Raw genomic sequence first — 120,259 nt, forward strand, 5'->3', positions numbered from 1 at the left:
TGCTGCTTTGAGGCAAGGAGGGATTTTTAGCTATTGCTACTTGTAGGTAGATAAGTTTGGTTATGTCTACACTAGCATTTTTGTTGGTAAAACTTTTGTAAAACACCCCCTGACTGACATACTTTTCATCGACAAAAGTGCTGGTGTAGACAGCACTATTGCAGCGGGAGTGCTCTTCCACCGACATAGCTACCACTGCTCGTTGGAGGTGGTTTAATTATGCCAGCAGGAGAGCTCTCTCCTGCTGGCATAGAGCAGCCACACAGGAGACCTTACAGCGGCACAGCTGTAGCGGTACAGCTGTGCCGCTGTAAGGTTCATAGGGTAGACATAGCCTTTGGCACACTATGGGTCATTGGCCTTATTTCCCTCAGGTGTACTGTCATATAATTAAAGACCATCTCAAATGCATACATACAATTGGAGAGGATTAAAGTTACAAATGCAACTTTAATTTTGACATTTCCTAACTTTTGAGTGCTTCGCTGGTAACCTCAATGATCTTGTAATATTTTTTAGTGATTTCCTAGTTTAAAAATGAAAAAATTATATTGTGTGCAAGTTTAGCAGCCCCCCTGCCCACCCCAACTGCTGTGGATTATCAGCAGAGTTAAAACCTAGGACAGTTCAGTGCTGTGGCAAACCTCTACTGCTTGAGCTAAAAAAGTAATTACATTACCTATTAGAGTCAGAAGGCTGTTATCCTTTCTGGACCTGCCACATAACATGCTAAGCAACTTTGTTCTTCTGAAACTCTCCCCTCTAAAGGGAGAGGTCCAAGAGGAGACCCTGTGCTAATTACTGTTGCCAACACTAGATTATATTTTAAGTCTCACAATATCTGGTGTTTTCTTTTTTAAAGCCATAGCTTGTGGGCTCATGTGATTGTGAGAATCTTACTTTTCATTAATTAAAAAAAAAAAAAAAAAATCTGCTAACCCTTATGGTTGCAAAGGAAGGCTTGAAAATGTGACTCCTAAAAGCGCAAAAAGTTATTTTCAAGGCAGTTTCATGACTTTTGGGGTGCTTGACTCATGCTTTTTAAAAACTTGGTTGGCAGTCACATTAGCTTGCTGGATTAAACCCTGTCTTGGAGCAATTGTGCTGGTGAGGCTCTTATACCACCACCTATCAGATTATGTCCTACAAAGATTATTGTGACTTCCTGAGCCAGTGGCTACTGACTCACTTTCTTTACATACCTTCAACAGATACAAGATTGATACTTTGTTTCAGCTGATGCATTAATTAAGGAAGAGGGGCAAGATTTTTTTAAGAATGCCTACAGTTAGGCTCCTCAGTCTGTATGTAGACACCTAAATAACTGGCCTGATTTTTTCAAAAGTGCTTTTCCCATTGAGGTTAATAGCAAATAAGAAAACCTACAGTTATAGCTGTGTTAAAAACAAACCTATCCAAATGGCAAAAATTGGACCTGGATCTGATTTCAAGCACTCCAAAGTTCAGGGGTATATGGAGCCAGGGTTCTTTGCCTATTTTACCTTGGCCTTTATGTCTATAAAGATAAGAACCGTCTTTAAAATTCCGGACTGGCTCTGCCTTTAGATTTCATATTCCCCCCCCCCCCCCCCCCAAAATCAGTGTGGGTCTGGTTTTATAATTAAATTCCCCCTCTACCTCCTCTGTTTTTAATTTAATTTCTTCTGTAGGGCTGCCATTTTTCATGCTTCCCAAACTACATATGTTGTAGGGGAAATTGGTTAAATCTGCTCAGCTGTTGCTGAATTATTGGATGATAGAAGTGCAAAAGTGTATTCTATTTTCAAGAATGCTTTTACCTATCTTACAAATCAAAGATGGTAGAAAAAGACCCTCCAAACTTTATTTTAAAAAAAAATTGTAGTATCTACTGCCATAGCATAGGGGTGGGCAAACGACGGCCCGTGGGACGGATATGGCCCCTCAGGGCTTTGGATACGGCCCGCGGGATTGCCCCTCATGGCGCTGTGGGCCCCATTCTGCTCTCATAAGCAGCCGGCACCACGTCCCTGCGACCCCCAGGTGGGGGGGCAGAGGGCTCCATGCACTGTCCTTGCCTCCAGGCACCGCCCCCCGCAGCTCCCATTGGCCGGGAACGGGGAACCGCGACCAATGGGAGCTTCGGGGGAGGTATCTGGAAGCGCAGCAAAGGCAGCGCATGTGGAGATCTCCGCCTCCCCTCCCCCAGGGTTCCGCAGTGCTTCCTGGAGCGGCGCGGGGCCAGGGACAGGGCAGGCATGCAGGGAGCCTGCCCTGGCCCTGGTGCGTGCTGCTGCCAGCCCGGAGCTGCTTTAGGTAAGCAGCACCGGGCCGGAGCCCGAACCCCACCTGCACTCCGCCCCCCAACTCCCTGCGCTAAGCCCCCTGCCTGCACCCCGCACCCCTCCTGCACCCCAACCCCTTGCCCTGAGCCCCCTCCCGCAGTCTGCACCCCTGCCCTGAGTCCCCTCCTGCACCCCAACCCCCTTTCCTGAGCCCCCTCATATATCCCACACCCCTGCTCTCCCCCAATCCCTTGTCCTAAGCCCCTTCCTGCACACCGCACTCCCTCCCACACCCCAACCCCCTGCCCGGCCCTGCATACAATTTTCCCATCCAGATATGGCCCTCGGCCCAAAAAGTTTGCCCACCCCTGCCATAGCACCTGCATTCATTGATTAAATACACTTCAGAAGTCATCCTTAAATTATAGTACAATATTCAAAATTCTGCTATCTTGAATGTCCTCTACCTTGAATGCCTTATGGGCCAAAAGGTTAATCTGAGTGTGACTCTGAATTAGTTTTCAAATGAAAATAAAACTAATTAACAAGACAAAACTATTTCAATTTATTTTAAAAATGTGTATTTCTAGAATTGGTGCATGTACAGATTACGTAATATGAAGATCTTTCCATCTCCGGGATAACCTGGAGTTGGTTCTGTATTTAAAAAAAAAAAAAAAAAAAAAAAAAAGGGATCTTCATTAATGTTAAAGCATTTGTTCTCAAGGTTGTCTGTGAGCAAGATGGCCATTCAGTTCTAACTCTCCTGGTGGCCTGCTGCCAAATTGAATTAAAAGACAACTAAAAACATATAAAATACTTTCCAATTGTTACTACTCAAAGTAAACAATTACAGTAGTTGGCACAGGGCTCTTATAGGAGTGTACATGGAAAGTGAAGGTGTCCATGAGACAATTGCTATAGTGAGATGTAGTTCTCACTAAAAAGTTTTAAAACTCCAGTTGTTAAGGGAAGCTACATAACAAAGGGAACTGCCTTCTTTGGATCTCAATGGATAGGACATATTTCACTATTGTTTCTCTAGTCTAAGTCCAATGTCACTTTTAGAGCCACAAAACCTCCAGTCAAGCTGTTCATAGCACCAGCTGCCACCAAAGCACCCGCACTACTCATGGCATCGCTTGGCCCACACACAGGTACTACACTACTACCTTCTGCCTTACCCACTACGTTTGCACCACTTGCTGCCCCTGTAGCACTTCCAACTCAATACCTCTCAGCACCTATGCCACCTACAGCACCCACTGCATTCATAATGCCTATGCCTTGTAGCCCTGACTATAATGTGTAGCCCTGCTGAGGTGTGGAAATTCTGAGCATTCCCCCCAAAGCCCAAGTCTCACCATTGATACATGTGGTGAGGCAGGTGTATGCTTGAGGCCTTTAGCTTCAATGTGCCTGGGGCCTCCAAGGTCTGTACTGAAGCATAGCACTCTAGGTACCTGCCTAAAGCCCTAGTTCCTGAAATCCTGAATCAGAGCAGGCTGCGCAGCGGGGACACAAGGACGGTGAAGAAATTTGGCAGCATGTGACCTCTGGAAGAAGAAAGAGGAGCGTCCATGTACCAGCAATGCAGATACAGGTGAGCAGCCATTTTCATGTTCTCTCCACAGGTACTAATTTGGAGAGTGGACTAGCTGATATATCTGAGGGAAGGGAGCAGAAGGAGACTCCATCAATTGGAAGGCATGAGATGCAATGTCTTAGGGATGGGGGTTCCACGACCACCGCTCCCAAGAGAAGGAGGCAGGTGGTGGTGGTGGTTGGGTACTCCCCCCTCAGGGGATTGAGTCATCTATCTGCCGTCCCGACCGGGAAAACCGAGAAGTGTGCCCCTTGCTAGGAGCTAGGATTCATGATGTGACGGAGAGACTGCTGAGACTTATCAAGCCCTCGGATCGCTACCCCTTCCTGCTTCTCCATGTGGGCACCAATGATACTGCCAAGAATGACCTTGAGCAGATCACTGCAGACTACGTGGCTCTGGGAAGAAGGATAAAGGAGTTTGAGGCGCAAGTGGTGTTCTCGTCCATTGTCCCTGTGGAAGGAAAAGGCCTGGGTAAAGACAGTCAAATCATGGAAGTCAACGAATGGCTACACAGGTGGTGTTGGAAAGAAGGCTTTGGATTCTTTGACCATGGGATGGTATTCCAAGAAGGAGGAATGCTAGGCAGAGATGGGCTCCACCTAACGAAGAGAGAAGAGCATCTTTGCAGGCAGGATGGCTAACTTAGTGAGGGAGGGCTTTAAACTAGGTTCAGCAGGGGAAGGAGACCAAAGCCCTGAGTAAGTGGGGAAGTGGGATACCGGGAGGAAGCATGAGCAGGAGAACGCAAGAGGGGAGGACTCCTGTTTCATACTGAGAAAGCAGGATGATCAGCGAGTTATCTTAAGTGCCTATACACAAATGCAAGAAGCCTGGGAAACAAGCAGGGAGAACTGGAAGTCCTGGCACAGTCAAGGAATTATGATGTGATTGGAATAACAGAGACTTGGTGAGATAACTCACATGACTGGACTACTGTCATGGATAGATATAAACTGTTCAGGAAGGACAGGCTGGGCAGAAAAGGTGGAGGAGTTGCATTATATGTAAGAGAGGCATATGACTGCTCAGAGCTCCGGTATGAAACTGCAGAAAAACCTGAGAGTCTCTGGATTAAGTTGAGAAGTGTGAGCAACAAGGGTGATATTGTGGTGGGAGTCTGCTATAGACCACCAGACCAGGGGGATGAGGTGGGCGAGGCGTTCTTCTGGCAACTAACAGAAGTTCTTCTTCGAGTGCTTACTCATATCGATTCCAATTAGGTGTGCGCACGCCGCGTGCACGATCGTCGGAGAATTTTCTACCCTAGCAACACCCGGTGGGTCGGCTGTGGAGCCCCCTGGAGTGGCCCCTTCATGGCGCTGGATATATACCCCAGCCAACCCAGCGCCCCCTCAGTTCCTTCTTACCGCCCCTGATGGCCGTTGGAACTGTGGAGCGCGGCATAGCTGTTCTCCACTTTCCCTAGCTTATCCTGTTATTTCTGTAGATAGTTGTAGTTATATTTGTTGTATAGTGTTAGATAGTTATTCATTTTACTTTTTAATAGTTGTAAATAGCGGGGGTTAAGGGGGTTGTTCTCCCCCTTTTCCCCCCCGGGGCATAGCCGGGCTCATGCCCAAGGCTCCTGGCTTTAAGCCGTGCGCGTCCTGCGCTAAGCCTATGCCCCCGAGTGATCCGCACGACTCATGTCTGAAGTGTCTAGGAGAGTCCCATCAGACAGATAAGTGTAAAATCTGTAAGGCCTTCAGACCGAGAACCAAAAAGGAGCGGGACTTTAGGCTTAGGCAGCTCCTCATGGAGGCGGCACTTAGCCCGGACCCTCCATCGGCGCGTCCGGCCCCGGCACCGAGCGCCTTGGTGCGCAGTGCCCCTGCGGCACCGACCGGTACTGCACCGTGGGCAGAGTCAGACAAGGCCTCACGGCACCGGCCTCCTTCGGCACCGCACCCGTCACAGGGGCCTCGGTGCCGATCCTTGTCTCCGGGACACAAGAAATCCCGCAAGGCGCAGGAGACCGCTGTCCTGAAGACGCCGGCTCCCCCGGTGCCGGGGGTAGAGCCACGTCCACCTTTGGACCACCAGAAGCAAGTGCCTGCTACGCCGTCGACTCCGGCTCCGCGGCCGTTGAGTCCGGTGCGGACAGGATCACCACCTCGGTCGGTGGTGGAGCCTTGTCTTCCATCCACCCCAGAGACCTTCGCGACGGCGAGAGACCTTATTGCTCTCACAGAGCCGGCACCGCCCCAACCACCGGCACCATTGGCTCCTTGCGCTGTGCAATCCAGGGGCAAGCCTGCCCTGGTGCGCCCGCCGTCTCAGGGCGTGGACTCACGGCACCGCTCCAGGTCTCGGAGCAGGTCCCGACGCCGCTCGCAGTCCCGGCGCCGACTATCGCCTCAGCACCGGTCGTACTCGCGGCCAAGATCCTCGTCGCGGCACCGCTCTACGTCTCAGCACTGTCACGATCATCAGTACCGATCGGACTCCAGACGTAGTTCCCGGCACTGGTACGAGCGCCGCTCGAGTTCGAGGGGCTGCTCCCGGTACCATGTCTACTCGCGGTCGTCCTCATCCAGGTCCAGATCTGGATCTCGGCACCGACATGGCCATCGGCACCGATCCCGATCCCGCTCACCAGCACCGCGCAGGGACCGATCATCTCCGGACCGGCACCGATTGGCACCGTATCATCCAGAGCCGATTTCGACGCAATCGGCACCGCCTTGGCCCTCGAGATCAGCGTCTCGCTCCTCCGATGGGGCCTTGAGATCGGCATACCCTCCTCAGGGGCAGGCTGCTGAGGCTGACTTGGGCCACTGGCAGGAGGTGGCGGAGGACCCTGCACAGGGACCTACGCACTGGTCGTTCTGGACCCCGTGGGCGTATCACCAGGCGCAGGGGGCTCCACCATCAGCCTCTCGCTCGGCACGCTCTGAGCCCAGGGCCCCGGAGGCCACCATCTCCCGCCCTCCCCCAGGGGGCATGGAGGCTCCCGTGCCTACACCACCTGAGGCCCTGGACCCAGGGGCAGGCGATGCTCCGCTTCAGGGACCCTTGGAGCAGGACCCGCCATTAGACCCCTTGCCACCTGAGGCATCCTCCTCATCTTCCCCAGATGAGGCGGTGGCGGGCACAACCGCCACAGGTCCGCCCCCGATAGATCTTCGGGCACACCAGGACCTATTACATAGGGTGGCGCGTAATATGGACCTCCAGGCGGAGGAGATAGTAGAGGTACAGGACCCGGTGGTGAGCATCCTCTCCGCGGATGCCATCCAGGGTGGCATTGCCTTTGATTCGGACGATTCAGGCTAATGCCACTGCAATATGGCAAACTCCTGCCTCTATTCCACCCACAGCCAGAGAGGTGGAAAGGAAGTACTTTGTCCCTTCCAAGGACTATGAGTACCTATATACTCATGCTCAACCGTGTTCACTAGTGGTGTCATCGGTGAACGCAAGGGAGTGTCACGGCCAGCAGGCTGCAGCGCCCAAATCGAAGGACGCTAAGCGCTTCGATTTGTTTGGGCGTAAGGTATATTCAGCCGGAGGGCTGCAACTCAGAGCGGCTAACCAGCAGGCGCTCTTGAGCCGCTATAACTTTAATTCCTGGAACTCTATGGGGAAGTTTAAGGAGTTGGTTCCCCAAGACTCCAGGGAAGAGTTCGGGGCCTTAGTGGAGGAGGGTAAGAAGGTGGCACGGATCTCCTTACAGGCCTCCTTGGACATAGCGGACTCGGCTGCGAGGACGCTGGCCTCAGGTATCGCCATGCGGCGAGTCTCCTGGCTCCAGGTCTCGGGCTTGCCACCGGAACTGCAGCAGACCCTGCAGGATTTACCCTTTGAGGGCCACAGGCTGTTCTAGGAGAAGACGGACTCTCGGCTGCAGAGCCTCAAGGACTCGAGAACGATCATGCGCTCCCTGGGGATGCATGTCCCAGGGCCCCAGCGCAGACCCTTTAGGCCCCAGCCTCAAAGGTTCTACTCTCCCCCGCCTTGTCCGAGACAGGACTTTGCCAGAAGGCGGGGACGAGGTGGTAGGTGAAGGTCGACCGGCCCTCAACCCAGTCAGAACCAGGGGCCGCCTAGGCCACCTTCAAGCCCTAGGCAGAACTTTTGAAGGTGCGGTCGAGGACGGCGCCCCAGCCACTACCCAGGATCCAGCTCCCTCCTTTCGGGATCGCCTCTCCCGTTTCCACCGTGCTTGGTCCCTTATAACCTCGGACCGTTGGGTCCTTCGCACGGTGGAGAGGGGATACGCTCTCCAGTTTTCTTCGTTCCCTCCCCCCCCACCCCCCCGTCCCTCTTCAGGGACCCTTCTCACGAGCATCTCCTTACACAGGAGGTTTTTGGGCTCCTCTCTATGGGGGCCATAGAGGAGGTTCTGCCAGAGTTAAGGGGCAGGGGGTTTTATTCCTGCTACTTCCTGATCCCCAAGTCAAAAGGGGGTCTGTGACCCATTTTAGACTTACGCGGACTCAACAAATTCATAGTAAAGTTGAAGTTCCGCATGGTATCATTGGGGACCATTATCCCTTCCCTGGATCCTGGAGACTGGTTTGCCGCCCTCAACATGAAGGATGCATATTTTCATATAGCGATCTACCCGCCTCACAGGCGCTTCCTGCAATTTGTGGTAAACAAGGTGCACTACCAATTTGCAGTCCTTCCCTTCGGCTTGTCCTCGGCCCCCAGAGTGTTCACAAAATGTATGGCTGTCGTGGCAGCATACCTTCATCGACAAGGGATACAGGTGTTTCCGTACTTAGATGACTGGCTGGTACGTGGCCGCACCAGAGAGCAAGTTCAAGCTCACGTCCACATAATAGTACACACATTCCACGAGTTGGGCATTCTACTCAACAAAGAGAAGTCCACTCTAGAGCCAACCCAGAGGATCGAATTTATTGGGGCAGTCCTAGACTCCAGACGTGCACGAGCTATTCTACCAGACAATCGCTTTCATACCGTCACAAGTGTCATTCGAGGGCTCAGGGCCTTTCCGATTACCACAATGAGGACGTGCCTCGCCCTGTTGGGTCACATGGCCTCTTGCACTTACGTAACCAGGCATGCCAGACTTCGGCTTCGCCCACTTCAGGCCTGGGTATCATTGGTGTACCATCCTTATCGGGACAACCTAAACATGGTGGTCACGGTTCCGAGCTCGGTCTTGACCTCCCTCACCTGGTGGCTGGATCACAAAGTGGTTTGCACGGGAGTCCCGTTTCACGCCCCACAACCTTCCCTGCACCTGGTCACAGACGCTTCATCTCTAGGTTGGGGTGCCCACCTCGGGGAGCACCATACCCAGGGCCTGTGGACTGCACCCCAACTAGCCCTGCACATCAATGTTCGAGAGCTGATGGCGGTGCGCCTGGCTTGCCAGGCATTTCTCAATCTCCTACATGGCCGTTGTGTGTTAGTTCTCACCGACAACACCACGGCCATGTTTTACATCAACAAACAAGGAGGAGCCCGCTCGTCGCTTCTATGCCAAGAGGCCATTCGCCTGTGGGACTTCTGCATCGCTCACTCGATACATCTCACGGCATCGTTTCTTCCTGGAGTCCAGAATACGCTAGCGGACTGTCTCAGCAGGTCCTTCCAGACACACGAGTGGTCAATTCGCCCAAACATCATCTATTCCGTCTTCCCGAGGTGGGGATTTCCCCAGGTCGACCTGTTTGCATCTCAAGCCAACAGGAAGTGCCACGCGTTCTGCTCCCTACAAGGGCGAGCTCTGGGCTCTCTGTCGGACGCGTTCCTTCTAACCTGGAAAGACCACCTGTTCTACGCTTTCCCTCCATTTCCTCTGGTCCACAGGGTATTGCTCAAGCTGCGCAGAGACCAGGCATGAGTAATTCTAGTCGCTCCAGCTTGGCCGAGGCAGCACTGGTACACCACACTGTTGGAGCTCTCGATTCAAACACCGATCACACTTCCTTTGTGTCCAGATCTCATCTCTGAGGACCACGGCCGACTATGTCACCCCGACCTGCAATCGCTCCACCTCACTGCGTGGATGCTCCGTGGCTGAACTGGGCAGAGCAGCAATGCTCGCAGTCCATCCAGCAGATTCTACTGGGAAGTAGGAAGCCCTCGACACTTAGCCAAGTGGAAGCGGTTCTCCTGTTGGTGCGAGCAGCGAGCCACGTCCCCCTTACAGACGCCTATTCCTCTCATACTTGAATATCTCCTATCCCTAAAACAGCAGGGCTTGGCGATATCTTCAATCAGGGTTCACCTCGCCGCTATTTCGGCCTTCCACCCAGGAGAACTCACTTCCTCGGTCTTCTCTAACCCGATGGTCGTTAGATTCCTCAAGGGCTTAGACCGGATATACCCACAGCAACGCCAGCCCGTTCTGACATGGGATCTCAACCTGGTTCTCTCCAAGCTCACAGGGCCTCCGTTCGAGCCATTGGCTACCTGTTCACTCCTGTACCTATCCTGGAAGACAGCCTTCCTTGTAGCCATCACCTCAGCAAGGCGCGTTTCTGAACTCAGGGCGCTTACGTCCGAGCCCCCATACACTGTTTTCCATAAGGACAAGGTGCAGCTTCGCCCCCATCCTGCCTTTCTTCCCAAGGTAGTCTCACCGTTTCACGTGAACCAGGATATATTTCTCCCGGTCTTCCATCCTAAGCCACACGCTACTCACCAAGACCAGCGTTTGCATTCTTTGGACGTACGCAGGGCCCTGGCTTTCTATATTGACCGTACAAAGCCGTTTAGGAAGACGACACAACTCTTTGTTGCAGTGGCCGACCGGATGAAAGGTTTACCGGTCTCCTCACAATGCCTGTCCTCTTGGATCACGTCCTGCATTCGTGTTTGCTACGACCTGGCCGGTGTCCCGACGCTGCGCCTCACCGCTCACTCCACGAGGGCCCAGGCCTCCTCGACTGCCTTCCTGGCTCAAGTCCCGATCCAGGACATTTGTAGAGCTGCAGTTTGGTAGTCAGTCCACACTTTCGCAGCTCACTATGCGCTGGTGCAGCAATCCAGAGACGATGCTGCATTTGGGTCAGCGGTTTTGCACACAGCAATGTCTCACTCCGACCCCACCACCTAGGTAAGGCTTGGGAGTCACCTAATTGGAATCGATATGAGCAAGCACTCGAAGAAGAAAAGACGGTAACTCACCGTTGTAACTGTTGTTCTTCGAGATGTGTTGCTCATATCCATTCCAAACCCGCCCCCCTTCCCCACTGTCGGAATAGCCGGCAAGAAGGAACTGAGGGGGCGCTGGGTCGGCTGGGGTATATATCCAGCGCCATGAAGGTGCCACTCCAGGGGGCTCCACAGCCGACCCACCGGGTGTTGCTAGGGTAGAAAATTCTCTGACGATCGTGCACGCAGCGCGCGCACACCTAATTGGAATGGATATGAGCAACACATCTCGAAGAACAACAGTTACAACGGTGAGTAACCGTCTTTTACTAGATCACAGGCCCTGGTTCTCATGGGAGACTTTAATCACCCCAATATCTGCTGGGAGAGCAATACAGCGGTGCACAGAAAATCCAGGAAGTTTTTGTTAAGTATAGGGGACAATTTCCTGGTGCAAGTGCTGGAGGAACCAATTAGTGGCAGAGCTCTTCTTGACCTGCTGCTCACAAACTGGGAAGAATTAGTAGGGGAAGCAAAAGTGGATGGGAACCTGAGAGGCAGTGACCATGAGATGGTCGAGTTCAGGATCCTGACACAAGGAAGAAAGGAGAGCAGCAGAATACGGACCCTGGACTTCAGAAAAGCAAACTTTGACTACCTCAGGGAACTGATGGGGCAGGATCCCCTGGGAGAATAACATGAGGGGGAAAGGAGTCCAGGACAGCTGGCTGTATTTTAAAGAATCCTTATTAAGGTTGCAGGAACAAACCATCCTGATGTGTAGAAAGAATAGTAAATATGGCAGGCAACCAGCTTGGCTTAACAGTGAAATCCTTGCTGATCTTAAACACAAAAAAGAAGCTTACAAGAAGTGGAAGATTGGACAAATGACCGGGGAGGAGTATACAAATATTGCTCAGGCATGCAGGAGTGAAATCAGGAAGGCCAAATCACACTTGGAGTTCCAGCTAGCAAGAGATATTAAAAGTAACAAGAAGGGTTTCTTCAGGTTTGTTAGCAACAAGAAGGTCAAGGAAAGTGTGGGCCCCTTACTGAATGAGGGAGGCAACCTAGTGACAGAGGATGTGGAAAAAGCTAATGTACTCAATGCTTTTTTTGCCTCTGTCTTCACGAACAAGGTCAGCTCCCAGACTACTGCACTGGGCAGCACAGCATGGGGAGGAGGTGAACAGCCCTCTGTGGAGAAAGAAGTGGTTTGGGGCTATTTAGAAAATCTGGACAAGCACAAATCCATGGGGCCGGACGCGCTGCATCCGAGCGTGCTAAAGGAGTTGGCGGATGTGATTGCAGAGTCATTGGCCATTGTCTTTGAAAACTCATGGCGATCGGGGGAGGTCCCAGATGACTGGAAAAAGGCTAATGTAGTGCCCATCTTTTGAAAAGGGGAAGGAGGAGGATCCAGGGAACTACAGGCCAGTCAGCCTCACGTCAGTCCCTGGAAAAATCATGGAGCAGGTCCTCAAGGAATCAATTCTGAAGCATTTAGAGGAGAGGAAAGTGTTCAGGAACAGTCAGCATGGATTCACCAAGGGCAAGTCATGCCTGACTAACCTAATTGCCTTCTATGAGCAGATAACTGGCCCTATGGATGAGGGGAAAGCAGTGGACGTGTTATTCCTTGACTTTAGCAAAGCTTTTGGTACGGTCTCCCACAGTATTCTTGCCGGCAAGTTAAAGTAGTCTGGGCTGGATGAATGGACTATAAGGTAGATAGAAAGCTGGCTAGATTGTCGGGCTCAAGGGTAGTGATCAATAGCTCCATGTCTAGTTGGCAACCGGTATGAAGCGGAGTGCCCCAAGGGTCAGTCCTGGGGCCGGTTTTGTTCAACATCTTCATTAATGATCTGGAGGATGGCGTGGACTGCACCCTCAGCAAGTTTGCAGATGATACTAAACTGGGAGGAGTGGTAGATATGCTGGAGGGTAGGGATAGGATACAGAGGGACGTAGACAATTTTGAGGATTAGGCAAAAAGAAATCTGATGAGGTTCAACAAGGACAAGTGCAGTGTCTTGCACTTAGGATGGAAGAATCCCATGCACTGCTGCAGACTAGGGACCAAATGGCTAGGCAGCAGTTCTGTAGAAAAAGACCTAGGGGTTACAAGTGGATGAGAAGCTGGGTATGAGTTAAGTGTGCCCTTGTTGCCAAGAAGGCTAACAGCATTTTGGGCTGTATAAGTAGGAGCATTGCCAGCAGATCGAGGGACGTGATCCTTCCCCTCTATTCGACATTGGTGAGGCCTCATCTGGAGTACTGTGTCCAGTTTTGGGCCCCACACTACAAGAAGGATGTGGAAAAATTGGGAAGATTCCAGCGGAGGTCATCGAAAATTATTAGGGGGCTGGAACACATGACTTATGAGGAGAGACTGAGGGAACTGGGATTGTTTTAGTCTGCAGAAGAGAAGAATGAGGGGGGATTTGATAGCTGCTTACAACTACCTGAAAAGGGGTTCCAAAGAGGATGGATCTAGACTGTTCTCAGTGGTACCAGATGACAGAACAAGGAGCAATGGTCTCAAGTTGCAGTGGGGGAAGTTTAGGTTGGATATTAGGAAAAACTTTTTCACTAGGCGGGTGGTGAAGCATTGGAATGGGTTACCTAGGGAGGTGGTGGAATCTCCATCCTTAGAGGTTTTTAATGTCAGTCTTGACAAAGCCCTGGTTGGGATGATTTAGTTGGGGATTGGTCCTGCTTTGAGTAGGGGGTTGGACCAGATGACCTTCTGAGGTCCCTTCCAACCCTGATATTCTATGATTTTATGATTCTATGATTCATCCGGTGATGAATCTCAAGTTTAATTAAAAAAAAAATCATAGGCCTGGAAGGGACCTCAGGAGGCCATTTAGTCCAGTCCCCTGCACTCACGACAGGGCTAAGTATTTTCTAGACCATTCCTGACAGGTGTTTGTCTAACCTTCTCTTAAAAATCTCCAATGATGGAGATTCCACAATGTCACTAGGCAATTTATTCCAGTGCTTAACTTAATAATAGGTTTAGATTTCATGGCTGTTTAAAAAATATTTTAAAAAACACTTCAAACCATGACCTGGACATCCCGTATGCAATGATGTGTGCCTGAGTCTACAGGCAGCCTTGAGCAACCGCTCTGAGGTGTGAACTGTTCTGAGATAAACCAACATAAGAATGGCCATACTGGGTCAGACCAATGGTTCATAAAGCCCAGTCTGCTGTCTTCCGACTATCATAGAATCATAGAATTGGAAGGGACCTCAAGAGGTCATCTAGTCCAGTCCCCTGCATTCAAGGCAGGACTAAGTATTATGGTTGGTGTCAGATGTTTCAGAGGGAATGAACAGAACACAGCAGCTATCAAGTGATCCATTCATTGTCATCCAGTCCCAGCTTCTGTCAATCAAAGATTTAGGGACATTCAAAGCATGGGGTTGCACCCCGACCATCATGGCTAATAGCCATTGATGGACCTATCCTCCATTAACTTATCTAACTCTTTTTTTGAACCCAGTTATACTTTATGCCTTCACAACATAGAATCCTAGAACTGAGAGGGACCTTGAGAGGTCATCTAGTCCAGTCCCCTGCACTCAAGGCAGGACTAAGTATTATCTAGACTGGGGTGGAAATGTTTTGGCCCGAGGGCCACATAGAGGTTGCGCAACTGTATGGAGGGCCGGTTAGGGGAGGCTGTGCCTCCCCAAACAGCCTGGCCCCCATCCCCTATCTGCCCCCTCCCACTTCCCACCCCCTGACTGCCCCCCTCAGAACCTCCAACCCATCCAACCCCCTGTGCTCCTTGTCCCCTGACCACCCCCTATCCAACTGCCTTGCTCCCTGTCCCCTGACTGCTCCGACCCCTATCCACATCACTGCCCCCTGACAGCCCCCACGGGACTCCCACCCTCATCCAACTGCCCTCTGCTCCTCATCCCCTGACCACCCCGTCCCGGGACCCCCCGCCCCTAATTGCCCCTGGGGATCCCACCCCCTTATCCAACCCTCACTGTTCCTGACTGCCCTCCCGAACCCTATGCACATCCCCGCCCCCTGACAGGCCCCCTGGAACTCCCACGCCCAACCCTCCCTGTTCCCCATCCACTGACCGCCACACCAGAATCTCCACCCCATCCAACAGCCCCCTCCTCCCTGACTGCCCACCAGGACCTCCGCTCCCTTACCCAACCCCCCGCTCCCTACCCCCTTACCAGCAGCAGGAGGAGTTCGCAGCCGCGACACCCAGCCAGAATCAACTGCGCTCCCCATGCTGCCCAGCAGGGGAGGGGCCGGGGACTAGGCTCCCTGGCCGGGAGCTCAGGGGCCAGGCAAGATGGTCCCGCGGGCCGTAGTTTGCCCACGTCTGATCTAGACAATCCCTGACAGGTGTTTGTCTAACCTGCTCTTAAAAATCCCCAATGATGGAGATTCCACAAACTCCCTAGGCAATTTATTCCAGTGCTTAACCACTCTTTGACAGTTAGGAAGTTTTTCCCAATGTCCAACCTAAACCCTCCCTTGCTGCAATTTAAGCCCATTGTTTCTCATCCTATCCTCAGAGGTTAAGAAGAACAATTTTTCTCTTTCCTCCTTGTAACAACCTTTTATGTACTTGAAAACTGTTATGTCCCCTCTCAGTCTTCTCTTCTCTAGATTAAACAAACCCAATTTTTTTCAATCTTCCCTCATAGATCATATTTTCTAGACCTTTAATAATTTTTGTTGCTCTTCTCTGGATTTTCTCCAATTTGTCCACATCTTTCCTGAAATGTGACACCCAGAACTGGACACAATACTCCAGTTGAGGCCTAATTAGCACGGAGTAGAGCAGAAGAATTACTTCTCGTGTCTTGCTTACAATACTCCTGCTAATACATCCCAAAATGTTTGCTTTTTTTGCAACAGCGTTACAATGTTGACTCATATTTAGCTTGTGATCCACGATGACCCCCACATCCCTTTCCACAATACTCCTTCCTAGGCAATCATTTCCCATTTTGTATGTATGCAATTGATTGTTCCTTCCTAAGTGGAGTACTTTGCATTTATCTTTATTGAATTTCATCCTATTTACTTCAGACCATTTCTCCAGTTTGTTCAGATCATTTTGAATTTTAATCCTATCTTCCAAAGCACTTGCAACCCCTCCCAGCTTGGTATCCTCTGCAAACTTTATAAGTGTACTTTCTATGCCATTATCTAAATCATTGATGAAGATATTGAACAGAACCGGACCCAGAACCGATCCCTGTGGGACCCACTTGTTATACCCTTCCAGCCTGACTGAGAACCACTGATAACTACTCTTTGGGAACGATTTCCCAGCCAGTTATGCACCCACCTTATAGTAGCTCCAGCTAGGTTGCATTTCCCTAGTTTGTCTATGAAAAGGTCATATGAGACAGTATCAAAAGCCTTACTAAAGTCAAGATATACCACATCTACTGCTTCCCCCCATCCACAAGGCTTGTTACCCTGTCAAAGAAAGCTATCAGGTTGGTTAGACACAATTTGTTCTTGACAAATGCATGCTGACAGTTATTTATCACTTTATTATCTTCTAGGTGTTTGCAAATTGATTGCTTAATTATTTGCTCCATTATCTTTCCGGGTACAGAAGTTAAGCTGACTGGTCTGTAATTCCCCGGGTTGTCCTTATTTCCCTTTTTATAAATGGGCACTATATTTGCCCTTTTCCAATCTTCCCGTCCTCCATGACTTTTCAAAGATAAGTGCTAATGGCTCAGATATCTCCTCAGTCAGCTCCTTGAGTATTCTAGGATGCATTTCATCAGGCCCTGCTGATTTGAAGACATCTAACTTGTCTAAGTAATTTTTGATTTGCTCTTTCCCTATTTTAGACTCTGATCCTACCTCATTTTCACTGGCATTCACAATGTTAGATGTCCAATCGCCACCAACCTTCTTGGTGAAAACCGAAACAAAGAAGTTATTTAGCACCTTTGCCATTTCCACATTTTCTGTTATTGTTTTTCCCCCCTGACTGAGTAATGGGCCTACCATGTCCTTGGTCTTCCTCTTGCTTCTAATGTATTTGTAGAATGTTTTCTTGTTTCCTTTTATGTCCCTAGCTACTTTAATCTCATTTTGTGCCTTAGCTTTTCTAATTTTGTCCCTACATACTTGTTATTTATTTATATTCATCCTTTGTAATTTGACCGAGTTTCCACTTTTTGTAGGACTCTTTTTTGAGATTTAGATCACTGAAGATCGCCTGGTTAAGCCACGGTGGTCTCTTGCCATGCTTCCTATCTTTCCGACGCAGTGGGAAGATATTTCCTATCTTTCATATGCAGGTAGGCAGGCAGAACTTCAGAGTCTCAGTGCGTGGATGAGACGATGGTGTAGAGAGGAGGGGTTTAGATTTATTAGGAACTGGGGAAACTTTTGGGATGGGGGAGCCTGTACAGGAAGGATGGGCTCCACCTAAACCAAAGTGGATCCAGACTGCTGGCACTTAACATTAAAAAGGCTGTAGAGCAGTTTTTAAACTAGGAGATGGGGGAAAGCCGATTGCTGCAGAGGAGCACATGGATCGGACAGAGACTTCTCTTAGAGGAGAGTCTATTGATAGAGATTCTCTAGGTTTTAATCAGGAGGAGAGGATGGAAGAGGATAAAGTATGGGCCAGATCAGACAAGAAACATTCACATAAAAATAATCTGACACATCAGAAAAGGGCAGACAAATAAACAGTGACAAGTTTTGAAAGTGATTGTACGCAAATGCTAGAAGTCTATATAATAAGATGGGTGAACTAGAGTGCCTCGTGTTAAAGGAGGATACAGACATCACAGAAACCTGGTGGAGTGGGGACAATCAATGGGACACAATCATTCCGGGGTACAAAATATCTCGGAAGGACAGAACAGGTCGTGCAGGGGAGGGAGGGACGATCGAGATACAAAAGGAGCACTTAAAGACGATAAAGTCATTGCGGAGAAACTAAATGAATTCTTTGCTTCAGTCTTCACGGCTGAGGATGTTAGGGAGATTCCCAAACCTGAGCCGTCTTTTGTAGGTGACAAATCTGAGGAATTGTCATAGATTGAAGTGTCACTAGAGGAGGTTTTGGAATTAATTGATAAACTTAACAATATAACAAGTCACCGGGACCAGATGGCATTCACCCAGGAGTTCTGAAAGAACTCAAATGTGAAATTGCGGAACTATTAACTATGGATTGTAACCTGTCCTTTAAATCAGCTTCTGTACCCAATGACTGACTGGAAGATAGCTAATGTAACGCCAATATTTAAAAAGGGCTCTAGAGGTGATCCCGGCAATTACAGACTGGTAAGTCTAACGTCAATGCCGGGCAAATTAGTTGAAACAACAGTAAAGAATAAAATTGTCAGACACATAGAAGAACATACATTGTTGGGCAAAAGTCAACATGGTTTCTGTAAAGGGAAATCATGTCTTACTAATCTATTAGAATTCTTTGAAGGGGTCAACAAACATGTGGACAAGGGGGAATCCAGTGGACATAATGTACTTAGATTTCCAGAAAGCCTTTGACAAAGTCCCTCACCAAAGGCTCTTACTTAAATTAAGCTGTCATGGGATAAGAGGGAAGATCCTTTTATAAATTGAGAACTGGTTAAAAGACAGGGAACAAAGGGTAGGAATAAATGGTAAATTTTCAGAATGGAGAGAGATAACTAGTGGTGTTCCGCAAGGGTCAGTCCTAGGACCAATCCTATTCAACTTATTCATAAATGATCTGGAGAAAGGGGTAAAAAGTGAGGTGGCAAAGTTTGCAGATGATACTAAACTGCTCAAGATAGTTAAAACCAAGGCAGACGGTGAAGAACTTCAAAAAGATCTCACAAAACTAAGTGATTGCGCAACAAAATGGCAAATGAAATTTAATGTGGATAAATGTAAAGTAATGCACGTTGGAAAAAATAACCCCAACTATACGTACGATATGATGGGGGCTAATTTAGCTACAACGAATCAGGAGAAAGATCTTGGAGTCATCAGGGATAGCTCTCTGAAGACATCATGCAGTGCGCAGAGGCGGTCAAAAAAGCAAACAGGATGTTAGGAATCATTAAAAAGGGGATAGTGGTGTGGAGAAAGTGAATAAGGAAAAGTTATTTACTTGTTCCAATAATATAAGAACTAGGGGCCACCAAATGAAATTAATGGGCAGTGGGTTTAAAACAAAAGGAAGTCTTCACACAGCACACAGTCAACTTGTGCAACTCCTTGCCAGAGGAGGTTGTGAAGGCTAGGACTATAACAGGGTTTAAAAGAGAACTAGATAAATTCATGGAGGTTAAGTCCATTAATGGCTATTAGCCAGGATGGATAAGGAATGGTGTCCCTAGACTCTGTTTATTAGAGGGTGGAGATAGATGGCAGGAGAGAGATCACTTGATCATTACCTGTTAGGTTCACTCCCTCTGAGACACTTGGCATTGGTCACTGTCAGTAGACAGGATACTGGGCTGGGTGGACCTTTGGTCTGACCCAGTATGGCCGTTCTTATGTGGGATAGTTTGTTCTTTTGCCCTTAATAATGTTTCTTTGAAAAACTGCCAACTGTATTCAGTTGTTTTCCCCTTAGACTTGCTTCCCATGGGATTTTATCTACTAACTCCCTGAGTTTGCTAAAGTCTGCCTTCTTGAAATCCATTGTCTTTATTGTGCTGTTCTCTCTCCTACCATTTCTTAGAATCATGAACTCTACCATTTCATGATCACGTTCACCCAAGTTGCCTTCCACTTTCAAATTCTCAACCAGTTCTTTCCTATTTGTCAAAATCAAATCTAGAATATCCCCTGGCAATGAGTTCCACAGGTTGACTGTGCATTGTGTGAAAAAGTACTTCCTTATGTTTGTTTTAAACCTGCTGCCTATTAATTTCATAGGGTATCCTGGGGTTCTTGTGTTATGTGAGGAATACATAACACTCCCTTATTCACTTTCTCCAACCCATTCATAATTTTATAGACCTCTATCATATCCTCCCTTAATCATTTCATTTCTAAGCTGAACAGTCCCAGTCTTTTAAATCTCTCTTCATATGAAAGCTGTTCTAGATCCCTAATCGTTTTGTTGCCCTCTGTACTTTTTCCAAGTCTAATCTTTTTTTGAGATGGGGCAAGCAGAATCCATGGTGTACCATGGATTTATATAGTGGCATTATATTTTACCTGTTTCCTAATGGTTCTTAACATTGTTAGCGTTTTTTGACTGCCGCTGCACATTTTGAGTGGATGTTTTCAAAGAGCTATCCATGATGACTCCAAGATCTTTTTCTTGAGTGTTAACAGTTAATTTTGATACCGGTATCTTGCTTGTATATTGGAATTATGTTTTCAATGTGTGTTACTTTGCATTTATCAACATTTAATTTCCTCTGCCATTTTCTTGCTTACTCACCCAATTTTGTGAGATCCCTTTGTAACTCATCACAGTCAGCTTTGGACTTTACTATCTTGAATATTTTTGTATCATCTGCAAACTTTGCCACCCCAGTGATTATTCCCTTTTCCTGATAATTTTTGAATATGTTGAACAGCACAGGTCCCACTACAAATCCTTGGGAAACCCCACTATTTACCCGTTCACTGTGTAAACTGACCATTTAATTCCTATCTTTTTGTTTCCTATCTTTTAACCAATTACTGAGTCATGAGAGGACCTTTCCTCTTATCCCATGACTGCTTACTTTGCTTAAGAGCCTTTGGTGTGGGATCATGTCAAAGGCTTTCTGAATGTCCAAGAACACTATATCAACTGGATCACCCTTTTCCACATGCTTGTTGACCCTCTCAAAGAATTCTAATAGATTGGTGAGGTATGATTTCCCTTTACAAAAAACATGTTGACTCTTCCCCATCATTGCTAGGAAAATTGTGGAATCCCCATCCTTTGAAGTTTTTAAGAACAAGTCAGGGATGGTCTAGGTAAACGTGATCCTTCCTCATCACAGGGACATGTACGAGATGACCTCTTGAGGTCCCTTCCATCCATCTCTATATTATGTTAATCTATGTGTCCGATAATTCTGTTCTTTACTATAGCTTAAACCAATTTGCCTGGTAATGAAGTAAGGCTTACTGGCCTGTCACTGCCAGGATTGCTTCTGGAGCCTTCTTTAAAAATCAGTGTTACGTTAGCTATCCTTGAGTCATATGGTACGGAGGCTGATTTAAGGAATAGGTTACATACAATAGGTGGTAGTTCTGCAATTTCATTTTTGAGTTCCTTCAGAACTCTTGGGTGAATACCATGTGGTCCTGCTTTTTCTCAATTTGTTACAAAACCTCCTCTATTGACACCTCAATCTAAGAGAGTTCCTCAGATTTGTCACCTAAAAAGAATGGCTTAGGTGTGGGAATCTCCCTTACATCCTCTGCAGTGAAGACTCATGCAAAGAATTCATTTAGCTTCTCTGCAACAGTCTTGTCTTCCTTGAGTGGTCCTTGAATACCTTGATTATCTAGCGGACCCAGATTGTTTGGTAGGCTTCCCACTTCTAATGTACTTGATTATTTTATTTTTTGCTGTTTGTGTCTTTTGCTATTTGCTCTTCACATTCTTTTTTGACCTGCCTAATTACACTTTTACACTTGCCAAAGTTTATGCTTCTTTCTATTTTCTGCAGCAGGATTTGACTTCCAATTTTTAAAGGATGCCTGTTTGCCTTTAACCACCTCTTTAGTTTGCTGATTAGCCAGGGTAGCAATTTTTTGGTCCTATTTTTTATTATTTTAAGTATACGTTTAGTTTGAACCTCCACTGTGGCATTTACGTCTGTTCCACGCTGCTTGCAGGCATTTCATTTTTGTGACTGTTCCTTTTAATTTCTGTTTAATTAGCTTCCTCATTTTTGGTAAGTCCCTCTCTTTGAAGTTAAAAAATGCTACCGGGGTGGGTTTCTTTGGTATTTTTTTCCCTACCCTTTTTAATGATGCTAACATTTAATTATAGTGTGGTCTCTGTGACATCTATTTGCATCTACAGGAAGCATCGGAGAAGTCTGAATTACCCTATTCATCTGCCTGGTGTGTTGACAGAATGCTCAGTGGCACTGGACTCCTGCCACCGTTACTGCAGGCGGGGAGTGGTGGGGGTGGTTGAAGCCTAACTACTGCCTTCCTAGCACCAGACTCAATATGGGCATGGCATGAGCAGCCTGCTCACAGAACGGTGGTGATGGATCCCCTATGGGTAGCTCTAGTGTAGCTGGCCAACTTATAACCATCATGCCACCGTTTCTCATTAATATATAGTGTGTTGCATGATCCATGCTGCTTTTCATAAGGTCCCAGCTCTTGGAGTCATGGAAATAGGAGAGACTGTTTAAAAAAAAAGAAAAGAAAAAGCCTTTTCTAGCCTGCCTGGTTGCATGAAGAAAGGGGTGCCCAGCTAGTGCAGTCACCAAGGGCTCAGCCCCGGTTGCCCCACTTAAAGAACCGCATGTTATTTCTTTAAAAAACCCTCCTGATTTTCTAGCTAATCTTATGAGGGCAGCAGCCTGACCTTTTAGTGCCTGTACCAAGGAGGGACATAGCAGCAGCAGGGGCTGTCAGGGCCCGGGCCTTGGTGGAGGGGGCAGGGCTAGGTCCCTCACTTTGGTCCTAGGCACCGCCCAGCGCTGGGGGAGGGGACAGTAGCGTCCCGCCCCTGAGGGGGCGGGGAAGTGGGTGGAGCAACCGCGGCCCCCAATAAAGCTTGACATTGAAATTGAAAGCGCCTCCCTGGTGGCGAGCGAGGGGAAGGGGCGTTCGGTCGGGCGGCTGGCTGGCTATGCGCCTGCGCACAGCAGCCGGGCAGGTGGCTGGTGTGTTGTTGTTCGGCGGCGGCGGCGGCAAGATGGCGGCGCACGGGGGCTCTGCGGCCTCCTCGGCGCTCAAAGGGTTAATCCAGCAGTTCACCGCCATCACGGGTGAGACGCACGGAAGCCGGGGGTGTGGGCCACCGGGGCCCCGCGTGGGGGCTGTGCACGTCCTGTAGCCCCAGTATCGGGGGGCGGTGCAGGGGCAGCACCGGCGGGCTGGGCCCCGCTGCTCTGGTCCAGCTCCGAGTGTAGGCGGCCTGGGCAGCGGCGGCTTCCGGCCGGGGGGCGCGGGGTGTGCCCGGCGGATCGGCGCTGGCACGGAGGCTCCCGGCTGAGGGGATGTGGGGTTCCCCATCCTCCCCAAGGCAGGTTAGGCCAGGGGCTGCCCCGTTTCTCTGTGACCTTCTGGGGGCGGCCCCGGCCCCGGCCCTGCTCTCCCGGCGAAGTCCCGGCCCAAGAAAGGGCGCTCAGGCATCCCACCGGACAGACGAGCCGCCGCCCGGCCTGTGTCTGCGGCACAGAGCCTCGGAGCCGGGTGGGCGGGCGCACGGACATGCGGGAGGGGACAGGCTGCCGGGGAGCTGGGGGTCTGACAAGGAGTCACTGTCTGCTGTACGGGTGACACTCCAACGCTGTCAGATGTTCTTCTTTTTCCTCCATCGCCAGGACAGGTGCTCCTTGCACTCAACAGAGACCACAAGATGCATCAGTCTTCCTCCTCCTGCTTCCCCGAGAGTAACTGAAGTTCTGTTTGCTTGAGTAATTAGTGGGCAGCAGATTCTGGTGTAACATGATCTGTGGAAGTAATCTATTAGTGCATTGAAATGATGATCCGCTTTGTCGGTATACATTTCCTCACCGTTCTTACAAATGGCACTGGATTGCTCCCAATGAAAATTCTTTGTTTGCTTTATCTTGAGCGCTTGATACAACTTGTGCATAGGCTGTTTCATTATAGCTTCCTCTATTTGTGTGCCTTCACATCACAACAGAGGAGGGAAGGGTTTTAGGAAAATATGGCTGTCAAACTATAAAATCGTCAGAGTGACTTGGTGAGTGCAATAAGTGGAACTACTAAGTTTCTTGTTATAACTAATTAAATTCCAGGTTGTATCCCTTTTAATAGTCAGGTATGATTGGCCCAAAATCTAGGTTAACAATATTGTAGATGTTAAGTAGCTAGTAAACTGACAGGGATACATGTTAGCCTGTACCCTGGGGAATTCTTAGTAAGTCAGTTCTTTGTAAATCACAAATAGTCATTTTAATCCTCTCAGAGAGAGTACAATATCTTATGGCTCTGCTGGGCCCCACTAATGAAGAATGAGGAGAAAGTCATTTAGTATATTTCTGCTGTAGGAAACCGAGAACTGACTTTTTGTTGTTGCTCACCAAGAAGAGTGGCTGTAAGAAATTGGAAAAAATACACACAAGGGCTACAATGAAACTAGATGACTTTTTTGGTTCACATTTCAGTGTTTGGAGTGCTCATTTCAAAGCAGATGCAACATTAAATATTTTGTAAAGGAAGTAAAGCTGGTTTTAGAGCATTTATTAATTGTAGAACATTAGTGCAGACACACTGGTTCTAGACCAGAGGTTCTCAGGACAAATATTTTGGTGGCGTCAGAGTGCGGCCACCAACCCTTACTGGTGGTCGCTCTCACGCTTTTTCCTAAAATACTTAATTATCTTTAGGAAAAACAAATAAATGTGCACATATACGTGTCCAAATCATTGTAATTTATTTATTGCTAGCTAGTAAGTCTGCTGTGAAAAGTGATATTAACAAACATACAAGTATCACTTTTCACAGCAGTCTTACTTAGCCCTCCCAAGCCTAGGGACAAATTAAGCCCTGGATGGGGGATCGTGAAGGCAGTGTGGGGGTGGAGCCTGAAGCCCCGCATCCGGAGTCTGGGGCCTGCCGCCGCGCAGCTGGAGCCTGGGGATGGAGCCTGAAGCCCCTTGGCTGGAGCCGCGTGCCCCGCCACCCCAGGGCTGAAGCCCAAAGCCTGAGCCCCATCGCCCCTGGAAGGTGGGGATCTCACCGGCTGCCTGGTCCTCCCGCATTGTGACCCAGGTTTCTCCAGAAGGGTCAGGACCCAACCCTGCTGGCAGCCCCAGCAACCAACACCAAGGCGGTGCATCCAGGCGCAACAGGGAGAGGGAAGGGGCTGCTACTTTGCCTCCTCCCCCCACCCCCAATCACAGCCCAGGAGACTGTGGCTGCAAGAAAAGCCCCTGGTGGCCTCGTGCGGGTATGGTGGCTGCATTTGAGAAATGCTGTTCTAGACAACTTTTGTCTTCTACAAGCAATGATAGGTTTTGAATAGCAGATACCTGAAAATGGCAATGTCCTTGCAGCTGCGAGTGACTGCACATAACCATATGGGAGTTGTGTAGGATGATGTGATCATTTCAAAGTGTAAAAATGTTTGAGCATTGCTGATATAACGGCAATAAAATGTAATGGGCATTTTTATAACAAATTGTGATTACAGTTTAAAGGAATTAGACGTCGTTTCCATACTTGTACCTAGTTATCTCTGATAACTAGTTTGCTTTTGTATTTATTCACCATTTTAATTAAGGCCTCAAAATAGAGTTGACTTCTATCAAGATTGTTGCTACTTCTCTTGGCAAATTGTCTTTGGAAAGTTGCTCTGTCAGACAAGCGGACGTTGTCTGTGACTTAATGTAATAGCATAGGTCATTCAAAGTCACTTTATCCCAGTGGTTCTCAAACTTTTGTATTGGTGACCCCTTTCACATAGCAAACCTCTGAGTGCACCTCCTTTATACATTTAAAACACAAAACACAAAAAGAGGTAATTGATGAAAAAATTGCCCGGTTTATTTATGCAACAAATTCTCCTTTCCGTATGATTGAGAACCCACACTTCTTTAACATGGTTCAGTCATTAAGACCAGGATAGAGTCCACGCAACAGAGCAGATGTCACAGGCAAATTGCTGGATAAAGTTTACGAAAGAGAAATTTAGCAGTGTGCAAAAGGTCTAGAGGGTGAAATTGTTAACTTGGGTCTTGATGGGTGGAGCAATGTCCATGATGATCCTGTTGTATGTGCTTGTGTGACAACAGAAGACAACAATTGATACATCAGGAAATGCACACACAGAAGAATATTTACAAGAAGTAGCTGTAAAAGCTATAAGAAACTGTAGAAAAAAAATTCAAAGGTCTAGTACGCAGCTTCATCACAGACAATGCTGCAAATGTATCCAAGGTGAGAAGAAATTATTTAGAAGAGAGTGAAGAGAGTCCCAAGCTAATAACATAAGGTTGCAGTGCTCATTTGGTGCACCTCCTAGCCAAAGACTTCAGTGTTCCAGAAATAAAGGCTAATGTTGAAATTGCAAAATACTTCCGTAACAGCCACTTTGCAGCAGCTGCTCTGAAAAAAGTGGGAGGAACCAAGTTAACTCTCCCACAAGACGTGGGATGGAACTCCGTAGTGGATTGTTTTGAGCACTCTATCAAGAACTGGCCTAATCTGATGACAGTTTGTGAACAAAATCATGAAAAAATAGATGGCACTGTCGCAGCCAAAGTTCTCAACATTGGGCTTAAGAGAAATGTTGAACACATGCTGAGTACCCTGAAGCCTATTTCTGTAACCTTGAACAAAATGCAGGGAAATAGCTGTTCTATTGCTGACGCTGTTGAAATTGGGAAGGAACTGAGTGAGATCTTAAAAAGAGAAATATGCAATGACAGAATTAAATCACAAGCCTTAAAAAAAACTAATGGGTCAAGCACTATTCACAACACTTGGTACCAGGGTCAAGCCTTAACTGTTGAAGAAGAGGAGTTGGCTATGACATGGACATCCAGCAATCATCCCTCTGTAATGCCAACTATAATAAACTTCAGTGCTAAGGGTGAGCCATTCAAGAAATATATGTTTGATGATGTGAACTGGTGGAAGTCACTTAAGCACTTGGATTCAGAGACTGAAGTGATAATCTAACTTTTAAGAGCAGTAGCTTCTTCTGCCGGTGTAGAAATAATATTTTCTTCCTTTGGACTAATTCATTCCAAATTGAGAAATCGTTTGGGACCTGAAAAAGCAGGAAAACTCGTTTTTCTTTTCCAGATTATGAACAAACAGGAAAATTAAGATGAAGACGACTGAGTTAGCTGCAGAATCCAATATTTTAAGTTTCTCATGTTGAGCTGGCTGACAGTCAATTTTTTTTAAAAATATATTTCATTTAACTATTTTAGTTAAAAACAATTTTAACAAAAACAAACCTGATTTTAAAAAACTTGAATGTTTAACTACATTCAAAAATTCATATGATTGTTTTGTTAAAAATATTATATTTGCTGTTGAAGAAAAAATCCAGAATACATAACATTGTTAAATAAAATAATTTAGATGTCTGTCTGGTGATGTTCTCCTCCTAAAACAGCATGGCAAGAAAATCCTCCAAATATTAATGATTAACCTGTTGAATTGGAGATAATTCATCTCCCAATGACTTCATAAATATCTGCTTCAATTACCTTTGGTAAATGAAATAACCAAAGCGGGGAGGGATAGCTCAGTGGTTTGAGCATTGGCCTGCTTAAACCCAGGGTTGTGAGTCCAATCCTTGAGGGGGCAACTTAAGGATCTGGGGAAAATCAGTACTTGGTCCTGCTAGTGAAGGCAGGGGCTGGACTCGATGACCTTTCAAGGTCCCTTCGAGTTCTAAGAGATAGGACATCTCCATTAATTTATAATTTATTTATAAACAATCATTCATTTTCTGATACAACTGTAAAACTAATCTGAAAAGTTTTCAAAATAAATCACTTTAAAAATGTATAGTGTAGGTTTCATTTTTAGAAGGTACACATCTATCTCTGAGTTGTGAAGAATATGTAGTAAGGTTATAACAACCAAAGAATGCACTTTTATGTAGAAATTCATGATTAAATCGAGTCCACCTGCATTATACTTATTGCTGATTTAATATTGAGTTTTTCATAGGGTGATGAGAAGTTGATAGTTAATTTTGTGTATAACCCAACATCTTTCTGGATCATTGCACCTTCTTCATGTTTTGAATTTTGTGTTGGGCAAAGGTCTGAGACCTATTAAAAAAACAAAAAAGATTAAATGGCTACTGCTAAACTTTTTTCTTTTTTAAGGAAGGAGATAGGATTGAAGGAGAGCCACATTTCCATCTCCTTTTTCCCCCTCCCAGGCAAGATGTGTACATTAGTGTTTCTTCTAATGGTTTCTAAACTATAAATGCAAAGCAAGTGACAGGCATATAAGTTGTGCATTTTACTAATTACTAATTCTTTGAAAGAGCAATCTTGCCTGTCAGCTATTCCCAGCACCTCTTTGATCTTTTTGTCTTGGTATTATAGGTGCCAGTGAAAGTGTGGGGAAACATATGCTTGAAGCATGCAACAATAATCTAGAGATGGCTGTCACTATGTTTCTGGATGGTGGAGGCATAGCAGAGGAGCCCAGTACCAGTTCAGCAGCAGTGTCAACTGTCCGACCAGATACCGAGTATGTGCCCGTGTGAATGTATCCATATGAATGTGTTGAATAGTGGTAGGATGGAAAGGTGGGAAAGTTTTGGCATCAAGGCATTTTGCTGTTGCATTGTTCATTTCTCTCATAACCTGCTGTCACTCACTGTTACTATGTAGTCCTTTAATTATCTTGTCTACTTTTCCACTCCTCTGGTAGGGCCATTCTAGTAAAACTTTTATCTGGTAGTAATGGTCTTGTGGCTAAAACACAGGACTGAGTTTTAAGAGACCTGGGGTTTGTTTCTCGTTTTGACTTGGGAATATTACCAGTTCTCACTGCTGGTGTTAAAATAGTGCCTAGAAGCCAGCACCTTGTTGGTGTTATACAAACATATTGCAAAGAGATGGTCCCCTGGCCTGAAAATTGTACTATGACTCAATTTCCTCATCTGTAAGTTTTGGATAACATTTGCATACCTAACAGGGATATTGGTTACAAGTCATGCTAGCTAAATGCTGCTTTCAGGGGACACAGAAGCTGGGTCTTGCATGGTAGATGTGTACGTGGTGGTAATGACAGTTACTTTCACCTCCACGTCACTGCTTTGAACTTGGTCTAAACTGGATTAGTTGTGGCTAAAAGGTAATTAGGTTTTTGGTCTTCAAGAAATGAGTTAGTGGTCTCTGTCCGGTTCCTAGGGGGCTTGTGTCCTACCATAAAATCCACAGCAACATTTGGCATTAATTGGCGCCTGTGTTGTGCATGAAAGGCCAGGGTGTGAGTAATTATGAAGAGCATATTACATGCTCATATGTAGAGTTCCTCACTGAAAGGCATGAGTGAGATGCATTTGGGCATTGTAGGGAAGTTTGCAGTGCTGCTTCCTTTGCTCTACCTGTTCTGTGGATAAATAGATAACTTTGACTCTGGAAACAATCTTATTAAACTTTCAACTTTATAATTAACCTGAATTTAGACAGAAAGTGCCAGAAAAGGGTGTACTTGAGGTTAAAACAGCTGGAGTGGTGCCAACAGTCCTAGCTGATGCTAAATTCTGTACCTTTCTGCCATTTGCCTTTGACGGGTACTGAAGCTAAAAGTCTATATTTGTCAGTATGGAGGCCTTGTTTCTATGCAGATCCTTTGTGAATCAGTGACTTTTATACCACTATAAGTTAAAACCTGTAAGTGCTTTTATTGGAATAAATTTGATACCTTGGCTCCATTCAGGAGCCAGCCAGTCCATCTCCTAAACTTCAAACACAGTGCCTAGAAGACTGTGAAGAGATTGGTAGAACAAATAAAACATTTCTCTCTGCGTTATGTAGGGTTGTAGGCTCTAGTCTGTGACACCTTCTATGCCACCCTTTATGCATGCATGGAACCTCTTATGTGTCAAAGAACCTCTCTCAATTCTGGCTTTTTAAACATTCACGTCCTCTGTGGAGCCTTTGAGCCACCTGAAATGATAAAATAATTAAAAATGTGTACAACATCCTTACTTCACCTAGGTATCATGCATCTGTACTTTTGTCTGTATCATTTAAGCTGCAAGATTCTTGGGCAGGAACTGGTGTTCTTTGTTTATACAGTACCCAGCACATCCCTCAGTAAATAACAAGTTATTTTTTTTCTACCCTGGTAGGGATGAAGTACGAGCACCAATTCCACAAAAGCAGGAAATTTTGGTAGAGCCGGAGCCCTTGTTTGGAGGTAAGATTTGTTTGTGTTTTTGTTTATGTTGCTTCTGGCCTGGGTGAGTGACGAAAGAAAAATCATAACTGACTGAGGGGTTGTCTACACTTACCTACAGTGGTGCAGCTGCACCACTCTAGGTACTCCACCTGCTTGCGAGACAGTGGCTATGTTGATGTGAGAAGCTCTCCCCCCACCCCCAATCAGCGCAGCGCTGTCTATACCAGGAGTTCGGTCAGTATAAATGCATTGCTCAGAGGATGTGGATTTTCCATACCCCTGAGCGGTGTAGTTATACCAACATAAGTCTGGAGTTTAAACCAAGCCTGAGAAATTGAATCCCGTCACTGCTTCTTGCTGCTGCTCTCTACAATAAATCTATAGCCGTAGGATGTGATTGCACACTTTGAAATACCTCTGTGCAGTTGGAAGTATGGTTTCTCAAAGGAGACATAGGTAATAAATCATGCATCACTGGGAGTGCAGTTTGCTTCATGTGCCATTTAAAGTGGGTGCTGCCTCATAAGTTATGCTAAAATACTCCTATTTATTGGCTGAGTACAGTGGTCCAGAAACAGAACTGAAAGATACTTCTCCCACATTAGAGATGCTCAAAGTGGTAGTATTGAAGGACAGAGTGATTGGTGAAGATTCAAGAGGGCTAGAGCTACAAAGGAGATAGGAGGATTAGAAATGAAGTCAGAAGTATATGAAGGGTAAAGACAAACTATTAATGTTAAAGAAAAATATTTGATTATTTTAGTTCTGCTTTGTGTTGAATTTCTTGAATGATCTGAACCTACCTACCTGCTGAAGAAATATTATTGGGGAGGCTTAGAAAGTAGGAGGTTTCTGAGAACGGGGATGGTTCCTGGGTGTTCTACAGGCAATATGCAGTGGGCACTGCTGTGTAATGCACCAAGGCCCTAGTAATTGGACACTTGGCACAGTGCAAAGTAAGGATACCATGTGAATTTGTTTTAGATGGTAATAGTAGCTTTTCCCATTTGTTACTGCTATTCGTATTTTACTCCAGTTTATTCTCCAAAGGAGAAAATGAAAGTTTTGAAATGCACCTTGTAGTTTTTATTTTTGGTTTGCTTTAAGTATAAGATTGCTTTATTATCTTTTGCTTTTGAAATGTTTCCTTCCTCCCCCATCCCCCTTTTTAAAGTGAAGAGCTAATGAGAAGATCACTTTCCTGCTAGTTAAAATATTGATCTTCTAAGAAGAGGTGGCTATTTATGATAATCCCTGGGAACCCCAATAAAGGTTCAGACTCCCATTGCGCTAGGCACTGTACAGACATGTAAGGAAGGACAGTCTTTGCCCTGGACAACTCAGTCTAGGTATACGGATATTTGGATTTGAATGTTGTCTGGTTGTTTTTTGCATGGAACTCTCTTGAGAATGAGATACTTAAATAATTGTCTGAAACCGAAGATAACACCAATCCATAGCCAACTATTAAATTACATTCCAAAGAAACACAAAAATATAGGACAGTGTTTTCAGACTTGCATGCCTAATCTCAGGTTCCTAAAGCCATACATAAATACCTAACTACAGGCGGTTGATTTTCACAAATGCTGAGCACTTGTAGCACCTATTGATTTGTGTGAGATTTATGGGTGCTCAGTACTTAACTCTGAAGTTCATATTGAAGCATCCAAGTCTGAAAATTTTTGATTATAATGTACAAAGCAGATCACTTGGAGTCAAAAATATAATACCTTTTTTCATAGTTATTAGAGATGAAAATTACTCCTGGGGGAATTGTGCGCTACTGCGTGTGTGCAGAATTCATGTCCCCCGCAGATTTCTTTGCTTCCCCGCAGAAAATGACGGGGAAGCAAAGGGAAGCCACAAGAGCTGTCATGCGCCCCTCCCCAGCAGTGCGGGCACATCGTTTCGGGCGCCCGGAGCAGCCGGCAGAGAGGTAAATCACTGTAGAGGAGACTCCACAGCCAGTGGCTCCTACCCTGCGCCGGTCTTAGCTGCTCGTCCTGGGTGGGCGGGGGGGGGTGGGGGAGGGAGAAGGACGATGGGACCTCCTTTCCCTGCATGGAGTGGCCTGGTCCAGATCAGACCCACCCCTAGAAACCTCCCAGGCTCTAGGGAGCTCTGCACTCCCCCAGGCCCACCCTGCTTCCTGCCCCCATTGCTCCTCAGCCACAGGGTGAGGGGGTCACTGTATGGGGAACTGCTCCTCCCCACTTTGCCCAACCCTGTGCATCCAGATCTCCACCAAGCCCTTCCCCCCTGCATCCAGTTCCCCACCCCTGCACCCAGTTCTCCACCCCTGCACCAGACAACCCTCCACACCTGAATCCCCACCCAACCATGCCTTATCCAGAGCCCCCTGCACCTGGACCCTCACCAAGAGCCTCCCCCCTGCATCCGGACCCCCACCCCTGCACTCCGACTAACCTCTACTGAGGCCCCCTGCACTTGAGCCCCACCTCCTTTGCACCTGGACCACCCAGGGAAGCCCCTGCACCTAGACCTCCACTCCACTGAGCCCCAGCCAGCTGCACCTGGACCTCCACCTCATCAAGCCCCCCAGCACCTAGCCCCCCCGCCAAGCCCCATTTCCCCCCACATCCAGACCCCCTTGTGCCCCAGTCATCTGCACCTGAACCCCTTGCAGAGTCCCATTCCCCCGCATCTGAAACCCCCCAATGAGCCCCTGAGCATTCACCTCCCCCCCACAAGACACCTGCACCCAGATTGCCCCACACAGAACCCTCTCACCCAACATCTGGATCCCCCCACACTAAGCACCTCCATTCTTGGATCCTGCTGGACTGAGCCTGCTTGTCCCACCCCTAGACTCGGGGCTAGGGCTGGGTGTGTGAGACTCTGTCCCTCTCGCTTACTGTCTTGGTGCACTGGCGTGGAAGGGTAGGGCCCCAGGGTGTTTCTGGGGCAGGCCTGGCCCTCATGCTGTGTCAGGGTCAGATTCAGCCTCACCGCCGAGTTCTTGTCCTGGGGTGTGGGGGGGCCTTCAGGGTGATCTCGCACCTTCATGCAGCCAGTGACCTGTGCTCCCCACTGCCATGCTGTAACCTTCATGTTTATTTATTGACAAATAAAATATGCAGAATTTTGCAGAATTTTAATTTTTTGGTGCAGAATTCCCTCAGGAGTAGGCAGTGCCCATTAGTTCAACCAGTCTCCCTGCAAATGGATTTTTTTTAAAACAGGCTTTATGTTTAATTTGTATGATGGCCTCTTTCCATTTACTTTGTGTTTGAACATCTCCTGTAACTGAATTACGTGGAAAATACTGTCTTAATTGTTAAAAATGACCATTCCTAGGCAGACAAAAATTTGTAATAAATCGCTCTATGGTGTCTTGTCTTATGGCCCCATCAGAGTACTTTGGAGCAGCAGCTATAGATAGTAATGCCAGGTGACTTCAGCCCAGCCCTTTATCCTGGTATCACAGAGGTCTGTGTGAGTTAATTGCCCAGACATAGAATTGGAACAGTATCTCTCCCCCCTCGTTTGTGCCCAGAGGCAACTGCATAGAGCTCCTTGAGGGGGGTTTACTTGGGGATAGGGTAATAGCAAGATTCCTCCTTTTGAGTCCAGGTATTGCCCACCCAACCCAACAACCAAGAAGATGATGGGAGTGAGAGGCCTGACAGAACTAAATTGGAGAACTCTGGGAGTAGCTGCCTTCCTAGAGGATTTTTCATTATTACTCCTCCAGGACATATAGTTATTTTCTAAAGTGGGTCCCTGTTTTATGTTTTGGGTTCAGAGTGGTAAGAATTATTTAATTTAAATACAATATTGGGCAGCATGGCAGAAAAGCAATCAGGATGGGTATGTACAAGCATATCCGAAATGGGAGGCCCAGCATTTTACCTACTTTCATCAGCAACCTGGATTTGCTTTGAGGAAAGACTTACTCTTGGGAGCATATCCTAAAGTAAAATGTGGTGATACTTAGATCTGTTGTTTTGGTTTCCCCCAACCCTTTCCCAGTGACCTTACTCCTCCTCATATGTATGCTTTGGGTCTTCAATCTTTTTCCATCACAAATTTGTGGTATGCCATCATTCAAAAGTAATTCTTTGACAATCTAGCTTTTAAATTACATCTGAGATATCTTTTTATTTTTATTTTTTTAAAGCTCCTAAACGACGCAGACCTGCCCGTTCAATATTTGATGGTTTTCGGGATTTTCAAACAGAAACCAGTAAGTATCTGTGGTTCATTATGGTAGGGTTTCTAGTTTGTTGTGTAACTTTGTGGTGTGGAATGAACAGAGTTATCTGCTATTGGCCATGATCATTGGCTGCAGTCATCAAACAATTTTTAATTTTAAATGAGATTGGAATTTCCTATGCAGTAGGCAATATTCTATTCTAAAACTACTTTATTAATTTTTAATTGTAGTGGTGCCATTACTACTTTTATAATTAAAGATATGTCTATTTATTAACTACAGCTGTCTCCCCACAGATATTAGTGTCACAGTGAGGACTGCTTTTATAATCATTGCAATTTTAAATAGTTGTGGGGTGATTATGTTGAAAATGCCAAGTCATGGAAATATGAATCTTGGCAGATACTGTTGGATCTCGTTGTGACCCTGATGCATACTTCCAATCTTCTAAAACAAAATAAAACAAAAAAACCTGTGAGTGCTCTGTGTCAGTACTGGACAGATGAGTAAAGTACTTGCCATACCAGAACGGACTTTGATAACCCAATTTTAATTCTTCAAAAGCATTTTTCCCCCTTGTTGGTGGGGGATGGAAAGGTGGGGAGAGAACTCAAGAATCCTAGGGGAATTAAAGCTCTGATTCACTAATCTGGTCTTTTGTGTGGCCACTATTGCTATGTGCGTGCTCTTATTAGTCTTCAGATTAGTCTTGGGTTTTGCTTGGCAGTACAGAAAGTTCTCAGTGAATTTGTTTAGCCATTTACCATTGCATCCGCCCACCCATGTGCAAAATCTCCAAATGACAAAAATAATAGAGAAACTCTTCTAAATCATAAAATTTAAAAAAATGACTCCTTTGGCAGCTGTGACAACTGCAGCCTTAATAACTTTTATTGTTATTAATCATTTGTATTACCGTAGTGCCTAAGAGCCCTAGTCATGGACCAGTACCCCTTTGTGCAAGGCACTGTACAAACACTGAACAAAAAGTTGACTATCTTCTACTGGCATCGCTCAAAGAGTCTGAGTCAGACTCTTCAGTAATAATCAACCTATTTAAAGGTAGTGTCATTGGCTTCTCTGTGAATAACCTATACCTACTGCACAACCACATTTTTTTACTCCGACGCATGGTTTCAGACAGTGTGCTTTAAATTATTTGAACAGAAGACATACTGACTGAGGAGTCTATGTTCAAGTTTAGTAATGTTCTGGGAAGTGGTAGATTTAAACAATACAGTAGAATGTAGGGTTTAATTACTCTGTTTCCACAAAGAAAGACGTTCCAAAATGTTTTTGACACATCCTTACAGTAATCCAAAGTGGAATGGCCCATGTTGGTGCATAAAAAGTGGAGTCTACAGCTCCGTGATCATGGGTCAGATAGGTGGAACACGTGACCTTTTGTCTGTTACTATGGTGTGTGTTACTAAAAGTGATTAATATTGCAGGCAGTGTTTAATTCTTTCATATCACTATACTAAATGTCTGAGAATCTGGAAGCATTCCACCATGTCAACTGTAGCTCTTGAAGAAGGGTATATGATCCAGTTACACATTCATCTCTTATCTTACTTAATAAAATTCAATAAAAATACACAAATACACCAAAAGCTTTTTCACCTAAATGAAAGCTGGAAACTTAATAGTTAAAGTCTGACACTAATCTGGCCTTTAATGTTTGCAGACATTTTTCCAGGGGCTGCAAAATAGTGATATTTACAGGTACAGGAGGCTTCTATACTCTGGTCCACTGCATACTTGCTTGTGTCCAGTGGAGAGTTGGCTGACCACATGGCCCTGGCTCCCCATTTCCAACTGCTAAACTGCATAAAATACTCTGTGCATTTGCTTTTTTAGGTAAGCAATTGCTGTAATTCCCCCAAAGATTTCATATGATCACAGATGGGCATGCAAGGTGGCCTCATAATCATGAATGGGAGAGGTGGTATCCACAGGACACTGTTTTTCAAGGTGTGGTATAGACTATAGAAAGAGTTTGAGAACCTCTGACCTATAAGAGGTTGCAGTAACTAAGTGGATCAGTAAAAGGATTTAATGTTAAATGTGAGTTTCAAAGAATATTCTATTTATGTGAAGAAATATCTGATTCTGTCAAAGGGGTCCTTTGATGTTTGTGAAGGTGAGGGAACAGGTGAAAGATCAAACTAGAAATATTTTTGGATGTAGGTCTATATTTGAAAAACAGGAGCCTAAATTTAGACTACTAAATCCATATTTGGGCACCAGAATAAGTTGCCTGATTTTTCACAATCAGATCCTACTAATCTGTATGTTTTACAAATCAAAATATATTTAAATAAATGAGAGTTCAGCGTTCAGCACTTCAGAAAATCAGAGCACTTAGTTGCCTTGTTATGGATTTAGAACCTCGACTTTAGGATCCTGTCTTCAAAATAAATCGTGGCCTGTGCACTTTGTAACCTTGTAAAATGATTTCAATCAGGTGAATTTGCATGTAGGGAATAGGGATGAAGGCAGCGTAATGCACTGTTGTGAGTATTTTATCTAATTCAACTCCTGTTCCTCCCGGGGCTGTATAGTTCGACAGGAGCAGGAGCTGCGGAATGGAGGTGCAATAGATAAGAAACTCACTACCCTTGCAGACCTCTTCAGGCCTCCCATCGATCTGATGCACAAAGGCAGCTTTGAAACGGTAGGTTTCTGTCTTTCAATAAGACTACCTATGTGTTAATTGGGCTTGTAAGCCCTGTATCAGCATGCATATCCAAATTGATTTATAGCGTAATCATACAATAAATTACAAGAAAACAAATAGTCTGCTTCTAAATATTGTCAGCTAGCACTTGCATGTGGTAGTAATTTTATGAGTTATATAGGACTGATCTTAGCAAGTAGTGACTGATTTCTAAAAAGGGTGGGCTTGTTATCCACTGTTCTCTTCCCTGGCCCACTCTTTCGTTTTTGTTTTTCCCTTTTAAATGTGAAGTTGAGCAGATGTCACTGATGAAAGATTTCAGTGCGTGAGTGAAGCTGACTAGGATGGAAGAATCCTAGTTATTTAAATTCAGGAAAGGTGCTGTGGCTAAAGGTTTTCTGTACAGGTGCTCTGGGTACAGGATTTCTGTGCAGAAGCATGATCTTTCTGCACAGAAGCATGGTGGTGAGGGAAATGCTATTCCACAGATCAAGTAGTATGATGATGATCATCATCAATATTGTCCTCGCTCTTCCCTTTCTAAGGAATTCCAAAGCATTGTAATTGCCTGGTTCTCCTGTCTCTCAGATCACTATTTCATCACCAATGTTCCTCAGTGCTCTTCTCTTCTCCCTGGATGCACTGAACCCTTTAGAGGGGATGAGGTAGCACAAGGACAGGTCTCTAACTGCTTCCAAGTCTACACCTCCACTCACTTGTGACCTCTGCCTCTGTGTTCAGTTTTACAATTGTGACCTAGATGACACTAAACTAGGAGGCGTGGTAGATACACTAGAGGGTAGGGATCAGATACAGAGGGACCTAGACAAATTAGAGGATTGGGCCAAAAAAAACCTGATGAGGTTCAACAAGGACAAGTGCAGAGTCCTGCACTTAGGACGGAAGAATCCCATGCACTGCTACAGACTAGGGACCGAATGGCTAGGTAGCAGTTCTGCAGAAAAGGACCTAGGGGTCACAGTGGACGAGAAGCTGGATATGAGTCAACAGTGTGCTCTTGTTGCCAAGAAGGCTAACGGCATTTTGGGCTGTATAAGTAGGGGCATTGCCAGCAGATCGAGGAACGTGATCGTTCCCCTTTATTCGACATTGGTGAGGCCTCATCTGGAATACTGTGTCCAGTTTTGGGCCCCACACTACAAGAAGGATGTGGAAAAATTGGAAAGAGTTCAACGGAGGGCAACAAAAATGATTAGGGGGCTGGAGCACATGACTTCTGAGGAGAGGCTGAGGGAACTGGGATTGTTTAGTCTCCAGAAGAGAAGAATGAGGGGGGATTTGATAGCAGCCTTCAACTACCTGAAGGGGGGTTCCAAGGAGGATGGAGCTCGGCTGTTCTCAGTGGTGGCAGATGACAGAACAAGGAGCAATGGTCTCAAGTTGCAGTGGGGGAGGTTTAGGTTGGATATTAGGAAAAACTATTTCACTAGGAGGGTGGTGAAACACTGGAATGCGTTACCTAGGGAGGTGGTGGAGTCTTCTTCCTTGGAGGTTTTTAAGGCTCGGCTTGACAAAGCCCTGTCTGGGATGATTTAGTTGGGAATTGGTCCTGCTTTGAGCAGGGGGTTGGACTAGATGACCTCTTGAAGTCCCTTCCAACCCTGATATTCTATGATTCTATGACTGCATCTGGCATCTCACCCTGATGTCCCAACAACTCAATTGTAATATGGCAAAGACTAGATGGTAAGCTTATTGGGGCAGGGACCATCTTTTTTGTTCTGTTTGTACAGCTGATCCATGACTAGGGCTACTAGAGGAAGTTATTTTTCCACCATCCCCAAAACACTCTCCTGTCCTTCAGTTAACCGCTATCCTCACTTCCATGTTCTTTGTCATCTTCGCTCTTTTATGCTACTCCTATCCCTGGGAAGCCTCCTTCCTCTTGTATACCTGGTAACTACACAGTTTTCTAGACCCTCCTCAAAACTCACTTCTAGCTAGGTACAACTCAGGCACAACTAGCTAACCCCCCCCTCCATGTACCTAACTAGATGATACATTTATGAAATCTAGTAAACCTAATGTGACAGTTCTAATGGTCATAAGCTAAAGTTTTTGCCTCCAGAAATATCTAAGATTAAATATTTGCTTACACCCTCGGATCTTGGTATTATCTTATTTAAATAAATATTTAGATCATTTGTTCCTGTGTTAGATTCTAAATTCCTCAGGGGAGGGACCATAGCTTATTTTATAGATAGGGCTACTCACATCTGTGACATTTACACAAAAGATAGCAGGGGTGGCAGTATCCACTCTAGTTAAGGTTACGTGGGCATTTCTATTCAATCCCTTATTTTCAATCATTCAGATTTTTGTAGCTCATCTCTTTGGGCTGTAATTTTCTAGTTTTCATCTGCAACTTAAGTCAACTTACGCACTTCTTAATGTTTTTTGAGGTTTTCTGTCATGACAAGTTGTCATTTTTAAGTGTGTGTGTGGGGGGGGGGGAGGAGTAAGCTTTTCCAACTATTTAAAATAAATAAATACAATTTAAAAAATTGCAACTTTTTGCACCAGCCATTCCCCCATCCCCGGTCTAAACTGTTATGGGTAGAAAATTCAATTTTGGCATTGGAAGTAGCTTTTGTTGAGGAAAAATGCCTTTGAATGTTCCAGTGAGTATTGATTTGTCTTTGATCAAGTTATGACCCATTTTTCATGTGATCAGTACACTTTACATAGGGTTTATTGCTATCTGCATGTGGCAAACTTGGCTGTATTGTGAAGGTGAACATAGCTTGAGGCAAGGATTCTGTAAGAGCCCTGATTTAGTCCTGTAGACCAATGGTTCTCAACCAGTGGTATGCATACCTCTGGGGGTATGCAGAGGTCTTTCGGGGCTAATCAACTCATCTAGATTTTTGCTTAGTTTTACCACAGCCTACATAAAAAGTACTAGTGAAGTTAGTGCAAACTAAAATTTCATACAGACAATGACTTGTTCATACTGCTCTGTATACTATACACTGAAATGTAAGTACAATATTTATATTCCAATTGATTTATTTTATAATTATATAAAAATGAGAAGGTAAACAGTTTTTCAGTAATAGTGTTCTGTGACACTTTTTTGTATTTTTATCTGCTTTTGTAAGGAAGTCGTTTTTAAATGAGGTGAAATTTGGAGTATGCAAGACAAATCAGACTCCTGAAAAGGGGTATAGTAGTCTGGAAAGGTTGAGAACCATTGTTGTAGACTGCTGTACACTAACACCTAAAGGTTTGCAGGAGAGGGCTCTCTGCAACTCCTCATGTTTGTGGAAAAGAGCTCCTCAGTAAACAGGAGGGGGATTCATTCTTGCAGATCTCCAGAGGTCCATGGCACAGAAGGTACTACTAACAACAATATGTTAGTCTTAAACAGCTTGAAACCACCCCCACCTTTCTTTTTAAATAACTAGGAAATTCCACACACACCATAAGCCTGTGTTAAAAGCATTAAGATTGCATTTTTAAACACTGAAGTGTCTCTGAAACTGTAGAAAGTGTGTTGTGTTTTGAGAAACAGTATGTGAGCAAGTAATTAGTCTGTCATTGCATGCCATATGCACAAGGAGGCAGAATTGAGATTGCTCATACATTCTCTACCATATTCAGCCTTGCTTAATGTAGACTTCAGTATGGAACAAAAAATTAAAATGGAGTTGAGCCCATGCACTAAACCACTGCGACCCTAAATATTGTCTTTGTACATGGATCCGATTAGCGTAATGAAATAGAGGAGAGGTGAAATGAGGTACTTTATGATAGGAGTTACTGTAGAGTACTTGAAGACGAGGGAAATATGCATGAAGAGTGTGAAGATGGGAATTGGGAGGCAATTCAGGGACAGATCAATGGGTTGGAAATAATAAGTGGAGAGCTTAGTCATGGTTAAAAGGAGCGTTGAGTTCTTGCTGGATAGCTCTTGAGAAGATCATAAGTGAACGCTTGGTTTCATCCTACTCCCAAAAGAACACTTTTGTATGTCACAGGCCTGTCCTCTTCACCACCCCCACAAGCATTGTAGGTGTAATTAGCAGCATCTACTCAGGATACACATGAAGCGGGCATAGCTAGGAATCTGGTGGTCAGGATTCAGGTGCATTCTTAGATGTTTGTAAGCAGCTAGCCATGTGGCACCTGGTTCTAAACTTTTAATGGGTAAAACGTTTATTTGAACATTAAAAGTGTGCCGCTTCTTTGAAAAGCGTAATAAAAATTATGTTGTAGAGATCAGTGTTGTTTCTGTGTCCATACTGTTAGTTTTCAGGTTAAAAAGATGTCTTCCAACGATCAGTTTTGCTCTAAATCAAGTTTGGGTTTGTTTATCCTCACATGTAATAAAGGTTCTGATGGCCAGATTAGGCTATCCTTTAATCTTGTACAATCCCATTAGTCAGTGAGTTTGTATTGGTGTAACTTAATTAGTAAAATACTTATGAATTTCTGTTTCTAACAACAAAAAATACACAGCTATAGGGTTGTGTGGTATAAATGGAACACCAAATATGACCAGCTGTTTGTACCAACCAGTTCAGACTCCTCCTGTTTTACTCTACCACATATGCGCAAGTGAACTTTGAGAAGATGCTGTCCTTTAAAATGTGCAAAAAAATTTTTTTTTGGTCACATTCTCTCATATATTGGACAGGCAGCATGGTCTAGTAGATCTGATCCCTGTCTGGGGACCTGAGACTGGGGATTCTATTTCTGGCTCTACCACTGACTTGCTGTGACCTTGGACAAGTCTGTGCCTCTATTTCCTTTCCCTTGTGTGTCTAAACTGCAAGCTCTTTGAAACGGACAGTCTGTGTGTTTGTATAGCACCTGGCACAGTGGGGTTCCAATGAATAAATAAACTTGATATTAGTTCTAGTTAGTTCAGTAATACAAAAGGAGTCATTCAGAAATATTCATCACATTATCAAAATAAATTGTGACGGCTATTGAACCAAATCAAGTTTTTGTAGAAAATTCAGGTACTGCAAGTCATTTCTGGGAGTCCAGTGCTTGTCTAATGCTGTAAACTCAATTTTTATTATAAATAAAGGTAGTGGCAAGAGTCTTACTATTTGAAAGGTCACGGTATGAAATCTGATCAGTTTTAAAAATTAGTTTAAAGTAATTCTGGCATTACACTTGCCCTGAAGCACTCCCCTCTTTTCCATCTCCTCCCTCCCCCCCATCAATCTCTATAGACTTCTTTTTGTCAATATATTGTATGGGTTTTTCTTGTTCACAAACTTTTAAAGGGGAAAGTGACTATATTTGGGTGGGAGGGGAGTGAAACTGACTACACAAAACACTGGCAAATACACATAAAAGTAAAAAAATTAGACTTTTTCCCACTGAGTCTTCTTTTTTAAATAGTAATTTAGGCATATGTAACAAGAGTAGGAGAGATTCTGTGCAGACAGAATGGAATTCTTAGTCAGTCTCCCTGTAATCCAGTAGAGTTGAGGGTCAGAGCACAGGACTGGGACCAGGGCTCTTGGGTCTAAATATACATTCTGATATGGATTTCCTCCTGAGCCTTGGGCAAGTCATTATTCCAAAAATTAGACATCAAAATCTATATTTGGGTACTTAAATAAAAGGCTTGTCTCCTTTGGAGCTGGTGAGCATATTGAAAAATCAGGCCACTTACTTAGATTCCCCTTCTGTTAAATAGGTGCCCAAGGAGTGTTGTAAGGATTAACTAATGAATGAGAAGCACTTTAAAGATAAGTACTAAAGTGCTTATTATGTGAATATGCAAGAGTACTGGCATATCCTATGTGCACCTAATTCCTGGATGATGTCCTTTCAAGTGAATGGAAAATTAGGCCACAATTGGTCTGTCAACTGGCCATGCAGAAATCTTATTACCTAGGTGTTTAATGTGAGGTCCTGTGCACAGTAAGTAAACTTGAACCAGCTTTCCTTAACATATACAAGTCCTAACTAAATTGTCAATTAAATGAAGTATTAGAATTGGAATGGTAATATTGAGGTTTTAAATTTACAATTCACTGATACGAGTGGGTAGACAAGACAAGAAACTTCATTCTAAAAGTTAAAGCTTAGGTTCTGAAGAAGACAGTAAAATCTGGTGAAATACCCTAAACCTTTCAATTTGCGCCCCCCCCCCCCCCCCCATGAGTAATGCAGTTAGTGCAACCTCATGTAAGTAAATCTTTTTTTTTTTTTTTTTTAGGAAAGTTCATCACTATTTCCAATCTATCCTGGAGATGTGAGCATTCCTACTTTTGATAAAGCCCTCTTTTTTTCAACAGGTTTGACAATTCAGCTATCAGAATTACATTCTTGATCAAACTCCTACCATTAACTTGCAACCAACCAATCAGACAATGCCAGCTTTGTGACTCAAACCAGTAAGATCTCTTCCTGCGACTTCAAACCCTCCCATTCCTCCCCCACCCCCTGCCACTTGCAGTCTGAATGAGCATCAGAAAACGACTCCTGATTTGGCAGTCACACCAAAATTAAGTCTAACAACATAAAATCTAGAAAAAATGAATAGTGGGGGAAAAAGAGGCTGTTGTATAAATACAAGTCCCCAGTCAGTAGCTTTAGCCTATTTACACAGAAAAGGGGTCCACAAATTTTCCTTTTGAGTAACCAGGTCTTTCCTCTGCTATCAGATGTGACTCACTTCACTCTGTTTTCTCTGAACAAATGGTTAATTCAGATTTTTTTTCCATTTTCAGTCTTTTGCTTCTCAAGTTGCTTCCTCTCCCTATCCTCCTGGGCTTGGCTTGTTGAACTCAGTTAACCAAAGTGCGATTTTAATTTTTATATTTTTTAAACACATTTAGGCAACTTGAACTGCAGTTAAGCAGGTCTTCTAGCCCTGCCCTCTGTTTGTCAGGTGTTTGAGGATGACTTTTGCTAGTTCTGATCATCCTTTCTACTGTAAAGGGGTTTTGGTGAAGCCTGGTGCACAAATCGAACCCATCATTGCGGGCGTTGTTTCTGTCTAGCCTTTTGTTTTTAAATAATGTATTCTTTCTGTCTGCTTGAAGGCCAAAGAGTGTGGTCAGATGCAGAATAAATGGCTCATGATTAACATCCAGAATGTGCAGGACTTTGCATGTCAGTGTCTCAACCGTGACGTCTGGAGCAATGAGGCTGTGAAGAACATTATCCGGGAGCATTTCATTTTTTGGCAGGTGAGAGGCTAATAGAGATACGTTGAAGGTAGAAATTGATGGGAGTGAGGCAACAAAAACAAGCCTCTTGTAGTTTATAAACAAAACCAAACCCAGTGCTCTCTAAGAACTGCCAAGAAAGATTGAATTGTGGATTTAATCTCACATTACCGAAATGAGTGTATATTAAAACAATTTTAAAAGCCAGGTGTTCAAAACTAGCCTTTTGGGGTCTATGACCTTTCTACGCTAACAAAATCCACTTACTAATGTTTGGACAAGTTAATGGGAATTGTGTACATACAAAGTGTAGAGTATATGGGAAAATAAAGACACATTTTGTTCAGTTTTGAGGCATTAACTTTTTTCAAATTTGGTGTTCTGTAGGTATACCATGACAGTGAGGAAGGACAGAGATACATACAGTTTTATAAACTGGCAGATTTCCCTTATGTCTCCATTCTGGACCCCAGGACAGGTAAGATGAAGGACAATACATATGAACTTCAGACAGACTGCTGATTTGTAATCTGGAATGTTTAGTTCTGCTTGTTTTTGGCAGTGCTAGTTAATATGGGTTAAAATATGTAAATTATTTTGTAACATTCTAAATGTCTGTATACAAACAGCAACATTTTCTGAGAGGCACTGAAGCCGTTAAAGATTATGTGGACTAAGAATCTAACAAAAGAACTAAATGAATAAAAATCCAAGTTCTGCACAAATTTTGCGTAGTGACACTTGATTTCAGTTTAGCTTGCTAGCTTCATCTGTCCATTTGGAAAACAAAATTGGTAACACTTTTTGGCCAAATCATGAACTGGCTTTGAAGTGCCCTTTAAAGGGCTAATTTAAACCATGTTATAAACAAACATTTCTTTACTTGTGGTATTTAAAAACACCTTAGACCGTTAAAAGTGAAATAATTTTAAAAATCTGTTCACTCACTAGTGGTGCTCTTTGTTTACTATTTTCATTTCTCTCTGCTTGAATAATGCAAATCTGAAGTCGGTTATTTACTTTTAGGGTCTTAGTCTGCAAACTGACCTGAAGAAGAGCTCTGTATTGCTCGAAAGCTTGCCAATTTCACCAACAGAAGTTGGTCCAATAAAAAATACTCTCCCCCACCTTGTCTCTTTAATATCCTGGGACCAGCACTGCTACAACACCACTGCAAATCAAAAGTTAATGTCATAGTAGCATGTTAGGCACTACCAGGAGGCTCAGAAATGATTATTTTAGTCACATCTTAATTTTAAATATCAGTGCAATATTTGGCTTTGACCCTTTTTTGGAATGCTGGACAAAATGAATCTACTGTGGTGTGGTTTTTTTAAGGTCCCCAAGGAATCTTCTGATTCTCTTCCCCTCCCCCCAAACCATCACTGGTCCTCAATTTCCTCATACTGAATTATTGGTTTCTGTAATGAGTGCTGACCTGAGATTTCTTACTGCTAGATAACAATAAAAGAATCTGCTTTACTGAAACTCAGGCTCGGATAATCCTCCTGATTTTTATGTATGAAGGTTATACGTATAACTGAGGTTCTAACGGTAACTTCTCTCTAGTGCTCCTTCCAAAGGGATTGAATTGCAGTTTACTTAGGAGTCTTTATTCCTGGTGGGCTGCAGCCCTTTGAGAATTCCAAACCTCGCTATTCTGTTTAGAACTAGTCACTTAGTATGTGACTATAGGAAAACCAGGTTCTGATATCTACTCCCTTTCTTCACTGGCCTTTTCATTGCAAGCTTAAGAAAGACCTTGCAGTTGTATTAGGGTTGTTCCATTTAACCTTTTGTTGTATAAAATTAAGCCTTAGTTACTTTTGCTTCTCCAGCCTTGTAATCTTCCCCATTTATTCTTATTTTAAGGTAGACAACAAATAAACTTAACTCATTACAATATACGTTTATGGAAAGAAACCTCACAGATTGGGATGTCAGATCCATCCAGGCAAAAGATTGCGTTATTCACGTTGAAGAAATCTTAACTATGAATTTATTGTCTAAAAACTTGAATTTTAACATTCCATTCATTGTGTGTGGTATGCGTACATTCTTGCATACAGGAAAGAATCCATTACTTCTGTTCTGATGAGCACTTTAAACGGAGACAGGCTCGTACCTCTAGCTTGGTGGGGCCATGAATGAGGGTCTTTAGAGGATGTGAAAGCTTTGGAGAAAAGGACACTGCCTACATTTAGTATAAAAAAGGTGTAGGGGCCTCCATAAATCCACCCTTGCTTCCTCACATCAGTTTTGCAGAACAAAAATGGACCTTTATAAAAGCTAATAAGCATTATGTGCTTTAAAATAAATTTGTTTTATGCTCCTAGTTGCTAAGCAAAAATCTCTTGAGGGTCCCCTCAGTGAAATGAGGTCCAATGTTCCTGTGTGTTCCGTAGGCCAGAAATTAGTGGAGTGGCACCAACTGGATGTAACTTCTTTCTTGGACCAAGTGACTGGTTTCCTGGGTGAGCATGGGCAACTGGATGGACATTCTACCAGCCCTCCCCAAAAATGTTCCCGCTCTGTAAGTATAAGGCCTTGTGGGTAGGGGGAGGGAAAGAGGAAAAACAGCACATTTGTGTCTGGTCCAGTAGAACCTCTCATCCCACTGCATGGGAAATGCAAATAGACTTGTGTGAACTAACAAGTGAGTAAAAGCACAAAACATGCAGATAATGCATCAGAGAAAGTACTTTCTCTCCTTTTTGATCAGTAGTTTTGTTTTATTCATTACTACATAATCTGTAGTATTTGTTACAAATGTAATGGCCATAGTAATATGAGCTTTCATAACATCACTTTGCTATTAAAATTGCTAGGTAGAAATGAGAGGTTTGTTGGATTTGAATTATGAGGTGTAAATATTAGAAAGGGTGCACTATAATTTAAATGTTGTTTATTTGATTGATGTTACGGGGTGGGGAATTCTTCTCTGTAGTTGGGTTTTCAACCATCTGTGGTATCCCTAACCTCTCGACCCCCACACCTCCAAATAAAATAAGAACTAAGTGGTAGGGTTGGTGTCTTGGAAGGACGGACTGAAAATAAAGGTGAGAGGAAAGTACAGGTACTTTGCACTAGAGCTTGTTCTCCCGCCACCTGGTTCACTTGTACAGGTTTCTAGAATACAATAATCCTAAAAGGAAGCTTTTTAAAAATACTCATTGTGATTTTAATGTCATGCAAAATGTCTTTCAGTAAACTACTACAAATTTCAGTACTGGAGTTAATCCATGAAAAGTGTAGAATGCATAATTTCCTATTTAGATTAGTTAATCTCCATAGAATTGCCTCTTTCAAAATGATGACGCTTCTGTCGCTCTTTACACAATTGTTTTTCCTGCTAATTGTACCCCAGACCTGGATTCTTACAGATTCCAGAGGTTTTTTTGTGAGCAACTAAACTAAAACCCAAGCACCTTGCTGTAACTTGTGCAGTAGCTTTGTATGTGTCTTTTGAGTGATTCTTCAATATAAACTAAGCCCTGATGAAATTTGCAAAAAACAAATTGAAGGGGTTGCAAGCAGAGGACAGAACCAAATTACTGAGTGATCTGGAAAGGCTAGGTCATCAACTAAAGAAAATTTGGGACTAGAACTGTCAACTCCTGAGCCCTGGGAGAGGGAGAGATTCATCCAGCAGCTGCACAGATCACATTAAAAGAGTGGTCCCCACAATGTGGGGCACAGCTCCTTAAGGGGGTGCAGAGGAATGTTCGTGGGAGGGGCCGCGTTAGGCCAGCCCCTGTAGGGGCTGGGGAAGGAGCATTACCTACCTCCTCTCTGCCCCCTGGCTGCAGCCTTGCGTGCAACTGCAGACCCACCCTGGGCCACCAGCCACTACCTGCTGGCCTGGCTGCAGCTCTGGCCCCATCCTCAGCTCCCGACTGTGCCTCCTGGGGGGTGGGAGGCAGCAGGGATAAGGGAGGGTACTGCATGAAAAGTTTGGAACCACCACATTAAAGGGAGCTTATTACGACTTGCCTCTTTATTATAGACCTTTAGTACTTTTCCATGCAGACAAATACTGTAGCTGCCATATGGAAATCAAGACTGGACAGTTGAAAGAGCGCAGGTGATCAACCAAATTATAAAGGTTTGGGAATGATTGAAATAGACAGTACTTCATGATCAGCATTGCTTCAGAGAATATAGTGGAGTTGGGGAGGGGGAGATGTCAATTGTGGAGAATTTACGTATTTCTCAAAAAGGAGAAATACTTACAGGCTTTAAAATTGTAGAACAGCTGGCTGCCACACCATTTAATCATTACACACCTATCAGGTGTCACCTGAGAACCCTTTGTTAAAGTCCTCTAATTCCTGTTTAAAACATTTTGCTTAGTTATTTGTTTTTTCATTTCTTTGTTATGGCTATATCAAACAGGAGAGCCTCATTGATGCTAGTGAGGATAGTCAGATGGAAGCTGCCATCAGGGCCTCCCTGCAGGAGACGCATTTTGATTCCTCCCAGGTCAAACAGGACAGCCGATCAGATGAGGAGTCTGAATCTGAGCTTTTCTCTGGAAGTGAGGAATTTATTTCTGTTTGTGGCTCTGATGATGATGATGAGTCCGAGAATCCTGCCAAGTCTAGGAAGTCTCCACACAAGGACTTAGGGTGTAGGAAAGAGGAGAGCCGGAGGCCTCCGCCTGAGCCCCCCACAAGGACTGAGCCTGGAACAACATCAAACCATCGAGTAGTGTCCAGCATTGATGCTGAGATACTAGAGGAATCAGCTGACAAGCCTGACAGTGCAGTGGAGGGATTGGATGTGAATGGTGAGCTTTTCCCCTTTAATCGTAACTTTAAAAAAAAAAAAAAAAAAAAAGCTTTGCAACAGCCTTTTTATATTATCCAGCATGTTTAAGTCCTAATTTTAAGAACACTTTTTCTGTCTTTATCCTTATTTAAAGTTTGCCATTTGGATACATCCCTCTACTTTCAGCAGCATGAAATGACGTCGCAAATCCCAAGAACCTGTTAATCACTGAACTGTAATCTGAGTTTCTATTGTCCTGAGGGCCCATCTATATTAGAGAAATTGGCATTCGTGTAATGTAGATGTGTGTAGTGAGGCTCGCACCAGTGAGGTATGCTGCACAAATGTAAGTCCTTTTGCACTTATGCAGCAAATCTGCACTCGTGTGGTTGTATCGGTGCATATTTTCCTAGTGTAGATGGACCTCAAAAGTTCCTTTCCCTCCTCCTCTCCCCCCTCCCCCTTCTCTGCTGGTTGGCAGTAGGAATACAGCAGTTTTCCACGAGATAGTGCAGCAGTGTACAAGTAGAGAGTGCACTAAAGAGAGGGGAATGGTATTCACATCAATTTGGTATGCAAATAGTTATGATGTCAGCAGAGGGCTGCACCTTACTTCCCTTTGCTGTGGTTTCCCTGTGGAGATGGGGAGGAGGGGCGATACCAGTCACTGGTTTTAACTTAATCAAAATCCCTGTTTTCTTTCTTTCTTTATTTTTAAAAATACATATAACAGAAGTTCATCTTCATGGACCAAGCTTTGCAGCTCACCTTTAAGACTTTTTTTGTTAATTTCCACACTAATCCTCTTTTCCCATAGAGTGAAGTACACCATTTAAATGTAAAAAAAGCTCAATTCAGATGCCCTGTTGTTAACCTGTAGCGACTTACTTTACACTAGGACCGAAGGCACAGCTGATGCTAAGGTATCCAGATGGAAAGAGGGAACAAATTTCACTGCCTGAACAAGCTAAACTTCTGGTAAGTGAAGCTAATTGGAGATCCCTGTTTGAATGGAAGAGAGCTGAAACTAGATAATACTTTTTTGTGATGGCACTATGAAATTAGATTTAACCAAATATGAAAGTGATTGCTATAGATATGGAGGGGCTTGTTCTGTCAGACTATGAGGCTTCTTCCTTGCTATATAACTATCTTCCCACATTACTCCTGAGGGCATTCTGTGCCAAAAAAATAAAAATTCTGTACCAAAAATATTATGCGCACAATATTTTAAAATTCTGCAAACAATTTTTGTCAAATAAATGTGGCTGCTCCAGCATGGCATTGGGGAGCACAGGGCACTGGCTGTACAGAGGTGAGAGATCACTGTGCAGCTCCCCCTGGGACACAGACTCAGCAGTGAGGCTGCACCCAATCATGACACAGTGTAAAGACCGGGCCTGCCCCAGATACACCCCAGAGTCCTGCCCCTCTGTGACAGGTTCACCAGGTGTGGGCAGGCAGGCTCAGCAAGGGAGGATCCAAGTATGGAGGGGTTTAGTGGGCGGCGGGGATCCAGGTGTGGGTTGAGAGGGTTCTGTGTGAGGCAATCTGAGTGCGGGAAGCTCAGTGGGGGATCTGGGTGCAGGGGGGATCTGGATGCACAGGGGCTTGTTGAGGGATTCTGGGTGCAACGGTAATGGGACTCTGCAGGGATGTCCAGGTGAAGGTGGTTGGGGCTCAGCAGGGAGGGGCTGGGTATTGGGCTCAGTGGGAGGTCCAGATGCAGCTTGGTGGGGTGGGGATCTAGGTGTGGGTGGCTTGTCAGGGTGGTTCAGGTGCAGGGGGAATAGGGCTCATCGGAGGTGTGGGGGGGTTCTGAGTGGATGGGGGGGTGAGGTTTGGCTGGAGGGTCTGCATATGAGGGCAACTGGATGCACAGGGGTTGGGGGAGCAGCTCCCTGTACAGGGATCCCTGCAGCTGAGGAGCAATGGTTGCAGGAAGAAAGGGGGCTGGGGAGTTTGCAGAGCTTCCTTCAGCTGGGGGATAAGTCCGGGGGTGGATCTGACTTGTCCCCAGATGCCATGCAAGGGATGAGGAAGTCCCGCCCTCCCCAGCCCAGCCGGAGCTAGCAGTTGAGCCCGGTGCAGGGTAGGAGCCACCAGTCGGGTCTTTCACAGTCCCGCCTCTTGGCTCACAGTGACTTACCTCTCTGGTGGCTGCCCTGGGCCCCTTGAAACCATACTGCTGGGGAGGGTCGCAGGATAACTGTTGTGGCTTCCATGTCAGAAAGTCATTTTTCTGCAGGGAAGCAAAGAAATCTGCGGGGGACATAAATTTTGTGCATGCACAGTGGTGCAGAATCCCCCACAGAAGTACCACATGCAGACACTGCTGGTGGTTCTTTGTTCTCACTGCCACTTCCAGTCCCTATACAGGCTCCTCAGAGTCTTCCCTGGTCCTAATGCTGCTTGCTTCTTTCATACAGTAACCCTTTCTAATTAAATACCTTTTCATCTTAGCAACTTAAAGCATTTTACAAACATTGTTTCATCTTACTCCAGCATTTTAGGTATTCTTTATTTTATAGTGAGAGAAACTGAGAGAAAGTTGAGAGAAATTAAGTGACTTGCCCTTTGTGATAGATGGGAATAGAATACAAAACTACTGATGCTTGGGTCCTCTTCTCTAATTTTGACTCCATATTTCCACAGCTGCCCTCTGGACATAGATAATAGAACTTTCCCCATAGTGGGATCCCCCTAACATGGGAATTTTTTTGTCAACACAGTTCCTGGTGCTTTTCTGCACTGTTCCTCAGAACTGTTTACTATAGTAGGAAGGTGGTCATCTGGTAGCAATAGCATAACTCTCCCAAGTTTGAAGGCTTACTATGTTAAAAGCACTATTATACTACTGGCAACCAGGCTTGCTCATGAAGTGGGGTATGACCAGCAGTGACCCTGCAAACTGCATAGACATAAAAGCCCTTTCTGGAATTCTCTGATGTCCTTTTGTAATAGTACAAAACTTCAGAGAGCGTTTGCTCAACTCTAGGAAGAATTGGAGGAAGATTGCTATTTATCATGCATCATTTAGCTGATACACTTTTTTAGTATGGGAGCAAGGCATGGACCTTATACTCTCATCAGGAAGAGAGGCTCAACAGCTTTCATGTGTGTTGCCTTTGTTGAATTTTTGGAATTTCCTGGAGGGACAGAGTCACCAACATTGAAGTGCTCAAGTGGGCCAGTATACCCAGCCTGCAAACACTCCTCAAACAGAGACACCTTTGCTGGCTTGGGCATATGTGCCGAATGAATGATGGGCGCATCCCAAAGGATATTCTCTATGGCAAACTGGCAGCTGGTAAAAGACCCAAAGGATGCCCAAAATTGCGTTTCAAGGATGTGTACAAGCGAAACCTCAAAGAAATGGACATGGCTGTGGATAACTGTGAAGATCACACTCATAACTGCAGCCTTTGGAAACGAGCTTAACAAAGGTCTCCAGAGTTATGAGAAAAACAGCTTAGCAGAGGAGAAAAGAGCTCACAGAAAGCAGAACCCAAAGGGTTGAAACACCACCTTTAAATGTGTCAGATGCAGCAAAGATTCTCTCTTGATTGGGTCTCTTCAGCCACAGTCACGGCTGCCATAAAAATCATTACCGAGGACAGTGGTGTTGGCACAGACTGTTTCCACACTGGCGACTTATCAGGCAGCAGTGGATTTGCTGTGCCTTTCTGTTCCTGACTCTCCCCTTACTCAGGAACAGTCAACTATGGTAGCTTCCTTTTTCGGTGTCTTCAGCATCACCCAGACTGGTTGCAGACTTCTCATTATTGTCTGCATTATTGTCCATACCACATCATATCCCAAGGGCAGAGTTTGTGTGCTTCCTTCTCAGTACAGGGAGGTTAACCGGCACCCATACTATCTTTGGTACTGACAACGATTGCAGTTCTGTCTATATCTGGAGGTCCGGTACCAGCTTCGACTTCAGTACCAACATCTGTTTATGCACTGCATCCGAGTGCAATCACCCATCACTACTTGAAGTGCTAGCTCATGTGCTGCTGTTGGTTCCAGTGATGCCTATATATTGGGCTTTGGATGTGAGTGGCTCCGCCTAGAATTGCTCCTCCATTACCTTCAGACTACTTGGAAAGTTCTTCAAGATCAAGTTTGGAGACCTCTCCCTCTCCTTCACCTTTGTATTACTGCTCTCAAAGCTTGAGACATCCTGGGGTATCGCTCCTGCACTATGGTTAAAGACTCTTGGCCTAGTTCCTAATGGCCACCAATGCCATACCCCAATCCACAGTGGCCTCCTTGGAACCCCTGGGAGGTTCCTCAGTTTGTGAGGTCCTGATCCACAACTCAGTCCAGGACAGGGTCGCCTGCCCCTGATAATCTCCCTGCCTGAGCTGTTTATGAACCAGTCACAGACTGAGGGGCTCTCTGAGTTGGTTCAGCTTGAGCCCTTGTTACAGACACGTGTTGCCACAGAGATTTCACTGGTTCTGCTAGTGTCCTCTTGCTTGTTACCAGATGACATTGCAGTGCCAGATTCTTCATCTCCGGTGCCTGAGGATTTTAAATCCTATCAAGATCTATTGAGACAAATGGCTTTGACGGGTATTCAGACTGAGTTTAAGGAGAAAATGCATAAGTCAGTGGATATTCATTCCTCAGCTCCAGGAAGAATGTTTCATTTATAGGGAGAGTCAGTCTTGGAACTACAAAGTCTCTGTGGACTACCTCAGCATCCTTAAAACCTACTGTGAAGTGTACTGATAAAAGGCGGTATGTCCCCCCAGGTAGGGTTTTGAGTGGTTTTTTTCCCCCTCAAATCTAGCCCATAATTCCATTGTTGTGATGGTGGCAACCGAAAGACTGCATCAGAGGAGGTATAAATCTACACCAAAAGACGACAGTCTAAAAGGTTAGATTTCATGGGGAGAAAAATTTATTCAACCTCTTCATTACAAGATATGACTTAGAAAATTGCAACACTATGTCCAAGTTTACAGATGAGTTGCCAGAATCCTCCAAGGAAGAATTGAAGGCATTCATTGTCCAAGGCTGTTTGGTGGCAAAGACTTCCTTGCAGTCGGCACTGACTGTAGCAGACCCTTTGTCCAGACTTTGTTCTCAGTAATGATACCTCATGGCTGCAAAATTATGGCATAGCTCCTAATGTCCAACACAGCATAGAAGTCCATTTTCTAAGAAAACTGGTGAGACTTTTCATTTAAGGATTCTCATGCTATTTTGCAGTCATTGGGAGATTTGTACCCTGGCCACAAAGAGGTGTCATTATGGAGGTCACCAGCAATATCATTCATAGCAGTGCTTCCAACAGTCATCCTATCCTGCTAGGCAGCAAGAGTTCCCCAAAAAGGGATGTAAATCATAGAGGAGAAAACCCGCTGGGTCCAATTTTAATCAGTCAGCCCGCTCTCTGCTAGTTTCAGGCAGGGAGTCTAATTGACTTGCATATCTAGAGTGGCATTCCAGTTATGACATTCTCACCATATCCCTTGAATTCAGGGACAGGCTGTCTCACTTCTGCAGTCCTTGGGAAACCACTACTGAGTCCTACGCACTGGGGGATCAGGTTATGCCATCCAACTTATGTTCATTTCCCATTCCTACCTCCCTACCCCATCCCTTTTCAGGGACATCTCTCACAAGTCCAGACTCTGTGCGCTTTGGGAGCTATAGAGGAAGTTCCTCCTTCAGCATTGGTAAGAGGAATTCTATTTCCTGATCTTCAAATCCAAGGGAGGGGTGAGATCTATTCTCAATCTTCCAAGTCTCAACAAACTAATGAGATTCTGCATGGCAACTCTAGCTACAATATCTTCCTACATTGAAAGCAATATACCAAGTAATTGTGATCCACTCTTCAGGCTGCCTACTTCCATGTGGCAATTTTCCCAGCCCACAGGAAGTTTGAGATTTGTACTGCCAGGTCGTCCTCATCAATTCACAGTGCTCCCTTTGAGGCTGAAGATAGGCCAACACGTGACTCCTCTACCATGTCCAGTTCACCCGTCATCTTTTTGATCAGCTAGGTCTGATTTTGAACAAAGGGAAGTCAACATTAATGCCAGCACAAACAATAGAGTTTATTGGGGCCTTGCTTGACTGTACGAATTTGAAGGCTTTCCTGATGATTGAGAGACTTCAGGTAATTTGTCATCCATCTATGCTTCCAGGCTCACCCTTCAACTAGAATCCGCGTATGCTTGAGATTGCTAGGGTATATGGCAGTGTGCACTTTCATAGTTCAGCACATGAAATTGCATCGTCCTCCTTTTCAAGCCTGGTTGAAATTAGTCTATCTCCGAATTGTCAGTTGATGGACAGCTTCATAAGGATGCTACCAAAGATTCTGGACTCCCTAGAGTTGTGGAGAAATCAGATCAATGTTTGCCAGGCTGTTACCTTTGCCCACCCTTCTCCAACCAGGACTACAGTCACTGATGCATCCACAATGGGCTGGGGAGCCCATCTAGGGACATTAAAAGTTTAGGGTTTGGGGACTGAACAGGAAGTTTCTCTTCATAGCAACGTTTCGGAATTTTGAGCCATTTAAAGTGAATGCCAGGCCTTTCAGACTGAGATCACGTGCACAGCTGTTCACATACTTACCAGTAATACTACCACAATGTATTATGTGAACAAGCAGGGGGAACTCACTTCAACCAGCTTTGCCAAGAAGTGAATTCTTTTTGGCACTCTGGCATCAAGGAGGGAAAACTGAGAGGTCTGCCAGGAGCTAGGATTCACGATGTGACAGAGAGACTGCAGAGACTCATCAAGCCCTTGGAGCGCTACCCCTTCCTGCTTCTCCACATGGGCACCAATGATACTGCCAAGAATGATCTTGAGCGGATCACTGCAGACTATGTGGCTTTGGGAAGAGGGATAAAGGAGTTTGAGGCGCAAGTGGTGGTCTCGTCCATCCTCCCTGTGCAACGAAAAGGCCGGGGTAGAGACGGTAGAATCGTGGAAGTCAACGAATGGCTACACAGGTGGTGTTGGAAAGAAGGCTTTGGATTCTTTGACCATGGGATGGTGTTCAAGGAGGAGGAGTGCTAGGCAGAGATGGGCTCCACCTAACGAAGAGAGGGAAGAGCATAGTCGCAAGCAGGCTGGCTAACCTAGTGAGGAGGGCTTTAAACTAGGTTCACCGGGAGAAGGAGACCAAAGCCCTGAGGTAAGTGGGGAAATGGGATACCGGGAGGAAGCACGAGCAGAAGAGCGCAAGAGGGGAGGACTCCTGTCTCATACTGAGAAAGTGGGACGATCAGTGAGTTATCTTAAGTGCCTATACACAAATGCAAGAAGCCTGGGAAACAAGCAGGGAGAACTGGAAGTCCTGACACAGTCAAGGAACTATGATGTGATTGGAATAACAGAGACTTGGTGGGATAACTCACATGACTGGAGTACTGTCATGGATGGATATAAACTGTTCAGGAAGGACAGGCAAGGCAGAAAAGGTGGGGGAGTTGTATTGTATGTAAGAGAGCAGTATGACTGCTCAGAGCTCTGGTATGAAACTGCAGAAAAACCTGAGAGCCTCTGGATTAAGTTTAGAAGTATGAGCAACAAGGGTGATGTCGTGGTGGGAGTCTGCTATGGGCCACCAGACCAGGGGGATGAGGTGGATGAGGCTTTTTTCTGGCAAGTAACAGAAGTTACTAGATCACAGGCTCTGGTTCTCATGGGAGACTTTAATCACCCCAATATCTGCTGGGAGAGCAATATAGTGGGACACAGACAATCCAGGAAGTTTTTGGAAAATGTAGGGGACAATTTCCTGGTGCAAGTGCTGGAGGAACCAACTAGTGGCAGAGCTCTTCTTGACATGCTGCTCACAAACCGGGAAGAATTAGGGAAGCAAAAGTGGATGGGAACCTGGGAGGCAGTGACCATGAGATGGTCGAGTTCAGGATCCTGACACAAGGAAGAAAGGAGAGCAGCAGAATACGGACCCTGGACTTCAGAAAAGCAGACTTTGACTCCCTCAGGGAACTGATGGGCAGGATCCCCTGGGAGAACAACATGAGGGGGAAAGGAGTCCAGGAGAGCTGGCTGTATTTTAAAGAATCCTTATTGAGGTTGAAGGAACAAACCATCCTGATGTGTAGAAAGAATAGTAAATATGGCAGGTGACCAGCTTGGCTTAATAGTGAAATCTTTGCTGATCTTAAACACAAAAAAGATGCTTACAAGAAGTGGAAGATTGGACAGATGACCAGGGAGGAGTATAAAAATATTGCTCAAGCATGCAGGAATGAAATCAGGAAGGCCAAATCACACTTGGAGTTGCAGCTAGCAAGAGATGTTAAAAGTAACAAGAAGGGTTTCTTCAGGTTTGTTAGCAACAAGAAGAAAGTCAAGGAAAGTGTGGGCCCCTTACTGAACGAGGGAGGCAACCTATTGACAGAGGATGTGGAAAAAGCTAATATACTGAATGCTTTTTTTTGCCTCTGTCTTCACTAACAAGGTCAGCTCCCAGACTGCTGCACTGAGCAGCACAGCATGGGGAGGAGGTGACCAGCCCTCTGTGGAGAAAGAAGTGGTTCGGGACTATTTAGAAAAGCTGGACAAGCACAAATCCATGGGGCCGAATGCGCTGTATTGGAGGGTGCTAAAGGAGTTGGCAGATGTGATTGCAGAGCCGTTGGCCATTATCTTTGAAAACTCATGGCGATCGGGGGAGGTCCCGGATGACTGGAAAAAGGCTAATGTAGTGCCCATCTTTAAAAAAGGGAAGGAGGAGGATCCGGGGAACTACAGGCCAGTCAATCTCACTTCAGTCCCTGGAAAAATCATGGCGCAGATCCTCAAGGAATCAATTCTGAAGCACTTAGAGGAGAGGAAAGTGATCTGGAACAGTCAGCATGGATTCACCAAGGGCAAGTTATGCCTGACTAACCTAATTGCCTTCTGTGACGAGATAACTGGCTCAGTGGATGAGGGGAGAGCAGTGGATGTGTTGTTCCTTGACTTTAGCAAAGCTTTTGATACGGTCTCCCCCAGTATTCTTGCCAGCAAGTTAAAAAAGTATGGATTGGATGAATGGACTATAAGGTGGATAGAAAGCTGGCTAGATCGTCGGACTCACGGAGTAGTGATCAATGGCTCCATGTCTAGTTGGTAACCAGTATCAAGCAGAGTGCCCCAAGGGTCGGTCCTGGGGCCAGTTTTGTTCAATATCTTCACTAATGATCTGGAGGATGGCGTGGACTGCACTCTCAGCAAGTTTGCAGATGACTCTAAACTGGGAGGAGTGGTAGATATGCTGGAGGGTAGGGATAGGATACAGAGGGACCTAGACAAATTAGAGGATTGGGCCAAAAGAAACCTGATAAGGTTCAACAAGGACAAGTGCAGAGTCCTGCACTTAGTACAGAAGAATCCCATGCACTGCTACAGATTAGGGACCGAATGGCTAGGCAGCAGTTCTGTAGAAAGGGACCTAGGGGTTACAGTGGGCGAGAAGCTGGATATGAGTCGACAGTATGCCCTTGTTGCCAAAAAAGCTAACAGCATTTTGGGCTGCATAAGTAGGGGCATTGCCAGCAGATCGAGGGATGTGATCATTCCCCTCTATTCGACATTGGTGAGGCCTCATCTGGAGTACTGTGTCCAGTTTTGGGCCCCACACTACAAGAAGCATGTGGAAAAGTTGGAGAGAGTCCAGCGGAGGGCAACAAAAATGTTTAGGAGGCTGGAACACATGACTTATGAGGAGAGGCTGAGGGAACTGGGATTGTTTAGTCTCCAGAAGAGAAGAATGAGGGGGGGATTTGATAGCTGCTTTCAACTACCTGAAAAGGGGTTTCAAAGAAGATGCTTCTAGACTGTTCCCAGTGGTTCCAGATGACAGAACAAGGAGTAATGGTCTCAAGTTGCAGTGGGGGAGGTTTAGGTTGGATATTATGAAAATCTTTTTCACTAAGGGGGTGGTGAAGCACTGGAGTGGGTTACCTAGGGAGGTGGTGGAATCTCCTTCCTTAGATTTTTAAGGTCAGGCTTGACAAAGCCCTGGCTGGGATGATTTAGTTGGGGATTGGTCCTGCTTTGAGCAGGAGGTTGGACTATATGACCTCCTGAGGTCCCTTCCAACCCTGATATTCTATGATTAGCCACACAGTGGCACACTTACCCCATGCTCAGAATCAGTTAGCCAACCACCTCAGCAAAGTTTTCTTCCAGAATCATGAATGGTCCCTGAAGAACAAGGTGTTCAGAGATTGTGGTATTCAGCAATTGACCTGTTTTGCAACAAAGGACGAAAAGAAATGCAGTCAGTTTTGGTCTGGAGCAGGGCTCAGTCTGAGCTCTTTAACCAATGCCTTCCATGTGGGCTGAGGACTGGAGATGATGTGTGCTTTCCCCCTGTTCCTGCTAATTCCTCAATTTATCCTCAAACTGAAGCTGGATCATGTCACATTGATACTGTCTTAGCCGAACTGGTGTGATGAGTGTTGGTTCTTGGACCTTTTTCTGTTCATCCTTCCAGACCTTTTCACCTCCTCCCAAACCTTCTGACACAATATCACAGTCAGATTTGGCATCCAGCGCTGGTCAGTCTACATCTCTTGGCAAGATCTCTTCCCAGATCTTGAACCAAGACGATTGCTGCATCCTGGCCTCCACCCAATGTCTGTCAAAACCTGGTGGTCCAAGAAGCTAGTAGGACTATAGCCTCAGCTTAGACACTACCCACAGGAACCCTAATTAGAGGATCACCCAGCTCCACCAATTGGTCCAACCACACTGTTTCAGGCCAAAGGAGGCACAGGAAGTCGGTCTGAGCAATAAGGTGACTTCCTGTTATGGCTGCATTGGACCCTGCTTGTGCCTGTCTCTTTCACCTAACCCTGTTCCTGATTCCTGTTCTGCTCCTGGCTCCTGCCTTACCTCTCTCTTCACATCTGTTCCCACCATGCTCCTATTCTGTGCTTGATCCTTGTGTCTCCTCCAGTTCTTGCCTCATCTCCAATCAGTTACCAGTCCTGGCTTCAACCCCAGCCTCTGACTTGTGACCTTGACTCTGGCTTGCCCTTGGCTCTGGTGATTGGAAGTTGACTCTGGTGCTGACCCTTGGCTTCATTCCCCACCCTGGACATCTGCTCCGCCCACTAGCCATGACTCCTGCTATGACTACTAGGCTGGACCACCTACATCCCATTCCATAACACATAGATGAGGAGGAAGAATAATGCTCAGAAGCAGTGTAGTAGAAAGCTCTCTGCTACGAGTACATATTTGGCCAAGTAGAAGTGTGTTTCAGTTTGGTCTCTAGCTCGAGGAATCTGGCCAAGGCCAGCACTCATTCATGACTCCTTGGATTATATATTATCTGTTGCATTTTAAGTCCTCAGGTCTGTCTCTAAGTTCGTTCAGGGGTCCACTTAGTGGCTATCTCGGTGTTCCACCAGCCAAGACAAAATTGACTTCCTTTGGATAACTGCCCTGTGGCTAGATTTTTTTTTTTTTTTTTTTTTAAAGGTGGTGGTGGTGATCTCTTCCTTCCTGATAAACAGCACTGTTCTGAGACCATAATTCAGTGCTGGCTGCCCTCACAGGACATCCATCTGAGCCCTTGACAACCTGTTCTCTGTCCATTCTTTCACAAAAGACAGGTTTTCTCATGGCAGGACCTCTGTACATACAGTTTTTCAAGAATAAGTTGGCCCTAAGGACACGTAAGAAATGTTTGTCTAAAGTGATTTCATTTTCACCTTAACAAACTATGTACTCGCCTGTAGTTTTTCCTAAACAGCCCTTGAATACAGAGGAACAGCACCTTTAAAGATTGGATGTGAGATTGTTTGGCATTCTATTTGGAAAGGACTAAACCACTGTTCACCTTGGCTCTTTGTGTCTTATGTGGATTGGGTGAAGGGTCAGGTGGTTTCTGCGCAGACGATCTGCAGATGGATTACTTCTTACATTACAGCAGCATATGGAGTAGCTCAGTCTATCCCTCCACAAAAACTGGTAGCTCATTTGACAAGGGCCCAAGCGGCTTCAGTCGCATTCCTCAGCGTTTCTACATTGGACATGTACAGAGCAGCTACCTGTTCTTCAGTGCAGCTATTGCGACTGCATCTAGATCAGATGCAAACTTTGGAAAGGCAGTCCTTTGGTCATTCTTTAGGTAGATGCTGAGCCCCACCTCCTTCAGTTACTGCTTGTAAATCACCTGAGTGGAATACACGTTTGCAACCACTCAAAGAAATAAAAACAGCTACTTACCTGTTCTGTAACTGTTGTTCTTTGAGATGTGAGTACAGATGTGTATTCCACGACCTACCCTCCATCCCCTCTGCATCGGAGTCTTTAGCCTTGGGATTCCAGTGGGAGAGATCTGATGAGGGTGAGGTTGGTGCTGCCCTTTTATAGGCATAGGAAGGTGACTGGGTCAAAGGGCATGGAATATATGTCTGCATCCACATCTCGAAGAACAACAGTTACAGTACAGGTAAGGAACCTTCTTTTGCATGTACAGCCTTAAATATACCCTTTGTGCATATGAATTCTGGTAGTCTGTGATTAATAACTCTTCCCCTGATTACAATAAAATATATAGTTAAAAAACAAATTCTACCACCTTGGCTAAGGTCCTTTGAACCTTCTGAAGGCTATTGTCACTTACACCTTTGGGCGGGTTCCCTCTGGGGTGCCACCTGCAACTGAGGTACCACTGAGCCCCCCTGACCTACCAGCCTGGGCTCCCTATCACACTGTGCTGCTGTGATAAGTTGCCAAGCTCTCCAAGCTTGCTCTTTCACCAGCATACACATAGGTAGGGACATACCGAGCTGCAGTACTTACAGGCTGCTGTGATCAGCTCTGCATGGGGAGGTTACAGCTAAGGAACGGCCCAGCTGCTCAAAAGCACACCACCCTTTGGAGTGTAAACCCAAAATTATACTGCCTTGTAGTGGCCAGAGATCTGTACAGCGTAAGCTCATGAAATTCGCCCCCTCCTTCAATGTGGAGAGGAAATATGCAACAGCTTTCTGCTCCAAGTTATAACTCCCACACACTGTTTTTGCTTTATTACAAACCACATTTATTAACTACAGAAAGATAGATTTTAAGTGATTATAAGGGATAGCAAATAGATCAAAGCAGATTACCTAGCAAATAAACAAAAACGCAGTGTACTAACGAAGTAGCGAATTCTCACCCTAAATTATTATTTAAACCAGCTGCAGGCTCTTAAGGGGCAAGCTGTACTTGCTTGAACCTTAAAACCCCAGGTACTGCATTCATAGGTTAGAAATCCCTCTAGCCTAGGTCCAGCACTTCCCCCCCCTCCCCCCAGTTCAGTACATTTTACTATACAGTTGGCTGTGCACGTGGGCAGCCTTACTTAGTGGCACACTTAATATGTACTGCAAAATGTGCTGATCCTTATGCAGTTGTCAAGCACTTTCAGTCAAATCAGAGCCAAGTTCCAAAGACAGTTCTCCATGATGGCTGTTTCCATGCTGAATTGTTTTTTACCCTCCGTGGTTTGTTAGTGTTGTCCAAAACAGTCATAAGAATTGTTTATAATGACGAAAAATTGCATTTTGAAGTTAAAATGGAGACGGTAATTAATGGCAGTTGCCATTACACTAACATTGAATGTGTTGAAAACTCAGACTATTCAGCCTTTAATTTTTACCAGTCTGGATATTGCTTCATTGCACACCATTGTTCACAGAATATGCTTGCACTCTCAATACTGCCCTATTCCCTAGATAGATGGGGGTGGGGGGAACCAGAAGCATATGTTGTGTTGGCTCCACTTAAAGGATTGACTCATACTTATCTTCCCATTTTCCATGTCTTTTTCCTTCTTTCACTCTTTCGGGTTCAAACAGGCAAAGAAAACAGTGTTAATGTTCTTTCATAGTAGCATTTCCCGTGGATGCCTGTTTTGAGGGCAGTAATGTACAATAAATAGCTCAGTTTCACACTCTGCAGGTAACATTTGTTCTATGCAGGAACACAGCACTGCTTTTCATCTATGGCTATCAGATTTTGTTGTCTAGAAAATGTAGGGTTACCATCCATCCGGGTTTCCCCAGACATGTCCGGCTTTTTTAGCTTTAAATGGCTGTCCGGGGGGGGGGGGGGGGGGGGGGGATTTCTAATAAGGTAGAAATGTCCGGGATTTCCCCCTTCCCCTCATGCAGAGTGCGGCGTGGCTGATTGGACGGCTGTGCCTGATTGAAAGCCGCTCGCAGCCACTGGGGCCTCTAGCAGCCAGAGTCCCTCCCCCTCTCCCTCCCCCCCGCAGAGCAGCGCCTTATTTGTTTGGCTGCACATGGAGCCCGCAGCTCTCCCTCGGCCTGGGGGGGGGGCAGGCAAGGGACAGGGAACAGGGGGGGTTAGATTGGTCGGGGGTTCTGGGGGGGGGCTGTCAGGAGAGGGGGGTGTAGAGAGCGGTTGGGGCAGTCGGGACAGGGAGCAGGGAGACTTAGATAGGGGGTGGGGTCCTGGGGGCAGTTAGGGTGGGGGGGACAGGTAGGAGGTAGGGGGATTCTGAGGAGGGCGGGAAGTGGGAGGGGGTGGGGCTAGGGCGGCACCCCGTGTCCTCTTTTTTGATTTTTGAAATATGGTAACCCTAGAAAATGTCTATTGCCTACCAAGTGGCTTGAGGTGTTCGGACAAGGCTGGCCTTAAAATGTTCAGGGAGGTGTGAGCAGCAAACTTAACTGATTGATTTTTAAATAAAAGAGGATGTAGAAGAATTTCCTTTTTCTCTCCTGTTTTTGAAAAGTGGCATTTGCTTTCCTATTATCCTTTCCCCCCTGCCCCGTTTCTGTTTGCTATCTTGTTACTTCCTTCTTGCACCCCTTTTAACTATCTCCTGTATTCCTTTCTCTCCACAGTCCACTTTTCCACACATGGTGGTTCTACACATGGTTTTTCCTTTCCCCTCCTCTCCTGAAATGGGCATTCATCCACCCTTCCTGACACATTGCTGCTGTTTGACTTGTTGAGCTGGATATCTCTTCTTCCTCACACATTTTTTCCCCTCTTTTCCTCCTCAAAAAAACCCCAATGTTGCCATTCTAGGGAGAGAAGCAAAGGAGCTAATGAGGGCAGTTTACAAAGTAATCTTTTTCTTTTTCTCAAAATATATATTTAATTGTAGGTAAAATATGATTAACTCAATATGGTCAAGTAACATAGAAGAGTCACTTGTTTCACAGAGGATCATTTAACTCTTTCTAGTGGTGACTACCAATAAACAACTAAGGGGCTTCTACCTTTTGGATATTTTAGGATTCTCTTGCAGGTGCCATTTTGTCTTAATGTGTAGTCCAAAATCCAGCTTGTTTGCATTAATATGCTAATATCTATTTCTCTTCTGTTAAAGTATTCATTAGCTAGGGACCATTTGGTTTAATAGTGTCCAGCATTGCAGTCATGGGAGCTATAGAAATGTGTACATAAATAAAACTCCTTTATTACCTAACGTCTCACTCAATGCCCTTTTGTCCATGATTGCAAACTTGAATATTTCAAAGAAAAAGTTCTCTACTTGATTCTGATGCAAATCAATACTTTTCTGCCTTTTTCTTCAGGCTCTCGTGAAGCATGTCCAGTCAAAAGGATACCCTAATGAACGTTTTGAACTTCTCACCAACTTCCCTCGAAGGAAGCTTTCTCACCTGGACTATGACATCACATTGCAGGAGGCTGGCCTGTGCCCTCAAGAGACTGTCTTTGTGCAGGAAAGGAATTAGCACAATGGCCTGAGCTCTCCCAGCCTCCCTCCCCTCCTCCTCTTTGCCTGTGATACCAACGCACTAAATATGCAGCTGGGCTCATGGGATCACCGAGCTGAAATCAGGCAGGCAGGCATTTGCCACATCTCCCTCTTCTTCCTTTCTCCTAGTCTTGTGACCAAATGAAAATGCTAAGATATGAGCTTTCCCAGTTTTGGGCTTGGAAAAATCATGCTCTAATTGTGGAGAAACATGCCTCCTACAACTGCACATCCCTTTCTCCGAATAAAAGGGTAGTCTGTGCATCCAACATGCTGGGGTTAGGGATGGCCATAACAAACAGATATTTCTCACCGCTACCCCTAAAAAAAAAATCTATTTTGTTAATATATTTTATTTTTATTGAGAAATACCATGTGACTAGGCACTGAGTTGTCTCCCTACACAGAGAAATTGTAATTTGCAGTAGAGTTTTTCTTGGTTTTGGTTTTCTACACAAAAGGTCTTCATTAACCTTACAGCCATGTGAGGATCCCTTTTCATGTCCTTTGCAGAATACTGATTTGCTGAAAGGATGTGGTGTGAGCTATGTTTAACAATTCAGGCTGGGCTTGGTAGATTACACATGCATATTTTTCCCTCTTTTCCTGCTGATGAGGTGACATCTTGTTTTAAGTGAGGGTTGACCTGCCAGGGGATTTGGCAAATATTTAGCATGCCTGATATGGGAATTGGATGCTTGGTCTGGAGCTGAAACCTCCTGTTTTCATAGTTAGAACTTACCTCCAGAATCTATTCTCTTATTCCAAAATGTGGCCTCTTTGTTGTCAGGACTTTATTGGTGGTGGGATATTGTAAGAATCTCAAACTTTCTGTAAAACTTTTGCCATCGTACAACTTAAAAACTAATTTGATTCTTTGTTTCCTAGGTAATTCACTTTCTTGGGGCAATAGGGCTTTCACAAAGCAGTCAGGCTATAAGATAAGAAAAGTAGGTTCTAGTGCTGAGGTTCCTTTTATTATAAATTATATATATATATAAAAAAACCTGTCATCCCACTAATTTAGAATGATCATTTTATTGGCTCACATCATCAGGGTGACTTGAACTCTCTGGGCTATTTGAGAGCCTGTTATCCCACTTCCCAATTGGAACTGCAGTGAAATATATAGAATTGTATCTGTAACAAAAGTTTTATAAGTTGTGTAAAGCAACAGTAACTAACTTGTGTCAGTATGATTTGGGCTTTATATCTCTCAAAGCTATAAAAACTGTCAGTGTAAGCCATACATACATTATGACTAAGGAATCAGTTAACCAAACATACAATGCAACGTACAGTGCAGCCAAGTAGCTTTTTGCACCATGTACTCTTTGTCCCCAGATACTTTACCCTGAGTCTGAGCCCAACTGTGTTCAAGGATTTACAGAAGACTGCAGTGAGACAAAACCATTTCATTGCTAACTCATCCTTTTACAGACACCAGTTCTGATGCAGGGTGTTCTTTTGTAACTGATAGTTTGTGTTAGCATATTCTGCATTTGTGGCGGAAAACAAGCTGCTTCACGTTGGACATAAAAATATAGGGTTAACTTGAGAATCCGACAAAACTGGCAGTTTGTATAGTGTGAAAGATTAGCCCCGCCCCCCAATGCCAATGGGCTTCATTGTGTTTGTCAGGAAATCTTATTTCCTTGCATCAGTGTCAAAGAAAAGAATTAATGCTGGCAATAACTATTTCCAAGCCAGAAAAGAACCCTCTTAGTGAATGGCTAGGAATATAATGTGGGTTAAAACTTTTCAAGATACTTTGCCTTTAATTTCACTCCAGGCTGCATTCCTACATTAAAGGATGTTACATGGGAAATCATGGCAATGACCCAGTTTATTCCTTATGGGTCTTTGCAAGCTAACTGTCCTTTGCCCTTAAAACTGAGAGTTCTTATATGTAATTATATATAAGTATATTTATATAATGCTTTATGAATGGATGATTTGACTAAAAGCACTCACATTGCTACCACTTTTTGAGTTCTGCTCCAGAATACAAAAGCCAGTTCTGATCTCCATTCCCTGTCCAGTAGTTGAGTCACATCAGAGGTGACATGTTGAGACTGTAAAGTGCTAACTGATCATTGCCACATTGTTCTCAAAGGGGATTATTCCTCCACTATACTGACCTGAGAAAGAGAACTGCAACAATCAAAGAGAAAGGGAGTGCACTGGTGGTTGTGGGTGAAGGGAAAATGGTGCTTCTTAAATGGAGGATCCTCTGAACCACAAAATACACAATTCCTACTTGGCTGTGTAGGGAGAGGGTAGCGGTAGTCTGTATCATTTAGTTCTAAATGCTTTCCTGGGCTTCCAAGGGCTAATTGAAATTATTAACTCTGACACTTGTGTGCATGAATCTGTTTGCACCTTCCCAACTGGTGAATGTCTGAAGAATCTGAGGTTTAAGAACACCAAGATTCAGTATCTAGCATTTCTCCATGGGGTATTCCTTGTCCACTAAATTGATTAAGGCTGCAAGTTTGTGTGGCTCTCCCTCATGTCCCTTTATGTACATGGGAGCGAGGGCCTTAGCAGTCCCACTAACTCTTGTGTTAAATTATTTTTGGGTGGGGAGGGGGGGGGGAAGGATGCTGATTGTTCAAAGTAATTTTCTGATTGGGTAGTTGGTCCTTTTTGACATCATGCACTCTGTTATGATTTCCCTGAATAATTCTGTACACACTTTACATTGAATGGATGGAGGAGAACTTCTCTTCCCAAACCCCATTCTTAATTAAATGTTGACTTTAGCTGCAAGACAGCCAAAAGCCATAAAAGCGCCTTTTTATTTTCTCTCCCTGCTCAGTTGCAAGGAGCTGGACTCTCTTATACTGGCCATCTTACATTAAAAATCTGAATTTGGAGTCCTGAACCAGCTTTTAATTCAGCTTTAAAAAAATTCAGCTTTATGTTAAAAGCTGCCCACCCACCTCTCAAGCAGTCTGGTCTGGCAGGGAAGCAACAATTATACTTTGAAAAGAAGCCACTCATGCTTTTTAGTGGTGGAGGTATGAAAAGAAAATCTACCTCTTATCCAGTCTGGCAGTGGTGCTCAGCCCTAGATTTTTAGCATAATGTAAGCTGAATTGGGAGCCTGCAGTTTGCTCCCAGTTCGTTTTTAGGCAAATGACAATTTTAAAAAGAGTCCAGATGTTGGACAGGGAGGGAGGTGAGGGATTTCACTTGTCAACTGCCTTTTCCTTCTACTCCATCCCCTGGCCCAACTGTATTTTAACTACTGCGTGATGAATTTCTATACACTGTCATATTCCTCCAGTGATCATTAAACTGCCATTTAATCTCCCAAACTTATTTTCATGATTTTAAGCAAGTTGAAAGTAGCCATTGGCGAGAAACGGATGAAGAAAGGCAGCTCAGCTCACTGAGTTGGAGATCTGAAGAGACAAGATGTCAAAACTCCAGGGAACCTTAAAGGAAGGAAAATATAACAATAAATATATCCATAACATACTATTTTTTCTTGTGCTGTGAACAATAGTAGAAAGGTATTTGGTGGATTAAACCCCATTCCCCAAAGAAACTGGCTTCTAATGTTTTTTGGTTTGGGTTTTTTTAAGGACGCTCACAGTGGCATGGGTCCTTAATTTTAAGTATCAGTAGCCGAGGTGGTGATCACTTATTGTACCAGTGCACACCCATTGAGAATTTTTCCTCTTAGAAAAGCGAGCTAGCTGCCTGACTTACATACACAGAAGGTTCAAATATATGAAATACTTCCTCCACTATGGCTATTTCCAGTTACATCATTTAACACTATGAGTAAGTCCTGGCAATTGTGGGCTGAATAGCTGACTGGTCATGGACTAAAACATGATCTTTGTGCCAGGCCCTCATAGCTTGTCTCTTCCCAAGAAGAGGTTAGTGCTTGTTCTGGTTGGGTCCTTTATCTTTCAGTTCTCTGCATCTCTGCCAAAGTCCCAAGTTCCCCCCATATACACATCTGTCTTTTTAAGACCCCCATTGCAAACATCAACTACACAGTATGGCCAAAGCATTGTAGTTCGGACTCTCAAGAGTCAGTCATAACTGTAATCGGCCAGAGAGGCTCCTGTTAAGAGAAATCTTCTCTCCTCAGTCTGAACCTTAATGCATTGCCTCTGACAGTCCTAGTCTTTGAAGGCTAGAGGAGTGAGACTGGGAATCTAACCTGGGATCTACATAGAACAAAGCATTGACTGGCAGGAATGTAAGCTGGCCTGGTCAGAGGTTTTTTTGTATTGCCACAGAAGGTGCCGTGTAAACAAAAACTTTGTCAAATTGTTTCATGACACTGAGGCTGAGATGCACATTACTTTGGAGTGGGCTGGGGAAAGGTCTCATATTGCAAGGGAAGGTGGTGATCTAAAGGGCTAGCAAAACAAATGTTTGGAAGTGGACTTGATGTGTAGCTTGATGCAGGATCCTTAACCTAAATGACTGGGTTGTTTGGTCTCACTAATGAGTGCTACTTTGTTGGGTTGGTCATGAGGAGTACTAGGGAATAGAGGTGTGTTTATAGAATGGGAGTCTGTATCTTAGGCAGATATGGGAGGGAAGAGCCATCTCCATTCTCTCAGGTTAATAATATTTCAAACTCTTATGTTTTGAGTTGTAGTTCCTTTTTTTTTAAAAAAGGAGCAATTTGCCCCACATGTTCCATTTGTTTTGTTTTGCTCTCCAACTCTGTTAATGCCTTGAAAATTAATCATGAGTATTGCAGTTAATCGTGACTAGGAGTTGACGTGTACAGTAGCTTCATAAACATCAGTTCAAGAGAACATTGATTTAAAGGATGATGATATTGGTTAATCCCTACTGAGGAGGAATTTGAGATGCGTGACTCCCAGGATACTGGGAGCTTTGGCCCTCTTATAGTCGTCTCCTCCACTCCCGTGTAGAGCGAGCGATCACTGCTGTGCTAGGTTTCCAGACACAGCATATAGTAAAGCAAGCTGACCGAAAGCTTCAACCTTGCAACACACTCTGCCCAGAGGCAGTGAGGGCCTGAGCATAAGCCACTGGGAGTTTTTCCACTGGCTTCAGTGAGCTTTGAATTAGGACCTAAAAGATTGGTATTGTACACTCACATCCTAAGCTTTGCGTCTGGAAGCACATTGCACTCCCTGGTAAATCACCAAACGTGCTCGTTCTTTCTTTTTGAAATTGTCTAATAGCCTTGTAATTACAGGCTTTTACAGTCTTATTTTGAAAGTGTTATTAAATTATAGTGACATAATATAGTGTTACAAAGGGTGTCAGAGTTATCGGGAGTTGTTTAAACAGCATTTCCTTAGCTGTGCTACATCAAAGCTTTTCAAAAAGAACCAAATCTGCTAGTCTGTTAGTACAGTAGAGTGAAAAACTTTGGGGAGTGAGGGATGGAATCCATTGCTAACGAGTGTGGATAGTTGACTAGAAATTTAGGTGCCTGTAATTTGTTAGTATTGTAAATACACTCAATTGCATATAATTCTGCCTTTTTCATCTGAGATACAGTAATGCATACAAACTTCTACTTCTGCTATCATGGTTTATGCAGTTGCTAGAAACCATTTGATGAAATACAGCTTTGCCTCAGACACTGGTGCACAATTTTAAAAACTAGCGATGTAACGAAACCCTCACTGTCTTTCTGTTTCAGTAGACTTACCCACATAGTTGTGCAGACTGCAGTTAAAATGGGATTTATAGACTGAAAGGAACAACTCATCTCAATGTTCCATATTCTCCTTGTTACTTCCCCATAATATTTATGCATTTTACAGAAGTTTGAATGAGCTACATAACTGACAGCACTAAGTACTCAGTCTGCTCAGAATACAGCTTTGTTTTAAGAGTATAATTGACATCCTGAAATCTTAATTTTTTTTTTTTTTTAAAAACCCAGCTTGCCCTTCAATAGCAATATTGGCCTTGCATGTCTGACAATACTCATTTTTGTTATCAAACCAAACAGATTAAATATACCAACAGTTGGGTGCTAGTACAGTATAACCTTTCACCTTTTTTGTTCTGAGTGTTCAATCTGTAGAGCTCAAACAGAACTGCATATGTAGCTATGTGGTACAGCCCAGTGGATTCCCAGTTGAATGGTATATGACCTTCGCAATCAGTACTGTACATGACTAATTGGTGACAGTGATGATTAGAATGTAACTTTTGGGGTAAGAAGTCTGTTTCTCCATTTGTTGTGTTTGCTCTTTCCAACTGGAGTGCTGGGTCCACTAGCACTGAAGGACCATAAAGATTCGATCTACAAATCATCATTTTTCTAGGAGGAAAATAAGGCACCACGTGAGAGAACTCATTTGTCTTCTATCCTTATTCCAAATGCCAAACAATGTAAAGATGAATACAAATAGACAAATGATTAATGCTATTCATGTATTGAGGTTAGCTGAAAATTTGTTACAGAGACTTTTCTGGGTGAAACTGGATGTATCCTTTGAGACGTCCCTTTAGCAGTTATCCTTGTAGTGGCTTTGTGGACTAGCTACTAGCTGTTCCCCCCCTCTCCCCCCCCCCCCCCCCCCACACACACACTCTTCTTGCCTAATTCAGCAGTTCTGCTTGAATCAGTTTAAGTCATTTTTGGTGTTTTTTTTTTTCCCCACCCTTTCTTTTACCAAGCTAATAGTTAACACAGTGATGCAGTCCAGGGCATGGAGATGTATGACATGCTTTGGCTATATTAAGTATAAATACTGACAGCCTTCAGTTGCGTGAAGGATAGGTAGGCATGCCTTTGTCATGCTGTGTTAACATTTCTGATTATGCTATTTTTTAAAAAGCAATCTCCCCCTGTTATGTAAAGGCTAGAATGTTCTTTTTAATCAAATAACTCAAAATTGGGTAAAGTATTGACCCATATAAATGTGCCAGACACCTACCTGAGTTGGAATTTTCATTAATTTCCAGCTTCTAACTATTTCCTCTGCAAATTAATCAGAACAGATTTCGACAACTGCTGTTGAAATCTGTGTACATTACTGCCACAGGCATTCTAAAAGAATTATTTTACAAGGATTTTCCCTTGTATGCCAGAAAAGTGCTCGATTTTATTCCAGCTCAGTTATGATCTGCTGTTTGCTTTTTGAACCTGTGAGGTTAATAGACGCAGCCTTGTGTCATACAGGAGAATTTTATTTGAATTTCTTAATAGTTAGCTGTGAGATCATTTACAATGTCTATCCAGTCCCAATAAAAATGGCCGTACTGGCATTTTATTGAAGAATGCAGCACTTAGTGTCACTGCCTTATGCCTTAAATTGCCTCCGTTTTGTCATCTACCATTATGCAAAAATACATTACTAATAATTATAGTAATTCTGGACTCGGTCACTGTCAGTTGTCATTATTTCCACCAGTACACCTTCAGTACAGAAGAGAGTAATAATCCTGTATCTTATAATTGTTTAAAGGTATAGGAACTTTTGAGTCGTAAGAGGATATAGTATAAACCTAGATGAAGGAGGGGGATGAGGTGCTATTTTATAGAACAGCTTTAATTGACAAAAATCTGAATCTGACAAAAAAACTCAACTGAGTCTGAGAAGTGTGGTGTCTAACCAGGCACATTGTGCACTCTGATACAATATGTTGTTTGTTTATGGGGTTGGCTCCTCCAGTTGATAAACGTAGTTTTTAACTGTGCAAAATTGTGACTTTGCCTGTCATTTTGTACAGCAGCAATTTTCTTTAATTATGATGCAACTAAGTGGGAGGAGGAGAAGTCTTTGGAAGATTTCAGCTCACTGTGCTGGGAGGGACCAAACTCAAGGAAACCTCTCTAATCTATATAAACAACTGCTGCATTTTTTATAAATATATGTAAATGTCCTATTGTAATATTTGATCCTGGAAATAAACCAAACTGTTTTCAGTAGCTTCATCTTTTGTTTTTTAGTGGGAACGGTCATGACCCTAGGTCATGTGTGGAGCTCATGCATTTTCATCAGTTGACAGAATTTTATCTCATTGAGTACATGTACACAGCAATAAAAGACCTGCAGCATTAAGTCTTGGAGCCCAGGTCAGATGACATGGGCTTGCAGGGCTAAAAGAAGCAGTGTAGACATTCAATCTTGGGCTGGAGCCTGGGCTGTGACACCCCAAAAAGGGGGAAGCTCTCAGAACCTGGCCTCCAGCCCAAGCCCAGTTGTCTACACCAGTGGTTCTCAACCTGTGAGCTGCTTTCGGCCCTATCAGCACACAGCTGCGACCCCATATGACATCCTCAGGGCCATAAAGGTAGTATATATATTGTGTGGATGTGGCCAACATAACACATACAGAGCTGCATATTCAACCCACAATGGTAAACAGGTTGAGAACCACTGGTCTACGCTGCTACCTTTTAGCCTTACAGTCCAAGCCCCATGCGCCTGAGTCAGCTGACGCAGGCCTTGGGACTCTCTGCTATGGGTTTTTTATGGCTGTGTAGATGTACCTATTGAGAGTCAATTTCTTGTTCATGTGTGATCTTACAAGGTGGTGGAATTGCCAGAGCTCATATGGGGAGTTAGTCCCTATGTTCATTCTTTCTTTTGCTAATTGCCTCTGAGTGTTAGATGACTTAGCAGAATAATTCAAGGTGTGATAGCTAAATTCCTGCCCCTTGAGGTTATTTACTGTATATAATCAAAAGCTAAATTAATTTACTGTACAAGATGCTATATTAAAAGGGGGCACTTCTTTCTGCAACAGGAATAATACTGTTGCCCTTTAAAGACAGAGTGCAGTAGCTTTAATACCAGGTTCTATGAGCATTTGTTCACAAGGATCCCATTCTTGAGTACACATGCCCAGTGCATCCGAGAATGGATTCTTTTGGCTAGCAGTGTCCATTGTGACCACACCAAGGCCCCAGATGTCCTTGCAACCCCCCATCTGAGAGCATAAGGGCAGAATGGACTTGACTTAGCCCCTCAGCAGTTGCAGGTATGCATCCAAAGAAGTGGGCTGTAGTCCACAAAAGCTTATGCTCTAATAAATTTGTTAGTCTCTAAGGTGCCACAAGTACTCCTGTTCTTTTAGTAGTTTTAGTGTTTAGTATAGTTAATTTGCCTGTTGACCTAAACCAAGGGAATTTTTTTACTGTTTTTTCATAGATAGTTGCCCCACCCCCATCACCAGGACTCCAGGCTGTTCTAGATGAAGCTAAATCTGAGGTTTAAGACATGCCCCTCCAATGATCTTGCCACTCAGTAATGGGCATTCCAAGGGTGTGTCTAGGCTACAGGCACTACAGCAGCACAGCGATGGCACTGTAGCTATGCTGCTGTAGCACCGTAGTATAGTTGCTTTGCACAGTGACAGAAGGGGTTTTTCCATCGCTATGGGAACTCCATCTCCGAGAGCGACAGTAGCTAGGTAGATGAAAGTATTCGTCCATCAACCTAGCTGCATCTATGTTGGGCGTTAGGTTGGCATAGCTATGGTGCTCAGATGTATGATTTTTTTCCACTGCCTCCCTGGCCACTGCTCTTTCAGCCACTTTTTCCCCAAGTGCACTCAGAAGGCTAGGAATTCCCTTCTAAAGTTATTTTGTCTGGAGCACAGAAGGAAGACCTCATCCCACGTGGGGAGGGATGATATAGCTCAGGCAGCTTCTTCGAGTGATGTGCCTGTGGGTGCTCCACTTCAGGTGTTGGTGCATCCCTGCACCTTTGATCAGAGAATTTCAGCAGCAGTGCCTGTCCCGGATTGTGTATGCAGGATCCCGTCTTGCAGCGCCGTTGGTGCCTCATCTAGCGCATGCACGACCCAACCCCCTCAGTTCCTTCTCAACCATCCTCTGCCTGAGATGGAGCTCCCAGCGGTGTCACAAAATTAGCTCATTTAGCATTAAAATAGTTTTAGCTTAGTAGTTCAGTTACTTACCTCCTTTTTCCTGTTTTTCTTAATTAAAAAAAAATAATTTCTTTCAATAGCTTAGTTAAGCTCACCCCTGGAATGAACAGACATCTTTCCAGTTATGCCTGGTTCACCGGGCTTTAAGTGATGTGTTTCATGCCAGGATGCCATGCTGGTGTCAGACGGACAGATAGACACACTGAGTCCGCTGCTTGAGTGAGTCGCACATCCCTCAAAAATGTGCTCACTACAGCTACCTAAAGGCTTGAGCTAGGAGGTACAGGGATCTGTGCCTCAAGCTTATTTTAATGGAGAAGTCTCTGCAGCCAGCTTCAGACCCCAGCCGGCAGACTCCCGCTGGACAAAGATCCCTGGAGACCTCACCTTCTTCCCAGAGGAAGACTTATTCCTCTAAAAAATCAACAAGGAAATAAGCAGCAACTTCTCCTCAGGGAGACCTGACCAAAAAGAAACTATCTTCGGCTCAGTCTCTCTCCTCAGTAATGATCACACCATGGCTGAGTACCTATGAGGCACCAGGATCCTCCGGCACCGCCTGCACAATGGCCTCTGCCAATCCCCAGCACTCCGGTGCTGACTCGAGGCAAAGGCAAGCCTACCTCCTCTGCCATGACACCATTGACACTGCTTAAGGCAGTGGCATTGAGATCTCCAACACAGGCTACGGCACCACTGCCGGCTCCGCCAGCCTCGCTGACGCCATCGGCACCAAAAACGTTATGGACAAAATCATTGGCACTGTCCACTGCGATGCCACAGTCTGTGCCGAAACCACTGCACCACTTCCTTCATCATTTGTATAGTTAATGCTGGACTCATCATCTTTCATCACCGACATCTCTCCAGTGCACACGGTACCAGAACAACCCATATCACCACTACCCCTTCCAATTTCCAGCAAGGAGGAAGAGGATCAAAAAGAGGATGTCTTTTCTTCATACCATTCCTCTCCTGTCCAACCGGCACCAACATCTGGACCTCTAAGATCAAGGTCATACAGGACATACAGCTGTGGTATGGTCACCCATGCTGTTCCCCACACAATGGCCCTATTGGGATCCCTGGGCTGCCTAGAGAAGGCATTACAGCAGGCTGCCCAACCCCAATAGGGAGGGGATTAGATCACCACCACCACCACCACCACCATCAGTGCTTGCAGTGTCAGAGTCCCCTGAGGAGACAGTTGAAGAGAGGGAGGAAATCCTAAAACAAGACACCACACCACCTAAGTTCCCTCTAAAATGCGCAGCGGCATAGCAGGCTATCAAGGGCCATGCAGGTGAGTAGAAGTGCCTCTCCCCCGGTCCTGGACTGCTGCGGTGTGAGAGGGCTGGGGGGAGTTGGTTCTCTCTCTCTCTCTCTCTTCCCTCCTCCCCTGCCGGAGCATTGGGCAGCCTGCAACCCAAATCCCTCATCCCCGGCCCCACCCTACAGCCCACACCCCCACCCTCAGAGCCCTCACCCCCCTGCACCCCAACCCCCTTCCACACTCTGAACCCCTTGGCCTCACCACTGCCACACATCACCTCCATATTGGTGCACATAACAAAATTCATTCTGCACATGGATGTAAAAAATTAGAGGGAATATTGCTGCTGATGACTTGATGCAATTTAAAGAACTCATTAAATGTGTGGCGGAAGGCTAGAGATCCTTCTTGAGGAGGTACCAGAATCCCAATACAGACTATTGGACATCCTGCAAACCTCCTCGGCCATGAAAATAGTGCTTCCAATCAATGACGTACTAATGGAACCAGCCAAGAACATTTGGCAGACCCTGGCGACAATACTACCCAACTGCAAAAGGGCTGATTTAAAAAAAAAAAAAAAAAAAAAAAAAAAAAAAGTGCCCTCCAAAGGCATGGACCTTCCTACTTTCCCATCCTATACAAGACTCCCTTATTGTGGAGGCCATCAATCAATGTGGTAGGCACTCAGTACAGATCCACTCCCCATGATAAAGAGTGGAGGCGATTGGACCTTTTTGGATGCAAGGTCTACTTATCAGCAACGCTGCAATTTTGGGTGACCAAATATGCAGCATTACTAGCTAAATACAACCACGGCAACTTCTCCAAGCCATGGACTTTATTAACGACATCCCAGAAGACAAGATCAATTTAAATCCATTGTGACTGAAGGTCAGCTTGTACCTCTGCAAATGTCTTAGACAGTGGTGAGATCAACAGCCACCATGGTTGTCATGCACTGGTTGTCATGCATCTTGGCTCCACTCTTCAGGTTTTTCCAGGGGGATGCAATCCATGGTGGAGGAATCATAGAAACATAGAAATATCAGGGTTGGAAGGGACCTCAGGAGGTCATCTAGTCCAACCCCCTGCTAAAAGCAGGACCAATCCCCAACTAAATCATCCCAGCCAGGGCTTTGTAATGCCTGACCTTAAAAACCTGTAAGGAAGGAGATTCTACCACCTTCCTAGATAACCCATTCCAGTGCTTCACCACCCTCCTAGTGAAAAAGATTTTCCTAATATCCAACCTAAACCTCCCCCACTGCAATTTGAGACCATTACTCCTTGTTCTGTCATCTGGTACCACTGAGAACAGTCTAGATCTATCCTCTTTGGAACCCCCTTTCAGGTAGTTGAAAGCAGCTATCAAATCCCCCCTCATTCTTCTCTTTTGCAGACTAAATAATCCCGGTTCCCTCAGCCTCTCCTCATAAATCATGTGCCCCAACCCCCTAATCATTTTTGTTGTCCTCCGGTGGACTCTTTCCAATTTTTCCACATTCTTCTTGTAGTGTGGGGCCCAAAACTGGACACAGTACTCCAGATGAGGCCTCACCAAAGCCGAATAGAGGGGAATGATCACATCCCTCGATCTGCTGGCAATGCTCCTACTTATACTGCCCAAAATGCCATTAGCCTTCTTGGCAACAAGGGCACACTGTTGACTCATATCCAGCTTCTCGTCCACTGTAACCCCTAGGTCCTTTTGTGCAGAACTGCTGCCTAGCCCCTCGGTCCCTAGTCTGTAGCAGTGCATGGGATTCTTCTGTCCTAAGAGAAGGACTCTGCACTTGTCCTTGTTGAACCTCATCAGATTTCTTTTGGCCCAATCCTCCAATTTGTCTAGCTCCCTCTGTATCCTATCCCTACCCTCCAGCAGTAAACCATCTTCTACACCTCAGTGCCATGGAACAAGTCCTTCTACAACACAGGGGGAAGGGTTTCTTCTCCCATTATTTCTTAACCCAAAAGAAAAAGGAGTATGGATATCCATACTAGATCTTAGAAACCTCAACAAATTTGTGAGGGTCCAGCGGTTCAGGATGGTCAGACTAGTAATGATAATACTATCACTGGAAAAAGGGGACTGGTTTTCAACCCTCGATCTTCAAGATGTCTATTTTCACATAACAATACATCACACTTTCAGGAGGTTCTTCCTGTTTACTCTGGGAACTGATCATTACCAATGCAAGTCCTGCCTTTCAGCCTTTCTTCAGCACCGTGAGTTTTCTCCAAATTTCTCGCAGTAGTAATGGTATACCTGTGCAATAAGGGGTAATAATATTCCCCTATCTGGATGACTGTTTATTAAAAGCTCCCACTCAGACAGATGCCATCTGTTACTCACAGGACGTTTGCCCTTTTCCAGAGTCTGGGATTACAGATAAATGCACAAAAATCAACTCTAAATCCTGTACAATAGTTAGACTTCTTCGGGACCCATCTCAACTCCCTGGAAGCCAAAGCATCTTTACCAACAAAAAGGTTTATTACTATGACCAAGCTCATCTCTTCAGTAATGAACAGTCCACATATATCGGCAATTACCTGTCTCCAAATTTTGGGACACATGGCTGCTACCACATTCATGGTACGACATGCGTGTCTCTACATGCATTGCCTTCAACCTCATACACATGTACCTCACAAACACAGCCTAAACAGATGCCTTACGATGCCAATCAAAGTCAGATTCTCTACATTGGTGGATACAACCCAACAATGTGTGCAGGGGGAAAGGGTTCCTTTCACTCAGGACCCACCCTCAATGATACAACCGATGCATCCTTGATTTGGCTGGGGAGCCCATCTGTAACATCACACAATTCAGGACAAGTGGTCTCCTCCATAGTTAGATATAAATATATTAGAACTCTGTACCGTCCACAACACGTGCCTCCACTTCCTGCCATTGATAAAGAATGAGACAATATGAGTGATGACACATAACTTCGCTTGCATGTTTTATGTAAATTGACAGGGAGGAGCCTGATCCCACTCCCTATGCACCAAAGCCATGAAACTGTGGAATTGGTGTATTCAACACAATATCAACATCTCAGTCTCCTGCCTTCCAGGCTGCCAGAACACTACAGCGGACACACTGAGTAGGGAATTTTCTCATGATCATGAATGGCAACTGAATGACGTGGTCCTGCAAAACATATTTTAACAATGGGGACACCCATCGTATCAACCTCTTTGCGACATCATAAATCTACAAATGCCAACAGTTCTGCTTGAAAGCAGGTCTTGGACCCCTTCGCAAATGGTAAGCATCACTTCTATATGCATTCCCACTAGGGCTGTCAGTTAATCACAGTTAACTCACGCGATTAACTAAAAAAAATTAATTGTTCTTAAAAAAATTAATTGCATTTAATCACAGTTTTAATCGCACTGTTAAACAATAGAATACCAATTGAAATTTATAAAATATTTTTGGATGTTTTTCTACATTTTCAAATAAATTAATTTTAGTTACAACACAGAAAACAAAGTGTGCAGTGCTCACTTTATATTTTTATTCAAATATTTACAGTGTAAAAATTATAAACAAAGAAACAGTATTTTTCAGTGCATCTCATACAAGTACTGTAGTGCAAACTCTTGCAACTTACAAATGTAGATTATTTGTTTGTTTTGTTTTTGAGTGCAGTTATATAACTATGTGAAACTTTAGAGCCTACAAGTACACTCAGTGCTACTTCTTGTTCAGCCAAACAAATTTGTTTACATTTGCAGGAGATAATGCTGCCCGCTTCTTGTTTACAGTGTCACCTGAAAGTGAGAACAGGTGTTCATGTGGCACTGTTGTAGCCGGCGTAGCAAGATATTTACATGCCAGAAGTGCTCAAGAGTCATATGTCCTTTCATGCTTCAGCCACCCTTCCAGAGGACGTGTCCATGCTGATGGGTGGGTTCTGCTTGATAACGATCCAAAGCAGTGCGGACTGATGCATGTTCATTTTCATCATCTGAGTCAGATGCCACCAGCAGAAGATTGATTTTCTTTTTTGGTGCTTCGGGTTCTGTAGTTTTCACATTGGAGTGTTGCTCTTTTAAGACTTCTGAAAGCATGCTCCACACCTCATCCGTCTCAAAATTTGGAAGGCACTTCAGATTCTTAAACCTTGGGTCGAGTGCTGTAGCTATCTTTAGAAATCTCACATTGGTACCTTCTTTGTGTTTTGTCAGATCTGCAGTGAAAGTGTTCTTAAAATGAACAACAGATACATACCCAACAACAGATGGGTCATCATCCGAGACGGCTATAACATGAAATATATGGCAGAATGCAGGTAAAACAGAGCAGGAGAGACACAATTCTTCCCCAAGGAGTTCAGTCACATATTTAATTAACGCAGTATTTTTTTTAATAAGAGTCATCGGCATGGAAGTATGTCCTCTGGAATGGTGGGTGATGCATGAAGGGGCATACAAATGTTTAGCATATGTGGAACATAAATACTTTGCAACGCCAGCAACAAAAGTGCCATGAAAACACCTGTTCTCACTTTCAGGTGACATTGTAAATAAGAAGTGGGCAGCATTATCTCCTACAAATGTAAACAAACTTATTTGGCTGAACAAGAAGTAGGACTGAGTGGATTTGTAGGGTCTAAAGTAGGGTCTAAAGTTTTACATTGTTTTGTTTGTGAGTGCAGTTATGTTTTGTGCATAATTCTACAGTACTTGTATTAGGTGAATTGAAAAATACTATTTTGTTTTTACAGTGCAAATATTTGTAATTAAAAATAATATACAAGGAGCACTGTACACTTTGTTTTGTATTGTAATTGAAATCAATACATTTGAAAATGTAGAAAACATCCAAAATATTTAAATAAATGGTATTCTATTGTTTAACAGCGTGATTTAATTGCAATTCATTTTTTTAGTTGCTTGACAGCCTTAGTTCCCACCGATACCATTATTGAGGATAATTCACAAAATATGTATTGCCAAACCGAAAGACATACTGATAGCCCCAGAGAGATTTTGTATTCTTACCTCATGCACGTGGCACTATGTGCACCACGCACTCTTCTACTCCAACAAGACTTTCTAGCTCAGAACAATGGACAGGTTCACTATCCCAACTTGGAAAGACTCCACCTGAAAGTGTGGCTCTTACATAGTTCCATCATCACGAGCTAGCCTGTTCAGAACAAGTTAAACACATATCACTGAACAGCAGAAGGTCAACCATTCCTAATACCTACCTATAGAAATGGAAGAGGTTCTACTTATGGTGCCAAAACAACCACATTCCTGCAGTTTTGGCACCTTTGCCCTTGATATTGGATTATATCTTGGAACTAAGAGAGTCCAAATTATCCATTAGTTCTCTCAAAGTACATCTAGCGGCTATTACCATCTTCCACTATAAGATTGACAGCGCATCAATATTCGTGCATCCAATTAACAAACACTTTCTTACAAGCATTCAGAATGTTTATCCCAAAATATGTGCACCTATGCAACCATGGGATTTGAACCTGCTATTGCAGTGCCTCACACAGGCCCCATTTGAACCCTGAGTGACATGCTTCCTGGTACACCTTTCAATGATGGTAGCATTCTCAATGGCCATTATGTTGGCCCTCCACATGGGTGAGTTAAAGGCCCTCATGGCATACCTACCTTATACCATTTTTTTTTCAAAGACAAGGTCATGTTAAAACAGTGGTCCCCAAACTTTGCACGGTGGAGCCCTCACACACACTCCGGAGCCAGGAGTGGGGCTATGGCTCCCATGGGGGTGGGGGAAACATGGAAAGGGGTAAGGAGGCGGAGACTGGGCGCCCGTCTGGGACCAGAAACAGAGCTGTGGCCGGGTGCGGCGCCGAGGCTGGGGATGCGGCCTGGCACGGGGCCATGGCTGGGGTTGTGGCCAGAGCAGAGCTGGGAGCAAAGTGGGGCTGGCCTGGGCCTCACCATGTCCCCTAGGGGGCCGTGCCCCATAGTTTAGGGACCTCTGCCTTAAGTCCACATCCAGAATTTATACGCAAGATAGCCTCTTTCTTCCTTCCACATAAATCAGCCAATCCATCTCCCTGCATTCTTTCCCAAACCGCACAGGAGCACGTGCCCTAGCATTCTACCTTGACAGAATTTAGCCATTCAGAAGATCTGCGAGACTCTGTCTCGACTACATAACATTCTAAAGGATCTGTTATCTCAACACAGAGACTTATCAAAATGGATCTCATGGTGCATTCACCTCTGTTACCAACAAAAGAACCTGCAACCCCCATCAGGCATCAGAACTCATTCTACCACTTATATAGCAACTTCAGTAGCATTTCTGAACAATGTACCACTTATAGACATATGTAGAGCTGCCACCTGGTCTCTGAACATACATTCACAAAACACTATGCAATAGCCCAGAGCTCTGGTTCAGATTCACTGCTAGGTCTAGCAGTGTTATCTTCACTTGCTCATGAAACGCTGAAGCCCCTTCCCTCCAAAGTGGGGCAGTGATCTACAGTCACCTGAAGCGGAGCACCCATAGGGACAGCACTCAAAGAAGAAGAGAAGGTTACTCCCCGTGCAATAACTGAGGTTCTTTGAGAGGTGTGTCCTTGTGGGTGCTCCACTACTCACTCTCCTCCCCTCTACTTCGGAGTTCAATTTCTGGACTCTACAGTAGAGAAGGAACTGAGGGGATTGGGTCGTGTGTGTGCTAGATGAGGCGCCAACGGCGCCATGAGACAAGGACCAGGCATGGGCAACCTGGACGGGCACTGCTGCTGAAATTTTCCAATCAAAAGCGCAGGGACGCACCAACACCTGAAGTGGAGCACCCGCAGGGACACACATCTTGAAGAACCTCAGGTACTTCACAGGCTGAATAAACTTCTCTCAGTCCTCTCTCCATTCTGTGTTAGCTAGGGCCCCAGCCAGCCATGTTTCTGCACCGAACTCCACAGCTCCAGAGTTGTCAACTTTGATCCACTTGTTGACCTCTTCCAGAAGAAATAGGCAGGAGCATCGCTCCAGAGAAGAGACATGGATCCTCTCTCCAGAACCCTCAGACCTGAGCTACATCAGGCCACACGTGTCTCAAGCTCTGCAGCCAATGGCCTAAGATGGGCCCTCGGCACCTCAGTGCCAGTTATGAAATGACTGCCTGCAGTACCAGCTCAGCACTCTGCCTCAGTACCTAGCACGTCTCTGTCTCTTGGTGCCTAGAGCCCATATGGCACCAAGTGCCCTAGGTGTGGGCCTGATACAACAGTGCTAACCCGTGTGAATAAAGATTTGACTTTTGTGAAGAAAAAAATGGAACTTACAATTTATATTTAAATATTTTTTCTTTTTAAAATAAAACTTTAAAATTAAATCTGAATTTAATACAAAATGTTAAGGCCTAAATTTATAATCTCTTACATCATTTAAGTAAAAAATGTCTGCTCTACTCAGGAGCTTCTCTCAGAAACTTTTGAGTTTAAAGACTGCTTTTCTATATAAAGAAAGAATCAGGGGAAAAACATCTACCTTTCAAGGTCAAACTTTATCAGCATCCTACAATAGGTCATGTGCTATATTAAGGGCTTGTATTGTTTAATAAAAAAGAAATTTCCATGTTTAATTAAATTACTCTTATTATCCTAATGCAGCTTGACACAAAGCATGAGCAAAAAGTCAATAGAAAATAGGCAGCATATTCACCATTTTCTAACCTATTAGAAATGTAGAATTAATCTGAAAAGATTGAGCTATGTAATTGCCTAAACAAATGTACACTACAACTATATACCTTCCTAAGTAGCAAAAAGATATACCAAATCTAGTGTAAATGCTCTCTTTAGTTGTAAATCAACATGCTTTAATGGTTATATCAACCAATGAGAGTGCACCTGCCTTTAGAAAACAATTAAAATCTCTGATTTAAATTGAGGCTTTCCATGTGATTTAAATAATTTAAATCACTGATTTAAATCATCCACCGTAGTGCTAACTATAACTTTGATCACCAAAAGCATGGTACCCCTCATACAGTGGTAGCGATGTTAGTACTGGTGACTTCCCCTACCCGTGTAGAAAGGGAGCAGGCACACCTTAGCACACAGGAAAGGGTAGCCCAGAGGCCATTCTTTGGGCAGGAGAAGGCATGGGTCTTGCAGGGATCAGGCCCCCCTCCTCTCCTTATGCTGATCAATCATGGCCCCAGTGGGCACCCTGGGGTATGCAGTCATATGCCCACCAGCCAACATCCTTTTGCTCCCCTTCCCCTCCACCCCGCCTTCTAGAGTTAGATTCCCTTCCCCAAGAGGTAGAATACAGGTCAGTTAATGCAATCACAAATCAAAGAGAGACAGAAGGAGCATGAGGAGAGGTGCAATGGGTAGAAACAATTGATCCTGGTGGCAATTTTGTCATCCTCTCCTGATCAGGCAGTCAATCCCTGACTCATCCAACAGATGACTTTAAGATGTTCCAAGACCTGATGAAATGTGTGGCCAAAGCCCTTGACCTCCTGCTGGAAGCACTGGAAGAGAAGTCACCCCAGCTGCTAGACATGCTGTGCATCCTTCCATGCCTAGTAGACTCACTATGTCCATTGACAAGGGTTTGTTAGAGCCTGTAAAGGACTTGTGGCAGACTCCAGCATCTATATGTACCACTTCTAAAAGGGCAGATAGTACAAAGTTTTTCCCAATGGCTTCTAGTACTTTCATTTGCGTCTGGTTCCAGGCTCATTCATTGTAGCGGTTGTTCAGGAAAGATCCAAGCAGCAAGGCCCCCTTAAAACACATTAAGGGAAAAGGACTATAAGAGGCTGGATCTTTTTGGGCAGAAAAATGTATTCCTGTGCCAGTGTCCAAATATGCATTTTTGGAAAACCTGGACTGGGATCACCATATGCTAGTGGGTCTGACAGAGTGTCAGCAAAAGATATTGCTTGCAATTCCAGTCCTATCTCCACCACAGCCACCTTCCCTAGCCTTCTTCAGGGACCCCTCTTACAAGATATGATTGAAGCCAGAAGTGGACTTGCTCTGAGATGCAAGGGAAGTGGAGCAGATGCCCTTAGAGTTCAGGGGCAGTGGAGTTATACCATTATCTTCTGATCTCAAAGAAGGAAGTGGGTTGGTGTCCCATTCTGGACCTTCAATATCTCAACAGATGTATCCATTGTTTCAAGTTCAGAATAGTGACTCTAGCCTCCATTATTCCCTCATTAGATCCGTAAGACTAGTTTGTGGCTCTTGACCTTCAAGATGCCTGTTTTCAGGCATCTATTCATCCAGCATGTAGGAAATACTTCACATTCCTAGCAGAAAAATCTCACTGCCAATACAGGGCTCTGGCCTTCGGCCTTCCCACAGCACTGAGGGTATTCACCAAGTGCTTGGCAGTCGTGGTAGCTCATCTAAAGAAACAAGGAATTCAGGTGTACCCATGCTGCTAACCGGCTGACTTAACGAAGATCACACCAATAGGTGAGTAACCTTAGTGCTCTTTGCCTCACCAGGCCTCAAAATCATCAGAGAAAAATTCACCTTACGCTGATTCAAAGCAGAGTTAATAGGAGCAGGCTTGCATTCCAGGTCAGCAAGACCTTACCTTCCTCAAGAAATTCCAAACTGAACCTCGTCAACTAACTCCAAGTGCACCCAAATATATCAATAAGCATATGCTTCAGACTTCTGGGATACATGGCTTCATGCACCGGTGTCATGCAGTTTTCCAGACTTTGTATCTAGCCAGCAGTCACCACATGCACACGTTGCTCATGGTCCCGCAAGAAGTCCTCTGCTGGTTAAACTGGTGGGAAAGCCACAGTTCATGTGTGCAAGGAAGTACCCATCTCTGCACTACTGCCTACCAAGACTCTTGTGACAGATGTCTCCATTCAGGGAAGGGGGGTTCCTCTAGATCACCTTCAAACTCGGGGCCTATGGTCTCCTCAAGAAGCTCAAAGAACGAGGAGTACTTGTGACACCTTAGAGACTAACAAATTTATTTGGGCATAAGCTTTCGTGGACTAAAACCCACTTCATCGGATGCATGCAGTGGAAAATACAATAGGAAGATATATATATATATACACAGAGAACATTAAAAAATGGGTGTTGCCATACCAGCTATAAGGAGACTAATCAATTAAGGTGGGCTAATATCAGCAGGAGAAAAAAAACTCTTGTAGTGATAATCAGGATGGCCTATTTCCAACAGTTGACAAGAAGGTGTGAGTAACAGTAGGGCGGAAAATTAGCATGGGGAAATAGTTTTACTTTGTGTAATGACCCATCCACTCCCAGTCTTTATTCAAGCCTAATTTAATGGTGTCCAGTTTGCAAATTAATTCCAATTCAGCAGTTTCTCGTTGGAGTCTGTTTTTGAAGTTTTTTTTGTTGTTGTTGGAGTATTGTGACTTTTAGGTCTGTAATTGAGTGACCAGGGAGGTTGAAGTGTTCTCCGACTGGTTTTTGAATGTTATAATTCTTGATGTCTGATTTGTGTCCATTTATTCTTTTGCATAGAGACTGTCTGGTTTGGCCATTGTACATGGCAGAGGGGCATTGCTGGCAAATGATGGCACATATCACATTAGTAGATGTGCAGGTGAATGAGCCCCTGATGGTGTGGCTGATGTGGTTGGGTAGGGTTACCATATTTTGAGTGTCCAAAAAGAGGACACTCCACGGGGCCCCGCCCACGCCCCAACTCCACCCCTTCACCAAAGTCCCTGCCCCAACTTCGCCCCCTCCCCTGCTTCCCGCGAACATTTGATTCACGGGAAGCCTGAAGCAGGCAGCAGGTAAGCTGGGGGAGTGGGGGGAGGAGGCGCGGCCCAGTCTGGGCCCCCCAACCGAGCGGCTCCCTCCGGCGGCTGCCCCCGGCCCCAGCGTCTCCAGCCTGGCTCGGCTCCTGGGGTGCCGGCCCCGGGCCAGCCCCTGGCCGAGCACCCCCGGCCCAGCACCGCTGGCGCCCGGCCCCTGGCCCCGCACCCCTGGCCCAGCACCCCCGGCCCCGCACCCCCGGGCCAGCCCCCAGCCGAGCACCCCTGGCCCAGCACCGCCAGCCCCGGCCCAGCTCCCAGCGGCGCCGGCCCCTCCCTATTTTCCTGGACATGTTCGGCTTTTTGGGATTTCCCCCCAGACGGGGATTTGAGGCCCAAAAAGCCGGACATGTCCGGGAAAATCCGGACGTATGGTAACCCTAGGTTGGGTCCTCTGATGGTGTCGCTAGAGTACATTTGGGGACAGAGTAGGCAACAAGATCTGTTACAGGGATTGGTTCCTGGGTTAGTGTTTTTGTTGTGTGGTGTGTGGTTGCTGGTGATTGCTGCTTTGTCTCCAGGGATCCACAATCCAAGTGCTGCTGGACAACACCAGAACTGTGTCTTAACCTGCCTCTTCCTTGTCTGCATATCTCCCTGCTATCAGGAGGCCATTTGCCTCTGGACTTGGCATCCATCACCCAGGTCACACTGCTGGCCCTCCATCTTCCAGGCATTTAGAACTCACTAGCAGCTCATCTCAGCAGGCAGTTCTCAGACAACCACAAGTGGTCAATTAAGGATCTAGTGTTGCAGGGCATCTTTTGCAAGGGATTTATCCATCCATAGACCTATTTGCCACAGACCAGAATAACAAATACCAAGTGTTCTGTTCCAGAGGGGTTCCAGTCCAGACTCCCTGTTGAAGCCTTTCTCATCCCCTAGGCATCAGGACTGATGTATGCCTTCCCCATGATAGAGGGTCCTGAGAAAACTGAGGCAAGATACATTAATAGATCCTGCAACAGCCCTTGCATGGGGTAGACAGTTCTGGTATTCAGATATGGTGAACCTCTTAGACAGCCGGTAAGGTACTGGGGGAGCTGCACTAACAGCCTCACAGTACAATGGTCAAATATACAATCAGGCTCAGCATAATTACAGTTGACAGCCTTGGATGCTGGTTGGATGATATCCACCAGAAGAAGCTGGTCATCTGAAGTTCAGAACATTTTGCTCCAAATCAGGAAAGACTCAACTAGAAAATAAAGCTAAGTGATCATTTGGGCAAGCAATCCCATCATGCTGAGCATATAGGCAGGGGGGGTGTGCCCATGCAAATGAGATCAGTTCCTGAAGTCCTCTTCCACAGCTCATCACTAGATGTCAGGGGAGAGCTCATTCAGACTCTGCTTGCACTTACTTACATTCCCTCAATCAACAGGGACAAATATATTCATCATTGTAGTTGATTGACTTGTACATTAAAGGCAGTGTTAAAAAAATCACAGCTACTTCCACCAGCTTTTTGTTCTGTTGAGTGTTGACAGGCCATGGAGTTGACTATCTGTCAGGCAACAACTCTGCTATGCTGTCCTTAGAGCATCATTTAGCTGGGTGTCAGTAATACAATGTGTCAGCATAGAATCAGGGAAAGTGACAAATAGCATCCGCACCAGGCCTGGCCCAACCAAAGCAAAAGCTTGTGTTGGAGGGTTCCCCTGTTTTGCACTAGTATTTCACTATAGAAGCCATAGAGATTTGCCAAAGGAGCCTCAGAGGCAACTTCTGCTGTCTCCAAGGCTTAATTCCTACTACTATCTTAAAATCAGCATTCCCTTGCCCACCCAGTGTCCTACCCTGTTTCCCCGAAAATAAGACAGTGTCTTATATTAATTTTTGCTCCCAAAGATGCGCTAGGTCTTATTTTCAGGGGATGTCTTATTTTTCAGAAATGAAAAATGCCTTATTATCGGTGGATGCCTTATTATCGGGGGGATGCCTTATATTACAACAAGAGGCAAAACTGTAAGTAGGCCTTATTTTCGGAGGATGTCTTATTTTCGGGGAAACAGGGTATAACTTCACCACATAGATCAGTCTTCTAACTACACCAAAACAATACTAAAGACAATCCATCTCAGAAATTGGAATGTTCATCTCCACCTTTCCGAGCTGGAAAACAGCATGAATCTGCACTATTTCCTCTCTAGCTTGCAAAATCTCAAGTACTGACTGAGTAAAAATACCTCTTGGCTGATGGTGGGGTTTTTTTTTTTCCTCCCAGTATCTAGGTCAAAAAAAAAAAAAAAGTACAGAGTCATGTGAGGATCTCTTTAGAAATTACGAAATGTTTTCGAAGGTGGGTTGTTGTTTTGTGTGTGCTCATCTGACCTGACTCCCTTAGCCTTAAAATTAGGTTAAAGTTCACTATTAGCTAAATTTGAGTATGAAAACTTAAGTAAGGTTAGTACTTCGTGAAAGATACCATGTTGAGAGCTCTTGAAAACAAAATCCTACCTGTGTCTCCAGTGGAGCTATTGCCTATGCAGTTTTCTCCATGCAGTCCCATCAGTGTCCCTCTGCCTGGCAGGACCAGCTATCATGGGATCACATATTTGTCTTTATGATCTTTCTGCCGAGCCTGTTAATAAGGGTGACAGTTATGAAGATGCTGTTGTTTTTTAAAGGGGATACGTCTCCTCCAGGAAGTGGACACAAACCTCTAAATCACTTCACTTTGAACTAATGATTTAGGGCTGACCCAGGCTGAAGTTGAACTGGTGACCTAGTAATGAAAGACTCCATGGTATGTTACTAATCCTTTAGCTGTCCATCCACTCCCTTCCTAAATTCTAACTCACCATGCAACTTCATCAAAACCCAGTGTGTTTGGGAAAGCCAGCCCCAGCAGGAGAGGTGAGAGAAACCTAAAAGCACTGGTTATAATTAGAGCTGACTGGAGGATGACAGTTCCATTTCACAGCAACTTCTGAGGTTTTGAAATTTGTTTTTGTGTGAGTGTCTGTCATGTGTTCTATAGATTGGTGGGTAGGGTGCTGGCCTCCCTGCTGTGCCTGGTTCAGTGCAGAGCTTTTCATCCCAGATCACTCCAAATTGAGCAGAGCAGGACTCGAACCTAGATTTTTCACATCCTATAGCATGTCTATCTCAGACCCAAACACCTATGTGACAAAAGCTTTGTGGAACCCAGGACACCTCCATGAAATGTTTTGGCTCTGGTTCAAAACTGCATTCCTCACCAAACTGTCATTTCAGTGACAGTGTTCTCATCAGGTCTCGTTATAACAGACCCATGGAAAATTCTGTCTCCTGCCAAAGATGGACAAAGGGTTTCTGAAGGCCACAAGGGATGATTATGATCATCTAGCCTGCCCTGCATAGCACAAGCCATGGCACGTCCATACCTAGAACACAGTGGGCAGAGCTGGTTGCCCCATCTCAAAAAAGAAACTAGAAATGAAAAAGGTACAGAAAAGGGCAACAAAAATTATTAAGGGGCTGGAACAACTTTCATATGAGGGGAGATTAAAAAGACAGGGACTGTTCATCTTAGAAAAGAGATGAGGGGGAGGGATATAATAGAGGTCTATAAAATCATGAATGGAGTGGAGCAGTGAATAAGAAAGTGTTATTTACCCCTTCTCATAACACAAGAACCCCAGGACTCCCAGTGGTGAAAGTAAGTTAAAGGACTTAACGGTACACTGGAGTCCTGAGCAGGGGCGTGGCCTCAACCGGAAGAGGCGGGGCCTCAACTGGAAGAGGCAGGGCCTTTAAATCAAGATCACCCCCAAGCTATCAGCTGCACAGGTGGCTGGGAGCCCCAGGGCTCTTGCCACCACTGCCGCAGAGGAGCTCCAGGCCCGTTAAATTGCCACCCGAGCCCTGCTGCTGGATCCCTGGCTTCCCGAGGCTGGTGATTTAAAAGGCCCGGGGCTCCCTGCAGCAGCTGGAGTCCCAGGCCCTTTAAATCACTGCTGGAGCCCTGCTGCCGCTACCCCAGGGATCCAGCAGCGGGGCTTGGGAGGCAATTTAAAGGGCCCTGGGCTCTGGCCGCTTCAGGGAGCCCTGGGCCCTTTAAATCGCCTGCCTGGGGAAGCCGGTCCAGTCCGGTGTACCAGCTCTTGCCGTACTGGCTTACTTTCACCTCTGAGGACACCCTATTAAATTAATAGGCAGCAGGTTTAAAATAAACAAAAGGAAGTATTTCTTCACACAACGCACAGTCAACCTGTAGAATTTGTTGCCAGGGGATGTTGTGATGGCCAAAACTATAACTGGGTTAAAGAAAGAGTTAGATATGGACATATCCTCCAGGAACTTTAATGGCTACTAGCCGACATGGTCAGGGACACAATCCCACGCTCTGGGTGTCCCTAAGCCTCTGACTACGAGAAGCTAGTACTGTACGACATGGAATGGATCACTCAATTGCCCTATTTTGTTCATGTCTTCTGAAGCACCTGGCACTGACCACTGTCAGAAGACCAGATACTGGGCTAGATGGACCATTGATCTGACCCAGTCTGGCTGCTAGGTTCTCTTACAGCAGATTAAGCCCATTACTGCTTGTCCTACCTTCAAAGGACATGGAGAGCACTTGATCACTGTCCTCTCTATGTAAAAGAATAAATAGACACAAATCAGACATCAGGAATGGTAACATTATGATCATCTGGTCTGACCCCCTGCATGCTGCAGGCCATAAAACCGTCCCTACCCCTTCCCTGGACTCTGCTGTTGAAGTCCCCAATCCTGTTTTTAGTGACTGCAATCGGCAGAGACCCTCCTGGGCAGGGATCTCTAGCAGGAGGGTCTCTGCCGATTGCAGTCACTAAAAACAGGATTGGGGACTTCAACAGCAGAGTCCAGGGAAGGGGTAGGGACGGTTTTATGGCCTGCAGCATGCAGGGGGTCAGACCAGATGATCATAATGGTCCCTTCTGACCTTAAAGTCTATGAGTCTATACAAAAGCCGGTAGGAGAACACTTCAATCTCCCTGGACATTCTATAATAGATTTAAAAGTAGCCATCCTTCAACAACAAAACTTCAAAAACAGACTTCAAAGAGAAACTGCGGAGCTACAATTCATTTGCAAATTTAACACCATTAATTTGGGCTTGAATCAGGGACTGGGAGTGACTGGCACACTACAAAAGCAATTTTCCCTCTCTTGGTATTGACACCTCCTCATCAGTTATTGGGAGTGGACCACATCCACCCTGATTGAATTCGCCCTGTCAGCACTGGTTCTCCACTTGTAAGGTGACTCTCTTCTCTTCATTTGTCAGTATATTTATGCCTGCATCTGTAATTTTCATTCCATGCATCTGAAGAAGTGGGTTTTTTCTCATGAAAGCTTATACCCAAATAAATCTGTTAGTCTTTAAGGTGCCACCGGACTCCTCATTGTTTTTGTGGATACTGACTAACATGGCTACCCCTCGAATACTTGTCTTCTTTATAATGGCCCTTAACACATTTGAAGACTGTTATCAGGTCCCTCCTAAGTCTTCTTTTCTCAAGACTGAACCTGCCCAGTTTTTTTAACCTTTCCTCACAGGTCAGGTTTTCAAAACCTTTGATCATTTTTGTTGCTCTCCTCGACTCTCTCCAGTTTATTTATGTTTCCTAAAGTGTGGTGCCCATAGCACTCTAGCTAAGGCCTCATCAGTGCCACATAGAGAAGGACAATAAGTGACAATTACACCTCTGTTAATACACCCCAGAATGATGTATTTTTTTGCAACTGCATCACATTTTGACTTGTGTTCAATTTATAATCCACCATAACCCCAGAGCCTTTTCAGCAATGCTGTTGCCTAGCCAATTATTCACCATTTTGTAGTTGTACATTTTGATTTTTCCTTCCTAAGTGAAGTACTTCATACTTGTCTTTATTGAATTTCATTTTGTTGATTTCAGACCAGTTCTCCAATGTGTCAAGCTCATTTTAAATTCTTATCCTGTCCTTCAAAGTGCTTCTAATCCCTCCCAACTTGGTGTCATCTGCAGACTTTATAAGCATACTCTCCCCTTCATTATCCAAGTCATTAATGAGACTATTGAATCATACCAGACCCTGGTGTGATCCCACTAGAGCCAGCCTCCCAGTTTGAAAGCAAACTATTGATAACTTCTTTCTGAGTCCAATTTTTCAACCAGTTGTGCACCCAGTTTATAGTAATTTAATCTCGATCACTTTCCCCTGATTTGCATATGAGAATGTCACGTGGGACTGTGTTAAAAACCTTATTAAAATCAAAATATATCATGGCTGCAGATTCCATCCATCCATCATGGTAGTAACTCTGTCAAAGAAGGAAATTTGGTTGGTTTGACATGCTTTGTTCTTGACAAATCCATGTTGGTTATTCCTTGTAACCTTTTACCCTCTAGGTGCTTACAAATTAATAATTTATTCCAGTATCTTTCCATGTATCAAAATTAGGTTGTTGGTCTTCAGTTCCCTTCCTCCCACCCCTTTTAAAAGGCTGGTTCTGTGTTTGCCCTTATCCAGTCCTCTGGGACCCCCTCATCTATTCTTCATGAGTTCTTGAAGATAATCACTAATGGTTCCAAGATAGCTTCAGCTAGTTCCTTGAGTACCCTAGGGTGAATTTCATCAGGCCATGCCAACTTGAATCCATCTAATTATTCTTTAACCTATTCTTTCCCTATTTTGGCTTGTGTTCCTTCTCTCTTGTTTTAAATACTAATTGTATTAAGAATTTGGCCACACAACCTTTTTTGTGAAGACTGATGCAAAATAATCATTAAATGCCACAGTCTTCTTGGTGTCATCCGTTATTACCTCTCCTTCCTCACTAAGTAGAGGACCTTTGCTTTCTTTTGGCTTTCTCTTGCTCCTAAAGTATTATAGAACGTCTTTCTGTTGACCTATGTCCCTTGCTAGGTGTAAATCATTTCAACTCTGTGGAGCACAGCATTTAGATTGTGCTGTGACAAAGCTACACTGAAGTGTCTTGATACAAATAGGTGGTCATGGCATCTGACTTCTGTCCCCATGCTGGTGATATATTAACCTCTGCCAAAAGGTATGCAGATTTCCTAGATTAAGTGACCACCAGCTTTTCAGCAGCTATTATACAACACTCAAGCTATGTTAACAGTGGAGAGAAAAAATGAATGAAAACATCTTGCCAGATCTGAGTCATTTGTACAGGGTCATCGTTATGATCCTCACCACTAGCAACTGTATATTGAGCTGTTCATCCAGACTGATTATATTGGTGCTTTCACAACTGGAATTGATTATGTGAAATGTGAACGTTTCACCTCTTACTCAGAAAGATGTTGCCCTCCCATATAGTTCTAAAAATATTTGGCTGTATCCCTAAATGAGGGAGGGTAAGAATGCTACAGACTTGTGAAGAAAAACTATTTCTGATGTTTCATACTGTGTGGTTTGCTTTGAGCCACAGCTGATCAGACCATTGGTGTAGCAATGCAGGCTGCTCATGCTGGTTTGACGTATCAAGGACACAAGATGAAGTTGCAACACTTTTCCGGTGGAAAAAAACACTTCCTCTTCCTTCTGTAAAAAGAAACTCCTCGTATTACTCTCCTTTGTCAGCTGTTTCAATACCATGAATTTCTTAAGGGAATGTTTCTTTGGTGCTGTCACCTGCCTTCTCAAGGTTAAGCTAATCACTAGGTTGAGCTGAGTAAGTCATGCTATCCGAGAATAAACGGGTATTTCCATGTTAGGGCAAATTCAGATTTTCTCCTGGAGGAAGACAACTGACTCTCTGTGAAGAACTGCCCATGTGGACTCCCACATTCAGGATAAGCACATCCCCCAGACCACAGGAGCTTCTAGAAAGCAAAGCAAGGTCCACTAAGAGTACTTGCCACCACCGCGCCTTTCATGCAAAGGTGTAAATAAGGAGCCCAGCACAAACCGCTCATCAGTTCCTGCTGACAACTGAAGGTGCTTAGAGCATGTTTTGTATTCTCCCTGCTTCCACTGGTGGTCACATCTAGACTGGGAAAGTCGATTATATTTTGAAATATGTTAGCAAACGCTATTTTAAATACTACTTTGCATCTAGTGTAGACAAGGCCAAGCTGTGTTTAAAATTCTCAGCTATTATGGTCAACTCTAAGCTTGCCCATTGCCTATATTGTCTGGGGCCCTGCTGACTTGGAGGCACATTCATTAGTTCCGTTTCCCAATGTCAGTCTTGTTCAGCCAGCTTTTCTTCTAAGTGTCCTCCCTGGCTGCAGTCAGCTCCCTAACAGCTGGCCTCGCAGACATCGCTAAGCTGGCTTCAGGGCTTGTGCTTCATGCTTCAGCATGATGCCTGTTTCAGAGCCCACATTCAGAGTCTGGTGCCTGACAGAAGGTCACAAGTCAGAGAGGTGGCCCATCTGCCTCATATCTGAACCCATGAAGATCAGAAAATCATTTCAAACCCCTGCTGAACAGAAAGACTCTCCAGGCCTGAGCGACTGAGTCCGATACAGAGCGTTCAGTGGCGATGCCCAGAGGCATATCTATTCCAAAGACCTACTTCCCAAAGTCCTCTTCTGTCCTGCACAAAGTGGCCGAGTCCCTGGTCTCATCCAATACCAAACATCAGGTATCATTGACACTGAGCATCTCCACTCCAGCCTGTTCGCCCAAGTGGCTTTTAACTCCAGCTAAAGGGGCATCAAAGTCCTGCCTCAGCTGACCAGGAGCACGAAGGTGGGTGCAGGTGCTGAACAGGCTCAGGACCCCAGTTTTGCATGGGGCGGGGGCATAGCTTGCTGGCTGAAGGGAAAAAGAGTAGAGGCTCAGTTCTCTCAGGTCACCTCTCTGTGTTGCCCAAGGCAGAGAAATGCAGCACTCTCTGTCTGTTTCAGCACTGAGCAGGGAGAGGTGTCGGTGATACCTCAGCATCTACTCCCCCCCGCTCTGGCACTGACTTCCCCTGATGTTCCCTCAGATGCTGGGAAGAGTGGGGAGGAAAGTACCTCTTGTTACAGAGAGCCCTGTATGAGGGGGGCAGGGCAACTGGGCCCAGGGTCACTACTTTCCGGAGATTGAGCTACTATCCAGGGTGCAATCATCCCTGGGTGCGATCGTCTCTCTAAGAACAACTATGATGGCAAATAATGGGTTTGATTCAGAAACCCGATTTTCCTCTTGATTGACTCTAGTCCTTGGATCTCAGCATTCCTTCTCATGCCACCAGAGAGCCTCATCTTTGAGGGAAGAGGAAAATCATCTCCTTTTGCTCATTACTCCTGGAGACATTCTACGCCAAAAATTTCAAAATTCTGCGCACAATATTTCAAAATTCTGCAAATTTTATTTGTCAAAATAACACTACATAATCATGCCAGGTATATCTGTAACAATACAGACACAGACAAAAATTCTGCCGGGAGTAGACAGTTAAAGAAACTCCTATGACAACCCAATTCTTGTTTCTTGCCCTCTTCCGCCCTCCCCCCAGAAGGCAGCCAGGGGTCCAGATACCCACAACCCCTCCTCCCCAGAGCCCACCTGCAGGGCCCCCCCAGCCAATACACCCAAGCCCTCTACTCCCCAGAGTCCAACCATGCCCCCCCCCCGCCCAGACACCCGCCCCTCTTCTCCCGACAGCCCAGGGATCCAGAGGGAGAAACAGCCTGATGCTTAGTCCCAGGTTTGCACAGAGTTTTCTGTGCGCTGCCCTCTCCTCCCCTCAGGGCATGCTGGGAACCCTCTAGCTCAGGGGTAGACAAACTACAGCAGCATCCGGACCGTCAGACATTTTAATCTGGCTCTCAAGCTTCCGCGAGGGAGCGGGGTCCAGGGCTTGCCCTGCTCCGGGGCTCCAGCCGGAGAGGGGGGTTGGGGACTTGCCCCCACTCCGCATGTGCTATGGCTCCGTGCAGCTCCTGGAAGCAGCAGCATGTCCCCCTCCAGTTCCTATGCACAGGGGCAGCCAGAGGGCTCCGCATGCTGTCCCCACCCCAAGTGCCTCCCCTGCAGCTGCCATTGGCCAGGAACCATGGTCAATGGGAGCTGCAGGGGTGGTGCCTGCGGATGGAGCAGTGCACAGAGCCACCTGGCCTCACCTCCACATAGGAGACGAAGGGGGACATGCTGTTGCTTCCAGGAGCTGCTTGAGGTAAGCGCCGCCTGGAGCCTGCAACCCTGGCCCCCTCTTGCAGCCCAACCTCCTACCCCAGCCCATATCCCCCTCCTGCCCTCCAAACCCCTCGGTCTCAGCCTGGAGCACCCTCCTGCACCCTCAACCCCTCATCCCCACCTCAAAGCCTGCACCCCCAGCTGGAGCCCTCAAACACACGCACCCCTGCCACAGCCCGGAGCCCCTTCCCGCACCCTGAACTCCTCATTTCTGGCCCCACCCCCAGAGCTCGCACTCCCAGCTGGAGCCCTCACTTCTTCCCGCACCCCAGCCCCCAGTTTCGTGATTATTCATGCCCCCCCCATACAATTTCCATACCCAGATGTGTCCCTCAGGCCAAAAAGTTTGCCCACCTCTACTCTAGCTCCCTCCCCCTCCCCCCCCCCCCCCACCCAGCAGTGTCTTCTATGTGTGAGCTGGGCTCCACTGAGTTCCGTGGCCCCTAGTGGTGGCTAGCAGCACAGCAGCCCATTTCGAGCGGAGTGGGGAAGGAAATTTTTCATACACAATGTTAATTTCTGCAAAATTCTGCATTGCACAGTGGTGCAGAATTCCCGCAGGTGTAGCTCATTCAATCCCGGCTTTTCTGACAGGTTAATGCTGTCACTTCCATTGGCCAGTATTGCTCCACAGCTGCGTGTGTTTAAACCCAGAAAGGAGCATTCTCTCTAATCTTCTCAGCACTGCAATTACATGCTCTCCTACAACTCATGGGGCTGTCCTGGTTCAGACACTCGCTTCTGGGACAGAGAGAATACCTCTTGCTGTCTCACCTTTTTACCACCAGCCTTATTAGGCAGGATAGTAGGTGAATTTCTGGGGTTTGTTTCTGATACTTCAAGGGCCATCAGGGTAGTTCTTCTTTCAGTAGTTTCCCTATGGGTCCTGTGCATCAGGTGTGCATGCACTGCTTGAGCCCTTGATTGGAGCGTTCTAGTTAGCAGTGCCCATTCAGCGCACACGTGCACTGTGCCTCCTCATGGCAGACACCGAGGTCTATAAAGAGGTGAGCAGGTGAACCACCCTCAGTTCCTTATCTACTGCCTTGGCCTGAGACGGAACACTAGCGTGTCTGCCTAGAGCATACTCAGCTCTCTTTCACTCTTTTTTCTATCAAAGTGAGTTAGAGTTGTTGTTAGTGTTACATCTAGTTAGTTAGTTTTAGGTGATAGGACCATTTCCCTCTTTTTTTTCCCCAGGACACTTGTGTTTTCCTAGCAGAAGCCTAAGGATGATGAACAAGTTCAGGCCGGATAAGTTATCCTCATAGTACCTACCTGGCCGAGGCAAGCTTTGTACCCTTACCTACTTCAGCTGTGTCCAACTGCCAATCAAGCTCCCGACAGTCCTCATCTCCTGTCTCAGGATCTGGGTCACACCTCACCCCAACCTGGCAGTTCTACACCCCAGAGTCTGGCTCCTGGATGGTTCTCAGGATTAAAGGTTTCCTGCTCTATAGAAGTGCAGCTGGTGTTATTAAACAGTAGAAAAATGTCAACCCACACTACTTACCTGCAGAAAAGGAAGAGATTCATCCATTGATACAGTTGTCACTACTGCCTCAGGCCTGAATTAGTTTCCCTTTCCCTCATCCTAGATTGGTTGCTGGATCCGGAGACATCTGGGTTATCCATCAGTTACGTCAAGGTACAGCCTTCCATCCCCCTGTCAAAGGATTCTCCATTTTTGCTCACCGGGTGTCTTCCAAACTTATTAAGGGTCTGGGTAATCTCTTACCCCTACACTAGACATCCCACCCCATCTTGGGACCCCAACCTGATTCTCAATCACTTCACAAGACCTCCATTTGAACCTGTTCCCTACTTCATTTATCTATGAAGACAGCCTTCCTAGTTGCCATCGTGTCAGCCCGTAGGATCAGGGAGATTGGAGCCTTGATGGCAGATCCCCCCTTTACCATGTCCTTTTGTGATAAGGTCTCCTTACATCCGCATCCTAGGTTCCTAATAAAGGTTACATCGGATTTTCATCTTAACCAATCTATCCATCTACCAGAATTTTTTCCAAAGCCTCACAATTTGGGAATCTTCTTTCCAGATTCTGAACTTTAGAAGGCCCTTGGCCTTCTACCTTGATAGGACTAAGCAGTTTAGGAGATTACCTAGACTCTTCGTAGCCTTTGCAGACAGATCTGAGAGGGCTTCCATTTCTGCACAAAGACTTTCAAAATGGATAATTTGTAGTATCTACACCTGTTATGACGTTGCAGGTGGTCAGCACCTCCAGGTCTGAGAGTGCATTCAACCAGATCGCAAGCAACAACTACTGCATTTTTGAAGAATGTCCCAGTATCTAAGCTATGTAGAGCAACTACCTGGTCTCCAATCTATATATTTTCAAAGTGTTCCACCCTGCTCCATGCCCTTAGATCCGATGCAGTGTTTGGCTCTACAGTACAGTCTTCAGTTCTGGATTCTGTTCTGAAACTCCTGCCCCCTTCATTGGATACTGCTCTGAAATGGGGCACACATAGGGATGGGATACGACTTGAAGAAGAAGGAAATGTTACTCACCCTGAGCAGTAACTGGAGCTCTTCGAGATATGTATCCCTATGGGTGCTCCACTACCCGCTGTCCTTCCCCTCTGCTTTGGTTGTTTCTTAGGGGATGACTGAGCAGAGGAGGAACTGAAGGCGGGTTGCCAGAGCACCCCTATGTATCCTCGGTGTCTGCCACCAGGAGGCATAGGGAACATGCATGGGCTGAATGGGCACTGCCAGCTAGAAATCTCCAATCAAGGGCTCGAGAGGTGCAGGTGGCCCTGAAATGGAGCACGCATAGGGACACATCTCGCAGAACTACAGTTACGGCCCAGGGTGAGTAACGTTTTCTTAGCCATCAGTCTAATATTGGTTCATAAACTGTTAGTACAACGATGACCACTTAGATTGTTCAGCATACTCTCTTATCAACAGTGGCCAATTGAAAGTTGGCTAGGAAACCTAGTTTGTCAGTGGTCCACGCCCACCTATCCTCCTTAATAAAATTAAACATACAGGTAGGAAACCTAGAGCTGTTGGATAGCTGTTACATTCAATCATACGGCATGAGTGAACATGCAGGAAAGTAATACTGCTCTGCATTTGAATGCATCACAAATTCATGCAAAGGAACTTTTAAAATCATGAATATCTATTTACAGCAACAAAAAAAAGTGGCATAAACAGACACTACTTATTGGTTTCATTTTAGATTTTTCTAGTTTCAAAAGGATTGGGTTTTTTGCTGTTGTTTTTTGTTTGTTTGATTGTTTGTTTTTTAAGTAGCATCAGGGTTGCCAGCTTTCCCAGTACTGGATGTTTTTCTCAAAGCCCCAGTGCCTGGAGTCATATGAAGATCTCAGCTTTCATTGAAAAACAAAGTTTCTAGTCCTCATGGTTGTGGAGGAAAAATGGAAAATATGAACCCCAATGGCTCAAAAACCAGAATGCAAACAAAAAGAATCCAAAACTTATTTCAAAATGTCATGCTTTTTGAATGCTTGGGGTTGGTAATGCTATAGCATTTTGGGAGGGATTGGGGAAACATTGATGGAAGGAAGGGCCTATATATAATTTGGGATAGTAGTTAGGAAACTAAAGTTGCAGTGATGAGCTATCGTAGCTGAGGGTAGCTTCACAAATATTTAAAGTGTGAGCATACGTATTGTAATGCAAATCTGCAGAATTTCAACAAATGTTAGTTTTCCAACATGTTTTTAGAGGTACCCCCACTATCTCTACTTCTGAATGGTGGTGTCCTTTAATGGATGCCGCACGTCAGGCATTCCAGGCTGCAGATGTAGTTTGAGACATGCAAATACAGCATTTGAATGCCAGAAGAATTTCCTATTAAGGTATTTACTTGTCAATCCAAGAAAAAGATCCTAAAACACCAGGATGTGCCTCAATAGATTTAAAAGTCTGGTCTCCATTAACAGTACATTTACAAATCGCTTATAACAGGTTAGTACACAATGACTGTTTTTGACAAATAGTTTATAACAATCGGTAAGAATTAAGGCCAACAGGACAATGTGTTGCTTGTAATCATGGCCTATAAACTTCTAACAGTCTCTACTGATGTGCTTATAACCTACTACAATACATGCCATTAATGTCTGTGACATGCTTCTAACATCTAATAATCATTTATTAACCCATATGTGGAATCTTGCTACCAAGTGTGACTGAAAGTTTTTTCCATTTAGTGAAATACTGACTTGAAACAGTTCTGTTTTAAAAAATTGTCATTATCTTATGAGGAATAGATTTCTCCTTAAGATGTCCATAGAGCTTTCCCAAGAATTTTGGATGTTATATCTCTTTCTCCTGCCCTTTGGATGTTTTGGCTATTTGGAGTGTAAGCTCTTTGGGGCAAAGCCTGTCTCTTAATGTGTGTATATACAGCACCTAGTGCAATGGGGCCCTGCTCTCAGTGGATCACCAGGTATTACTGGAATAAACATAACTTGATTAATGCATTTTTCTTTAGTGACAAGTACTGAATAAATGTTGATGTGATACTTGTAAGGTTTAATATTCTTATCTTGACATTTTGTCATTACATTCTTAAATGCAATGGACCTCTCGCACACTGTTTTTTGCATTTGATGACATGTTGATAGAAGTGTGTGTGTATCCGTGGTCTCTGTAGAACAGTCTTTCTGTGCTTCCTTAAGTGTTAGCAAGATTGGAACCTATCATGCACATAAGTATGCATCTGAATGCTTCAATTTATTTCAGTGGCACTACACGTGAGTAGGGTTACACACCTGCCCAAGTGCATAACCCATTCTGATAGCGTGGCTATCTGTCCACTTCCAGAGTCTGGAGCACAGCATAGATGTCAGATCTGCTACTGTCTCTGATGTAATGCCACTGCTTCTTTAGCTCTAGCAGTAAGAGAGTCATGGCTTTAGTCCAGCAGTCCCAGATCCAATCCCCACAGATGGCCTCAGCAGGGCATCATTGGAAGTGTTTGCAGGATCAGGGCCTTGGGTGTCCAATCCATTCACATTTGCTTGATTAATTCACATGCCAGGGGCACAGAGGGAAGCTCCTTGCATAGACAATCAGCTTCAGCCTCTCTGCCTGGCTCTTGGCTGCCCACATCATTCCATGCAAATGTGCACACACTCTGCACCACCCAGGAAGCAGCTTTCTTGTTTAGTAACAATTCTCATTTCCTTCCATGAGTGCGAGAATGGGTCATCACCACTTCAGAGCTGTCAGTCATGTGGAAGAGATGAGGCGTATGACTGGTGCGTGGGAGACGGATGAACAGAACTTCAGACCATCTATGGGAAAAACTGGAGACAGCCTGATACGGTCAAAACACTTATAAATATCCAATATCCATGACTCTTCAGGGATCTTCGCCTTTCTTTGGGATGATAACAAGCCTCATTAGATCCTCTCCAGTAACCTAGATACTGTCCATTGGGGGAGACAGAGGTGAGACTGCCCTTGTACTGGGAGACAACTCATTGCTTTTGCATCACATCACTTCATTTCTCTCAGGTAAGTGGAGAAGGAAAGCATTCACTGGGATTTGATATGACTGTGGGCTACTTGAGAAGGATGATTTAGGAACCAAATGCATCTGCTCTGAGTGATGACGATGATGATGATTTATTTGTATTACTGTAGCACCTAGGTCTAACATCAATGGAAGGTTACAGGGAGTGGAGATTTCAGAGTAGAGTTTCTCTGGGGTTCCCAATCTGGGACTGATTCAGCCTTTGTTGCCAAGCCTTGGGCATCTGTGCTTGTTGGTTTGTGATTGTTGGTGTAGAACAGGGGTAGGCAACCTATGGCATGCGTGCCAAAGGCAGCATGTGAGTTGATTTTCAGTGGCACTCACACTGCTCGGGTCCTGGCCACCGGTCTGGGGGGCTCTGCATTTTAATTTAATTTTAAATGAAGCTTCTTAAACATTTAAAAAACCTTATTTACTTTACATGCAACAATAGTTTAGTTATATATTATAGACTTTGTCATAACTATAAAGGGAAGGGTAACAGCTGTCCTGTGTACAGTACTATAAAATCCCTCCTGGCCAGAGACTCCAAAATCCTTTTCCCTGTAAAGGGTTAAGAAGCTCAGGTAACCTGGCTGGCATCTGACCCAAAGGACCAATAAGGGGACAAGATACTTTCAAATCTTGCGGGGGGGGGGGGGGGGAAGGCTTTTGTTTGTGCTCTTTGTTTGGGAGTTCGTTCGCTCTTGGGACTGAGAGGGACCAGACATCAATCCAGGTTCTCCACATCTTTCTAAACAAGTCTCTCCTATTTCAAACTTGTAAGTAAATAGCCAGGCAAGGCGTCTTAGTTTTACTTTGTTTTCTCAACTTGTAAATGTACCTTTTACTAGAGTGTTTATCTTTGTTTGCTGTACTTTGAACCTAAGACTAGAGGGGAGTCCTCTGAGCTCTTTAAGTTTGATTACCCTGTAAGGTTAATTTCCATACTGATTTTACAGAGATGATTTTTACCTTTTTCTTTAATTAAAACCCTTCTTTTTAAGAACCTGATTGATTTTTCCTTGTTTTTAGATCCAAGGGGGTTGGATCTGTATTCACCCGGAGTTGGTGGGAGGAAGGAGGGGGATGGTTAATTTCTCCTTGTTTTAAGATCCAAGGGGTTTGGATCTGTATTCACCAGGGAATTGGTGAAAGGTTTCTCAAGGCTACCCAGGGAAGGGAATTAGTTTTTGAGAATGGTGGCAGCAGACCAGAACTAAGCTGGTAGTTAAGCTTAGAAGTCTTCATGCAGGCCCCCACATTTGTACCCTAAAGTTCAAAGTGGGGATACAGCCTTGACAGACTTAGAGAAAGAGACCTTCTAAAAACATTTAAATGTATTACTGGCACGCAAAACCTTAAATCTGAGTGAATAAATGAAGCCTCGGCACACCACTTCTGAAAGGTTGCCGACCTCTGGTGTAGAATCTTTCTCCCTTCAGGATTTCATCTCCTCTAGTGACCCACCAGTGGCCTGTCGTGTATGAGATCAGCTGACAGAGAACCTGTTTGCAGCTTGAGGGGAAAAGTTAATCAAAGCCGTTAAACTTCTGCTGGGAAAGAGATGGATGCCATTTCCAAAGCATCCCAAGGGATGTCCCTTTGTACAAGAAACGGGGAGATTGTGGTTGTCGTTGCCTTCTGTCATGTGTGTCTGCCAGTGTGCAATGAGCCTGTGGGCTCAATCCAATTCCTAGCAAGTGGTGCCCACATCACACTTGGCCCAGAAGAGCAGCTTCTTTGGAAGGCTAAGCAACGAATGGTTGTTTATCACTTGAACTGTGGTAGTGCCTAGAGACTCCAACTGAGATCTGGACCCCATTGTGCTAGGTGCTGTTCAAACACATAGTGCCTGCCTCAAAGAGTGGGGGAGGGATAGCTCAGTGGTTTGAGCATTTGGCCTGCTAAACCAGGGTTGTGAGTTCAATCCTTGAGGGGGCCATTTAGGGATCTGGGGCAAAAATCTGTCTGGGGATTGGTCCTGCTTTGAGGAGGGGGTTGGACTAGATGACCTCCTGAGGTCCCTTCGAACCCTGATATTCTGTGATTCTATGATAATCATAATAGACAAAACAACAGGTGGTGGGGAAACAGAGGCTCACAAGGGGACATGAATTCCTGAAGAGGGTATAGCAGATCAGCATCAGAGGCAAGAATCACACTGGACCTCCCAACTCTCAGTCTAGCACTCTCTCCAAGTCCATCAATGTCAGTGAATTTACATTAGCAAAGGTTTGAGAGCAGAGCATCCCAAGCAATAGTGCACAAATCTTGTAATGTGCAAATTATATTGTTACTCACTCTAGAGTCTTCCTGGCACCTGATTAGTTTATCACTAGTCAGTTGCACTGGCTGGCTAGCTTCTGCACTGCATGGGCTTCAAATATTAAGCTTCCTTAGAACGTGAAATAGCTGAGCTAAGAGAATTCTCAGTCCGCTTCCTTCTGGTTTAGTTCTGGCAGGATGAATTGTTCTACCCACTTCCACTCTTGCAAAATTGATGCATCTCACCCCGATGCTGAGGTTTTGCAGGACATCAGAGGTGTACAAGGGGTTGTTGGGTAATTATTTTGACTTTCACTTCTGAAATTTCACTTCACCAGTTCCAGTTCGGTCTATTTTTTTGAAGCAAAATCATTTTAAATGATTACCTTACTGTGATTGCACAATAAATGCCATAGAATCCAGAGGCATCAAATAAATTAGTTAAATAGTAACTTCACTGTTCAGGCACGATACTATAAAAAGCACTGGAAATCTGTTTAATCCAAATGGGCATATGCTGATGTGAGTTAATTGAATGTCTCAGCAAGACTGAATTTCATTTGCTGCAGCTGTTGTCTGCAAAACTACTAGCCATAGTTAAAAATCGCTGCATGTTGTAAGTATGCTGCCACTTTATTTGCACCAGTAAATGCTCAGAAATTAACTTTATCTGACTACAATACCCCCCAAAATGGGGTGTTGCATTGACCCTTTATAATTTGTAGTTCCTTGTTATACAAAGTAAAGTGAATCTAGATTGATATTACCCAATTTCAAAATAATACTGCGCTACTCTTACTAAACGATGACTAACTGTTTACTAATCAAGCCGTTCACAAAGAAGATGCTAAATGCTTGGGAAAAGGTTATTTGAGATACTGATCTACGCACACAACTATTGCCGATATACAGGAACCCTCATTTTCTACTGATATAGGGCCAAGTTTTGGTCTTGGTTCTATCACTTTAAACATGGGCGGCGCATGAAATGCCAGCTGGGGTTGGCTAGCCCCGCCCCTTCCACCTGAGGTCCTGCCCTTTTCGTGCCTTCCCCTGAGCCGGGGCCACCGCACAGGGACGGAGCCACGCAGAGTGGGAAGCAGGAGAAGGAGGGCCTGAGGGCAGAGAGTGGGAAGGGCCATGCCTGGCTGTTTTGGAAGGCACAGCTTCCCCCAGCCTACGATACCTGCCACCCTTGAGTTTAAACAGGAATAACTCTATTGAAATGAATAATTATTCCAAATGTATTCTGGTGTAACTGAGTGGAATTTGACCTGAGGACTTCGGGAAGACGTGGCTAGGAGGGGAATTTGTGTAAAATGATGTATCTGAAACATAAACACTAAATATCCCGTGCACAGAATAGAAAGAGATATAACCTGGAAACCCCACCACTTTGCCAAAAGCTCCAGTTTAGACTGTATATGCTGGTGTGAAAACTTGTCCCTTAGACTAAATCTGGTCAGTGAGCTTCAAAACTCTCAGTAAAGTCACTGTATCATGTTCTAATCTGCCACACCAATGTAAATCCATGGTACCTCAGTTGACTTCAGTAGCATGACTGGATTCATACTAGTGTAAATGAGATTAAAATAGTCCGAATGTTACCAAATGATGTTCACTGCTACTTTGTAAATATATTCCAAGTAAAATTTTGAAGAGACAATGCAAAGTGTAATTAAGTGGAGTTGGTCAAAGTATTCAGTACAAACAGCTTGGTTAGATTTGCCCCTTCTCTTTTCGTATTGAACATGAACAGATCATGATTTTTTTCTTATTTATAACTGTTTTTGTACAAACACCTATGGGTTGCTCTGAACAGTTTCATAACAAGTTCCTTTGAGTATTCAATCACAATTTGCTGTTTGAGCTGTGTGGGTTGTTTGCAAAGTTGCATGGTTTAGTTTCTGGTCTTTGACAGGAGACCCTAATCATTATAAGCAAGGGCGAGGGAGTGGGGCAAGTGTAAAGAGATTGATAAGTTGGTAGAAACTGCTCTGGAGAAGATCTCTTGGTTGGACCAACACAGGGATAATAAATCCCTCTAGGATTTATTATCTCATAGACTTTAAGACCAGAAGGGACCATCGTGATCATCTAGTCTGACCTCCAGCACATTGCAGGCCATGGAGCCTTACCCACCCACTCCTGTAATAGACCCCTAACCTCTAGCTGAGTTACTGAAGTCCTCACATAATGGTTTAAAGACTTCAAGTTACAGAGAATTTACCATTTACATTAGTTTAAACCTGCAACTGACTGGTACCCCATGCTGCAGAGGAAGGCCAAAAAAACCCAGGGTAGTGACTACAGCCCCCAACCGAGATCAAAGCCTCAGCATGCTGAGCACTTTACAAACACATGGTAAGAGACAGTCCCTGCCCTGGAAATCTTAATATAAACAGTGAGTTCCTTTTCTGGCCCTCTCTCATCTGTTGTTCTCAAACTGTAAGACATTTGGGGAGACAAACAAAATTTTGACCACAAGGCTGTGGAGATCATGTTTTAAGTTCCTATTTAAGGCGTTTCTCACTCCAGCAGAGCTTGTTGATTTTATTAGAGATACTTACCTTTCTCTGCCTGGGATGTGAGTTTCAAGAAGGGATTATTTAAATATATTCTTGCTTTTTCATAAGCTATGTGGGGTTTTTGTCAAGAAATGGTCTCTCTGATCTGGGACATTACTAAAGTTGCAATCCCACTGCAATATATTGACTTTATGAGATCCGTGCAATAGCCCCTGATAGATACAAAGATTTGTTCAGTTGTCTTTATAGATGGCAAAATATACCATTTATTTGGTTTGGAAATCCAAGAATCTACCCAGGAGCCAACTTTGGTGCAGATCAATATCTTTCAGTCTTAGCCCCTACTTGAAAGAAAGCCTCCAACTATTCCCAACGCTGGCCAGTAGAATTTGGCCATGCTGGGCTCCTTTCTTAGCTTGCTGTAACAGCAGAAGCTGCTTAAACCCAGTGACTAGAACAGGGAGTGATATCCTGGTGATCTAGATATTATTCCCAACTTTGAATGGCCTTTGGCAATCACTGCACCTTTCTGTGCCTCTATTTCCTCCTCTGTGAAATGGGATGATGGTACTCACCTCCTTTGTGAAGTGCACTGGGCACTCTGGCTGCAAAGTGCGAGGGAAGAGCTAGGTGTTGATTAGTAGCAATCTGGTAGTGTTGACTTATTGCTGTTCTTGGGCAGATATTTTCATATTTTCATATCCTTTAAAAAGCTGTCTAAATGAGACGTGTCAGTATTGCACCAGAAGGTTCCCCTCTCATCCTAGGGCTGGGTTTTTTAGATTAGTTATGAATTACATCTCTTTATCCATGATATCTTTGGCCTGGTCTACACTGCGGGGCGGGGGGGGGAAATCTATCTAAATTACGCAACTTCAGCTACATGAATAACGTAGCTGAAGTTGACATACTTAGATTGATTTACTGTGGTGTCTTCACTGCGGTGAGTTGACTGCTGTTGCTCCTCCGTCGACTCTGCCTGTGCCTCTCGCCGAGCTGGCATACAGGAGTCGATGGGAGAGTGCTCGGGGGGTCAATTTATCGCATCTAGATTAGACGCGATAAATCGATCCCCGCTGATCTGACCAGTAGTGAAGACATACCATTTCTGTCATGAAAGATGAAGAGGTTTTGCTTTCATGACCAAATATTTTCTCTACTATATTTGGTATGCCTGGTCATAGCTGATAGATTTCAGGAAAGGGCACACTCAATCTAACAGCTTAAATCTCTTGGCGGTTAATTTTTCTCATGACGTGCAGAAAAAGGTCTATTCCTGTCCTTGTTAGAGAAGTTTTTCAGATGGAAGCTATACACTAGGCTCCAGATTTTTCAAGTGCCAGAACTCAAAGGCACCAGAACAGGGGGGATCAGGGGACCATGGCCCCATCACTTTTTAAAGTACAAGGGCTATCCCCTCCTACTTTGTACTGGCCGGGAGGGAGAGAGCAAAGAGGAGGAGGAAGGGGTGGGATCTTGGAGGAAGAGGCAGCGCAGGGGTGGGGCTTTGGGAGAAGAGGCAGTGCAAGGGTGGGGCCTTGGGGGAAGGGGCAGCGCAAGGGTGGGGGCCTCATTTCAGGCACCGGTGGCTCCCCCACTTTTAGGGAGCTTCCATTGCCCCTGTCAGAACTCACCATTGGGTTGGATTTTGAGAGCTCACCAAAATAAAGAGGCCAGGTTTTCGAAAGCATTCAACGTCTCCCTTGTGCTAGCCAGCAGTAGGACTGAGGATGGAGAGTGGGAACAAAGCGGAAATACATTGAGTATATACAGCTCTTTATTGTTGATGCTTTACCATAGTTATGGCAATGCTCTTACCCGGGTACACACAGCTAGAGTGAAAACATCCAGGCCTAGTGAGAAGGCAGACATGACCTTAATAGCAAGCAAAGAGGCAAGTGCCCATGGCTTAAGTACCTGAGTAAGTCTTAGAAATGGCATTTAGATGTCATACAAACCCAAAAGGGGAGTCCTATCCTCAGCGAAGCTCTGCAGAAGTCAGTGATACTATGCTTCCTTCTACCAGATGAGGATCTGGCCCAGAGCGTGTGAAATCCAATCATTCCCTTTCCCCCTCCCTTCTGTGCAGGGCTCACTGGCTTGACGACAATGTGCGTAGGGAAGTGCACTCGGATTCTGGGCCCATGCCTCATTGCCTTGGGTGTGCTTTCCATTGCTGCCAACGTGCTCCTCCTCTTCCCCAGCTGGACGTGGAGCTATGTGAAGGAGGGCCGCATCACCAAACAGGCTATGCAAGTGCCAGGAGTCTGGGGAGGAGGCATAATTGTAAGTGGTGTGACTCCTTTGCCCTCCTTTCCCTTTCCCCCAGCATGTGTGCACTGTCTTGGACAGAACATTCACCAAGGGAGTCACAGGACCAAGGCCTGGACACAGTGTGTCCAGTGGGTAGGGCATGATACCACTGGCCTGCTGGGTGACCTTGGGCAAGCCCATTCCCCGCTCTGTGCCTCAGTTTCCCCACCTGAGAAATGGGGACGTTGGTAAGCTGGGGAAGTGTTAGGCTCCATGCTAGAACCCCTGGCTGACATTCTATGGGCTGTGTTAGACAGCAGGGCAGACTGGATGATCAGGGTGACCCCTTACAGCCTTATGAAAGGCTTCTGGATGTCAGTACATCCCCTTTTTCCTCAGGGCTTTGTGTGCTGGTGGCTGACACTAACATACTTCTCATACCTACATACTGTGTAAGACCTGACCTGAAGTCAGCTGAAAGACTCACATCGGCTTTAATAGGCTTTGGATCAAGTCCTAAGGGTAACAGAAAAGAAAATCCAGATAGAAAAATCACAAATTTACAAACCTCTTGGAACAGTTAACAGAGTAAAATAATTAGTCCTTTCCCCCATAATGTCCTTAGTTGGTATAATGACCATTAGCAAGAATCACTTCCATGTCGCATGGGCGGCGCATGAACCACCGGCTGGGGGAGGCTAGCCCTCAGCCCTGTCCCTTCTGCCCCAGACACCACCCCTTCCACCCCTTCTGCCGGAGCCCAGAGCCCCACAGCCACCCACCCAGGGAGGGCAGACAGCGCCACCGCAGCCCTCCCTCCCAAGCCCTGGAGCGACAGGAGGGTGGGTGGCGAGGCCCCAGCCCCTGGAGCCGGGCTGCAGAGCAGAAGCAGAGGACCTGGGGGCAGAGCATGGGCGAGGCCACGCCTGGCTGTTTGAGGAGGCACAGCCTCCCTCAGCCTATGGTATCTGCAGCCCATGCTGTGTCGTCATTTTGCCCATCTACTTGGTGCTAGTAATTTCTGTATTTGCTAATCCAAACTTCTCCATGCTGCTTTCCAGTGAGGCCATTTTGGGGCCTAGCCAGGTTCATGGTGACACATCAGGCCACTGAGTGAAATGATCATTATCTTCCAAGAAAGCTGCTCCAGAATGGCCACGCTTTGCTCTGAACCTCGGCAGTGCAATCAGGCGCCCTGGCAAGGGCTGGGATGGAGCTGGATAGCGAACAATAGTCTAATAACATATTTGATGAATTCTGGGATGCTTTTAAATTAACTTTTCTTACTGTTTGCCCAGCTCGGCTCCAAGATGACTACTGGTATGTTGTGCTAGTGTCAGTATAACTAGCAAAGTATCCTGTACAATTGTTTGCAGTGACTCCTTGGCTGCTTTTAAACAGTAATAATACTATTTTGCTGTTAGAGGAAAATCACTTTATGTGGCCTCATTGATGTCTTTGGCAAAATTCCCATAGACTTCAGTGAGTCCAGAATTCCACCCCGTATCGCCGGCTGCTTTAAAGGCATGTGTTATGTTCATAACTGAGGCACATAGACATTAAGTGATTTTGTCATTGGCAAAGCCCTGGTAATAGAACTCAGGTGTCTGTAGTCCCAGTTCTATTTTATTGGGAATTCATCTTCCATTTTGCATACACTGATTTGTTATCGTTTATTTGTATTACTGTAGCTCCTACGAGCCCTAGTTACAGCCCATGACTAGGCCCAGGGCTCTGTACAAACACAGAATAAAGAGACGGTGGTGGATAATGGCTTCTAAATGCTGGTCCTTCTGACATTTCTAACTTTCTATATGCAGCAAAACATTTGCTCTAAAAGCAAAGCACACGTGCATAACCAGCCACCTAGACATTGCAGACAGATATTAGATAAACGTGGTACAGCCTATTGCCAGGGTTCTAACTTTAGCCCTAATCCCACGAGGAGCACAGCACCAGCCAGAACCTCCATGAATGACTTCGGTGGTGCTCTGCATAGGCATGAGGATCTGTCCACAGGTCTCGTTGCAGGATTTAAGACTTGGATAAAGGGTAGTTCATAAATGTTCCATGCTGAATAAGGGAAGAAACTCACTGCCAGCTCTTGGTGCCAGCAGACTGGATTGTACCATTCATCCTGAATCATTTCCTGCTCTCTCAGGTTCTTCTGGCCGCAACTGAGATCATGGCTGTTGGGTGGCGCTGTGGCCGTTCCTCCGACTATGGAACTTGCCGGAATGTAAGACAGATTCCTTTGACTTGTGGAACATGTTCTTATTTTAGCTGCAGAACCAGACTCCAGACCCACAGTTCCGGAGTTAACAGTCCTTACCTCTCTGTCACCAGGCCGCCAGATTTAATGGTGCTGTGTTAGTGTAGCCCCAGGAGGGAACGAGACGTTTTGCAAACAAGTAGAAAGAAAAATTCCTTGGCTTATGTTCCAAACAGGCCACTGTTTAGATGGGGAGTGAGACAGCTCACTGGGCAGCAATTATGTGACAAAGAGAGGAAGGGTGATCCAGTGATTAGAGCTCTAGCCTGGAACTCGGGAGACCTGGGTTCATCTGCTTGCTCTGCCCTGGACTCCTTGTAGGGTTGCCAGGTGTCCGGTTTTTGACTGGAATGCCTGGTCGAAACGGGACCCTGGTGGCTCCGGTCAACACCACCGACCAGCCTGTTAAAAGTCCAGTCGGCAGTGCAGCGGGGCTAAGGCAGGATCCCTGCTTGCCGTGGCTCTACACTGCTTCCGGAAGCAGCATCATGTCCCCCCTCCAGCTCTTATGCATAGGGGCAGCCAGGGGACTCCGCACGCTGCACCCACCCCAAGCGCCAGCCTTGCAGCTCCCATTGGCCGGGAACCACGGCCAATGGGAACTGCGGGGTGGCGTCTGCGGACGAGGCAGCACGCAAAGCCGCCTGGTTGCGCCTTTGCCTAGGAGCTGGAGGGGGGACACGATGCTGCTTCCAGGAGCTGCTTGAGGTAAGCGCCGCCCAGAGCCTGCACCGCTGACCCCCTCCCATGCCCGAACTCCCTGCCCCAGCCCTGATCCCCCTCCCGCCATCCTAACCCCTCGATCCCAGCCCGGAGCCCCCTCTTGCACCCCACACTCCTCATCCCTGGTCCCACACCAGAGCCCGCACCCCCAGCCAGAGCCCTCACCCCCCCTACACCCCAACCCCATGCCCCAGCCTGGAGCCCCCTCCCATACCCTGAACCCCTCAATTCTGGCCCCACCCTGGAACCCACACCCCCAGCACAGAGCCTGTACCCTTCCCACACACCAACCCCCTGCCTCAGCCTGGAGCCTCCTCCCATACTTTGAACCCCTCGGCTCCACCCCACAGCCCAGAGCCCCCTCCTGAACCCCAAACCCCTCATCCCTGGCTGAACCCCAGAGCCCTCACCCCCTCCCACACCCCAATCCCCTGAGTCAGCCCAGTGAAAATGAGTGAGTGAGGATGGGGAGAGTGAGCAACAGGGGGGGGGGAATGGAGTAAGCAGGGGGCGGGGCCTCGGAGAAGGGGTGGGACAGGGGCGGGGCAAGGGTATTAGTTTTGTGCGAGTAGAAAGTTGGCAATCCTAATTCCCTACAGGCCCATCAAGGGAAATTTGGGGCCCCGTACACCATGTTTTCTGGGGCCCCACCCCCTCCCATTTCACATCAGTCACAGGCATTTTTGGTGGTCCCCTTTGCCCCGCTCTTGTCAGCCCTACTTCTTGTGTGAGCTTGGGTAAATCACTGAATGCTTCTGATCCTCCATTTCTCCTCTATGAACTGGGGATCACCCCTGCCCCACAGGGGTGTTGAGGCTAAAAATATTACAGCTTGTGGGGGGCTCAGCTACTCCAGTAATGGGGGCCAGATTGGTACTACATCTGGCTGGTCCCATGGCTTTTTTGCCCTCCCCTCGTGGACTGGGGTGTGAATTGCACAGCACCAGAGACTTGCAGTCAGTGTTTGTGTGGGGTAGGGACCACATGCCACCTACCCAGCGATTCACGTTCTGCCTCTATATTTTACTAACAGCCCCGAGCATAGGAGGTTTTGGATGAGAATGATGATGCGCTGCTTGGTAAGCTAAGTCCCTGTTTTGCAAGTCCCCTTTTATCCGCATCTCTGCACCCACCCAGCAGGTTTAGGGTGCTGGGACTCTAATGGCAAAAACGACACAGCCTTTTCTCCAATGCAGATCTGAATGTTATTTTCACAAAAGCTTGTGCGAAAACAGGACCCTAGTTATCGCTCACTGCTCCGTCCCCACTGGCTGTTCTGTTAGGCAGGACAAAAAAAAATCCCACGCAGGAGCTTGCGGTTTGCCTCTAGCCTGCAGAAGCAAGGAACCTGCCTTTTTCGGCATTGCAATCCTGATGGGAGTTTCTGATCCTTAGGCTTTTTAAAGGGCCATGCCTGACAAGGGCAGGGAAATAGCCAGTGTGCCTGCCCTAATGGAGCTGGAAGGGTAATGCCCCCTAGCCCTTTCCTAGGGTATCTCATGCAAATCCAGCTTTCCGGGAGAGCATAAAGCAGGCTGCCCAGGGCAGCATATGCTCCCATCACAGTAATCTTGCACACTAAGGCCAGGCTTTCAAAAGGAGCCACTGAATTTGGGTGCCACCTGGGCCTGATGTTCAGTGGTGCTGAGGGCCTGCAGGTCTCATGACCTCTAGCTGGAGTCATGGGTGCTCAGCACCTCTGCAAGTCAGGCCCACTCAATCAATTGCCACTTTTGCAAATGGCCTCGGTGCCTCCTGGCTGCGTGTGGATGAGCAAGTTGAAGCGGAGGAGGAGAACCACAATGGCAGCCTTGGCTCCTGCCAGCGCTTTGTGTTGGATCAAGCCATGGGACTGATGTGATTATTTTCTGAGTGACTTCCTGTGCACATGTACCTAATAATGTGTTGGAAGGGGGTTAAGTGCACAGGGTCTTCTGCCTTGTGTAATCTCTTCCAGCATGCAGCAAGCTGCCGATCTGATCTGTCCGTGTTTTGCAGCCACGGCACGCAGCTGTAACTGGTGGCGCAAGGTGCAGAGCAGTGGGGGATCAGGATTCATGTTGCAGTTGTAAAGAAGCTCTGACTACGAGCCGAGACACAGCTCTCATCTGCAGTGACTCCTTTGGTTAAAGTCATACAGTAGCTGCAAGGGTTTTCTAGCTTCTTCCAGCAGTTGTAACTGCAGTACCTGAGGCCATTAGAGTTCATTTTGCCCCCTTGGCAGTTTCTTGTTGCTCCAGTCTCTGCCAAGGGTAGGCCCAGCCATACGGGACTCCTGACATTTGAGGAGAGAAGCATGATCACCTGGAATTACAAGTTCGTTTCTGTGTCTTTTACCAACAGATGTTCCTTTCCATTGTATTGTCGGGACTGGCGTTGCTGGGATCTACTGCTTGCTTTATCCTTTCGGGTGTGGGCTTGACAAATGGACCCCTCTGTCTATACAATCAGACTGAAGTCCCGAAGTGGGATTACCCTTTCGTAAACATGGAAAACCAGGCCTTCCACACCAGGTAGAAGGAGCTTGTGTGACGTCCAGGCAGCAGTAGGGCTAAAATACCCACAAAACTTCATCTCTTCCCTTAATCTAACAATCTCAGAGAGAACGTTAATGATTCAGCATTCAACAGACTTGGTAACACTGAAAATGAAGTTCTCCTGATGGTAAAACCAGCATTACAGCAAGCTGGCTTGCTGTGAAACAGGGAGTGGAGCAGTCCAGGCTGAATGGCCACTAAAGATGACCTGAAAATGGGGGGATCGGTGGTGGGGGAGATTTATTCATAATACATAAAGACAGGTCTGAAAAGTGATTTTAAGGGTGGGGTTTTTTACCTGCTTGTTTTTTCTATTAGAAATTCAGGTCCTGTCTAGCTGGGATGGCTCTGTGGTGCCTGGAGAAACAGTGAAAGTATTACATTAACAAAAGCCATGAGCTCAAGCTGATTGGATGTCAGTGTATGGCATCTTTAGCGTTTCCTGGTTTTGCTATTTAACTTCAAAGGCTACTGAACATTTTGGAGGAAGGAAGTATTTGTTGATGTTTTATAATTCAGACCTGATAGATCACAATACACACATCTGAGACCTCCCTATGAGGTCCTTCAGAAAAGTCAAGGAAGATCTGATCAGATTCACGTTATTTTTAAAATTACAAAAGTAGCAGGCTGCCTTTATCCATCATAGTGAAGTGAAAAGGGAACACACGCACCCCCCCACACACACTTTTTACACAGTCAACTGCATGTCACCCCTTCAGATGTCTTTGTCCTATCACTGTCTCATCAGAGTCTTTCTTTAAGGGCTCAGAATTATTTGTATGACCCATCACTCTGGAATTCAGTCTGCATCGAGCCCCCAAACATTGTAGCCTGGAACATCTACTTCTTCTCCATTCTGCTGGTCATCAGCGTGGTCGAAATGGTCCTGGCTTCTCTTCAGATCATCAATGGCTTCTTTGGATGCCTCTGTGGCTTATGTGAAGGCAAATAGGTAACTTCAATTCCTAATAATTCTCTGTGACTGCTTTTCCTCATCTTCCCTCCCTGTGCGAATGGTGCCACCAAAGATTTCAGGCAAAAACTCCTGCAGGCTTTCCCGCATGACCTGAATGCATCATCCTATTGCTGAGATTTCACCCAGATGTGATGCACAATAAGGACTTGATCCTGTACAGAGTGGGAATGGAGTTATGTATCTGTGCAAGGTAAAATGTGGTGGACAGGGCTGGAAGTGGAGGACAGTATGAGAGCATGGCTGGCTGACCCCAAGTTACTGCCTTCTACTGGATTGGAGTAAAGGGTTAGGAGTCTATCTAGACCAGCTGTGTGAGAGGCAGCCGTGGGTTGAAATGTAGTGTTCAAAGCTGATGATGGGTCGTGTCTGGACCGAGATACACCCTGCAGTGCACCATGCTACACTGGATGAACGGATATTCTCACTGCAGGCCCACAGTGGTGGTGCAGTGTAATGGGGCTCTGGAATGCTCAGATGTAGCCAGTGCTCAGACAGGGCTGAGACATGCTCCCCTGGCCGCTCTTTCTTCCCACATGGTTAGGTCAATCCCGGCATTAGGAACCCAGTAGCGGAAAAAGAAATCTCCCTGAATATTCCTTCCAGGCAGGGCTTATTTCAGCCAGTGGCATATGCTAGTGAAGATAGGCAAGAATGTGATGATGGATTCAGCCAGTAGATTGAGTCAGGCCTTGTCTCGATGAGGATTTAAAGGGGTGATCTATTTTAGGTAGGCTTGGAAGGATTCCGTTTTTATTGGTAAATGTCGATTTCACCGTACACCCCCCCACACGCACATGCACATGCACACACACACACATGCGCGCACATACATGCGCACACCGCCTGTGATTGCACACACAGAGCAATGAAAAAAACATTCCTATCGATCATAATTGAAATTTACAGACAAGCAAAATAAGAAAAATACTGCTTGAAAACATAATAGTTTGATTTAAGGATATTTACTTTGTATATTTTGATGTGATAGAGACAGTTTGTTTTAACAGTTTTGAATTTCACCGTTTACTGTCATTAAATAATTATGATGTGATAATTTCCCCCATAATTTCACACAACTATGAACATTTAAATAAATAAAAATTGGGGAAAATAATTAAACTGTCCATAATTTTGCATAACTGTGAAAGTTAAAATAGATACAAATCAGAAAAAATGCTTTAAAATAAACATTATCATCCATCAAAATTATTTTAAAAATTACAAATTCGGCTGAACTGATCAAGCTAAAACTGGAGGGGAATCTACACTATCATTTGACTTGCTAGAAGTGTTAACTGTGGCTACATTGAAAAAAAACCTACTTAACACCAATCGAGTGAAACTAACTCTGCAAACCCGCCATGTTTCCCAGTCTTGCCCAGGCCTTACCAGGCAAGAGAGGGAAAGCCGAACAAAAATCCGGATGTTGTTGTAAAACCTTGTCTAAACTGAGGATTTTCAAGCAATCAATCTTCTAATATTGCCCTGGGGCTGCTCCACTGATGCTAACGCTGGTGGGAGGGCTAGTATGTACTGTCTGCTGCCATTTCCACTGCTGTGCCATCGAGAGCTGCTCTGAGCACATCTGGGAAGCTACCAGATGTTTAGGTCTAGGAAACAGATCATTTAGAGATGGACTATCCTTGCTCTCCTCCCGCTACAGGTGAGGCTAAAGTGCTATAATCTAAGCTAATTTGCTGTTTGATTTTGTTGTAGCTTCAGTGCACATCAGATTCCTGAGTTGCCTGGATTTTGCTATGCCGAGTAGAGGTGGCATTTACAAAGGGGTGATCATCCCAGAGCTTTGAGCCTCCTGCATCAGCTACACCTGTGCAAATATTAAACCGATCATGGTCTCCTGGGTAGCCATATTAGCTCATCACTACAAGGATATTTAATACACACTAGAATCACTGCCACCATTTTATTCCTGGGTGGCAACTAGAGCTGGATATCAGACTTACACTTTTGTGTTATGGAGCTACAATGTAGTTTCTGTATGAACACATTGTACTGAATTGATGGGGCCATTATATGAATACCCTCTGATTTCTACAGACGCAAACCCAGGAGGAAGCGGAAATAATCCATGCTAGCTGTTTACCTTTGTCTGGGAAGGATGTGATGTTCCTTAGCACCAGATTCAGGAAATGCACAGACCCTTTGTCAAGGGAAGAACACTGTGCAAGCCTGGGACATAGACATGACAAATTCTGCACGTGCAAGGGATCACTTTGAAGAACAAATGAATCCTGAGTCGTCTGATCTGGTTTTTCCCACCCTGCAGCATCAGCACAGAAGAAACAATACCTCTGGATAGTGGCTTGAAACTGGCCTGTTTGAGGGTTGCTGATTAACAGAGAGATTATGGATGGACCATGTGACCCTTACGCTGACATTTTTGCTAAGGACAGAGAGAGGGAAGGGGGCATCAGTTGGGACCAATAACCTTTCTGACCTTTATTCATCATAACAAAGCAAAATAGCCACAAGCCCCATTTTTTCTGTTTGCACAACCCATATGACTGTAGCTCATGTAGCAATATTTATAGTGACGTTAGTCCAAAATGTGGTTTATTTTTTCACTGTCTTTTAATTTATTAATTTATCTATTACATCTGCATTTAGACAAACTGAGTTGGAGCCTTCTGGATGCTTCCACTGGGTTTGATCATTATTTGGCATCTCTGAAGAGTGAGAAACCAGTTCCTGGGCTCTGGGTTAGGACCAACGTTCCCTCTAATTTTTTCCATCCATGTGCGGAATAAATTTTGTTATGTGCACCAAGGTAATGTGTGGATGTGTGCCACCAGTAGAAACAAAACACCTAGATATAATTTTTTTTTAAAGTTACCATAGGGATAATTACTCCAGCCAGGGCAGGTTAAGCATTTTAGAACTCACTACTCAAAGAATTAAAATTAAGTGTAACAGAAATAAAAATTATGAAATGTATAGACCAGCCAAAAAAAAATAACAACACTCTTTGAAAGACTAAAATTACAGAAAATATATGTGCATTGCTGGAAGTACCAAGAAGTAACAAAAAAATACAAGTATGTGTTGGGAGCTGGGAGTGTGAAAGACTGTGTGTGTGTGTGTGTGTGTGTGAGACACAGAGACAGTGTGTGTGAGAGATACAGATTGTGTGTGTTTGTGTGTGTGTGTGTGTGTGTGAGTGAGACACAGAGACAGTGGGTGTGCTGGCTGCTGAAGAAGTTTCTGAGAGATGCTGTGTGCTGTCTCTTTAAGGCACTCACTGAAAGCTCTCCTGCTCCTGAGCCCTGTCCCCCCTTCCCCACTCTGTGGAGATGGGGCACATGGGCAGGAGGGAGAGGGAGAGACAGAGAGAAAGTGTGTGTGTGTGAGAGAGAGTGAGAGAAAGAGAGAGAGAGAGAGTGTGAGAGCTGACTGTTAGGGAAGTCTCTGAGAGACCGTGCGCTTTCTCTTTAAGGCACTCACTCGCTCACTCACCCGGAAGGCTGGTTCAAACCTCAGACTACAGCAGCCCTCTCCCACTCAGAGTCCTGAGCCAGGCTGTCCCCTCTCCCCTGCTCTGTGGAGATGGGGTACAGGGGTGGGGGAAGGGGGACACCCTGACATCAGCACCCCACTCTCCCGCCCCTTCTGCACAGCCAGCAGGAGGGTCCCGGAGCAGCCGCAGGAGCAACGTGGCTGCAAAGTAGCGAGGGGAGGGGCACCTGAACACACGCTGCCAGATGTGCACTTGATTAGCAGAGCTGTGCACGGCACTTGAATCACTCCTAGGTGGCCGCCCAATCACACAGCTTAGAGGGCACCCAGGTCAGGACTGAGGTATGCTTTCTCCAAGGGCAGAGTGAATGAAGTCATCCCGTCCCCATTCCCAAATCTTGTCTGCTTACAAAGACTAGAATGATGTAGTTTACGACTTGTAAACCCAGTGCCCATTGAAGACAATCAGGTACGTCCATGGATACTTAATAGGTACTGGAACAGATCCATGCTGAACTGCTGGACAGAACTGATACAGCCACACTGTTTACATCTGTATCAATGCTGGATATGTTTTATTGGACGCTTTTTGTCAAAAGAGGACACAATTTTTAATCATGAGGTAATGCCTATCCAAGAATGAGGTGACTTGAAAATCAGGCCCTGTCCTTCAACATTAAGGCAGTCTGGGGCCATTCATTTCTCTCATCGTTGAGGCTAAGATTTTGTCATGGTTATTTTTAGTAAAAGTCAGGGACAGCTCATGGCAATAAACAAAAATTCACGGAAACCCGTGACCTGATCCTGACTTTTACTAAAAAATACCCTGGGAAAAGGGAGGACAAACAGAGCACTGCCGGGGCTTGCAGCTGCTCCAGCCCCTCTGCTGCTCCTGTGACAGGGGTTGACAGCTGCTGCTCCAGCCCCAGGGGAGCTGACCCAACCCCAGCTGCTGCTCTGGCAGCCCCAGGGCTGACAGCTGCTCCAGCCCTGCCCCAGAAGAAGTCACAGAGGTCCTGGAAAGTCACAGAATCTATGACAGAATCATAGCCTTACTCATTGTGAATTCAGAACTCTCCTAGGCACCACTGGAGGGAGCTAAAACCACAGCAACTGCCAAGCTTTGCTGTGGCTGCTT

The 120,259-nt window shown here is 45.2% G+C and overlaps 2 protein-coding genes across 6 annotated transcripts; both read left to right on the forward strand.

Moving 5' to 3' along the window:
- Nucleotides 1–22,656: 22,656 nt before the first annotated feature.
- Nucleotides 22,657–89,867, forward strand: UBXN7 (UBX domain protein 7). 4 transcript variants are annotated; one of them, XM_024108383.3, is made up of 11 exons: nt 22,657–22,878; nt 28,159–28,306; nt 29,919–29,986; nt 34,113–34,178; nt 36,713–36,825; nt 43,863–44,009; nt 44,376–44,466; nt 46,325–46,521; nt 48,384–48,777; nt 49,657–49,736; nt 64,322–89,867. In XM_024108383.3, the coding sequence occupies exons 1-11, from the start codon at nt 22,740–22,742 to the stop codon at nt 64,481–64,483; spliced, it is 1,605 nt and encodes a 534-aa protein (XP_023964151.2). In that variant the 5' UTR covers nt 22,657–22,739; the 3' UTR covers nt 64,484–89,867. The 4 variants fall into 4 exon arrangements, with proteins under 4 accessions (XP_023964151.2, XP_005303673.3, XP_042709335.2 ...); XM_005303616.4 differs by having other exon boundaries at nt 22,662–22,878; nt 46,394–46,521; XM_042853401.2 differs by lacking the exon at nt 22,657–22,878 and adding an exon at nt 23,146–26,675.
- A 10,818-nt stretch (nt 89,868–100,685) lies between these two features.
- Nucleotides 100,686–118,430, forward strand: TM4SF19 (transmembrane 4 L six family member 19). Of its 2 annotated transcripts, none has more exons than XM_008171761.4 (6): nt 100,686–102,089; nt 108,973–109,169; nt 111,298–111,375; nt 114,475–114,644; nt 115,434–115,623; nt 117,364–118,430. In XM_008171761.4, exons 2-5 carry the CDS (start codon nt 108,993–108,995, stop codon nt 115,621–115,623), a joined length of 615 nt encoding a protein of 204 aa, XP_008169983.1. In that variant the 5' UTR covers nt 100,686–102,089; nt 108,973–108,992; the 3' UTR covers nt 117,364–118,430. The 2 variants fall into 2 exon arrangements, with proteins under 2 accessions (XP_008169983.1, XP_008169984.1); XM_008171762.4 differs by having other exon boundaries at nt 117,706–118,430.
- Nucleotides 118,431–120,259: the final 1,829 nt, after the last annotated feature.

This window comes from Chrysemys picta, chromosome 9 (genome assembly GCF_011386835.1).
Source record: "Chrysemys picta bellii isolate R12L10 chromosome 9, ASM1138683v2, whole genome shotgun sequence".
Taxonomy (NCBI): domain Eukaryota; kingdom Metazoa; phylum Chordata; order Testudines; family Emydidae; genus Chrysemys; species Chrysemys picta.

What these genes read in the sequence shown, in the direction of transcription:
- UBXN7 (XM_042853401.2), top strand. Translation starts at nt 26,291, where the DNA reads ATGACAGTTTGTGAACAAAATCATGAAAAAATAGATGGCACTGTCGCA. An exon ending in CCCAAAAATGTTCCCGCTCT is followed by an intron (nt 46,522 to 48,383) that starts GTAAGTATAAGG and finishes TATATCAAACAG; the next exon opens with GAGAGCCTCATTGATGCTAG. An exon ending in GGAGGGATTGGATGTGAATG is followed by an intron (nt 48,778 to 49,656) that starts GTGAGCTTTTCC and finishes ACTTTACACTAG; the next exon opens with GACCGAAGGCACAGCTGATG.
- TM4SF19 (XM_008171761.4), top strand. Translation starts at nt 108,993, where the DNA reads ATGTGCGTAGGGAAGTGCACTCGGATTCTGGGCCCATGCCTCATTGCC. An exon ending in ACTATGGAACTTGCCGGAAT is followed by an intron (nt 111,376 to 114,474) that starts GTAAGACAGATT and finishes TTTTACCAACAG; the next exon opens with ATGTTCCTTTCCATTGTATT. An exon ending in AACCAGGCCTTCCACACCAG is followed by an intron (nt 114,645 to 115,433) that starts GTAGAAGGAGCT and finishes TCTTTCTTTAAG; the next exon opens with GGCTCAGAATTATTTGTATG.